This window comes from Eleutherodactylus coqui, chromosome 2, assembly GCF_035609145.1.
Source record: "Eleutherodactylus coqui strain aEleCoq1 chromosome 2, aEleCoq1.hap1, whole genome shotgun sequence".
Classification (NCBI taxonomy): Eukaryota; Metazoa; Chordata; class Amphibia; order Anura; family Eleutherodactylidae; genus Eleutherodactylus; species Eleutherodactylus coqui.
The window spans coordinates 160,841,157-160,985,335 of NC_089838.1; the positions used below are offsets into that span (position 1 = coordinate 160,841,157).

The following is a 144,179-nucleotide window of genomic DNA, read 5'->3' on the forward strand; positions in this document are numbered from 1 at the left end:
TTCCTAACAATACAGAATCTCTGCAGTCAAAGCTAAAATGCTGATAATAAACAATAGCTTGTTACACCTTCAGCAGAAAATAGCTAATTCATAAAAAAAAAAAATAGCAAAATTGTAATAAAAGAAAAAATGTTTCTTTAAATAAACAGCTCCTGGACAGGATTATTAAACATAGGGTGGAGAAAAACATCAAATTAATATAGGAGGAGCTATATCCAAACTTTACATAGCCTGCGGGCAAACATTCATTGCTTTCTCATGTCTACAGAGGTGAAAAGGAAAAAAAAAACATGGAGTCATGCAATCCAGTGAATACTGTACATCTCACAGTCCTAGGCTTCACAATATCATCTGTACTATGTATATACACATACAATTTAAATACATTCAGACTAGCACTCATAAATCAATACTGTATAAAAGGGGAAATACTACGGCTATTTATACATGTTTTGACAGAATAAGTGAACATGCTGCAGTATTCTATCCAGGAGAACCAAGGAAATTCAATGTTCCGTTTTTAGTCAATTAAATGGGGCGGAGGATTTGTATAATCATAGCAAATATATCAATATTCTCTCCTAATGAATCACCAGCTAATGTAGGGCCAAAGTGAGCCCTGGACCCAGCTGTTCTCAGGCTACATTGCTGAAGCAATGCCATGCCATACATACTAACACTACTACTGCAGCCAGTCATTTGCTGCAGGAGTCACGTGCAAGTACAGTATGGCTGAGGTAAACAGATCCGCAGGGACACTGAAGCAGTGGGAAAATTTAAAGGTCAGTGTATGCCAACCATAGACAGTTACCAGAGAAGTGCTTTTTTTTTTAAACATTAGAAAATTACTTTAACTTTCGCTGTCAGGACAAGTGTCCCATTTTGACAAGCACAAATAAAACAAATTCTAAAATGCTGCAAAAGAAAAATCATATTGCATCCCCATAACCAAATATTTTACAAAAACAGGCACATGGCATGTTATGAAAATGCCATCTTTCACTTTGCACTCATGGGCACCTTCATGCAACTTTGCATCAAGGCAATTGAAGCACAACATTTAAAACAAACAAAAAAAAACAACTAATGTTGGTGGCTAAAGCTTTGCACCAATCAAATCCTTAGATACACACCACCAACAAAAAAAAGTTTAGGATGTGCAGAGTTGATATAGGTCACTTATACTGTACCTATGCCTACATATGCACATCTTCACAAAAATCACCAGAATGAAACAGAAAAAATCTCCATCATCCAGATACCATTTGAGTCACAAAGTAGACAAATATCCCAAATACGTACAGGGAGAAAATATAAAAATGAATCCCCCTCCCGGAAATGTGAAGAGCAAAGACACATTCTCTATAATTGGTAAGAGGGATGATACCATGAAGAAATGTCCCTGCATCCTTCCTGGAGTCACTAAAGGCCATACAGGGGAGAGCTGACAGTAACAGGCAGTTACCTTTCTTCCCGCTGTCACTTCCAGCTTCTTCCCTAACTTACAAAGGCAATCAAAACTTTCCATGCTGTGCCCGAACTGTTGCCCCTGGAATATTGAGCCTGATATCCCTTATATTCTAATCAAGTCAAGAGTTAAAAAAGTCATGACGTATTACCTATGTCCTTGGTTATCAAAAGGGTAAAGGAGTAGGTACAAGAAATCTGAGGCTGTGTGTGGGTTCACCTTTTATACTATTTGTTCATTCTGATCCAATAGATGGAGAACAGTCATCATTAGTTAAAAACAGGAAGTCCAAAGACTGCCAATTACTAAAGCAAGAGTGCCCATGGCATTCTTCCAAGTGCGGTACTTCTTTTGCATTCAGCATGCTTAATTAAATTAGACATGTCGTGGGATAAAGTCAGCGGAGACTGGCTGCATGGCACTGCTGCATGTAGCTGTGTTCCTGCTGACTCTTTTCTACCTTTTTTCAAAAAATATATTCCCTTCTTTTCTCTCCCAAAGGCTCTTCTTAGGTCAAGCTCCAGGTTTTGTCAGCATGTCAAGTGGGCGGTTCCCACGGCTATCAATAGATGGCATCAGACTCACCTGACGGTCCAAGGTCACCCATTAGTGGTGGGGAATACCCACTTGACATATTCATAGTGCTGGGAGCCAAACCTAAGACGTCATCCGGACGAAGAAAGGCAAGTATGAAAAAGCAGCCAGCTTTACTGACTTTATCCCATGTCTTTGAGATATCGGTGGCCAAAATACTCTATTTCCACAGAAATCATTTTATAGTGATACAATAAATACATTGAGCTTTATGTTGAGGGTTATTTACATACTCCAGAATGTATGTTTCTTCAAAATGGCTGCTCATGACTATGGCAGTATTTGTAACCAGGCACCAGAGCTCCAGTGCCTAGGGTGGCACTTTGGAGGAGGTGGCCCCAGGAAAATGAATTTTTCTGATCAGACTTGATAGCAAACAGGTTCCATCTAGGAAGTGGCTTTAGAAAGCATATATCTGCTGAGACCAGTGCCGCAACAAACAAAAGAAATGCACCAGGCCTGAAGTATGCAGCAGTGCTTAATATAACCGTGTAAGCCTGGCAATAGGCATTGCAGTAATATAATGTATACATACCAAATTCAGCTCTGGGGTTTACTTCCTTCAGTTTTTAAATGCCCATATTGGCTCCCTTCAGCTTTTTAGATACATATACTACGATATCACTGAGACCAAATACAGCAATTAAAGTATCTGTATATTGTTTTTATTCAGCAAGAGTATGTCGGCATTACTCAGTAAATGTATATGTTGTTTCTAACTTAGAGCCGTGTTACACTAAACGATAATGGTTAAGATGCTCACTGTATCGCGGGAATTTATGCCAGCAGCAACGGAACGATAATTCATTTGTCGCTCAGTTTCAGGAGGCATAAAAAGTAGACAGCGATCAGCCAGTGTACACAGAAAGCCATTTATCTATGAACTGCCTGTTTACTGTGAATGGAAGTGGGCTGGCTGAAGAGATCTCCACTCTGCTCCGCCTCCATCCACCTAGCGATCCTCGCTCCTGTGTGAAAGCAGGTGCCCGACACTTCTCCTGTGTAAAAGGAGCCTTACTGACTTTCATATGGATTAATCTATACTTGGTGTTCAAAACCTTTAGATTTGTATATTGTGGCTCTTCTTACAAGTGCATAAAAGTGATCCATCCGCAACCTTCAATGTGTGCCGGCATCATCCGTTGGCAACCTTCAATGTGTGCCGGCATCATCCGTTGGCAACCTTCAATGTGTGCCGGCATCATCCGTTGGCAACCTTCAATGTGTGCCGGCATCATCCGTTGGCAACCTTCAATGTGTGCCGGCATCATCCGTTGGCAACCTTCAATGTGTGCCGGCATCATCCGTTGGCAACCTTCAATGTGTGCCGGCACCATCCGTTGGCAACCTTCATGTGTGCCGGCACCATCCGTTGGCAACCTTCATGTGTGCCGGCACCATCCGTTGGCAACCTTCATGTGTGCCGGCACCATCCGTTGGCAACCTTCATGTGTGCCAGCACCATCCGTTGGCAACCTTCATGTGTGCCAGCACCTTTTTAATGTGATATTTTGAGAGCACTGCACACTTAAAGAATAAAGAATGAGGCATAAAAGTAGGGGCAGGTAAATATCTACTTCAGGGCTCCTGCACACTGGCGAGAGCGATATCAGGACGTAATTCACGCCCAGATATCGCTCTTGCAAACCTTCTAAAAACCACTGGATGCGAGGTGCTTTCATGTGAAAACAGCCTCGTATCACTGCAGGGGTTCCCCTTTACCCCATTGCTTTTAATGGGACGGCAGCAGCGCCGTCCTCATTGAAAGCAATGGGAGAACATCACAATCTCCTGCTGCTGCACTGAGCACTGTGACAGCAGCGGCAGGTTGTTCAGTGATGAGGGGACTCCCCGCAGGGATAAAGGAATTTCCTGCCGCTGCTGTCACAGCAGCTGCAGAGGATGGCAATGTTTTAATTATGCTTTCAATGGATGAAGGATCGCCATCTTTTTTCATTGCTTTCAATGCAGAAAAGCATGAAATTTACATGCTTTATATCTAATATATACTATACCCAATGTAAATAAAATCTACTTCTTACAACACAAGTTACAGTATATACGAACAGTAAAATTTCCAGCTGTGTTTTCCCTAAAATCTACCATATTGATTAATGCAAATTCTCTACGTATGCAGCACAGCAATAGTATTTCGTTCATAAGCAAAAATCATAGGTTACATGTAGTACTAAGTCCAAGTCCAGCATCTAGCAAGCTTTCTGGATGCTCAGAAATGGATACGAATGGATACTCTTCCTTAGTCAGATCTCATCTGGAGTATTGTGTCCAGTTCTGGGCAGCCTAATTAAAAAAAGACAGACAAACTGGAGCAAGTTCAGAGAAGAGTTACCAAGATGGTGAGTGGTCTGCAAATCATGTCCTATGAGGAACGGTTAAAGGTTCTGGGAATATTTAGCTTGCAGAAGAAAAGGCTGAGAGGAGACTTAATAGCTGTCTACAAATATCTGAAGGCCTGTCACAGTGCCAAGGGATCAGCCCTATTCTTATTTGCACAAGGAAAGACTAGAAGCAATGGGATGAAGCTGAAAGGGAGGAGACACATTAGATTTTAGACAGTGAGGGTGATGAATGAGTGGAATAGGTTACCACGGGAGGTGGTGAGTTCTCCTTCAATGGAAGTCTTCAAACAAAGGCTGGACAAATATCTGTCTGGGATGATTTAGTGAATCCTGCATTGAGCAGGGGGTTGGCCCAGATGACTCTGGAGGTCCCTTTCATCTTTCCTTTTATTTATTAGTACATAGAATAGTAAAGTATCTGCATCTGCAGTTGGAACTGCTCAAGAATAATGGGTCATATAGTAAAGTTCTCTTTTATTCTTATTATTCCAGGTTTATAGTTACTTAGGTCCCTTTCACACCTGAGCTGGGGTTCTGGGAGATTTCCATTGTTCAGCTCCGTTCTTGCAGCCTTCCAACGAAAATACTGGAACCCATTGGGGTCCATCCGGCTTACTGACTACCATTTTAGCAGACAAATTAGTGTGGCATATTGTGTTTTTGTCTGGAATTTTCTGCCAAATCTGCGCTGGAACTTCTGAATAAAACTTCTGACACATATATAAAAGGGCCTTTAAATGTTAATGGCCTTTAATGAAAATCAAGTTGGCAATTTTTATAAATGTAATATATAGCACAAACCTTGCTTTTATTTATTCTTGTTTGTGCCCGATTAGTGAATGTTCATTAGGGACATTGTTGTTGGCTTTAAAATAATTATTTTTGCAAGGTCGAAATAGAAGTTGTTCGGTGAATGAAAACCTTTTACTTCTGCTCAACTGGAGTACCGCAGTTTCTATTTGTAAGTTGGTGAACAGATACTCTGCATTAATATCTAACAGATGCAAAGTGAATAGGACCAACCCATTTATTTCAAAGGGAATGTGGTCTACAATACCAAGCTGGGCCACTGCCATGGAAATGGAGAGGTCTGCTTCCATCAGAAATCAACTCCATGCCAGAGCACAACGACCCGTCAAACAGCTAATCAACGTATCCAACATGTGGCTTACCCAAGACCAATTTCACACGGGCTTGGGTGTAAATAGAGAATCACGGCCCAATATTGCACTTTCACTATGTGAAAGCCCCATGGATGCGAGGAGTTTTCATGTGAAAACAGCCTTGCATTACTACGGGGAATCCCTTCATCCCGAAAGGGATGAAGGGATTTTCCCGCTGGGCAGAAGATTGCGGAGTTCTCACATGGCTTTCAATGAGCGATATCGCAGCAAGAGAACATACCACAATGCGTTTCCTGCATAGCATCGCCGAGCCATGAAGAAAAACATCGCTCATGTGTATGACCCTATCCAAAATGAATGGGGCTCATATTTCTACGTCTTGCAACGCACAAATCTCACGTGAGTTTCTGGGCCGTGTGAAAACGGCCTAAAACAGTACTTGTTTTGCAATTGCCACTTGATATTCGGTGCTTCTTCCCAGTTTACTAATCCGCATGCCCAAGTCACTCTCTTGTTCTAGGTGCATATCATTACGTTTCCCAAATGAAATGTAATCTGCATTTTAACTAACTATGCTATAGACATCGCATAATAAAGTTGAGTTTTAAACTATCACAATTTCATTAAAAGGGATTTTCTAGTAGGATTAAACTATTGATGGCATATGCTGAGCATAGCAGATTGGTGGGGTTGCTAGTTTTTGAACCCCAGTAACTCAGTTGTTTGTCGGAGTTGCTGTGCTAGGGCCCGGAGCTGCTGGGTGCTGTTTACATGATGCTAGATACAACAGTCGTCTTTTTGTTTATATAGCTGCTAATCTTGAATCAATAATCTTGGAGAAACAAAAGTCACGAAAATGTAATAGGCTTTACATTTGTGATGGCTGCATTTGAAATATCCAAGAAATGATAACCAGGTAGGCTTCACAAGCTTATTACTATCGTGCTGTAAGCTTGGACATAAAATGGTACCATGGGCTCCTCTAGTATAAAAATATTAAAGGGGTTGTCCTGCGGCAGCAAGTGGGTCTATACACTTCTGTATGGCCATATTAATGCACTTTGTAATGTACATTGTGCATTAATTATGAGCCATACAGAAGTTATAAAAAGTTTTATACTTACCTGCTCCGTTGCTGGCGTCCTCGTCTCCATGGTGCCGACTAATTTTCGGCCTCCGATGGCCAAATTAGCCGCGCTTGCGCAGTCCGGGTCTTCTGCTGTCTTCAATGGGGCCGCTCGTGCAGAATGCCGGCTCCGTGTAGCTCTGCCCCGTCACGTGCCGATTCCAGCCAATCAGGAGGCTGGAATCGGCAATGGACCGCACAGAAGAGCAGCGGTCCACGGAGGGAGCAGACCCCGGCGGCCATCTTCAGCAGGTGAGTATGAAGACGCCGGACCGCCGGGATTCAGGTAAGCACTCTCCGGTTTGTTTTTTTAACCCCTGCATCGGGGTTGTCTCGCGCCGAACGGGGGGGGGGGGGGGGGGGGGGTTAAAAAAAAAAAACCCCGTTTCGGCGCGGGACAACCCCTTTAAGGACTTGATCCCATTGTAATATAGGAAGTTATCGAATGATATAGGATATGTCCAATACCTTTGAACTGGCTACTATAGGTTGTCACATATGTGACCTTTTGTTGAACGTCATCACTAATTGTGCGACAAAAGCCACAGGACCGGCCATCTACAGAGCTGGCTTTTTAATATGCTTAATCCAAAGTCCATTTAGGATACTGTCTTGCTCAACCTTGTGTAGAATTTTTTGGATTCACAGAGAAACACTTCCCTGTCACGAATACCAACTCTTTCAGAACTAGCCCACCAGACAATACCAATGAGGTACATGAAAATAATCATTTTATAGCTAGAAGATGATTTTTATGGGGTATGAAAGAACTAAAAATAAATGAAAAGTAGTATAAAGTAAGTGTGAAATAAAAAAATGAATATAAACCAAAATGGAAACATATAAACCTTTCATTTGACAGTTCTACACACATAAACAAGCCTTGATGATTCCCCAGCAGTGTTTTTACCCTGTAATGTCTTCAGGCGTTCGACATAAGCGACAGCTGAGCTTAACAAGCAGAGTTCTGAACTGATTGAAGTGGACAGTGAGGAAGGCAGAGTACGTGGAGGTTTCACAGAAAGAATATACACCTGCAGCAATAAAGATAGCAATGGGTGAAACGGAAAAGATCAAATATGTTTTGCTTAATGCAAGCAGTCATTTAGAGTGCATGCAGAAAGGCTGATGAGATGGGTAAAAAAACCCACAAAGGTTCATGTGAAATTACTTGAGATGTGGATAAGAATAGTATACTGAGTAAAATAATTTTCCTTACTGAAGTCCCCATTAACATAAAACAACATGCTGTTTAAGGCCAGTTTCACACGAGCATATTGCCACACATCCATAATACAGGCGTGTTACAGATGACATTGCAACCGTATGTCATCAGTATTTCATTATACCTTTTGATCTGTATTTTTGGCTATTGACAACTACAGATCCAAGAACTGTACCCCTGCATGAATGGAGCGGCAGTGCAAATGCATGACCAACTCTGCATTCACTTCTATAGGATGGATGGAGATTGCAGAGCACATTAAGGTCTGCCTGTCCTAAAGTAGTAAATGAAGCAGCGGTCATAGAATGGTAGAGTTGGAAGGGACTTCCAGGGTCATTGGGTCCAACCCCCTGCTCAGTGCAGGATTCACTAAATCATCCCAGACAGATGTTTGTCCAACCTCTGTTTAAAGACTTCCATTGAAGGACTCACCACATCCCGTGGTATCCTGTTCCACTCATTGATCACCCTCACTGTCAAAAAGTGTTTTCTAATATCAAGCACACTGATGCTCCATTCATATAAACATTTGGGTGTACAGCTTTTGGAATCACGAGGGTCCCAGCAGTTGGACCTTGCGCGATTAGACATTTATTCCACATCCTGTCTTTGGTGTTAAAACCGCTTTAAAAACATTGCTTCTCTGGAAGAAAATATGAGCCACTAAACCCATTGTGATGGCAACACTGATTTTGCTGAGAAGCCACTGCTACCACTTCAACTGTATTATCTGCTTTGTGTTCATCTGTCCAATGCCCTAATTATGATTGGACTCTCTTACGGGAACGTATCGGTAATGGTAACGCACCAAGAAGAACTTTCCTTAATTGTCTTTACTTAAAATCTAACAATTATAATTAAAGAATAAGAGTTATTTTTCTAAAGAAAATTATACAAAACAGCAACTAGTGTATGCAACTCATTCATGGTTTCTAAATCTGAAATCTCCCTACAAGCAGGCTAAAAATACAGTAAGGGATTAAAGCCTCATACACAGTCGAGGATCCGGTGGACAAGAGTTTTTTTAAATCGCTTCTGCCTTCCTCTTTCTAGGCTACATAGTGCTCAATAAAGGCTATGTACTTAAGAGTGGAAGTGGAAGCATTACTTCCCCTATGTGACCCTGCGATCACATGACCACCAGGTTCCCTATAGCAGTCCATCTAGCAAACCCTGATCAGCTCTGTTAGTGACTATTGTCACAACTGGACGGATGTTTTCTCCTGTAACTGGGGCTCCTATGCATGCTGCAGCTACAGTGGAAAAGTATGAAAAGAAAACAAACAAAAAAACAAAACAAATGTGAATGACCCCCCACAAAAAAGTAAAAAAATAAACAAAAAAATATAAAAAAGACAAACTACAGAAGATAAATATGTACATAAAAAAGATGACTCGCTACCGATGCCAACCAAAAGCATCGCCATATGTGCCCTGTAGTCAAAAACTATACAAATTATATATCAAAATGTCCGAAACAAAATGAGGAACCCATTCCTGTACTTTTCTTTTACTTAGTATACTCACGTTAAAATAAACAATGATAAGTCTAAAATTAAAAAAAGTCATCTTTTTATCCCAAATAAAACAAAAAAAAATGAAAAAAAAGTCAGGGAAAAAAAGTTAATAAAAATTGCCCTATGTGACATGGTAAAAAAAAACATAGCAAAAATAATTTTGGCAGCTGAAGAAAAAAAATAATAAAATATAGCAGTAAAAACCAGCACATGGGTAAAATCCCTAAAAAGTGCCTGGTCCTTAAAGGGTTAAAGAGGTTATTCCCTAAAAAAAAATTGACACCTATCCACAGGATAGGGAATAAATTTATGATCACTGGGGGCTCAATGTCTGGGACTCCCACCAATCACTTGAACAGAGGTCCCGAGTACTGTACTAGCCTTTCTCCATCAGCCTCACAGATATTGACTAAAGGCAGCAGGAGGATTGCCATTCCATTCAAACTGTTGTTCAGTGAGGAAGGACAGGGGTCCCAGCAATCATACATTTATATCAAGTTCTGTAGAAAGTTGATAAATATTTTTCATAGAACACCTTTAATAAGAATTTGTTATCTGAAATATAAATCCAATAATCTGGAAAAGCAGAAATGCTATAACTAATCTAATTTTTACAGAAATATGCCTAAGAAACTTGTTTGATTACATTTTACTTAATTACGTACATCTCACTATATACACATCTATGCTCTTTGTAGATTTACATTTCACACCCACCATACCAGATCACTTCAATTCGCTTTGAACAGAATATTCATACAAGCCATAGTATCTGTATAAGCCTCAGAACACATCTCCGTGGTGCATCAGGCTGAATAGGCAATTCCTTATAACGTCAATCTTAGAAGCAGAGAGATGAATAATGGCAGAATTGTTAAGACTGTTACAATTGAAAATGGACAATGCATCTAAAAGCAACATCCTCAAGATACGTCATTATTAGTGCATGAATAGTCAGGACAACAGCTGCATTCATGCAACATATACTGTAGGGAACAGAAAAACGTAAAAAAAAAAAAAAAACTTGCGAATTAACCACCCTAACAAAAGCATCAGACTTTCATACTTGCACCAAGTAATTTGAGTTAAGTTGTGATTATGGTTTTCATCAAATAAATTAACATTTTTAGAATATATAAAGGTCATATCAAAACCTCTTTGTAAAGCAAAGCATATAGTATTAAAGGGGTTATCCCGCGCCAAAACGGGTTGTTTTTTTTTTCAATACCCCCCCGTTCGGCGCGAGACAAACCCGATGCAGGGGTTAAAAAAGAAAACGGGATAGTGCTTACCTGAATCCCCGCGCTCCGGTGACTTCTTACTTACCTGGTCAACATGGCCGCCGGGATCTTCTCCCTCGGTGGACCGCAGGTCTTCTGTGTCCTCCTGATTGGCTGGAATCGGCACGTGATGGGGCGGAGCTACAAGGAGCCGCTCTCCGGCACGAGCGGCCCCATTCAGAAAAGAAGAAGACAGGACTGCGCAAGCGCGTCTAATCCGGCGATTAGACGCTGAAAATTAGACGGCACCATGGAGACGAGGACGCTAGCAACGGAACAGGTAAGTGAATAACTTCTGTATGGCTCATAATTAATGCACAATGTACATTACAAAGTGCATTAATATGGCCATACAGAAGTGTATAACCCCACTTGATTTCGCGGGACAACCCCTTTAAGTACAAGATTAAAAACTGTTCAGCCTGATAACTGAGATGAGATAAAAGCACCGTATTTGGTTGCAGTACATACAAACAGGTGTCCATTTAGTGACCCTAACAAAAAAGTGCTTGTGGTAAACAATAGTATTTTGAACTCGTGTGTTCTTCGCAATCATTAGGAGCTTCATTTCTACCTATAACATTGCTGCTTCTGCTACCTCCTCAAGGACAACAATGACTAGATATAGCTTACACACATCTTTAGGAATTGCTAGTGAATCATTTATAAATATGTATGCTTCCCTTCTACTACTGAAATATCATTGGTTATGATGCAAAGACACCTTGGCGGAATGACTGGCTACTAATATCTATCTGTAGGATTATTAGAGGAATTACACTAGAGACAGGTTTCAGTTTCTAATGTATCCACAATATTTTCCATCTCAGTGAGTTACCTAGCTTCTTGATAACAATTGACACCAATTGTTTTACTTTTATATGCTTACAGTACATTACTTTTTGAAAAAAAACAAAAAACAAAACAAAACATAAAAAAGTAGTAGATTTTGTGTTGCTATAATTATGTTTAGCATGAAGAAAAATAGTTTAGGGAGATGTAATGTGTAAATACAAGCAGAAGTGAAAGATCCTCAAGAATGGGATAAAATCACAAGGTGAGATATTACAGGGGGACAACAAGGCAAAGTTAGGAATGTCCCGGCTGTAAAACTGGCACACACTAGCTGCAAGAGTTTTCTTATGCCACGTTTATTTGAACAGCTGAGTTTTTTTTTTGTTTTTTTTTTAAAGATGTCCAAGACACTTAGGATTTCCAAGATGTGGATTATTCGGCTCAGCAATAAATACCTAAAGACAGAATTCTACGTTAGGTTCAATTCACACTAGCTTCATGGCTTTCGTTCTTAGAAGAGCCAATAACAGATAAGATGGTTCAATTTTTAAATGTGTAGGGTGGATTTTAAAAGACATGGCATATAAAATCAACTACATTCAGTTCAAGGTGACAATGTTATGCACAGTGCGTATAGCCAGATATGACAATGGCGCGGTCTGTGGATACCCAACAGCCAAGGCTGGCGTAATGGAACATGTATTTATAAAACCTAAAACACTGCATTTCAAACCAGTATTCGACTATTCCTTGGGTTAGCGTCATCTGGTTTATAACAGCAATTACACCTTATTTAAACAATTGCTGCCACTAAAAACTTAAAGGAGATGTCCCGAGGCAGCAAGTGGGGTTATACACTTCTGTATGGCCATAATAATGCACTTTGTAATATACATTGTGCATTAATTATGAGCCATACAGAAGTTATAAAAAGTTTTATACTTACCTGCTCCGTTGCTAGCGTCCTCGTCTCCATGGTGCCGACTAATTTTCGGCCTCCGATGGCCAAATTAGCCGCGCTTGCGCAGTCCGGGTCTTCTGTAGTCTTCTATGGAGCCGCTCGTGCCAGAGAGCGGCTCCGTGTAGCTCCGCCCCGTCACGTGCCGATTCCAGCCAATCAGGAGGCTGGAATCGGCAGTGGACCGCACAGAAGAGCTGCGGTCCACGAAGGCAGAGGATCCCGGCGGCCATCTTCAGCAGGTGAGTATGAAGACGCCGGACCGCCGGGATTCAGGTAAGCGCTGTGCGGGTGGGTTTTTTAACCCCTGCATCGGGGTTGTCTCGCGCCGAACGGGGGGGGGGTTTAAAAAAAAAAAAACCCGTTTCGGCGCGGGACATCTCCTTTAAGTCATAGGTCACACTATGCCCTTACAGATATGTAAACACACAAACAACCCTTACTAGACATGTCATTATTCATGGTAATAGGATGAATACTTGCTATAAAATACCATTAAAAACAACAAAATATAAATTAACGATTTAAATAATTTAGTAAAAAACATAAAAATTCTATGATTTTTAAAACCAAATTAATTTATATTTTGGTGTTTTAAAGCAAATATTTATGCATTTTATTTATTATGACAAGGCTAGAGATGAGCGAGCACCAAAATGCTCGGGTGCTCGTTACTCGGGACGAAATTATAGCGATGCTCGAGGGTTCGTTTCGAGTAACGAACCCCATTGAAGTCAATGGGCGACCCGAGCATTTTTGTATATCGCCGATGCTCGCTAAGGTTTTCATTTGTGAAAATCTGGGCAATTCAAGAAAGTGATGGGAACGACACAGCAACGGATAGGGCAGGCGAGGGGCTACATGTTGGGCTGCATCTCAAGTTCCCAGGTCCTACTATTAAGCCACAATAGCGGCAAGAGTGGGCCCCCCCCCAACAACTTTTACTTCGGAAAAGCCCTCATTAGCAATGCATACCTTAACTAAGCACCACACTACCTCCAACAAAGCACAATCACTGCCTGCATGACACTCCGCTGCCACTTCTCCTGGGTTACATGCTGCCCAACCCCCCCGCACGACCCAGTGTCCACAGCGCACACCAAAGTGTCCCTGCGCAGCCTTCAGCTGCACTCATGCCACAGCACCCTCATGTCTATTTAGAAGTGCGGAACCGCAGGCACACACTGCAGAGGGTTGGCACGGCTAGGCAGCGACCCTCTTTAAAAGGGGCGGGGCGATAGCCCACAATGCTGTACAGAAGCAATGAGAAATATAATCCTGTGCCACCGCCATCAGGAGCTGCACACATGGGCATAGCAATGGGGAACCTATGTGCCACACACTATTCATTCTGTCAAGGTGTCTGCATGCCCCAGTCAGATCGCGTTTTTTTATAAATAGTCACAGGCAGGTACAACTCTGCAATAGGAATTCCGTGTGCACCCACAGCATGGGTGGCTCCCTGGAACCCACCGGCTGTACATAAATGTATCCCATTGTAGTGCCCATCACAGCTGAGGTAACGTCCGATTAAATGCAGGTGGGCTTCGGCCCACACTGCATGCCCCAGTCAGACTGGGGTTCTTTAGAAGTGGACACATGCAGTTACAACTCCCTGTGGACCCACAGCATGGGTGGGTGCCAGGAAGCCACCGGCGGTACATAAATATATCCCATTGCATTGCTCATCACAGCTGATGTAACGTCAGCTTTAATGCAGGTGGGCAAAAAATTAATTGGATTACACTGTAGGCCAGGGCCCCCAAAAATTGGTGTACCAACAGCACTAATGTACCTCAGAAAAATTGCCCATGCCCAACCAAGAGGGCAGGTGAAACCCATTAATCGCTTTGGTTAATGTGGCTTAATTGGTAACTAGGCCTGGAGGCAGCCCAGTTAAAATAAAAATTGGTTCAGGTGAAAGTTTCAACGCTTTAATGAGCATTGAAACGTATAAAAATTGTTTACAAAAATTATATGACTGAGCCTTGTGGGCCTAAGAAAAATTGCCCGTTCGGCGTGATTACGTCAGGTTTCAGGAGGAGGAGCAGGAGGATGAATAGAATACACAGATTGATGAAGCAAAAAGGTTCCCGTTTTTGATGGTGATAGAGAACGATGCTTCCATCCGCGGGTGCAGCCTACGTATTGCTTAGGTATCGCTGCTGTCCGCTGGTGGAGAAGAGAAGTCTGGGGAAATCCAGGCTTTGTTCATCTTGATGAGTGTAAGCCTGTCGGCACTGTCGGTTGACAGGCGGGTACGCTTATCCGTGATGATTCCCCCAGCCGCACTAAACACCCTCTCTGACAAGACGCTAGCCGTAGGACAAGCAAGCACCTCCAGGGCATACAGCACGAGTTCAGGCCACGTGTCCAGCTTCGACACCCAGTAGTTGTAGGGGGCAGAGGCGTCACCGAGCACGGTCGTGCGATCGGCTACGTACTCCCTCACCATCCTTTTACAGTGCTCCCGCCTACTCAGCCTTGACTGAGGAGCGGTGACATAGTCTTGCTGGGGAGCCATAAAGCTGCCAAAGACCTTGGAGAATGTTCCCCTGCCTGCGCTGTACATGCTGCCTGATCTCTGCGCCTCCCCTGCTACCTGGCCCTCGGAACTGCACCTTCTGCCACTAGCGCTGTCGGATGGGAATGTTACCATCAGTTTGTCCGCCAGGGTCCTGTGGTATAGCATCACTCTCGAAACCCTTTCCTCTTCGGGTATGAGAGTGGAAAGGTTCTCCTTATACCGTGGGTCGAGCAGTGTGTCCACCCAGTAATCCGTAGTGGCCAGAATGCGTGTAACGCGAGGGTCTCGAGAAAGGCATCCTAACATGAAGTCAGCCATGTGTGCCAGGGTACCTGTACGCAACACATGGCTGTCCTCACTAGGAAGATCACTTTCAGGATCCTCCTCCTCCTCCTCTGGCCATACACGCTGAAAGGATGACAGGCAAGCAGCATGGGTACCCTCAGCAGTGGGCCAAGCTGTCTCTTCCCCCTCCTCCTCATGCTCCTCCTCCTCAACGCGCTGAGATATAGACATGAGGGTGCTCTGACTATCCAGCGACATACTGTCTTCCCCCGCCTCCATTTCCAAGCGCAAAGCGTCTGCCTTTATGCTTTGCAGGGAACTTCTCAAGAGGCATAGCAGAGGAATGGTGACGCTAATGATTGCAGCATCGCCACTCACCATCTGGGTAGACTCCTCAAAGTTTCCAAGGACCTGGCAGATGGCTGCCAACCAGGCCCACTCTTCTGTAAAGAATTGAGGAGGCTGACTCCCACTACGCCGCCCATGTTGGAGATGGTATTCCACTATAGCTCTACGCTGCTCATAGAGTCTGGCCAACATGTGGAGCGTAGAGTTCCACCATGTGGGCATGTCGCACAGCAGTCAGTGCACTGGCAGATTAAACCGATGTTGCAGGGTCCGCAGGGTGGCAGCGTCCGTCTTGGACTTGCGGAAATGTGCGCTGACCCGGCGCACCTTTCCGAGCAGGTATGACAAGTGTGGGTAGCTTTTCAGAAAGCGCTGAACCACCAAATTAAAGACATGGGCCAGGCATGGCACGTGCGTGAGGCTGCTGAGCTGCAGAGCCGCCACCAGGTTACAGCCGTTGTCACACACGACCATGCCCGGTTGGAGGCTCAGCGGCGAAAGCCAGCGGTCGGTTTGCTCTGTCAGACCCTGCAGCAGTTCGTGGGCCGTATGCCTCTTCTCTCCTAAGCTGAGTAGTTTCAGCACGGCCTGCTGACTTTTGCCCACCGCTGTGCTGCCACGCCGCGCGACACCGACTGCTGGCGACGTGCTGCTGCTGCTGACACATCTTGATTGCGAGACAGAGGTTGCGTTGGAGGAGGAGGGTGGTTTAGTGGAGGAAGCATACACCGCCGCAGATACCAGCACCGAGCTGGGGCCCGCAATTCTGGGGGTGGGTAGGACGTGAGCGGTCCCAGGCTCTGACTCTGTCCCAGCCTCCACTAAATTCACCCAATCTGCCGTCAGGGAGATATAGTGGCCCTGCCCGCCTGTGCTTGTCCACGTGTCCGTTGTTAAGTGGACCTTGGCAGTAACCGCGTTGGTGAGGGCGCGTACAATGTTGCGGGAGACGTGGTCGTGCAGGGCTGGGACGGCACATCGGGAAAAGTAGTGGCGACTGGGAACCGAGTAGCGCGGGGCCGCCACCGCCATCATGCTTTTGAAAGCCTCCGTTTCCACAAGCCTATACGGCAGCATCTCCAGGCTGATCAATTTGGCTATGTGCACGTTTAACGCTTGAGCGTGCGGGTGCGTGGCGGCGTACTTGCGCTCAAACAGTTGCGCTAGCGACGTCTGGACGCTGCGCTGAGAGATATTGCTGGATGGGGCCGAGGACAGCGGAGGTGAGGGTGTGGGTGCAGGCCGGTAGGCACTCGTGCCTGTGTCCTCAGAGGGGGGTTGGATCTCAGTGGCAGGTTGGGGCACAGGGGGAGAGGCAGTGGTGCAAACCGGAGGCGGTGAACGGCCTTCGTCCCACCTTGTGGGGTGCTTGGCCATCATATGCCTGCGCATGCTGGTGGTGGTGGCTCCCCAGCTGATCTTGGCGCGAAAAAGGTTGCACACCACTGTTTGTCGGTCGTCAGGCGTCTCTGTGAAAAACTGCAACACCTTAGAGCACCTTGGCCTCTGCAGGGTGGCATGGCGCGAGGGGGCGCTTTGGGAAACAGTTGGTGGATTATTCGGTCTGGCCCTGCCTCCACCCCTGGCCACCGCACTGGCTCGGCCTGTGCCCACACCCTGACTTGGGCCTCCGCGTCCTCACCCGCGTCCTCTAGGCCTACCCCTACCCTTCAGCATGCTGTATTACCAGTAGTGCAGAAACAGAACGCTGTAATTAAATGTGCCGCTTATTGGCCTGTGGTTGGAGGCTGACTTCGCTTACGGAACGCACAGCAGAGGCAGGAAAGAATTTTGTGCAAGCCTGCTGTAACACTTAGCTGGCTGCGTATGAATTAGGACAACTACACCCAGCAGAGACCCAGTACACTTGTGGACAGGAATACAGCGGTGATGTAAGAGGCAACACAGAGGCAGGAAAGAATTTTGCGCAAGCCTGCTGTAACACTTAGCTGGCTGCGTATGAATTAGGACAACTACCCCCAGCAGAGACCCAGTACACTTGTGGACAGGAATACAGCGGTGATGTAAGAGGCAACACAGAGGCAGGAAAGAATTTTGCGCAAGCCTGCTTTAACACTTAGCTGGCTGCGTATGAATTGGGACAACTACCCCCAGCAGAGACCCAGTACACTTGTGGACAGGAATACAGCGGTGATGTAAGAGGCAACACAGAGGCAGGAAAGAATTTTGCGCAAGCCTGCTTTAACACTTAGCTGGCTGCGTATGAATTGGGACAACTACCCCCAGCAGAGACCCAGTACACTTGTGGACAGGAATACAGCGGTGATGTAAGAGGCAACACAGAGGCAGGAAAGAATTTTGCGCAAGCCTGCTGTAACACTTAGCTGGCTGCGTATGAATTAGGACAACTACCCCCAGCAGAGACCCAGTACACTGAGGACGGTCACAGGCAGCCCAAATAGATTTTTTTTCCCAAATGTTTTTGGAAAGGCCCACTGCCTATATACACTAAATATGTCTTCTGTCCCTGCCTCACCATTACTGGCCCTGGACAATGTAAAATTACTGCAGGACGCAATGCTCTGCACGGCCGATATACAAAAAAAAAAAAAAATGTGCAACACTGCAAAAAGCAGCCTCCACACTACTGCACACGGTTAGATGTGGCCCTAAGAAGGACCGTTGGGGTTCTTGAAGCCTAAAATAACTCCTAACGCTCTCCCTATAGCAGCTCCGGCACCAGCAGCACTGTCCCTGATCTCTGTCAGAATGCATCTGTGGCGAGCCGCGGGAGGGGCCGATTTATATACTCGGGTGACACCTGATCTCGCCAGCCACTCACTGCTGGGGGGTGGTATAGGGCTTGAACGTCGCAGGGGGAAGTTGTAATGCCTTCCCTGTCTTTCTATTGGCCAGAAAAGCGCGCTAACGTCTCAGAGATGAAAGTGAAAGTAACTCGAACATCGCGTGGTACTCGTCTCGAGTAACGAGCATCTCGAACACGCTAATACTCGAACGAGTATCAAGCTCGGACGAGTACGTTCGCTCATCTCTAGACAAGGCCAAACAAAGAAGTTTTGTCCGCATGTTGGATTTTTGCTGTGGAATTTCCAGCAGAATCTCAAGTGAAATTTAACTCCATTCAATGGGAGTCTGCACCATAGTCTATACAGCGTGGACTTTTTCCACATGTGAATTTGAAAATCATATACAAAAAAAAAGCAGGGACACGTCACTTCCTGACGCAGATTCCATGTCAGGTATTCCTTAACTGCCTAAAATAAATAAATCAAATGGAAAAATGTGGAAAGCTGCAAAATGTAATTCAATAGTCACATTATTCCAAAAAAGTAGTCCTCTTCTCCTCTTAACTGGGTTTTGAGAAAGACAATTACACAAAATAAGGTAAGACATAATTAACAAATATAAGAGTTTAATTGTATAAACAAAAATATATACTCTTTACACGCTTCAGACATTTTTTTTTTAAATCCCTTGATATATTAGATACAGCATACAGATGGGTATCTGTATAAACACATTCCCAGCTCAGGCTCCGTATATATTACCGTCCATGCTGTCATCCTCAACAGAGCCATACCAAACGTATACCAAAGAAAGCTAACTGATCCCACTTACTTACAATGGCGTCTGTCAGATTTCTTCTGAATGTGAATTTAACAACATTGCTGCCGACTACACTTTTCTTACCATCAAATACACTGAAATGAATACTGTGGCAGTGTAAACAGATCTTAATAGAGAATGGCAAATGTTCTCCATACTGCATATATGTTACTTTATAGTGTCCAAATCTGGAACGGAAAGTAAAGTGTCAAAAACTTCATAACATATTTGTTCTTTGCCTCCAACATTCGAATTGTATGATCTTATGCAACAATCCATCCAGGGATATTCACCTAAAAAGGAAAAGCGAAAAGGTAGAATATAAAATACTAACAACAACAGATAAGTGATCAGCATATCATGGTAGACCTTTACGGACACCGAATAGTGGTGAGCACTTCGCATTTTTTAGCTCAAATAAACCCGCTACATCTGTGTGATATTGGTAAGTGGTATGTAAAGTTACATAAAATGCTTACCGATTTGCTTTGTTGACGGGCATAATACACTCATGATCATATGAAGTTTTTCTTGGAGGTCACTATCCATGAGTATCTCGGATGGAGGAATCTGAAAGAATCGTTCCTGTGTGTACAAGGCAAATAAAATACTTTGTAAGTAACTTGTGTTTTTACATACTAAATTCATATGAAAATCACATTTAGGCCGCCTGCACACGGGCGGATTTGAAATGTGGAATCCAGAGCGGGTGACCGCCTCCGGATTCTGCAGCAAATACCACCCATAGCATAAATATCCTCATTTTCATGTGCACTATAGAAAAAAAAAAAAAACTGTCTTTAAAATGACGTTTACAAAAATATGAAATTAAAATTTTTTCTCCTGTAAATTGCATTAAAGGAGATGTCTCGAGGAAGCAGTGATTTTTTTTTTTTGCCCAGTCCCCCTAATTAAACATACATTACTAATTACCCCTGTAAATTACTTTCCTAGCTGGTTTCTACTTACCGTTCCAGCGTTTCAGCAACTTATAAAAGTTTCCCCAAGATGGCCGCCGGCTCTTTCCCCGTCGCTCGCTGCAGCCCGACGTGCGCGCTCCCGAGACGCTGCCAGCTGTGTCTCCATGGCAACCGGACGCCAAGCAGCCGCCGACCGGACGCCCCGCAGCCGCCGACCAGTCACCCACCGCCAGGCAGAAGGTAACCGGCGCAGCCCCCCCCCCCCCCCCCAGCGACAGCCCCCCCCCCCAGCGACAGCCCCCCCGGCCTAGCGCTAGTTCCCCCATCACAGCGGCAGCCCCCCCGGCGCAGCGACAGCCCCCCCCCATCACAGCGGCAGCCCCCCCGGCGCAGCGACAGCCCCCCCCGGCCTAGCGCTAGTTCCCCCATCACATCGGCAGCCCCCCCGGCGCAGCGACAGCCCCCCCCCCCCGGCCTAGCGCTAGTTCCCCCATCACATCGGCAGCCCCCCCGGCGCAGCGACAGCCCCCCCCGGCCTAGCGCTAGTTCCCCCATCACAGCGGCAGCCCCCCCGGCGCAGCGACAGCCCCCCCGGCGCAGCGACAGCCCCCCCCCCCCGGCGCAGCGCTAGTTCCCCCGGCGCCAGCCCGGCGCAGCGGCAGCCCCCCCCCCCCCCCCCGACCCATCACTTACCTGGGACGCTTCTCGGGGCTGCTGGGCTGGGCTGGGCTTCTCCGCTGGGCAGCTCCAGTTTCTGCACCTTCCTCTAACAGAGGAAGGTACAGAATGGCCGCTCCAGCGCGCTCCCGAGCAGTGACAGCTCGTCTGCGCATGCGCAGAAGAGCTGTAGCGGGGAGCACACTGAAGCGGCTCGTGCTGAATGGAGAAGACCGGACTGCGCAAGCGCGTCTAAAAAAGCAAGCTGCCGGCGAATTTAGACGGAACCATGGAGACGAGGACGCTAGCAACGGAGCAGGTAAGTGGAATAACTTCTGTATGGCTCATATTTAATGCACGATGTATATTACAAAGTGCATTAATATGGCCATACGGAAGTGTATAACCCCACTTTGTTTCGCGAGACCACCCCTTTAATTCATGAAAAAAATGGAAGGGTCAAAATACTCATGACCCCCCTCAATGAATACATTAAGAGGTGTAGTTTTTAAAATGTGGTCATTTGTGGGGGTATCTATCATTCTGACACCTATCAGCCTTTGCAATCTTGGCTTGGTGCAGAAAAACAAAATGTTCTTCCAAATGTTGATTAGTAATGTCAAATTTGTACGTCTCCTAAATGGTTTAAAAAAAAAAAACCCAAAACTTTTCAAATATGTGCACAGAATAAAGTAAACAGATGGAAATATACAGCTTATCAAAAATGTGTACAGTATGTACATGCGAGATATTACAGTTGAAAATGTGAAAAAAAATTTTTTTTCCAAAATGTTTCTAATTTTGGCGCTTTTAATAAATAGTCACAAATTCTATTGGTCTATTTTTACCACCTGAATCAAGTACAACATGTGGCGAAAAAACACACATGTCAGAATCACTTCGATATGCAAAAGCTTTACGGAGTTATTTTATGTTAAAGTGACATGTCAGATTTCCAAAATTTGGCTCCGTCACTAAGCAACAAAAAGGGGTTTGTTACTAAGGGTTTAAACTAAATAATTATTGGGGCGTAATGAGATATAACAGCATAGAAGCTTATTTATACTAGAAATAAAGAGACTCGTGTAACCTAAGCAAGATGACATCATAGAGTGTTATCAAGCTCTTTAACCCCTTAATGCTCCAGGACATACATTCATGTCCTGCAGCGTCAGGGTATGTATGAAGAGAGATCAGGGGGTAACCTCTTCTCATAAAGCGCAGACATCAGCTGTTTATTACAGCTGACACCCGCGGGCAATAGCTGCAATTAGCCATGTGTCTGATCAGCACTATTAACCCTTTAAATACAGCCATCAATTCTGACAGCGGCATTTAAAGGGGTTGTCTCGCGGCAGCAAGTGGGGTTATACACTTCTGTATGGGCATATTAATGCACTTTCTAATGTACATCGTGCATTAAATATGAGCCATACAGAAGTTATTCACTTACCTGCTCCGTTGCTAGCGTTCCCGTCGCCATGGATCCGTCTAATTCTGATGTCTTCTGGCGTTTTTAGACGCGCTTGCGCAGTCCGTGCTTCTGGCTGGTGAATAGGGCCGCTCGTGCCGGAGAGCTGGTCACCGCGTCATCGTAGCTCCGCCCCGTCACGTGTGCCGATTCCAGCCAATCAGGAGGCTGGAATCGGCAATGGAACGCACAGAGCCCATGGTGCACCATGGGAGAAGACCCGCGGTGCACCATGGAAGAAAACCGCAGTGCATCCCTGGGAAAGGACCGGCGGCCATCTTAGGGAGAAGATTTTTATAACTCCATATTTCGTCGGATCGGTGAGTAGCAAGCAGTTTAAAAACCGTTTTAAATTGCTATTTTATGCCAGGGGGGTGACAGGGGGAATGGGGTAAGGTAAAATTTTGATGTTTACCGCGAGACAACCCCTTTAAATCCCCTGTCCCGTACTGCCCCCCACGATGAGATCGCAGGAAGCCATGTGGCAGCCGGGGGCCTTCTGAACGGCCCCAGGTCTGTCTTAGCAGACTGCCTATCAAGCCATCCCCGTGGCTATGGCATTACCTCATACTGCAAGAGTGATCAAAGCATCGCTAGTTGTGGTCCCCTAGGGGGGGCTAAATAAAAAAGTAAAAATAAGATCAATAAAGTTTTACTAATTGTAATAAAAAAAAGTAGTAATAAACGTTTAATTTAACCCCCTTCTAAGATATCTATAATAAAAAAAATCTAAAATCACAAAACAAAAATACATATTTGGTATTGCCGTGTCCATAAAAGTTCGATCTATCAAAGTAGCACATTATTTACCCCACACTGTGAACGTCTGAAAAAAAAAAAAAAAGCCATTAATGTCACCATGTCTCCCCCCCAAAAATGCAATAAAAAGCAATCGAAAAGTCGTATGTATTCTGAAATAGTAGCAACATAACTACAACTAGGTCGATGGATAAAAAGGAAAAAACAAAAATGGAAGAAAAAAAAATGGCCGCGTCCTGTGGGGCTATAGAGTGGGACATGGGTCATAAGAAGACAACCCTTGTTTACTTGTTTCTGATTGGAAGATACTAACATCATCTGTAGGTAAATAAGACACACCTGACACGCCCTGGCTATCTCACTAATGCTGTAGATGGATAAGAATGGACCATTTTTCTATTGGTTGATATGAATCCACACCCAGCAAACTCATGCTTAAGGCCCTTTTACACCCAACGATTATTGCTCAAAATCTGACCAAACTTCCGAAAACGAGCGATAATCGTTACATGTAAACGCCGGCATTTGTGCACTATTTGTTAAATTCCTTAGTCAAGGTTTTCAGGCTGGCATAAAATCGAACACTTGACCGCTAAAAATTCTTTAAGTTTGAATGCAGTTCATTCAGCGTTTCCAGCGGCTAAATGAATGCTTTGTTTTGCTTTGCATATTCAATATGTACAATGTTTACTCAGCCACAAGGAGAACAATGGAATGTGTTGGCCAGACAGATGTTTGCTCAGTTTGCCTAAACACACACCCAGCTGAGCAAACAACTCGAGGACGAAAATGCAGGAGATTTCAGCCACTAACTGTACGTGTTATTTTATGCATACATTTCAGCAGTTCGTTCAGTCGTTCTGCCGTATAAGCGATTATAATTAGGTGTAAAAGGGCCTTTAATGTTATATATAAATGCCCACTGTGATGCATAAAGAAAGATCATCATCTGTTTACACCAGCTGTGTGATTACACTTATCTTGATTTCCGAAGCAGCTCCTGAATACTCTAAAGCCTATTTACATACAACAATTATCGCTCAAAAAAAAAAAAATTCATAGAATCATTAATAATGAAAAAAGGGCGGTGTGATAGGAAAAGACAAAAATTGGAAGTAGGGGTAAAACAGCGAGGTCAGATGCAAGACATGTTAGGCATATCGATAATAGCCTAAAGAAGCTGTACTATGTACTATAGCCATTGTGCAAGGAGGAGAACACATAAGCAGAGACCATAACCTATTGTTTATGGTGGATTCTGTGAAATACACTTTAAACCCCTTCCCGATACACGCTGTACATGTACTGCGTTTCTTTTACCAGGGAACTTAGGCCTCATGTCCACGGGCAAAAGAAGAATTAAAATCCGCAGCGGATTTTAACTCTTCTCCTGCACGCGGATCCGCATCCCATAGGGATGCATTGACCACCCGCGGGTAGATAAATACCCGCGGATGGTCAATAAAAGTGATTTAAAAAAAAATGGAGCATGAAAAAATCTGGACCATGCTCCATGTTCGTGCGGGTCTCCCGCGGGGACGGCTCCCGCGGGCTTCTATTGAAGCCTATGAAAGCCGTCCGGATGCGGGGAGACCTAAAATAGGAATTTACTCACCCGCTCGGGTTCTTCTCTTCGCCGAGGCTCCATCTTCTCTCCGTCGTGGCCAGATCTTTTTTCTTCGGGCCGGCGCATGCGCGGGGCACGTCACCGACGTCATCCTGCGCATCCGCCGGGCCGAAGTGAGAAGATCCGGCCGCGACGCAGAGAAGATGACGCCGCGGCGCAGGAAGGATCTGGAGCGGGCGAGAGGTGAGTTTATTCTTATTTTCAGCGCTCATGTCCGCGGGGCAGGAGGGACCCGCTACGGATTCTCCATAGAGAGGGGCACGAGGCAGGGATGCCCACTCTCCCCACTTCTCTTCGCCCTGGCCATGGAACCGCTGGCTATTATGCTCCGGACGTGCCCAATTTACAGCGGAATCGTGATAGGGAATCGGGAAGACCGTGTGGCGCTATATGCTGACGATCTCATGCTATTTATGTCCAAACCAATGACCTCCCTGCCTCAAGCCATAGATATCATTAACAACTTCGGGCGCAACTCGGGTCTGCACATCAATTGGTCAAAATCCGCATTAAATGTCAGTTTCCTCACAGAATCCCCTGCGGTCGACGGACCTACTCCACGACTTGCAAGTCTCCAAAGACTTTAAATATCTAGGAATCCAAATTACCAATTCAACGAGCCAAACATTAGATTTAAACATACTCCCTTTAATCGACCTTTACAGATCTAAATTCAAAGTCCGGGATCTCTACCTCTATCGGTCGTAGGCCGTATTAATCTAATTAAAATGATAGTCTTACCCAAGTGCCTCTACACCCTACAGAACATTTCTGCACCTGTCCCGATGAAATTCTTTCGGACCATGAACTCTCTTATGTCCTCCTTAATATGGGGAAGTTCCCGCCCGAAACTCAAACTATCTACTCTTCAGAGACCCAAGGACAGCGCTGGTTCGGCACTCCCAGACTTATTCCTGTACTATATAGCAGGTCAAATGCTCCATTTAAAACCTTGGTTGAGTGACGACCCACTACCCAATTCGGAGGCTCATCTGGCTCAGGTCTTGAACCTTCCCTGTCTTTGGCCGGTGCTGGAGTTCCCCATTTCTGTGCGGGGTAGGATGTTACCCATCCATAGACTAGCCATGCGAGTCTGGAGTCAGGCTAGGGAAGTGAGTGGATTCTCTGATGTCGCCGCGGACATGCCTTTGTGGAGAAATCCTGGGCTGAGGGAATTACAGCTATTGGACAACCTGGAGATATGGGAACAGTATGGGATCACCGGCTTAGGCGATCTGTACAACTCTAACGTACTATTATCCTTTGAACAACTGCAGAACCAATACCAACTACCCCGAACCCACTTCTATAAATATCTGCAGATCCGACATGCGCTCCAGTCACAATTCCCACCCACGGGTGATACCATATCCCACTATCCACTAATTGGAATACTACGATCACAAGGCCCCCGGGGACTCATCTCAAAATTATATTCCCACTTAACAACCTCGAAAGCCGCACGAGAAATCCCCCCCGCCCTGGTTAGATGGAAGTCCCCAATTCCATCATTAACAGAAGAAACATTTCAAGAACTATTGGAATCGCCATTACTTGTCTCACCTTCAGCAAATAATAAAATGACTCAACTATATATAGTCCATCAGTGTTACCTCCCCCTGGCGAGACTACACAAGATGGGCAGGATCCCATCCACTAGTTGTATCAGATGCACATGCACATATGCTGACTTCTGGCACATGATATGGGACTGTCCGTCGATTACGTCATATTGGTATCCTTGATGCAGAGCAATGGCAACACTATGACAGAACCTTTTTACGAGAGGTCTTGTTCCTGGCTAGGAAGACTATTGCTCTGAGGTGGAGAAAAATCACCAACTCAACCATACCTTATAATAATTTAGTATACAAGGCACGTAAATGTCCAGACAAATTTCAGAAAGTGTGGGGCCAGTGGTGTGATTCGTCGCTGACATTGTTCCCACCACAACCGCTCACGATGGCCATATCCGCACTACATAGACGACGCTAAAACCAGTGACCGTTGGTTGGAAGGGGGGACCTGACCCCTGCGCATGGCTACCCACCCAGGATACCACACTAAAGAATGCCCCCTGATGATCCCACTCCCTACTATGGTGTATTCTTCCTATAGAAGTACCAACACGCAAGTCTACATACACATATATATATATATATATATATTTGCTCCCACAACAGATATACTCCCCTCACCATACTCTTTAATGGTACGAGCTCTTCTTTAGAAGGCACTACTATGTTCTCCCACTTATCTCTCCTCTTTCTTCTCCTCCTACTCACGAATTATACCAGATTGTGTAAACATTGAAAATTGTAAGGTCAATTGACCCCTTATTTTGTATACATGACTCTGTACTGCAAAAGTTTTTTTTTTTTCTCCTTTCTGTTCTTGGCATGTTGTTTACTTGTCAATAAAACGAGTAAAAAAAAATGGCGTTATTTATGCTGGTTTCTAATATACAAACCTCTGAAAGTCACCTTTGAACTGAATTGGTCCCTTTAAAAAAAAATAAATTAGATTTTGGATATCTTCAGCAAAATTAGATAAATTGCTGATGTAATTATCTCCTCTCTGACGTCTAAAATAAATAAAAGGCTTTCAAAAATGGTACCAAAATACTGTGCACACATGGTAAATATTCTATATGAACTATATTGCATAATATGACCTCTGTTATAAGCCGAAAAATTCCAAGTTTGAAAACTGCAAATATGTCCCAATTTTCTGTAAATTTCGATTTTTAAATAAACAGAAAAAGTATTGACCAAAATTCCCCACTAACATACAGTACAGAGTCCCACGAAAGAACAGTCTCAGAATCACTTGCATAAGTAAAAACATTCCAAAGTTAATACCACTTAATATGACACATATTTGAAAAATGGGGCTTGGTCAGGAAGGCCAAAACAGACTGCAGGGGGAAAGGGTTAAGACAAAGTCATACTCACAGACTCCCGCCACAAATAAGCTTTAAGAGATCCAGTTTCGTCTTCAAGAATGAAATTCATAACAAAAAGATGTGTTAAGAGTTCAACACCCAAAGCTAAAACCAATGCAAGAGAAAGGGTTAGCAGCGTTATAGGGGCATGCCAGTTATAGCAATCATGCCATACTTCATAACCAAAAATAAGCACAAGCATAGTACATTATTAAACAGATGTAGTCATCTTCAAGACTGCTTTCTACCATGGTACGTCACACTGTTGCTAGGCAACTACTGCATGTAGTGGACTATAACAGGCCATGCGTGCACACCAAGTCTCGCTCTTCTCCAGTTGCTTGGCTGCAGCACTTGTCCTACAGACACGGGCAGAGTCAGATATGCTCCTACTGGACAGCTTCGGTATGCCATTTCTTTCTGCTTAAATAGGAACACTTTAAAACCCCAAAACTGAGGCATTAACAAGTAATTATAAATGAGTTATATACTACTAGCCCACAAAGTTCTATAATGATGCATCATACATTCCGACCCCCGTCTCTGTTACCTAGCCTAGTTGTGCTCTTTACTCAATCAATAATTTACTACGCTTAGGCCGCCTTCACACGGGTGAGAAAATCATGTGAGAATCATGCTTTGCGAGACGCACAAATTTTGTACAAATATGAATCCCAATCTTTTGAATGGGGTCATACACACAAGCAATGTTTTCCTGCATGGCACTGGGATGTGATGCAGGAAACAAATCACGGCATGGTCTATCTTTTTGCGTGATTACGCATGGCAACGCCCACCGTCTTCAATGGGGCTGGCGGCAGCATTGCACCACGCGAAAACAATGGGAGAAACTCTGTGATCCTCTGCTGCGGATCGCTACATCCACAGAGTGAAGCAAGGCTGTTTTGACATAACACACCTCGCATCCGCAGGGAACTGACATAGATGGCGAGGGCGATATGGGGCCAGGTTCACAGCCCTATATCACGCTCACCCGTGTGAAGCTAGCCTAAAGGATGTGATTAGAGATGAGCGAACGTGCTCGGCCCCGCCCCTTTTTCGCCCGAGTACCGCGATTTTCGAGTACTTCCGTACTCGGGCGAAAAAATTCGGGGGGCGCCGTGGCGGCGCGGGGGGTTGCAGCGGGGAGTGGGGGGGAGAGGGAGAGAGAGAGGGCTCCCCCCTGTTCCCCGCTGCTACCCCCCGCACCGCCGCGCCTCTCCCCGCCCCCCCGGCGCCCCCCGAATCTTTACGCGCGAGTACTGAAGTACTCGAAAATGGCGATACCCACATGCTGATTTTCACAGCGGAATCCGCTCATACACATGAGTGATGTTTTTGTGCCTGACACCGAAAGCAGGAAACAAATCGCGGCATGTTCTATTTGACTGCGTGATCTTGCATCACACCATGTGAAAACCATGGGACATACGCCGCGATCCTCTGTCGCAGATCTGTACATCCCCAAAGTGATGCGAGGCTGTTTTGACATAAAAACGCCTTGCATTTGCAGGGATTTGACATGGATGCGAAAGCGATATGAAGCCATGATTCACGGCCCCATATTGCGCTCGCCCGCGTGAAGTTAGCCTAAAAGGTATGATCACATACTAAAATCCACAAGCAGATTTTCACGCTGCAAATCCGTAACATGACTATCTTTCGCTACTAAATTTTCCCACTGCAAGTGAATGAGGTTTTGCAAAAGCAAACAAAGAATTGAGTTTAGTATACAGTAACTGAATGCTACAAGAATGCCAGGGACATCCAGCTAAAGTTGTATATTATGCATTATTAAATGGATTCTCTGGGATTTGATGAACAGCCTACATAGAATTGAGAACAGGGTGTACTAACCGTTTGTAAATTATGTTGTGCAGTCCCCAAGAGTAGATTTGGTGGCCTTGGCTGCACAGACTTTGCTGCTTGATTACATGCCATTCAGGATAAATTATGCACATCGGATTAAACAAGCAGCGATGGCCAGGCGATGCCGTCCCTAAAATCTATTTTGCCTTTTTATTTAAGGATAGAAGTATGTGCATCTTATGCAGGTTTCAAAGAGATGAGCTCCTTTAGATTTACTAGGTTATAGCAGCTTGTGATGGCCCTACAGCAGGCAGTGATATAATAACAGAAAACTAATAATCAGCCATAATTACAGACAAGATACAAATATAAAGAAATAACCATAGGTATAGTCATTGTTTTTACCTTTTGCCATTTCCATAGCATCCCAACCTGTTTCCAGCAATAAGGACTTAAGCTCCTCTAATGACTTAATGTTCGAACACTTGATACACCTATAAAAGGAGAAAAATGAACTGAGCGATTACTGGCATCTAAATACTATAATTATACACGTCTTGTTGTTTATGAAGTTCATTTGCCTAAACTATTTTTCCTTTACCCCTTAAGGACATGGCCTATTTTGGGCTTGAGGACGCAACAATTTTTGGGGGATTTTCATTTCCGCATTTCTAGAACCATAACTTTATTTTTCCGTCGACGCGGCCGTATAAGGGCTTGTTTTTTGCGTGGCGAACTACAGTCTTTATTGGTATCATAATTGGGAGCATATAATGTATTGTAAAAAAAAAAAAAATTAAAACCAATGGCGGAATTGATGCGTTTTCTCTCCCTGCTCTCAAAAAAATAAATAAAAGTTTTGCAAGCGTCAATCATACAGCATAAATGACAACACATTTTTTTCTGCAGGTCGGTACAATTACAGCGATACCAAAAACATTAGAATTGTTTTTTTATTGTGCAAAAAAATTTCTTTTTGGAAATTATAATGATTTTTGCATCCTTGCATTCAAAGTTGCATAACTTTTTCATTTTTCCATGGACGGAGCTCTGCAAGGGTTTGTTTTTTGTGTCACGAGCTGTAGTTTTTATTTGTATCATTTTGGGGTACGTATGGCTTTTTTGTTCGCTCTTATTGCTCTTTTTGGGAGGTAAAATAAGCATCTTGCCTCTTTTTTTTTACTGCACAGCATAATTAGTGTGCTCAAATTATAGTACCAGTTGCTACGGACATAATGATACCAAATATGTGGGTTTTTTCTTAAAATTTTTTTCATGCAAATAGGAAAATTAGCAAAAAGAAAAAAAAGGTTTTCAATTTTTTTTTTTTTATAGTTTTTTTCCCCCTAAACATGGTTTATGTCCCTGAAGGGGACCTGATCCACAGCAGCTATGATCACTATTCTAAGGCAATGCGGGACTTATATACTGCAATGCCTTATGGCTTGTAATAGCAATCATAGGCAATGGCAAAGCAGGACGCCTGTATCTGGTGTCTTGTTGCCATGGCAACAAATCAGCCCTCTACAATTAAATCGTGGGGGTCTGATGACGTCACAGTGGGAGCGCCCTCCCTCTGTGAACCCTTAACATGTCACAATCTTCATAGATTGTGGCATGTAAGGGGTTAACAGTGGGGGTCGCCATCTTTATGCACCCCATGCTGTTGCAGCGGGAGGCCAGATTGCACGGGATCTCTTTTGATCTTGCGCTATCCACGTGGCGTAAGGTTACGTCATTTTGCATTAAGTACCCCGCTGCCATGACGTATCCTTACGTCACGTGGCGTTAAGGTGTTGAACATCATTAATAGCCTGAAAGTAAAACCCTGACACATGAAATATACAGTCATATCATTCATCAAGATCAACATACCCATAAAGCCACTTTTTGCCTTGAATAAGAAATGGAGCTGAGAGGTCTAATTCCAAATTCTCTTCTTTTGATTTCACAGGTATTATAGTGTTAAAATGACTTGACAGCTTACAGAGTTCCTTGAAAGATGCACCTAAAACAACCACAAGAACAGCATGTATGTAAATGCCAAGTGTCAGAGAATCTGTCGACTTCCACCATACTCTTTGAGTCTAACTTTTTTTTCAATTGACTCCACAGCAGTGACAACCAGGTAATTGGCACGGACATTTTGAGCGGGCTTTGGGTGACCCTTGGCCCATCCAGATCCTTCTGTAGCCTACTTGGAGGTCAGTACAGAAAAGAAAACATCAAGGGTTGCTGGCGGTGTCTCAAAGAAAGGTGACAAGAAAGGTTCTCTTTCATTAAAAATCTCTATAACATATCCATTGATAGTATGGCAATTCAAATTAATATAGGTTAATGTTAAGTGAATAGTGATAAACATTCTGGTTGTGACAGTTTACCCAAAGATTACTGAACCAAACAGAAGATTGTGTGAGATAGTAAAACTGATTTGCTTCTAGGTTAGGATCCTCCAACGGGAGATCATTTGCCCCTGGTAACAAGTGCCTACTGACGAGGAACATGTTGGTCATATGTACATGGGCAGAGCTGCCTATGGAGAAGAATGATCGTCAATATGATAGCTTGTTTCCAGTTAATACTGGTTTACATGGGAAGATGTGCAGCTGACAGCGAGCATTTTTATGCTTGCATAAATGAGAATTATGAGATGATGAACCAGAGTTTGCTTGTTCATCAGCTGATTGTTTGCCCTATTGACCGGCCCAATGATCAGGTAAACAAATGTTTGTGCCCAGAATTAGGTTGTGTAAATTGCCGCTTAGACAGGTTTTGTGGTTTGACCTGAAGAATCTTTTTTTCTGCAAGAATTGTAAGTTTTTCTAACCTAGAAATCAAATCTCTTAGTGACCACCCATGTGTGTTTTCGTGTTCTGGGTGTCTGGGGTTTATTCTACAGGGCTGTGAAAACACGTCGGCCTTGTAGAATAAAGCTGCGGGGTTAGGGAGTGTAAGAGCTCTCTGCTATCGATTACCGGAGGTAGCCAACAGCTTGGAGCGGTCATCAGGGTCTGTGGTGTGCAGTCCCTGGTCATGTGATCGCCATTCTTTAACGGATAATGGCGATCACGTAAAAGTCAAAAATAAAGTTTAACAAGTTAAAATTTAATTTCCCTTCACAGATCCAATCTGTGAGGGGAGATGAAACTACTTACTTAAGGCTTCTGGAGATGTCCCCTGACTGCATCTTCTTCCACGGACCTTCTCTGGCTTCTGAGCATGCACTCGCTGACAATATGGCGGAAACGCAGACAGAAGCCAGGGAGGGCCCAGGAAGTTTAAAAGCATCTTCCTCGCAGCTACCAAAAGGTTGCCGAGAGCCTGGAGCAGTGATCGGAGGCCCTGGTGAGCGATGGATAACAGCGATCAGGTAAAAGTTAAGAAAAAAAAAAGGTTTAAAGAGTTCAAGTTTCATCTTCCCTCATGAAACTGATTGAGGAGAAGGAGATAAGACTACTTATTAAGAGCCTTCACGATGTCTCCCAATGCTATCTTCAGTCCGGGGCCCCTCCACTGATCTACCTTATTCAGATCGCTACCTGTAATGCCTACATAATTTACAAAAAGTCCCAGGGAGCACTCACTTTCCTGCAGTTCCAGGAGCAGCTTGTTGAGCACCTTCTGTGTAAGACTGCTGCACCCCAGCAAGCTTATGAGTCTGAGGAGGTGTGAAGGTTCACAGAGCGCCACTTTTTACACCACATCCCTGCCATTGAGGTCAAGAAATACCCTCCAAAAAAGTGTCAGGTTTGCAGCAAGCATGAGAGGAGGAGGGATACCCGGTTTTATTGCCCCACACGCCCATCCCAACCAGGTCTCTATAATTACCAGGGGTGGGGCTGGTGATTTCTTTTTAGGGAGTCAATTTTTTTTTCTCTGCACAAGTGGGCAATGGGGCCTAGAATTTATTTAGTTGTGCCTTAATTTGAAAGTCAGCGGGCGTTACCTCCATTACTGGCCTAGCCGTGTGTCCAGTAAGCAGATTGTGGCTGAAACGGGTATGTTTCTGAACAGGGAACAAACAGGGGTATCCATTTTGGGGTGCAAGTCTTCATTACATTAAAAAAAAACGTTTTTAAAAAGAAACGATTGACAAAAATTAAAATTGGGATTTTTTTTCTTCTGCTTTGCTTAGATTCATTCAAAACTGTGGGGTCTAAAATGCAGTACACTCCTAGATGAATTTGTTAAGGGGTGTAGTTTTCAAAATGGGATCATTTGTGGGGGTTGTCTATAACTTTGTCAGCTCAAGGGCTCTACAAGTGTATGATGTGGCCTGAAGCAAAATTTTTGTGCTGAAAGCCACAGGCTGCTACTTTCGTTTTAGGCCCCGTTGTGCATACAGAGATAAGGTTAGGGCTACAATGGGTATGTTGTTGAACACAGGACAAACCAGAGTAACCATTTTGGGGTGAAATTCCTCATTTTCATGTGCACTATAGAAGAAAAAAAACTGTTTAAAATGACATATTTACAAATCCATGAAACTTTCTTTTTTTCTCTCCTCTAAATTGCTTTAACTCCTGAAAAAAAGCAACCGTGGGGTTAAAATACTCATGACACCCTCAGTGTATATATTGGGGAGTGTAGTTTTTAAAATGGGGTCATTTGTGGGGATATCTATCATTTTGACACCTATGAGCCTTTGCAATCTTGGTTTGGTGCAGGAAAAAAAATGTTCCTTGAAAATTTTAATAAGTGTTAAGTTGTAGGTCTTCTAAATGGTTAAAAAGAACTTAAAGTCTTTCAAATGTGCTTCCAGAATAAAGTAAACATATGGAAATATATAGATCATTAAAAATTTGTACAGCGTGTTTGCAAAAATTTGAGATATTGCAGTTGAAAATGTAAGAAAAAAAAACTGTCAAAAGGTTTCCAATTTTGCCGCTAATAAATATAAATATATTACACACACAAATTCTATCGGTCTATATTTACCACCTAAATGAAGTACAATATGTGGCGAAAAAACAATGTCAGAATTACATGGATATGCAAAAATTTTACGGAGTTATGCTATGTTAAAGTGACATGTCATATTCAAAAATTTGGTTCAGTCATTAAGGCGTAAACAGGCATGGTCACTAAGGGGTTTAAGGGGATTTTTAGTGTTCTGTAAATAAAGCTAAATGCCGTTATGATAAAAAGTTCAACTTTCTAGTATACTTTGGAGGAGATGCATCAAAACTGGTGAAAGGAAAATTGGAGTAATTGCCCACAGCAATCAGTCAGGTCACCGCTTTTCCTTTCTAAAAGGACCACAGAAAAATGAGGGGTAGCATCTGATTGGTTGCCATGGTCAACTACTCTACTTTTTGTTTGCATTAGTTTTGATATATCTCCACTGTTTGGCATCAGTGAATAAGAGCATACCTGTTTAAAGGGGCACTAACTTTTCAAACAACTTAAGCTCAACTACTAGCTTGCCTTAGTCTCATTATTTCTGTAATATACTTGCATTAAAAACTTTTCTTTACAACTATATATCACATTTGTAGTGGCTGCCACTAGGGGCCCTCCCTTCCAGCTTCTCTGCAATCCACTCCATCATTAGGTACAGAGCTTCCTTAGCAACAAAAACTCCAAAATAGTAACAGGGGTAGGGGGTATCTTTACACGCAGCTCCTGTGCACTTACAGGCTGCAAACTGACAAACTATGAACATTGTTATCACAGTCTCTGCCTCTTCCTGCTGTTACAGCAGCTGTCTATGCGTGCCTGTGCACACATCATAGTGGGTTTACCAACCATTTGGCCAGAATATCTCTGCGTGCTAAAATCATACTGGGAGAGCATAGGGGTGCGCATTCAGATACTACCTCCCTGCGGATTGGACCACAGACTGTTAAATGTAGCGTTGGAAATAAGGACAAGGAATGGCAGATCAGTGAGCTACTGGCAATATGCTAGGCTTGTTACATGCCCCCACCTTGAAAGTAGATTACAAACAACAAAGCAACAGAAAAATGGCGAAGACCACCTGAAAATTAGAAACAGTACAAATAGTAGCAAATGAGAGGGTTAGGCAGGCTTCACATCGACAAGTAAATCAAGCAAGATTTGTGAGTTGCAAGACGCACAAATATGAACCCCGTTTTTTTTAATGGGGTCATACAGATGATTGATGTTCTTCCTCATAGCACCGCGATGCTATGCTGGAAACAAATCACGGCATGATCTGTCTTGCTGCGTGATCTCACATCACAGTGCCTACTGTTGGTCAATGGGGATTAGTTGCGGTAGCGCGGAGCGCACTGAAAGTAATAGGAGAAACTCTGTGATCCTCTGCCGCAGCTGTGACACCTGTACCTGAGGATCCCTGCATCCCCAAAGTGATGCAAGGCTGCTTTACAATGAAAGCGCCTCGGATTCAAGGGGATTTCATACGGATGGCAAGGGCAATGTTGTGGCGGGATTCACAGCCCCATAACGTGCTCGCCCATGTGAAGTTAGCCTCAGGAAAACCTGTTGTAGTTTAGAAAACTTGCTGAAAACTCAAATACACTTTAAAGTTAGGTGCAAAAAAACTGTACTAAATACTTCACAGAGCTGAGAAGATACAACTGTAAGCAATCAGCTGTAAGCCAAGTACACAAGTGACACAAATCTCCCCACTGTCCTAACTACAATGTATAAGATGCATCAGCTCTAGGCTTTAGCTCACTGACTTGATACAATTGTATCCACACTTAACAATAACTTGATGTAAACATCTTCCATAAGAGTGTAAGGCCGGTTGTCCACGGGTGATGCGGGAGCCGCCGCCTCCGAATCTCCGCCGGTCAGCCCTATCTAATAGATAGGCTGACCGCGGAGAATTGGGGCAATTCGCAGCATACTGTGAATTGCCCGCCACGAGCGGAGAATCGCAATGATTCTCCGCGCGTGGACAGGTGCCGGCGCTTTCCATAGCAATGCAATGGGAAGCCTCGACCAGCGTGATTCGCCGGCGAATATACTGTCGTGGACAGGGGGCCTAACAGCCTCTCACATCTTTTAGGAGAAACTGTAACACACACACTCTATACGTTATAACATTACTTCAGGTAGATAATGTTTAGGGTATTCGTTTACAGACATCTTTCCTACAATCCCACCACGTCTCAAGGAGGCTGAAGTGTGAACTCTGACTTTGCCATGAAGAAATAATGGGAAATGTGGATTAACCCAACAGCAGAGTTGACAATAATTTGGAGGGTACGAGAATGTTTAAGAAGAGTCTACAAGAAGAACCAGATAAATTGCACTCCATATTGACACTTATAGTCAATCAAAATGACCATAGATGTTCAATGGCTACAGGAAAAGACAGAGACCTTTCGCTCTTACAGAAGATTGTACATCCACGATTGGACAAAAACGATCGGTCAAATGTTGTTGACTTCTTTCCAGACCATGTAGGACTAGAGTAATTGTTAAATTTCACCTAACGAATGATTCTTTTGGTGAAAATTGTCAGTTTTCATCAAAGTAAATGACTGACACTTTCTGAAATACTTCCTCCAATGTGATGTACATGATACAGTACAAGTTGAACCATTGGAAATAATCTCTATGTGGGGGGAGGGGGAAATGCATGCCTATCAATGCCCGCATTTTACCAAAGAAAATCCACACAGACGCCAATCGCAGAAGCCAATTCGAATTTGGTCGTGTGAGACCTGCCTAAATAAGATATACCACCTGCATACACCGGTGGGTAATTGCTTCACTAGACCAAGACACAGTATTGTAGATTTAAATATAAAAGAGGATTCTAAAAATGTCAAGAGAGCAAAGTCTGGAAATTTGATATCTCTTAATTAGTTCTCTTCGCTCTGCATTTTTTGTAAACCTATCTGATGAAAGGTTTCGGTGCGCCGTATCTTTACTACAATACTTTTGTCTTTTTTGACACAAGAATATTTCTTTTCACTGTATAATGTAAATTGCAACTTTCTATGTATTGTATTTCAGTCTCAGAATTTCTGCTTCCAAACAATGAAGACAGTAATTCTTGTTTAAAGGAAATTTGTCACATTTTGTTGCCCAAACCATATTATTTGCCATATAAAGTAATTGAATTCTTGTTCTTCCCCATTTAAAATATTAGAAAAAAGTGTGCTCCATAGCTTTGATAGTAGCAAGAAAACGTTTCCCTCAGCATATAAAAAAAGCGGCACTCAGGAGCATGCTGAGTGTTCCAGGGTTAGAAAGAGCCCAGTATAGACATCAGTCTATATCAGACTTTGCTCTAGTACGCAGGTGTGCTATGTAAATGGAAGGTGACAAGACTTGGAAAAAAAACTGGATGTCAATCATCAGAAGCAAGGCAGGATGGAGACTGAGTAAAAAAAAACACACACCCCCCCAAAAAAAACACTGATAAAAGGCCCTTTTATACGGGACGATTATCGTTCTTGTTGTTCAGGCTCCCATGGGGTTTTGAACGATAATCATCCCATGTAGAAGCGCACAGAAACTGAATGACTTGACGAGAGTTGTCCAGTTTTAAGCAGCAGCTGTTCAGTACTGCTTACAGCGAATGGAGAGGAGCGGGTAGAGAAATCTTCTCAGCTGCCTCCCCTCCCTGCTAGTCACCCTGTGAGCGATCCAGTGATACTCGCTCCTGTGTAACACCACGGGAGCGAGTGCCAGGCATTGTTTGCCTGACAATTGTCCTGTGTAAAAGGGCCTAAAGTGCTGATGCCAATTTACCGTATTTTTCGCTTCATAAGACACAGTTTTCTTCCCCCCCAAAGTGGGGGAGAAAAGTCAGTGAGTCTTGTAGAGCGAACGTGCCGCTTGTTTGCGCGATCGCGAGTTTAACGCGCAATCATGCGAGCATTCGGCCAAATAATCAGTTCTCTCTCCTTTGCACTGCTGCCCGCTGATTGGTGGTGAGCGCCGGCGGGAACAACTGTTGCTCCCCTTCCTCCACCAATCAGCTTGACCCCTTCCTCCTATGAGGAAGTGCTTACAGTTCTTTCATTATTGCATGACAAAGCTACCTTAGTCTCCTGCTGCATCAATCCAATTTTAGAAAGATGTCAAAGCAGAAACGACTAGCATATAAAATCCCTTTTGAACTGGAGGTAGTGAAATACGCCAAAGAACAATGGAACAGAGCAGCTGAGAGAAATTTTGGGCCGCCTCCAACAGAAAAAATGATACGTGAATGGAGGAAACAGGATGAGGAGCTGCAAAAAGCAGATAAAAGTAAGCACACTTTTTGTGGGCGTACTGCAAAATGGCCACAGATAGACGTGGAAATGAAAGTGGATAATACGTCACAGGAACAACGGATTTTCAGTCTCTACAAAAATGATCATCTTTGAAGCCAAGCGTCTTGCTGCAGAGAAAGACATTAAGGACTTCACTGGATCCGCATCGTGGTGCTACAGGTTCATGAGGAGATGTGGCCTTGCTATGCTCACCAAAACTAGGATTGCGCAAAAAATGCCAAAAGAATATGAAGCCAAGATTGTGTCTTTTCATAAATTTGTAATTGATGCAAGAAAGAAAAATGGCTTTGAAATAGGCCAGATTGGGAATATGGATGAAGTCCCGTTAACTTTTGATGTTCCATCAAACAGGACTGTTGATTTGAAAGGTGCAAAATCCATAACATGAGAAAACGCATTACACGGTTGTGTTGTCCTGCTGTGCAGATGGCACCCAACTTCCACCAATGCTAATCTTCAAAAGAAAAAGCATTCCAAAAGAGGCAATCCCACGAGGAGTTATTGTGCATGTTCATGAGAAAGGATGGATGGATAAAGGTGGTATGAAAATATGGATCGAAAAAGTGTGGTCCAGACGCCCTGGAGGGCTTCTGAAGAAACCTGCCCTGCTAGTACTTGACCAGTTTAGGGCACATATCAGTGAAAACACAAAAAAAATATTTAAAGAAGCAAAGACCCATCAAGCTGTAATTCCTGGGGGGCTTACCAGCCAGCTGCAGCCTCTGGATGTTTCTATTAACAAGCCATTTAAAGTTTTCATGCGAGAGGAGTGGAACAAGTGGATGGCTGCTGGGAATCATGACCTGACACCCACTGGACGCATGAAAAGGCCCACTATTACTCAGGTTTGTGAGTGGGTGAAAACATCGTGGCTGGCTGTGAAGGAGGAAATTGTTGTAGGATCCTTCAAAAAATGTGGCATCAGTAATGCCTTGGACGGTTCTGAGGATGGAATCCTTTATGAAGATGCTGACACCAGTGATAGTGAGTCACTGAGCTTGATAAGTTCGGACAACAGTGAGGATTTTGGGGGTTTCCTGATGACTAGAGGTGTATTGTTCTACTGTTAATTACAGTAATAATAGTTCTTAATGCGGCTGTTGACTGACTGCTGTTCATGTTTACATATTATTCTGTTATTTTATTAAATATTTAAAGGGGTTGTCCCACGGCAGCAAGTGGGTCTATACACTTCTGTATGGCCATATTAATGCACTTTGTAATGTACATCGTGCATTAATTATGAGCCATACAGAAGTTATAAAAAGTTTTTTACTTACCTGCTCCGTTGCTGGCATCCTCGTCTCCATGGTGCCGACTAATTTTCGCCCTCCGATGGCCAAATTAGCCGCACTTGCGCAGTCCTGGTCTTCTGCTCTCTTCAATGGAGCCGCTCGTGCAGAATGCAGGCTCCGTGTAGCTCCGCCTCGTCACGTGCCGATTCCAGCCAATCAGGAGGCTGGAATCGGCAATGGACCGCACAGAAGAGCTGCGGTCCACGGAGGAAGAGGATTCCGGCGGCCATCTTCACAGGTAAGTATAGAAGTCACCGGAGCGCGGGGATTAAGGTAAGCGCTCCGGTAAGCTTTCTGTACGTCCCTGCATCGGGGTTGTCTCGCGCCGAACGGGGGGGGGTTTGAAAAAAAAAAAAAACCCGTTTCGGCGCGGGACAACCCCTTTAAGCCCACTTTTTGGTTCAAAATATTTTTTTCCTATTTCTTCTCTCTAAAACCTGGGTGCATCTTATCATCAGGTGCGTCTTATAAAGTGAAAAATCCGGTATATAAAATGAGTGCACCATCTGTAAAGGGATTGCATAAGTATGGGGCACATTTTTAATAAACAATTAAGAGGGAACAATTGTGGTTACTGTACTGTTTTGGCCCTAAAGGACCAGATAGTTTTTAGGGATTTTACCCATGTGGTGGATTAACTGGCCTATTTTTTTCTTCTTCAGCTAACAAAATTATTTTCGCGGCTATTTTGTACCCCATGACCTATAGGGATATTCTTTTATATCTTTTTCAACTGACTTTTTTCCCGTTTTCTGTTTTATTGTGGTGAAAAAAAGCTATAAAAAATTTACTATAAAGTACAGTAATTGGTTCCTCATTTTGATATATAATGTGTATAGTTTTGGATTACGGGGTGCATATGGCGACACTTTGAATGGTGTTGGTGGTCAGTCATATTTTACTTCTTTTTGAAACTATTTTTTTTTTTAACATCCATGTTCCCCATGACATCATATAAGACCTCTGGGAGTCATTCATATGGTCTTTCCTTATTTCACACTTTTCCACTGTAGCTGTGGCATCCATTGCAGCCCCAGTTACAGGGCACCCTGCAGCTCTGCTGTTACAGAGGGCACCCAGTGGTCATGTGATCACCGGATCACATAGCAGAACTAACACTTCTTTTCCTAAGAAGTGAAAGCGGAAGGCTGAAGGAGTAGGAGAAGGTTAAAAAATGCTTCTGCCTTCTTCGGATCCACGATGGTGTCCAACAGCTGAGGACCCGACCTTCTCCTGCCTGATTGCAGGAGTATAGGCTTTAATATCCTGCACTGTATTTTTGCTATTTGCCAGGATTAAATCCCAGGACAAAGCATCATACATTTACGGTGCTTGGTCCTTAAGAGATTAAAGTGGAAGGGGTGAGGAAACCATATGTGACAGGTTCCCTTTAATTCCTGAAGAAGTAAACCTGCCCTGATCACTACTGACATATGTACTGTATATGGCTTGTAAAATACAGTATATCAGAGCTTCATCCTCTAATGAGCCCAGTATCTCCATCAGGTGATAAGCTTCTTTATATATTGAGAACTGCTTCTAATCACAAGCAAGAATAATCCTTGAAGGTAATGACTATCTAAAGAATAACATTATTATAATTATTATGTAATGTAAATAAGCCTATTTACATTAGACCTGAAAAGCCTTACCCTACTTAATTGCTGACATAATCACGTCATAGAGGCAAACAAAGCTTTAATTCTATTAAAGGGGTTGTCCCGCGAAAGCAAGTGGGTCTATACACTTCTGTATGGCCATATTAATGCACTTTGTAATGTACATTGTGCATTAATTATGAGCCATACAGAAGTTATAAGAAATTTTTCACTTACCTGTTCCGTTGCTAGCGTCCTCGTTTCCATGGAGCCGTCTAATTTTCAGCGTCTAATCGCCAGATTAGACGCGCTTGCGCAGTCCGGGTCTTCTTCTTTTCTGAATGGGGCCGCTCGTGCCGGAGAGCGACTCCTTGTAGCTCCGCCCCGTCACGTGCCGATTCCAGCCAATCAGGAGGCTGGAATCGGCAATGGACCGCACAGAAGCCCTGCGGTCCACCGAGGGAGAAGATCCCGGCGGCCATCTTCAGCAGGTAAGTAAGAAGTCACCGGAGCACGGGGATTCAGGTAAGCGCTGTCCGGTGTTCTTGTTTAACCCCTGCATCGGGGTTGTCTCGCGCCGAACGGGGGGGGATGTTGAAAAAAAACAAAAAACGTTTCAGCGCGGGACAACCCCTTTAATGCAATAGTCCAAATACAGATGTATTCATTATAATTATTGGGATTCCATGCCAATTAAAACAGTAAAATCAATCCTAGTGTTCAATAAAAACTGAAAAACAGATTCAAAGAAAGAAAAAAAATACTTCATTAGCCTTCTGTAGTAACTTATACTTAGAAACAAAGTAGCCACAGTATATATTTAAGTGTGATCATGCTGCCACCCAGAGGCTAAAATTGTGAAGTACAGTCTAAGCTTTCAACTCAGGTTTCCTACCTTCTACCATGATTAGAGAGTTTTCTGGATTTTGCAGATCATCATATTTTTTCACGAAATGAATAGCTACAGCCCGGTTATCAAGATTTCCTGTGTTCCATACTTCTGACCGATACCAAAATGTATTTGTGGTATTTGTAATTGGACTTCCGTTAGAGCGATCTTCAAAGATTTTGGTCAGGCTTTGTTCGTCTGGAGCATGCAGTCTAAACAAGAGGATACTTATGTTAATAACTTTGGTTAAGAAACAGTAATATCATTAAGCCCCATTTACACTGGGCAACTGCCGAGCAAACGATGCGCGACACTCGTCCCTGCATATACTCACTCCTGTATGCTGTTGGACAGGAGCATGTATCGTTGGCTTGCAGTGGGGAGGCTGGAGATTTTACTCCCTGCTTCCCCCCACCCCCACCCCCCTCTATTACACTGATCGATCATCGTTCAGGATTTTATGCAGCGGTTAAGTGAATGGAGAGGGCCAGGATAGAGTGAGGAGTGAAATCTCCAGCCACCCCACTGCGAGCCAAAGATACTCACTCCTGTGCAACAGGACACGGGAGAGAGTACATGCAGGGACAAGTGTCAGGCATCGTCTGCCCGACAGTCATCCTGTGTAAATGGGGACTTAGAAAAACAGCAAATTAGGGGGCCCTCTTGTACAGAAACAGAAAACAAAGTAGAGAGCACAGATCAGAATATTTCTCATATTAAGTATTATATATTTTACTATGAACATCTGATAGTCTAAAATATTTGATAGTTTGGCATCTGTCTCTCTGATGTGGGAGAACAGTAATCTTATTGTACAAACAGCGGTGTGAGGAGGGTTCAAGGGAGCCTGTCAGCTTGAACATGTTGCGCAAACTGCAGGCACTATGTACATTATGACTCATTAATTTCATTCCACCACCCAAATCGCTGATTTTCCAGAAATGAACAAAAGAAGCTGGTTTGTGATGAATATTTAGGATCATGCACACTGTGATCACTACTAAAGGGTGGATACTTTGAGAGAAAATTTTAAGGAAAATTTTAAGAAAATCAAGGCTTAATTCACCTGTGAACAATATGTAGGAGTTAAACATGAACTTTGATTTGTTTTATTAGTGAGGTATTGAAACTAATGAGCTGTAGTAAGTTTATTGGGAAAGTATTCAGTATAACTTGTATTATATTCATTGAACTCCTGTTTTTTCTTCTGCTTAATAGTCCGGTGGGCGGTCCTATCGGTGATTGTCAGTTATCTGTGCACAGATAGATACGACCGCTCACTAGACCTCTAAGCTCAGAGATATAAATGAATAAATACAAGTTATGCGTTTTCACAATAAAACTATGTATCAATCTACTCATCTTTTTCTGCCTTAGAACAAGCTAAAGCAGATCAGACACCATGTTCAAGCTAATCGGATTCACTTTAATAGGGTTTTCCTAGATACATTTGTCCATTATCCACATTGGACACTGACAGTACTCCTAGTGATCCCAAGAACAGCGCGTCCCAAAAAAACCCATTACATGGCGGTGTGCATGCATGACCACCTCTCCATTCATTGCTATGGGACAGAGGGAGACAGTCAAGCGCATCAGTTTTCCTCCATACCATAGAAGTGAATTGACTGACAGTCGAACATGCACTCCACTGCTCAGTTCACATGAGACATTTGGGGTTTGCTATTTTCAGGATTACTAGGGAAGGGGGGGGGGGGGCATTATTTGGACTTGCAGAAATCAGACATTTCTCCACAATCCTGTGGATAGTGAATAAATATATTTAGTGGGAAAGCATCTTTATGATATGTCAACGTGTAGCGGAAATGCTGGGGATTTTCCTCAAACACGGTCATAATCTGCACCAGATATACAGATATTACACAAATTTGAAAACATTTCCCACAGCACCGTATTCATCTATCCTGCCAGTATCAATTTAACATTTGATTTTTATTGCCAGCAGGAGGTTAAGAATTTCTTGCTCAAAAACGACAAAAGAATGCCATCCTAAAATCTTATGGTAAGAAACTTCAATATATGGGGCATGTATATACATTTTTCCAACTTTCTCTCTAGAGTGGCTCAGTTCCAGAAAATAAATAAATTAAATTCTTGTTCCCATTTTACTATAACTTGTATTGGAATTACAGTGTTGGAAAAAAATATGTTAGAAAGTCACATATATCATTAAGGTGATTTCACATCTGTGGCAGAGATTCCGCTTTCCTGTTCCATCTCACGAAAAAGCACTGCTTACGGCGCTTTTCATCCAGTATTTTCATCGGATTTGCGACAGACCCTCCGGTCAGAGGTTTTGATGCAGATGTGAAACTAGCTTCACAAAGAGTGACATCTTGCACATCTTCCTAGGTCCAATAGTTTCTGAATATGAATTATCAAACCTTATTATTCTCGTTGATCTTTTGAAAATTGACTTTCCTTTATTTCTGGACCCCATGACCTGATGGGTCTGAAAACTGAGATTTTTTTTATATACAGTCAAGTAACAAATGTGCAAACTTTAGTAAAAATCGGAGATGGCTGGGTGTTACCTCTTGGGTGACTTTTCCTGGAACGACCCAATGTGAATGAGGGGGGTGGGGGTGGGGTGGAAATCAGGAATTCTGTATTTTACCCTCTCACACATTTGTTCTGTCTGGCGGCAGTTTATCGTCCTCGACATAGGCCTATAAGCGTGCATACTTAGCTAATCCACATATACATGTTTGTAGGGGTGTCTGGAATGGAGAGCATTCAGCTGTACAGGTATTTTGCCGACAGTTATCTTATGACCGGCTTCACACATTCAAATTTGCAAATATATAAAATGTACTTACAATGAATTACATTTAGTGCAATAAAGCTTAACAGACTGATACAGATGATGTGGTTGAAAACTTTTCAGTCTTGCTCTGATTCGAAATTTCTGGGGAGCCTTGCTTTTAGCGATATTGTTGAGAGGGGTTATCTGCCATTGTTGATGAGCTGGAAGCACTATAAAAAAGGGCATTTTAAATGGAAAATTCATTCATGCAAACCATATTTTATTGAAATATTTCATTTCACTGCAGTGTTCAGCATTCATACTCAAATACGCCAAACTGCAGAAAAAGCAGTATTCACATTTTACTCAGAAGGCTACAGTACACATTTTTCACTAAAATACAAAACGTTTTGTCCAACTACACAATAGTTATGCTGTTAGAACAAGTATGCATAAAGTGTAGGAGTGTTTAAAGGCCCATTTACACCAGTCGATGATCGCTGAAAAAAAAAGGCGATCAATTTAGCAATAATCGGTGCAGGTAAATGTGCGCCCATCGTGCCCTTTTCGGGCACTGCTGGCTGATCGTTAAATTCAGTCCAATGTAAAAATCATCCTTCACTCTTCATCAGAAGTTCTCCACGGGGAGAACAAAGGATCTGAGCGCAGATAAGAGCCCTCGGTCTATTAACTGCGTTCAGTGAAGGCTTAATTGGTACCTGAGTAGCTACTTAATAGTTTATGCAAAATGATCGCTCAAAGCTGTCACTCAAACTGTCGTTTGAGTGATCTTGTGCATTGTGTTACCATGGTATAAAGAGGTGTTCCTATCTTGGCTTTTCATGGCAGAGATGAGTAAACACTCCCCTTTGTGTCCAACTACCTCTTTGTGTAGCTCTTACTGAAGTGAATGAGAGCTGTGGAAAGAGCTATTTACGTAGCTTCCATTTACTTCAACGGGAGCTATGGTACAGCACTGTGCTGATGACCTTGGTGGTTTGCTATAGTTAACGTCCATGCAACTATGGAGAGGTTTCCCATCTCAGCTATGAAAAGAAGATTACCGCCTTTAAATGTACTACAATGTACAAAGTTTGTGCTTAAGCACTGCAACCACAAAGTTTGAAAGGACTTTTCCAGGACTGGCTAAGGGCCTTTTTACATGGGCCGATAACTCAAGATTCCCGCATCCAGCGGAAATCTAAATAATTATCGTTCAGTAAAAATGCATGACCTGACTGAACGACGAATGAGAATTTGCTTGCTTCTTGTTCAATTTCTGCATGCGGAAAATTGAACCATGGATCATCCTGTGTAAACAGGCAGTTGTTCAATTATGAATGACTGCCTGCTTACCATGAATGCAGACGGGTGGGCCGAACCGATTCCCAGCGCACTCTGCCCCCATTCATTAGCGATGCTCATTCCTGTATAAAAGTACAGGAACGATCATCACTAGGCAGACCTATTGGGCATTTGCGCCCAACAGGTCTTCCTGTGTAAAAGGGCCCTGAGCCAGGGTGGACATGCTTACATTGTTAGGTCATGTCCATGATATTACAAGGAGAACGCACCATGGCTCAGGCACAGTTTCCTTTATATAATTTCCTCTCCCGTACGTTTTTGACCCAGTGATAAGATTATACAAACGGTCCATTAGAAGCTGCTCGTAGTAACTTTAGCTCTAATTCAACAGTGTGCAGGAGTGTACTAACAGCAAGTACAATGACACCTAGAGCACTTGTAGAAAAAAGTTACAAAGACCAGGTTGTAGCTCCACTGTATCTGTGATATGGCAGGCAATGAGAACTTATTGATGAGAGTTCTGCAAAATAAACTGGCTCCACAAAAAAGTACTGTACTTAACCATCTAAGAGTTGCTAATTTTTTTTTCAATTAAGAGTTAAATTAAAACTTTTTTAAACTGGTCCTGATGACTATAAAAACATATACACATGCATTCATGGATGTCATTTGGGTAAAATAATACACTCTATGGCACGATAGGTCTATGAAAGCTAAGATTTGTTTTCATACTTCATTTAATACTTTCCTTCATCTAAAATCTAGTTTGATATGAACCCTACAACAAGAGAACAGCTCATTTCAGATAACTGCACAACCTGCTGTGCAGGAAGCTTTTCTCGCTGTGATGTTCAAATCCATTAATGGGTTTATACCTGTCACAAAAAGCTGCTGGCATCTCTTCAGAGCATCAAAGGGTGGCGACATCTGACCTGCATGTAAGATAAAAGAAAAACAATAACCTACTGTATGACTGCAACTCAACAAACAGCTCTCAATACTGCTCTGAATCACATCATATTCAATATACTTCATTTACAAGAAAACCATTTCCAGTTGACATACAGAAGCAGCACTATTTCTAGAGAAAACAAGCAGATTTTCCATTTAGCATTCATTCTTGGCCAATAAACCTCACTGCATTTGTGCTTACCACACAAACTTGTTTTATGCATGGATAAATACAACTATAGACATAGACAAGATAACGCAAGATTTTGTTGAGTCCAACTTAAATATTCCATCTTTTTAAAACTATTTTGATACTGGAATATTACATGGTTTTTCCAAGTTTCTAAAATATGCAACCGGAGTAAAGTACCATATATACTTGAGTATAAGCCTAGTGTTTCAGCACATTTTTTAATGCTGAAAAAGCCCCCCTCGGCTTATACTCGAGTGAGGCAAAAAAAAAAAAAAACACAACAAAAAACCTGCATTACTTACCTCCCAGCCTGCGTCCCCGACGCGATGGGTCTCCCTGGCGGTCCGGCAAGCTGCTTGAGAATTCTCACCGCTGTCATCTCCACGCTCAGCTTTGAATTCCCCCGCCGTCAGCGCTGTGTAGGTAAGCACTATGATTGGATCGAGCGCCAGCCAATTTTAGCCGGCGCTCAATCATTCACAGCCATTCAGTGGATGACATCACTGAATGTCTATGATTGGTTTATCGAGTGCTGGCTGTGATTGGCTAGCGCTTGATACAATAATAGCACTTTCTTACACAGCGCTGACGGCGGGGAAATTCAAAGCCGAGCAGGGAGATGACAGCGGGGAGAATTCTCAAGGAGCTTGCCGGACCGCCAGGGAGACCATCGCGCCGGGGACACAGACGCCGGCTGGGAGGTGAGTATTGCATTTTTTCTTTACCTAGTATATACTCGAGTATAGCTAGGCTTATACTCGAATCAATAAGTTTTACCAGCTTTTTGTGGTAAAACTTATTGACTCAGCTTATACTCAGGTCGGCTAATACTTGAGTATATACGGTAATTATTTTCCAATTTCATTACTTTGTACAGCATGCCTCGGTTTCGATGCTGCCCGAGGGTACTGTTGGTAGGATTGCCAATTTGATTATTAATGGTATTATTGATTAAAAGTCTATACAACTAAGAAACAGAGCATGAAATCTACCTTCTGTTATACTTCCTTTTGATGCTGCCTAAACTGAAGTATGAAGTCCCAAGGATTTTTAGTTTTCTATAACCTTTAAAAAGTGTATTGCTAACCAGGGGTAGAAAAGGAGAGATGTGGAAACTGTTGGTAATCTCATGAGAAAATGCAACTGCACAAAAAAAGTATATTGGCTAATCAGTTTGTGTACCTGGAACAAACCAATGAAACGTGGAGCAACTTTAAAAGATAAAACGATAATTATATTCCCCAGATTATCCATAAGATGTATTAAGAAACCAAGGAGTCAGTGCTAGTCAGCAAATCTTTTTGCCTTAAAAGCAGCAATCCTGTAAATTCCTATGGACTGCTGCATATGGGTAAGTTCACATCATGGAATTGCTGCAGATTTCACCCCGAAAATCTGAAGCAATGTACAGTACAATGTACTATGTAACTTGCATTTTATTATTTGCCCATTCTGAGCTGAACAGTCCAGTAGGCGGTCCTATCATGATTGACAGTCAGATTCCCTTTAAAGTGTGAATGAACTTCAGAAGATGGTCAGGCTTAAGTCAATTCTTGAAAAGCCACATGTAACACAGAACAGATATGAGTTCATGTAATCAATGAACTTTCAAATTGTTTGAATAAATGAGGATATCATCAAGGAAGACTAAAATTTTTGGTACAGATAATATCTAACAACCTGACATGATCAGTGTTTGAAACCACGAATGCCAGGATGGCACCTCCAGTGGAATGGATGCCGATGTTAGTCAATTCGTATCTATGAATGTTTCACCACTATTGCAAAAGCTTTAAAAAAAAAAAAAAAAAAGGTAAAAGATGTAGTGTAGAATTAGGTTGTATATAGCTACCTGTATTAGCACAATTACGGTGGTAATCTTACTACAGGTCCTAGATTTGTTTTTAACCCCTTAAGGACCAGGCTAATTTGTACCTTAGGGACCAGTCACTTTTTAGGGATTTTACCCATGTGTTGGTTTAATGTTCTATTTTTTTTTTCCTTTAGCTCCAAAATTATTTTTGCTGCGTTTTTTACCTGTGACAAATAGGGCTATTTTTAAATATCTTTTCACAGACTTTTTCCGTTTTTTTTTTTATTGGGGGGTAAAAAAAAAACAAAAAAAAACCATTTATAGGTTTTTTAAAATTAGTATATTTACACTAAACAAAAAGTATGGGAATGGGTTTCTTATTTTGTTTCGGACATTTTGATAGATAATACGTAAAGTTTTGGATTACAGGGTGCATACGGTGTTGATTTCGGTTTTAGGTTATTTTCTTTTTTATTTATACATTGTAATTTTATTATATTTTTGTGACTAACAGCCGAGAATTTGACCTGCTCCTGCTTGATTGCAGGGGCAGGGGCTTAAATCCCGCATCGGATTTCTGCTATCAGGCGGGATTAAAGCCCAGGACCAAGGGTCGTAAATTTACAGCGCCTGGTCCTTAAGGGGTTAAACAGCTGTATCTAGATTGAGAAAGAGGTTTTTCAGGATTTATAAAAAATCTGTAATTACCCGGTGTAGGAATATAAAATGCCTTAGATCAAAACCAGAAATTTGTTTAGACTAAAATTTCTGAAGCAGGGCTGGCGATACCAGAGTTTGAAAAATACTTTATCGCCACCCAAATGTTGTATATATTAAAGAATACAATCATGCATGGCAGCAAGCTAACTCGTACCAGAAAAAGTAATATGGGGATATATAACCTGTACCAGAGGTTGGAATGTGCCAACAGAAGCCCAGCAGCCGCAGTGCTGACTCTTCAGACCCGGTATGTGCATCAGGGGTCAGAGCGATAGGAACATCTGCTAGATGCAGAGTTCATCTTCATGTATTATACCCCACGGAGGCAGGGCTGGTTGTATGTGGCGACAAAATCTTGTTGCCATTTGAAAAATCTTGGTCGCATTTGCATATGATTTTGGTCACCATCTGGAGCCCTGGATAGTTAAATCCAACCCATAATTATAAACTTTTTTTGTATTTCCACTTACTAAAAAAGGTTTATATTCCCAGATTCCCCTTGCTCCCTATTCTGCCAACAGGATGCCTCCAATCTTTTCTCGAGCTGCGTCAATTCTCTAGAATGCATTATTCTAGAGAAATCAGGATAATTCCTATCATGCACAGTGTTAAGTGTGCTCTAAAAACACATTTTTCAGGCAGCCCTATCACACTAACTGTTCTTGGTCTACCCCTTCTACATTATTCCTCAGTACCTGACCCTTTTATTCACACTCCATGCATTCATGGAGAGTATAGAATAAAAAAAAACAAAAAACATTTAGGTAACAAAAGTTATATCTTTAAAAGGTGTTTTCCCATTAAAGGTGTTGTCCAACTTATTTTTTTAATATGTCCAGTGCTGCCGCTCAGTCTCCTCTGATGTAATGTTTACAGGCTACAGCAGCCTGTGTGAAGGATGTCAGAGGCTTCTGCAGCACTCGATCACCGAGCTTTGTCATTGACTGCAGCAGCCTGCAATGTTCCATACACAGGATGCTGCAGCCTGTAAACGTTACATCAAAGGAGACTATGGGCTCATGCCCACAGACGGAGCGAGATACACCCACTGATTTACGTTACAGGAGTACCGCAAAAAGTCCCCACTGGTGATCGCGGAACAATGCGCGTTTTTCTGCGGTCTACATTAATACTATATTAATGGAGACCTCTGCTGCAAACAAATGCGCAATAGAACCCAATAGCTGCGTTATTCTGACGCGGGGAACGCGGCAGAAATCCGTCCGTGGGCATTAGACCTTAAAGTGAAAATCGCTGGACATAAAAAAAAATGTGTCAGGCAACACCTTTAATGGGAAAACACATTTAAAAAACATAACTTGTTACTTAATGTTTATTAATACACATTTGGGTAACAAAACAAAGCATGCATTATAATCTGTATACATACTTAATTGGATATGTGGTGTAGTTACATCAGACACAATGCCTACAGCATCCAGGACCCTTACATAGAACAAACAAAATAGAAGTCAGTAATGGATACGCATTCATTACAGCATAATTGCAGGATGGTTAGAAGCAGTGGGAATAACTCAACATGCACCTTATACGCCAGTGGAAAGTACATGTTTAATTATAAAATAGCAAAAAAGTGCACACAAAATAAATCCTATTTTTTGATACATTTAAAAAAAACTTTCTGCAAAAAAGTGATACTACTGTAATCAGGCCTTCTGACTTATATGGGAGTTCTGGAACCTCCGGCAAGAGACCTTGGTTTAACCTAATTAAAATTAGGGTGGCTTGGAGCCATTTGTTCTCAAGGGTAGCAACGTTACTAGTTACCATATCCCACCTCTCTCTTTTATGACAAAGCTTTATTTGCTAGACCCTCCCCTAAATTATTTGATTCAAAATCATATCTTATAAAACACAAAGTTAGATTGAAACATATTAGAATATTGGAATAAGTAAAACAATACTGTAACGCTTTACTCTATTTACTTGATAAGGTTTGTAGCTGAAGAACAAACATTTAAAATTCCCACCAATGGTGGAAAGGTGACAATTTTTTACTGACTTTTGCAGTTCTTTAACATCAGAATCGTCTTCTGGAGGCACCGAGATACCTCGCCCATAACATGTTCCCCCATGAAGGTGAAATTCCAAGTATGTATCATGTCCTTGGTTTTCACCACCTGTGTTGTGCCATTTTGCATGTACATTGTGAATTACAATGCAGCTTCCAATCTGAAATATAAAGTTTAAATATTACTAATTGGTTATTGATTAATGCCATATAAAACTTTTTAATGTGAACACTATTTACAGTGGATAAAGAATAATGATCCAAACAACGTGTGATAAGGCACAAAATGAGCAGATTAATCCATGCCATTAATCAGAGATCCAACAATTGCTGTGCAGCATCTGGACTAAACCATGACAAAGGCCAGGCGGTGGCCATCAAGGTTCAAGCTAGATAGTGTGGGCATGGCCTGCAGCACATGGATTAAGCTGCACATTCACTAGCTCCGATGCCCTGGGCTAAAAATCATCTCTTCGTGGCATCCTTTTGGGGTCCCTGGTAACAGGATCAGATCACTTATCGCTTCTAGTACTCCTGTATCATGGGGAAAGCAAAAAGCAAGCTGAACTCTGCTAGACACGCACAGTTCTTACCTTTCATATGGCCACACAATAGAGACAGCAGCATGCTCACCAAATCAGAGGGAAGTGGTGCTGAACTTTCACAAGTGTCCGTACCTGATCCTTCTCAAGGAAGCTCTGGTAATTGACCCTCTCGCCATCCTGCACCCCTGTCAGATTTCCAAAATTTGGCCTGGTCATTAAGGTGCAAACAGGCTTGGTCACTAAGGGGTTAAATGATCGTTGTTATCCATAGGATAACAGCAATCATGTGACCGGAAACTGTGCCAGACGTCATACGTACCGAAGCCAGCGTCAGGTTCAGAACGTTGCAGGACATCGGAGGAGAGTACTTTCAGCTGCTCTCATGGATAGGATCCATGATGGGACCTGGATATTTAACTTTTATTTACTTTTCATTCACTTTTATGTGGTTGCCAGTATCCGGTTGATTCCCGCGGCTCCCCATGACAGTTCCAGATTGTCGGCTACATCCAGAAACAGACAGCATGGAGCTGTCACGTTCACAGCCCATGTGGCTTTAATCCCCACAGTGAGCGTATTTTTACAGCCCTGGGGATTAAAGCCCACTAAAGCAGGATGCAAAAAGTCTATGGGGTGGTCACTAAGGGGTTAACAATGCTTTTAAAAACACACAAGCAGAGTTTCAAGCACTGGGTGACCGCACTTCTCACGTTGAATCAAAAATGGCAACATTCTCAACAGCTCACAATAAGTTAGTGGATATAAATAATATCCCAGAGGAGGTAGGAGAACTAAAATTGAAAATGGCAGGTTTTGAAGACCGATCTCGCTGTAACAACGTGCAATTCAGCAGCATACCTAAAATAGTTAAAGCAGAGCGGCTTGCAGAATATCGTGGCCCTTCCAGATACACCTCAAATTGATCTTTTAGTAGACAGAGTGCGCCGAATACCAAAATCTCTGCCTGCATCAACCCTAAGAAATGTTAGCGCCTATTTAAATTTCTACACTTTTAAAAGATAAACTGAAGCTAGCGGCTAGGGATGTGCAAAACCTTCCACACAGATTTAAAGAGATGTCCATGTTTACTGATCTATCTGTGGCCACTCTGCCAAGACAAATTTGCTACGGCCATGAAAATTCGGCCAGCAAGATTCCCTGTGAAACTGGTAGTAACAAAGGAGAAGAAGAAACTATTTTTTTTAACTCTCCTGCAAAGCTGACAGAGCTTCTCCAGGACTGAGGACTCACTACTGTTCCAAATTCACCTAGAAGGAAACTGGGAATGGGTGACAAAAATCAACTCCTTAACCCCTTAATGACGAGGCCCCTTTTTCTTTTTCCATTTTCATTTTTCCTCCTCCCTTCAAAAAAAATCGTAACTCCTTTATTTATCCATCTATGTCGCTGTATAAGGGCTTGTTTTTTGCGGGACGAGTTGTATTTTTCAATGGTACTATTTAAAGTACCATATAATGTACTGAAAAACTTTTAAAAAATTCTAAGTGGAGTAAAATGAAAAAAAAAAAAAGACATTACGCCATCTTTTAGTGCGTCTTGTTTCTACGGCGCACAAACGGCAACAAAAGCGACATGATAACTTTATTCTATGGGTCGGTACGATTACTACGATACCAAACTTGTATAGTTTTTTTTTTACTATGCTACTCTTTTTTTTTCAAAGACATTTAATTTTTTAAAATTATTTTCTGCGGTCATTTTGTGCACGCAATAACTTTTTTATTTTACCGCCGACGTAGTTGAGCAAGGGCTCTTTTTTTTGCAGGATGTTCTGTAGTTTTTGATAGTACCAATTTGGAATACATATGACTTTTTGATCGCTTTTTTTCTGGGAGACAGGGTAACAAAGAGTGCATTTCTGGCGTTATTTTATTTTTCGGACGACGTTCACCGTGCGGGAAAAATAATGTGCTACTTTGATAGTTCGGACCTTTACGGACGCGGCGATACCAAATACATATTTTTATTGTATGATTTAGATTTTTTAATAATAGATATGGCAAAAGAGGGGTGATTTAAACTTTTACAACTTTTTTTTTTTTTAACAATTAAAAAAAACTTTCTTGATTTTTTCTTTACATTACTTTGAAGTCCCCCTGGGGGACTTTAACATGCGATGCTTTGATTGCTCCTGCAGTATGACGTAATGCTATAGCATTACGTCATACTGCTTTTTCACAGGCAGTCTATCAAGCCACCCCACGGGGATGGCTTTATAGGCAGTCTGGTAAGGCAGCCCTGGGGCCTTTCATTAGGCCCCCGGCTGCCATGACACCTGCACAGCTCCCCTGATCTCACCACGGGGGAGCCGTGCGGGACCCCTGAACATCGTTCAGGGGATTTAAATGCCGCTGTCAGAATTGACAGCGGCATTTAAATGGTTAATAGCCGCGATCGGCCGCGCGGCCGATCGCGGCTATTGCCCGCGGTTGTCAGCTGTTATAAACAGCTGACGCCCGCACTGTATGAAGAGAGGTTGCCACACAACCTCTCTTCATACATACCCCGTGGCTCCATGACGTACCGGTAAGTCATGGAGCGGGAAGGGGTTAAAGATGTGCGAGTTGAAGAGCAAGTATAACTATTTCTTACCTTATAACCTCATTTGTTAAATTTTATTCAGCTTTTTTGATATTTCTTTTGAGTATCCTCATCAGGATGGCTTACAAAACCACCTCGCATCACTTCGGAGAAGTAGCGATCCGCTGCCATTGCTGTCAATGGGCGATGTGAGGGTACACCCAAAGATAGGTCTGGAGGGAAAAAAAAAACTGCTTGTGTATGACCCCATTTAAAACAAGGGGGTTCATATTCATGCAAGATTTTTGTGTCTTGCAAAGCACAAATCTTGCCTGATTTTCTCGCCCATGTGAAGCTGGCCTAAGTCCTTTTACATTAAGTGAGAATAACAGTCCTTTTAAAAGATTGGAAAGAGGCTAAAAACTTGAATGCATGTAACTTGTGCATACAAGAATCGCACCTTAAATCATGCAACATTTTCCGGTTAATACACAAAACATTTCCCATATATTCACTCTGCTCCAGCAATTAACAAAAAAGGAGGAGTAGTCATTGTGGTGAAAAAAACTTTATCTTTTTCTCCAATTCAGATCTTCATTGACCCAATGGGAAGATATATTACCTTGGAAGTGGATCAGGCTTACCAGAAGTTTCTTATTACTACAATGTGACCAAAATTGATCAAGCCAGATATTGGAAAAGCCAATACCATCAAAAAGGATTGGGTGTAAAAGGAAACATTGTTTCCAAACACTATACCTGCTGATGTTTTATTATGGCTAATAACTCTGGGAGTTTCTGTACATAAACCTCCTCATTAGTATTGAAGCTGAGCTCACAGCATGGAAACGCATAATAGTTTCCAAATCTATTATCCCCTTCAGACTGCCTGAACTACCTTTACAGAGGATACCCTTTATTATTCCAGATATCTCAATTAGTAACAGGATTACTGCAGGGATAATTTGAATCTCAGATATATGGGAAGGCAATCATCTAATGCCCTTTAATGACATTTCTGCTAAATTTCACATTCCTAACTAAGATTTTTATAAATTCCTCAGAATGTCATTTTATTACTCAGAATCCTAATTTGTGTTCTCCTCCCAAAACTGCGTTTGAATTAGCATTCTCTAACTTAAATAAAAGTTGCCAAAAGCATCTAAATGGTCATTCCATGTCAACTCGACCATCTCCAATTTTGCTGAAAATTTACATGGATGTACATATATGTTTGAAACGAGGTTCTGTAAAGGTTTAGCTCCAGATATCATATACCTGGAGCACCACAGCCCGTTGCGTGGAGGTCCCACCAACCACACGGCGTCAAGAGCAAAGATTTTGCAAAGTTTGACATGTGGCCATTGCAGAACCATGGTAGCAGTGATGCTGAAATTCAGCATACAGCTCAACTTGTGCCAGTGAACAAGAAAAACACTCACACAATAATAGGTGACTCGCAATTTAACCTCAAAGTGGCTTCAAAATTACATTGCGGAATGTGCAAGCCAAATTTTGACACTGTACAACTGAAAAACAAAAACAGTTTGAGTGCTGGATGCGACCGAGTCACTTTAGGGAGAGATTGTGAAAGAACTTCTTGTTTTACTGGAACCACACATGTGGATTCACAGAGATAAGCTTTGCATGGTGGACTGTATACAGACAGGAAGAAGGAAGTGGAAGATGAGAAAACCCAGCAAGTATACAGTAGTACAGCAGAAACAATTCAATACCAGAGAGAGACTATGTATAAGTATTAGTGACAGCACCATCTACTGTCCTGTTAGTAAACTGCAGTCCCTCCAGCAATATACATAATGAGCTAAAGCTGTTGTATCTCCAACAAATATATTGCTACAAAATCAGAACAAAGGCTGACATATTTGTGGAGATATTAACACACAAACATGGTGCGAAACGCTTAAGAGCCAAATCTAACCTGATTTCAAAGTCCAATATCTCAATGTGGGACCTCTCCCAACTTTATTTTTTGTTATACCACTGAAAAGAGCATACTTTTTTCTACAAGAATTATCTTTTTCTATTTTGGTGTAAGGAAGAAAAAAATCCTTTTGAACATGGTGCAATTTCTTCCGCGGAATCAATATTAATTACAGCATTTTTCAGCTATGGAGATTTTGCAAGGTTTTTCATGTAGATATTGGGGTAAAACAGTAGCTGTGATGCTGAAATGTAACATACGAGCTCAAGTTGCGCCAGTGAACAAGAAAAGTTTACTATGAAAGTTTTCAGTTAGTCAGCAGTTGTCAATTAATTTCAAGCCTTTCTTTAGATTATGATTTTTCTTTCAAAATGGATTACAACACAATTTTTTGCAAATGTTTGAACTTGGTCAAAAATAAAGCTTCATGGTGCAAGCAGATTTTGGAATGCTCATCAAAATATCTTATTTTCTTAATTAAGTTTTAGTTTTTTAGACCTTTAGTTTTTTACTGTAGGTTTTAAAGAAGACATTAACAAAGGTTCACATTTTCTCTCTGAACTGTGGATGTTAGTGTGCTCAATAAAACGTGAATGGTACAACCATTTCTGTATTAGGCTGGCTAGATTGTTCTTTTCTGTCACAAGAACAATCCAATCACATTTTATTAGTAATGCAGAACTCCAGGTAATGCCAAAGGGTTCACTTTCTTTTTTCTTGCAGCTGTACCATAAATGTTCATTCAATGAATGCCTTTTGAAACTAAAGCATCTAAGAAAAAGTAGCTTACAGCAACTAATTCAAATTCAGCTTTCATTTTTCTAGCGCAGCCTAGATTAGTTGTTATGGGCAACCCTCAGTTTTCTTACATGAGGCTGTTGTGCATTTTAAGTGTCCCTCCTGCTGGGGAAGAACAGCATGTGGGTTTATATATGATATTATCTTTGTCTTCATCTTTGTACCCAATATTGTAATCAACATGTTTACAATTATCCGTTTATTTACAGGTACAGGCATTTCCAGCTCGCTGTGAACTTCCACATATACATCTGAGGCGTAGGGGCATACTGACAAGCACAAAATAGGTTTGTAATTATCTAAATTAAAAGTTTACTTCAGTATTCTGTGTTGCAAAAGGTCTTCAACAATTTTCTAAAATTGAATGTAATCAATCATTTGCAGTGAACAGTAAAAAAAAGAGAGGATGTGCCCTATCACACTTTACATCTTAACACCACTTCAAAGAAAGATCAGACTGCAGCTAAAAACTTTGCACTTAAGGTCTCCTTCACACGGGCGACAAAGTCGCACGATTTTGTAACATTGCTACGATGCTACAAGTCGCATGTATGTGAAGCCCATAGACATTGGGTTCCTTCACACATGAGATGTTTTGTAGCATGCTACAACACGACACCCAAACCTCGCAGGTCCGGCGATATGCCCGCGACACGCGAGGTTTTGTAGCCCATGTTTCTCAATGGAGCCTTCCTCTCTGTTGCATCGCGCGAAAACGCGGTTTGCATGCGATGCGATGCAACTTTGACATTAGCAAATGCTACAAAGTCGTGTGATTTTGTAGCCTCACATACGACTTTGTAGCGCTACAAAATCGCGGTATTGCTGCAAGAAAATCGCAGCAATATCGCACGGTGCAGCAATGCAATATCGCTGCGATTTTCTCGCAGCGATGCGGTGTCGCCCGTGTGAAGGAGGCCTAAAGGAGTGCCCAAATCTTAAGACTGTCAAGTGTCTGGAGGGCTAACTGCTGGGAACCGCACTGATCATGATAACAGGAGCCCTGTTCCCCATGACTAGGCTGAGCAGGCACACTGCTGCTCCGTTTATCACTGCAAAACTGCTGAAGAGAAATGGAGTCCAGTGCATGGCCATCCCCAGCAGGCACATAGAGATAAATGGATCCACCGTTCTATTCCGCATGAAGGGGGGGGTCGGGACGGGACGGTGGTGATCCCAGTGGTAAAACCTCCACAGATCACTCTTATTCAGTGGCTAGGGAAGAAGTTTAAAACTTTGTAATAATTTTTGGATCTGAGAAGTACCTAAAACAGTGGGTTGCGCAGAAGTAGATCCTACTATTCAGACAATGGTACCATTGCTCACTGCACCTTCCATCTTTTAATACGTTCTTTGTCTGTGACATATATATATACACATCCCAAATATGTGGGATAGATACAAAGCGGACATGGGAGCGGAGTCTGCTGCATACCTAGTGGAACCCAGTTGTTTTGAAACAGCTGGAACCCACAGCAAACCGCCACAATTGGAGCTATCTCTGATTGCGAGACAGCTTACATATGCTGTCAATCCTGACCGTGGCATGCAAGCTGTAGAAGAGCTGATGCAATACACTTTACGATGGGTGGCTTATGTGCAGTGACACTACTCATATCTCCAATAGCATGCAGTTCCTGACAAAAACTATGGTTGACACCTCCAACAGGTTTGTATCCTATGCCGCATGGTTAAGGACACATGACATGTCCAAATACTTTTGGCCGGTATATTATAAGTTTTACTTAATTTATTTGATAAGGTGAACACTATCAAAACAAACAAACTACATACCATAATGCCAGAATTGTGTTTCTTTCTTCCAGTCCTCTGGAACGCACTACCAAAGGCTATCCGGGCAATCCAGGACTCACAAAACTTCAGGCGTGCTCTAAAAATACACCTCTTCAGGGAGGCATACCGCAGTCCCTAAACAAACCCCTCTGTAAGCTGCCTGACAACATGCTCCCTGACCTACTGACTGCAATCCTTGCCAGCCACCATCAACTGCCCCTGCAGTCACACCGATTCAGCCGTCACACGACTAAATGTCTTACCATTGTCTATGTGTATAGCATCCCTCACTCTCCACCTTGCCATACCGTGCACAACTCTAGCCTCTTTACCTTCTGTATCACACTATTATTTGTAGTATGTAAGCTCGTTGGAGCAGGACCCTCACCCCTACTGTATCAATCGACTGATTACTACATGTAACCGTGGTTCTGTAATTTTTGTACCATTGTCTTTCTGTATTCCCCCTGTCATTGTAAGCGCTGCGGAATATGTTGGCGCTATACAAATAAAGATGATTATTACTATTCTTGGTCATCCAGTCTCCCCATAAAAAGTATGCACCCAAAAACATCAGCAACAAAAACTACAGCTGACCTTGCAAAAAAAACAAGCCATTAAACACCCACATTAAATAAGCCAATAGTTATGTGGCTCTCAATATGACAAAGCATTTTTAAAATAAAAACCTTTTAAAAGTAGTAAAGTATAACTAATCTTGCATAAAACAAGCCTACAACTAGGAAGACAGAAAAATGTAATAAAAGAAAAAAAAAAGCGAGGATTGAAAAAAACAAAAGCTGAAAATGGCTGGTAGTTAAAGGATTAATTCTGCATTTGGTCTTTGAAAAACTCAGATCATTAGTACAAAGTTAAAAAAAAAACATTTAGCATAATATCAATGACTGTCTTTTCAAGAAATTCAAGATTTAAGAATTTCTTCTATGTAGTGACAACACAGGTTAACATCCATTGGATGTCTATTAAGAATAAGCCAGTTCAGTACTACGAGTAGAGATGAGCGAGCACCAAAATGCTCGGGTGCTCGTTACTCGGGACGAAATTATCGCGATGCTCGAGAGTTCGTTTCGAGTAACGAACCCCATTGAAGTCAATGGGCAACTCGAGCATTTTTGTATATCGCCGATGCTCGCTAAGGTTTTCATTTGTGAAAACCTGGGAAATTCAAGAAAGTGATGGGAACGACACAGAAACAGATAGGGCAGGCGAGGGGCTACATGTTGGGCTGCATCTCAAGTTCCGAGGTCCCACTATTAAGCCACAATAGTGGCAAGAGTGAGAGACCCCCCCCCCCCCCCCCCGCACTGTCAGCATAAAGATCGTTCTCCTCTGCCACAGCTGTAACAGCTGTGGCAGAGAAGAACGATGTTAGCCCATTGAATTCAATGGAGCCGGCAATACAGCTGGCTCCATTGAAAGCAATGGGCTGCCGGCGATCGCGGGATGAATCGTCGGGAAGGGCTTAAATATATTAGCCCTTCCCTGCAATTCATCCAGAAATGTGTAAAAATACAAAATATATATATACCCACCTGGTCCCGGCAGACGGAGTTCAGCGCGGCCAGCGGCAGTCCTCCTGAACTGCTCTGAACAGCTGTGAGTAGTATTCAGCAGCCGGGGATTTAAAATCCCCGCCTGCTGAATGAGCTGCCTCTAATTGGTCACAGCCTGACCAATCAGAGGCAGATTCCACTCACACACCCATTCATGAATTTATGAATGGGTGAGTGACTGCTGCCTCTCATCTGATTGGTCCCGCTGAGCCTATCAGAGGCAGCAGTCATACACCCATTCATAAATTCATGAATGGGTGTGTGAGTGGAATCTGCCTCTGATTGGTCAGGCTGTGACCAATTAGAGGCAGCTCATTCAGCAGGCGGGGATTTTAAATCCCCGGCTGCTGAATACTACTCACAGCTGTTCAGAGCAGTTCAGGAGGACTGCCGCTGGCCGCGCTGAACTCAGTCTGCCGGGACCAGGTGAGTATGTATATATATATATATATTTTTTTTTTTTTACACATTTCTAGATGAATTGCAGGGAAGGGCTTATATATTTAACCCCTTCCCGACAATTCATCCCACGATCGCCGGCAGCTCATTGCTTTTAATGGAGCCGGCTGTATTGCCGGCTCCATTGAATTCAATGGGCTAACATCGTTCTGCCGGGACAAGGTGAGTGTGTATATGTATATATATATATATATATATATATATATATATATATATAAATTTTTTTTTTTTTACACATTTCTGGATGAATTGCAGGGAAGGGCTTATATATTTAAGCCCTTCCCGACAATTCATCCCGCGCTCGCCGGCAGGCCATTGCTTTCAATGGAGCCAGCTGTATTGCCGGCTCCATTGAATTCAATGGTCAGTGCTCGTTTAATCGAGACGAGTACCGCGTGGTGCTCGTCTCGAGTAACAAACATCTCGAGCACCCTAATACTCGAACGAGCATCAAGCTCGGACGAGTATGCTCGCTCATCTCTAACTACGAGCAGTGTAGCGTCTGAAAAGTTTACCTTTAAAGATTTAGCAAGTTCCACATGATTATCGTATACCAGAACATCTATAGCAAGGTCTTGTAGTCGAGTGATAGAATCTCTGTCTCCTTCAAGTGCATAATCTTCTACGTAAACCTTCCATTGTAGAGTTGAACATCTAGTACCATCCCAAACCTGAAATGAGATGAGACCATGCACACTTTCAACTGAATTTTCAATAAAAGCCTGCACAAGAGAATAAGTCACACATTTGCTATGAACCAAAATGGGGCACTATATGTGTAGATAAACCTTCATGAAATGCTATATTTATAAAATTTATAGTGCCATATGCATCAAAAGGTATATAACAACGTCTTCCACTTGACATATGTTAGTATAAGCATAGACAAAAAAAAAAAGTACACACTGTACATTTAATTTATCTAGAAAGGGGCTTTAAAATGCAATGCGTATGCAGACTGATAAGCATTTAAAATGTTAGGTTTTCCTAGAGAAATTATGTGATTGTTCTCAGAAAAAGAGAAACAAAGTAATCTTGTAGATAGGATACGTTTTAATGGCTAACAAAAAGACATGATGTTATAGTGAACTTTCCAACCTACTCAGGGATCTTTTTCCATCTAAATGGAATAGATCCGAAGAGAATATATATATTATATATATATATAATGATTCACACATACATATGAAAAGGCACAGACATGGTGTGATTAATTTGCACTTAAAAAAATACCAGAGCAGGATGAACAGAGATGTAAATATTTAATTAGTCCACTGATAAGGAATGTACAAGTTTTATGGTCCCTACATTGGTGTTAGGGGGTCACCAGGCCTGTGTGTTATCTCTGCTCCAGATTTCTCATAATCTCCACTGATGCATGAAGCTTCTCGAAAAGTTTATGTCTGTGTTGAAAGATCGCTTACTAAACATTTCACACTTGGCAACATTTCTAGTTAATTGGAGCATAGTACATAACTGTGTTGTTGCTGTAAGAATACACCACAAATATCATATTAGTGATGCTTAGTATACTTATGGGAGGTTTCACATACAGTTTTTTGTGGTAGTCTTTCATATTGTTTTTCAGCCAAAGCCAGAAATGGATTTATAAGATCTGGAACAAATAAAGGTCGTACACTTCCTGCTGTATTCACTTTTGGCTCTCGCTGAAACAAAAAAAACCCTGCACAATAAACTGCTATAAAAACTGTGTTTATAACCCCCGTAAAAAGGAGTTGTTAAAAACAAAAACGAAAAAAAAAAATGTTCATAATGGAGCAGGAAAACGGAATTCGAAGCACAAACATGAGGAACCCATAATATACATTGCCAGTTCTCCTGTTAAGGTTGCAGCAATGTAATTCTTTCCCATTAGGAGACTGGTATTGGCATTTGTCTAACACTAATTTACATGGAACCTGTCACATTAAAAATGCAGTTCATTCTGCAGGCAGCAGATAATTCACCAGGGGGAGCTGGGCAGATTATATCTCCCTACATATTTGGGGCAAAAGTTCAGTAGAATGTGTATTTTTCTTCATTTATTATGTATCTAGTCCCCCAGGGTATATAAAAGGACATTTATCACCTTTGAGCCCCATAAACTATGTTATGCGACTCGAAGCTGAGGGAACGGGGAGTTTAAGGGGGTATGTTTCATATTCACCAGGCGCTCCTCATTCCAGTGCGGTGTTCCCATTAAGTCAGCGCGCACCAGCAGCTGGAATCTTTCTGCATAAGCACCTTCCACAGAGATGAGTAGGATACATGCATGCAAAAAAATGTGGAGCTGCTGGTACGGGTTGACTTCATGAGGACACAGAACTAGAAAAGGGTGCCTAGAAAGTGTGAAAAATACCTCCTTGGACTTTCCATTCCTTCACCTTTGAGTCCCATAATTTGTTTTTAGGGCTCAAATTGATGAGATTGTCCCTTTAATTCAGTTCAAATTGAGGACATTGTCCCTTTAATTCAGCTCAAATTGATGACATTGTCCCTTTAATTCAGCTAACTAATTGGGTTAGTTGTTCCTTTCTATCTGAAACTCTTGAAGTCCTTCTCAGGTGATCATGTTATCTTATTCTGACTACCTAAGATTTATTTGAGCTCTCAAAAATTGAGTTTTTCAGTCAACATAATTCCTGTGTGATGGACCCTACCACACAAGCTCTTTAGTGGGAGGAAACAGAAATTCCTATCACAGATACTGCTGATGATTAGACGCTCCAGTCACACAGTTATAATAAAGGAGCTGATCGTTCAGCTTCTTCACTTTTTACTTATGGTCTTTAGCTTATTTAAGTGAATACAGAAAGTAATTAGCATTAAAGTTTCCTTCCACAGGCTATAGCTGCTAATGTGATGTTGTGCTATTGCTTCATGGGACTGATATCACAGAACAGAGAAAGAGAAAGTAGGGACAAATCTCAAAAATTAAGATGGTGCCTGCATCAGACAGGAGGCTGCACTGCATGGACGTGACTGCAATATATTATATATCACCCAGAGTATTTAGGCAATCAGGTGAGGGGGGCAAGGACAGAAAAAAAAAGTATTTTCACTGTTAATAGTCCTTTAAAACTCTGCTCATCCAAAGCTTAGAGGTACAGTGGGAGGTCCTATTAATTATTGACAGTAGTTGTCTCTATATGCACTGTCATACACATACAGTTGACAATCACTGATAAAATCGCTCACTGGACCTCAAAAGACCAGAATGAGCAGAGATTTAAATGACTAAATAAAAGTTATACTGAATCTTTTCCCACAAAGTTATACATCAATCTGCTCAGCTTACCCTGCTTTACAACATGCTGCTTCCCATTTAGAGATTATATTCAAGCTAACAGATTGCCTTTAAATATGTGTTCCTGTTGCCGTGGCAACTTGTGGTGGACATGCGCAGTGTCTATTTCTGACCCAGGAGATTTAATTACATGTGCTGCAGCTAAATTAATATGCCGTGATTCACATTGTGTCCTCTCCTCCATCTGCTATGCCCTGCAGCCACTTTTCCTATGCTGCCTATATGCTCATATCAGATGCACAGCTCAGTATAATTTTGTTTATACAGTTGTGACACTTTGCATTACAGACTGTGGCGATGCCTATGTGGTTGTTTATACATCCAACAGGGTGGTTTTCTAACTGACGTGTGGCACACTCCGTATATTCATTATAACACTTGCTGCATGCATATGTCACAACACCAGTGGTCCGCAACCTTATGAGGAAAATAATATCAAGGAGAGACATTTTCAAAATTGGAAAAAGTAGAAATCATGGAAGCATAAAACACTGGTGGATATTTTGTGTCTAATTTGACATACTGATATTATAACGTCCACATGTTCATGGGTTAAAGCTTACCTAAGTTTTCAAACATTTTTCCATGGTCTTCATTTGTTGCTCTGCTGTGGTTTAGAACAATTTGAGCTGTCAATTCAGTTTTCCATGCGGATTTTTATGCTGCCCTGTTTGCAGTCCACTTACATGTGGAGGTAGGTCCCAAGGCTTCCCTTCTGCATCAATAATGTACTAGCCAGGACTTCCTCTCCCTTGCACAACCTTGCTCCAATCAGCTGTTCGGCAGCATCTGAATGTCCACTCAAAGTTAGAGGCGTCTTACATTCAGCAAATTATCAGCAAAAATGATCTTGCAGACCCCCATTCGTAGCCCCATGTATGAATGTTTGCTCTCCTATCTCTTAACAGATCTGAGTTCTGACAGCAAGCAGAGCCAGCTCAGTCCAAGTGCAGGAGCCAGCCTATGTATATAGCCTGTGAAGCACAATGCCTAACAACAGGCAGTGTATTGCAAAGGTGCTGAAAGTCCCATAGTAGCAAGCACTTCAAACTTGATTTACAATGGTAAAACAAAAAACATTTAATATATATTACAAGATTGATGATACACACACAAGCTATTAAATGAGCATAAGTTGTCTGAAAAGTTAGTGTTTTTTAAAATAAATCCCTTCCACAACATGTGGTATGTCCTGTCAAAAACTCGTTTTCTGAAGCAAAAACTGCTGTACATCTCTCTATCTAGGCGAAAACCCTCATTGACTGCCTGACTACTAATTCTCTAACTTCCCAGTGTTGTACAAACATGAAATTTGGCACAACCATTCTTTAGGTCCTAAATAGGAAACGTAAAGGGGGTCACAACGTGATTATTCAATGCTAATTGCAAAAATAAGTGCACCCCTATATAATGTAACTTCGCGGTATTGTACTAGCGCAACCACGATTTCAGAAAATTTTCCGTGCAAACAACACAAACACCTATATCAAATAACTCGGGTGAAGGAGGGCATATCAGATAGTACTTTATACTTGATGGAATCTGCAGCAGAAACTCCTGAAGCAGTCCCCGCAAACTGCTGTGAACAGCGCCTAAGCCTTCAATTATAGTCTTCTCCTAATGGAGTCTACAAAACTGCTGGGAATAGCACCTAAGTCATCAAGTAGTCTCCTGCTATTATAAAAATAATGAGTTTATTAAGGGAATACATTTTGTTTAGAATTTCATTTTTAAGACTAAATGTATAATAGCACAAAACAAAGGAGAACTAAATGCTTACAGGCCATTTTATTTAATGGCTTTCATCAATGCTGCAGCACATATGGTTTCAAAGATCACCCACAGAGTCAAGATCTTACAGGAGAAAATCCAAAACAACAGCACTACGGCGTGCACGCTGCAGTATTTTGTGAGACTGTACAGTAGTGGCAAATTAAAGTCAGTATAAAAACCTTTCAACTTTGTATAGCACACAATCTGAAAAACCACATTACAACGTATACATCTCAAACATCAGAACAGAATAGGAGAGAAACAGACCACACACTAATATCACAAAGCAAACTAGATTCTGCCAATTTGTATGGTTACCATGTATTACAAAAGGCAATGTAACTAAACTACAGAGGAACATTGCCCACTTGCTACACCAGTGTGTTCTTGTTGATGCTTGAATACAAGTCATGATTATAACTATTTCTAAGTCTGGGCTCACATGAACTGCTTGGATTCCACGAGTGTATGTCCATAGCAGAAGAGCTGTATATGACTGCAGAGGAGAATTGCGTATGGTCACGAATGCGTGCAGTTTCCTGCACAGATGCACATTTAAGGACAGCGTATCATTCGTGCGGTGGAACAAACGCAAGCAGGGAAGCACATCAGAAGGTAGCCAACCCCCTTGAAACACCCTCTTATCACTCAGGCGACACATGTACTGAAAGCCATGCTTTCAGATCGGGATACTGCTCTCTAGACCTGGCTGGTTTTATACTACTTTTGAAAGTAGTATAAACCACTTAAAAAAAAAAATACTGTCTTGTGGAGAACGAGCCCAGAAGGATAAGCGCAGGTTGCAGACAGCAGTCTGGATGGTGTGTTGCATTGTCTGCCTACAAATTCCTGCTTTGTTCCATTTGTTATCTGGTCTCCTAGCATCATGTGTACGAACGCATCCACAAAGATTAATGGGGCTCATACGCGCAAAATCTGCAGTAAAATAGAGCATGCTGCGATTTTTCTTCCACACGCAGAATTTGCAATTCCTGCCCACAAGTGTGAGCGAAACTGTGAAAGTGAATGCATTTGATTGACGGCATATCCTATGCGCATGTGGCGACCGCGACATCCGGAATTCAAATCCGTTCGCATGCGACTGGCACGTAAAATATATTCTAGAATCCACCAATTGCTTCCCCTATTGTTGTCTTCCTACAAGTCATGCAAAATTCTACAAGAGCCGCTGTTCATTCAGAATCAAAATTTGATGACCTCCATCTTGCTTATGAGCATAAGATACCCTACATTTATTGCCAATCCATGGGAATTCTCTTACCAGTGGCATAGACTTACAGAGAGAGACTGACTTCCGGTCTACACAGTAGACACTAAGATTTTGGTTGTCAAAGTGCAGGGACACGTGGTATAAGGGCAGCTGGGAACAGAGCCAATATTTCTACCAGAAAAGCCACTGGTAAGAAAATTCCTTGCACTATCTTTTACTCAACGTTACAAACCAGGGCACAAGTAATAAAACACTTCCAGAGTGCCTCTTTAAAGATGCTTCACAGGATTTTGGAAAAGATGACTAAGGTGTAATTTTGCAGAACTATTGACCCAAGTATCAATAAAAAGTGCACAGAATTACCTTAAGTAGATATGATGCTTTATCAATCTCAGCTTTTCCAACAAGCTGACAGATCAAATCAAAATATTGACCTGGCTGAACATTTGATAAATTCCGTCTTGAACTTGTAAAATTTTGCAAACCCAATTGCCAGTTCCGTAAAGTTTCTACAGTTTTCTGGTCTTCTGTAGTAAAATTGTAAGATTTACTAGCAGTCCTTGGAATGAGTGGAGCATCAACAGTACCTTCAAACACTAGTGCTGAGAAACCACTACTACTAATGCCTTGTAATTCATCGTTGAACCTCTGGATCTACAAGCAAAAAGAATAAAACATTTATCTTGTTTACTTGATGAACATGTGAGCATATAAAATCAAAAGAAGCTACAAAAATTCTACTGGCTTTCTGAGCCTTCTGCCCATGTTGGGCTGCGGTACGTTAGGAGTACTGTGATATAGTAACACCACAAAATAATAAAAAAAATAACTAGTAACGCGAGTTACCTTGCCTCACCTTCTCACCCTCATTATTCTGGTTATGTCAGAAGAAAGTACATGGATATTCTCTGTGCGGCTCCACTGCCAGTTACACCCATCTATCTGATGCATGATACGGAGTCTCTTACGGAATAATTGGAAATAAGGATTCAGCCCTCCATTATCATACAGAGTGCCTAGGATATGCAGATTTGTTTGTCGTGTAAAATTATGTCCTGTGTAAACGCGCCCTTAAGGCGAGTTCACACACAGTGAAATCGTTGCAGAATTTCAGCTGCAGAACGCACACTGAAATTCCGCAATAATGAACAGTACAATGTATGTGAATGTTGGTTTAACAAACCCTATTCATTCACAGTGGATGAAAGTCGCAGCAGAGTATAGTCATGCTATGGATTGTCAAATCTACAACAGTCTCTGACTGTTGCAGAAAAGCAATGGATTTTTACCATGTATATTATCCACTGCAATGCAATGAATGAAATCCAAATGTAAATCCACAACAACCTCAATTTGTGCTGTGTGTGTTCATATCCTTACACATCCCACTGGAACTACTAGGCAGAAAGATGTATACTATAGGAGGAATTTTATGAAGCACAATATGCCAAGATTTTGCATCAAATGAGTGGGATAGATGCCTTGCACCACGTTTATTATGTGTTGCAGATACTTTTTGCACATATCTAACAAGTCAATGTGTCTTACCAGGAAATTGGACAATTTAAGATTGGGTCACAATTTTAATGTAAAATATTGATGCAAGGAAAGCCAACCAATAGAAGGGGTAGTCAGACAAAAGTGTCTAAAGACTCACCAAATTTATCATACAGAAAGAGCCACGGAGATAAATTTAGTGCATCTTTAAACTGCGTAATCAAGAGTCCTTTTAGGACTTAAAACACACAACCGCGTTTGCGGCCAGGAAAAAAAAAAAAAAAAAAAAAAAAAAATCACAGAAACAAAAAGTGGCAAAACAAAGCCACTGATTTCAATGGTTTAGTTTTGACTAGCATAATTCTCGTGTGATATTACTTGCCCTATCTTTCTCGCACGTATATTTTATATGTGCGAGAAAAGATATGTCCTGCCCTATCTTTCGGCTTTTTTCATTGAAGAAGAAAAAGGTCACCAGTTTATGCACAAATACGCTCCCTTGCAGCTAGTATATTTGCGCATGCACCCATGTGTTTAAGCCCTTACACAGAACACTAAATTGTTCACATGTGCATTCAGAATTGCGTTCATCCATCGTCCAGATGTTCATATTCACTGTTTCAGTGAATGTGGACAACTAAACGATCGCTGTTCACATGCAACGACGTACAAGCGAACAATTTTTATGCCAGCATAAAATGAAAGATGACTGAGAAGTGAAATGAATTGTCATTTGGTGTTAATTTGTTGGCCATGTTTACACTGAACGACCATCATGCATGGCCCAATAATTATTTAAATAATAAATTGTTCCGTGTAAAAAGGGCCCTATGTTTACATACTCTAAATATTCCAGAGGATTAGGGCTACACGGCAAATTTACCCATAACACATGCTGCGCATTCATAGATCGCAGTGCAGCTCTGTGATCTCCTAATCTAAAAGAAGTCAATGCAGGTTATATTGTGCAAGGTTGAATTTTGTACATTCTGCATGTCGCGGTTACAGCAACCTGTGAATCACAAGGAGATCGCAGAAGCTATACTGCATGCTTTGGTCGCACTACCTATGTCGCAGCCCAAGTTGCCACGTACCCTTAACCTGAGTAAGTCTGCCACAATATTCTTTACAGACTACTGCTTTACATTACATAGAATCAGGTAGAGATGAGAGAGCACCAAAATGCTCGACTGCTCGTTACTCGAGCTGAGCTTTTTTTTAATGCTCAGGAGCTCGTTTCAAGTAACGAATCCCATTGAAGTCAATGGGGACCCGAGCATTTTTCAATGAATGACAGGCGAGAGCTACCTGTGATTGGCTGAGCGCCTCAGCCAATCACAATCAGCTCTTTCAGCAGGCGGGGATTTAAAATCCCCACCTGCTGATAGAACAGCACTACAGAGCCGGGGACAGTGCAGAAAAGACGCAGCTGAGCCTCAGCAGCTGAAGGAAGGTGAGTATCTATTTTTTTGTTTGTTACACTACTTTTACTGGATTTTCAGGGAAGGGCTTACATTTAAAGCCCTTCCCTGAAATTCATTGACGGGGGTGCCGGCAGCAGGATCCTCTTCCGCAGCTGTCATGTGTGACAGCTGCGGTAGGGAATTGAAAAATTCCTCTGCTGCATCTGTCACAGATGTGGCAGATGTAGCAGCAGGGAATTCTTTTTACTAGCGGGGATGAAGGAAACATCTTCACCCCCGCGGGGGGCACGGCAGCGGCAGATAGGCAAGTTTTTTTTTTAACACTAATTCTTGTTTTTCAGGGAAGGGCTTATGTTTAAAGTGCTTCCCTGATAAAACAATTCAGGGGTGCCGGCAGACCATTGTTTTCAATGGAGAGGGTGAAATTTTCTTGAGCACCCAAGGTGGTGCTCGCTCGAGTAACGAGTACTTTCAAGTATGCTAATGATCGAACGAGCATGCTCGCTCAACTCTAGTATCAGGTTAGCTATGTGTATGTATTACTAGTAAGACACTGCTACAATACTTCAATCTGTGAGTGTGATTAATGAGTGGAACAGGTTGCTATGGGAGGTGGCAAGTTCTCCTTCAATGGAAGTGTTCAAACAGAGGCTGGACAGACATCTGTCTGGTATGATTTAGTGAATCCTGCATTGAGCTGGGGGGTTGGACCCAATGACCCTAGAGGTCCCTTCCAACTCTACCATTCTATGATGAATCTATGTGTAATGTATATTCATGATTCTATATACAGACTGCTGCTATTTTTCTGTGCAGTAATGAGTGCAGCAATGACTATATACTAGCACATAAACATATCTGCCTTCATACTGTATAATACAAGTTACCATAACAGGACTGTAGAGATATCTTATTTAACCCTTTTATGATCAGTGATGTTTTGGTCCTTGATGCACAGAACAAAATTTCACCTTTTGAAAGTGGTAAAGGTCTGTTAATGAAGAAAGTTTGCATAGAAAATTTGTTACAGAAATATACTGCAGCTGTTCTATACATGTACAGTAAATGTGGTTTCTAAACAACCCAATTTAGGGACCAGATTCTCAGTAGCATAAATTTCTGCACCAAGAGACTGCCTTCTAAAACAGATATTACACTTGAGTGACTGATCTACACTACTAAACCGACTTGTGCTGTTGGGAAGTAGCATATCAATGCTCCCAATAAATCTAAATTGGCATTTTACCTCACTCTGGAGCAAAATGCAACATTTAGCATCTTAACAGCATTTAATCTCTTTCTTGCTATACTATAATGAAATAAGATGGCTCTGGGAAGGAATACCACTGTCTAATAGATACCCGGAGCACAATCTGCAAAAATGGAACCATTTATACTGAGAGAATCACATTGTGGAAATAATGCATACAAGAAATAATTCAGAGAATGGACTTTTAATGAATAATAGAAAACATACCTTTATTCTATGAAATCGAACAATATCACCAATTTTATAAATTCTTGGAAGTGCATCTTGATTTCCACTAAAAAACGTGCACTTCAGCTTGACATTGGATTGGTCTAAAATTGTAACAACAGAACAAAAATCTGTGGGAAAAAAAAATGGAAAAGAAAAAATTACTATTTTACTTTATCAAATAACAATTTTATACCATTTTTATCTGGTCTCCTAGCATGTATGAATCTACGCCGATAGGCAACGTTAATTGCGTATGCACTGTGGATCAAACGCATCCATAGAGATCAATGGAGCCCATACACACACGGAATCCACAGTAAAATAGAGTATGCTGTGATTTTTCTTCTACTTACAGAATCTGTAATTCCTACCTGCAAGTGTGAGCGAACCAGCCAAAGTCTATGCATTTCAATGCCTGTGTATTACCGCGGATCATTCGCGCGGATGGCGAACATGGAGTGTGCAATTCAAATCCGCTCGTGTGAAACCCCCTAAAGTCAGCAGGGCCAAGTCTGCAGAGTCATTCTGCTAGCCCTGCTGACTTTATCCAGTGACAGATGCATTTTAACAGGAAGCTATTTAAACATATAAATTGTTACATGTATAGCAGTTAACAAAAGCTTGTAGCACGGGCTGAAAAGTGTTCAATTGTAACTTGTTACTAATGTATTAAAGCAGCTGAAGAACTAATTGTGATTGTAGAGATTTCTTTTGAATATGACAAAAGACTGGAGAGGAGTTCATACTAAGAAACAAGACTTCACTGAATTGTATACATCCCAATAACCCCTGGATATCCCACAGGAGTATATGTGGGGTACCCAAGATAGAACATGAAACCTTTCATTCTGTAGTCTTGGGGGTAAAGTCTCCTGGTGCAAGCCATGACTGACTCCTCGGGTTACATCACATCATGATGATTCCTCCGTAGACTGTTTTTGTGGTGTGGGTTGCCATTTCCTTCCCCAGTCATCTTTTACCCCCCAGCAAACTGGGTGCTCATTTTACCGACTTCGGAAGGATGGAAGGCTGGGTCAACCTTGAACCACACGGGGATTGAACCTACAACCTTCAGGTTGTGAATGAGAGCTTAGGACTGTATTTCTGCTGCCCTAACACTCTGCGCACACGAGGCTCTTTTTGTAGTCTTACCGGTCTTCAAAAATTCTTACAGTTCTTTATACAAACTTTTGTTTTTGTTAAGAATAATTTATTTATGTTCCCGCAAAGCACTCATTATTTTGCAGTTTCAAGGGAAAGCTAGGTAATTTAGAATATTTAATTAGCCTTGAATTATTACTAGACACTATATTGAAAATGTATTATTGAGTAAAATTCTGCCTAACTAGATTCTTGTAGCAAGCAAAAATTATCAAGAGCGCTGGACCCACACTCCTTGTCAAAAAAAAAATCCAGCTCCTAGAAGTAGTTGTCATTTTTCTGCAAAACTGCGGCATGCAGTTACATCTCAGACAGATATGCTAATCTAATATAAATAAGTCAACATGCTCATTCTTGCACTACACTTTGCCCCCTTTGCTGTAACTTTGGTGTATGATGTTGGTGTCATTAGATGACACACATGCTCACCGATGCCATAAAACCATCACATGTGAGTTTAAGGCCTCATGTCCACTGCTAAATTGTAATTTAAAATCTGCAGCGTTTTTCCCGCAGCATGATCCGCACCCCATAGGGATGCATTGGACACCCGCAGGTAGTTAAATACCTGCGGATGTCATTTTCCCCTGAGGCGCAGATTGCGTGTGCGGGAAAACACCCGCGGCATGCTCCATTTTTAGTGCGGGTCTCCCGCAGGCTTCTATTGAAGCCTATGGAAGCCGTCCAGATACGCGGCACACCCGCACTTGAATTTCTGCTCTCCGGCGCGGGAGAGCAGGAGTTTTAAAAAAAATGGAGCGTCCGGCACGTGCACGCGGCATGCTGCCGGCGTGCCGAGCACATCCGCCGGGCCGAAGAGAGAAGATCCGGCCGCGACGGAGGGAAGATCAGCAGCGTCCAGACAGGCAAGTTTAATCTTCTTTTTAGGCTTATGTCTGCAGGAAAGGAGGGACCCGCTGCGGGATTCTGCATGGAGAATCCGCAGCGGGACCGATTTTCCCCGTGGACATGAGGCCTTATACATTCAGGGACCTGTCAGGCGGGTTGAAAGTTACAATGTTAAGTCTATGGGCGGCGCTGCTGTGCTTCAGGCATGCGCTGGAATTAGTGAAGCATTGCTAAAAAACAGCATACACTGCATCATACACTGCCAAACCAAGAGCGATAGAGACGGACAAACAGAACAAGAGCGACCGATGAACAGGCAGAAAATCGCAATTGATTTACACTCGTGGGCAAGAAAAATTGCTTTTCCATAGCATGGATGGTATTTGCTGCAGAATCCAGAGGCAGACGCCCACCCGGATTCCGCAATGCAAATCTGCCCGTGTGCAGGCAGCCTAAGAAAAAACATTGGAATACTTTTACAAGGTGATTGAATACCACTATGCAACTGTGTCGTAGGAACAGGATGCTCAGAAACCAAAGAAGTGAATAGAAAAGGTACAAGCTATATAAAACTGAAGTAGCAATGTACTAACACAATAAACCGCTGTACTGGGCACACAGAAGCTTGAGGAGCGCTGAGCAGAAAATGCCCCAGTCACAACCAAAAAAATAGTCCATTCAGAAATGAGGAGAGGTATTGGAGTGTTTCATTGCCAAATAGCCATCGCTGTGGGTGTGGATTAACCCTTTAGTATAGAAGACTACTTGTATACCTGCCCCAATACGTTCTTCATGTATTATGCACCGTTGGCCTAGAGAGGATGGCCATATGATTGACCCAGTTGTTACATAAGGTTAAAGGAGATGTCCCGCGCCGAAACGGGTTTTTTTTTTTTTTAAACCCCCCCCCCGTTCGGCGCGAGACAACCCCGATGCAGGGGTTAAAAAACCCACCCGCACAGCGCTTACCTGAATCCCGGCGGTCCGGCGTCTTCATACTCACCTGCTGAAGATGGCCGCCGGGATCCTCTGTCTTCATGGACCGCAGGGCTTCTGTGCGGTCCATTGCCGATTCCAGCCTCCTGATTGGCTGGAATCGGCACGTGACGGGGCGGAGCTACACGGAGCCCCATAGAGAAGAGGAGAAGACCCGGACTGCGCAAGCGCGGCTAATTTGGCCATCGGAGGGCGAAAATTAGTCGGCACCATGGAGACGAGGACGCCAGCAACGGAGCAGGTAAGTATAAAACTTTTTATAACTTCTGTATGGCTCATAATTAATGCACAATGTACATTACAAAGTGCATTATTATGGCCATGCAGAAGTGTATAGACCCACTTGCTGCCTCGGGACAACCCCTTTAACTCATTTTGGGCATACAATCATTACTGTACGTGCATCATGTTAGTCATTTATGTGATGTGTGAGACATTTAATTTGGGTGATTTAAGGAACTTCTCATTGAGCCCTTAGTATAATGGAAACCTGCTTGCAGCCGCGCTGTGGCTGAGAGATTTCCTCCCAGCCCCCCTCATTACTAGGCCTTCCCTAGATACCTTTGCTGCCCAGTATGGCTCGGTTGTCTCACTTGAGGCTCTGGAGGAGGGAGAGCAAGTCTCCGCCCTCTGATTGACATCCCATTGGTGAGCAACACCACGCCCCTGCATCAGGGGGGCGGGGTTTGGAGCATTTAAACCAAGCAGAGCTGGCGCGCCCAGCATATCATCTAAGCTGGCTGCCAACCATCATAGCAGTCTGTTTATCTTATAGTTTAGAGGTTGAAGAACTGATGAAATAACTAGTTAGAATCTATGAACTGCGTTGAGCCTTAGAATGTGTGATTGGGTGTTTATACAGTTAGTCAGCAAGGAGGCTGATGTGTATCTGGTTAGTAACCTACTCCAGCTATTATCAGGGCAAGTCAGCTGGGCCCTTGGGTTGTGTATTGGATCATATAGCCAATGTTTGCTGACTTGATATGGTGGTGTATTGAGTATGGGACTTTGGACTGGAAATAATTGAAAGCATTCTAATGTAACCCTATCAGTGCCCTAATTAACCATTTAACATCCACTTTTGCTAGCTTTTGTTTACCCAGCTATCACACTAACGTGATCTATTGAGCCTGTATTAGCTGAGTGTGGGAGGGGGCTCTTTTTGGGGGAAGTGACTGTGGTCAAGTTTCTCGGTCTAGCCCCTCAGTTTTAAGCACCCCATATGTGCGAATACCCTTTTAGTTGTGAATGAGCACATGCGGGTATATATTATCACAGTATCTGAAATCTGTTCCACGACAGACAGAATTTTGCTGCTGTGGGTGTTTCAATGTGAAAATGGACATTGGGATATAAAAACCATAGTACGAGTAACCTCGTCCCACGTATGCATGTTTCAGGTATTGTCTTTTTCTGGTCATCTAACTTGGATATTTTCATTTATAAATATAAAAGTTATGTTTTAGGACATCTCTCTGACAAGGTGTGCTCCCGCATGTGGAATCCAACCAGTCTGTGTGAGACCGGCCTTAGACTACTTATTTTGGAAGTAGTATAAACCACTTAAAAAAAAAAAAGGAAACCCTTATTCTTGTTCTTTTCGGCTCTTCCTCCCCAAGTGGAGATTGCAGACAGCAGGCTGGATGTTTCTGTTGCTCCCCTGACTCTGTCCTGCATTGTCTGCCTACAATTTCCTGCTTTCTTTATACCATTTGTATCTGGTCTCCTAGCAACTTGCATGCAAATCAGTGTGCATACGCAATGTAATTGTGTATGCACTGCAAGTTGAATGCATTCATAGAGATCAATGGAGCCCATATGCGATAAACATAGAGCATGCTGCAATTTTTCTTCCGCTTGTGGAATTTGCAATTCCTACCCGCAAGTGTTAACGAACCGGCGAAGGTCCATGGATTTCAATGCGTGCGTATTACTGTGTATCATACGCGCAGATGACGATCGGAATCAGCTATTCAAATCTGCTCAGGTGAGACCGGCCTTATTTACATCAACAGTATGAGGAGGTCAGCAGCTTCAGGCTCGGCCTACAGGAGGGCACTGCGTGCCGAACACATCACAATGCAAGCAGAGCAGGTGAATATTGCTGCCACCGTTGCCAGACATCTGGCTGGCATGGATCTCTTGCAACCATTGAGTTGTAGCAACTTGCAGGTTGTAACATAATTCACTGTCATGGCTAGAGACAACACTGTGCTAGTAAGCCTGGTGTCACACGACTGGATATGAATTGCAGATTCCGCAATCAGCGGACGATCTGCGGTAAAACGCGAGCATTGAAAGGCATGCATTTTTGAATTTTCCTTCACACTCCCAGATACACATTGTGTATTCTGCGAGAGGGAGAAAAATAGCAGCAGCTCAAAATTACTGCTGAATCCGTGTGGATGGCCTCCATTGATATCGATGGGGGCGTCTGACCCGTAGCCCATTTGCAGTTTACATTACATATGGGCTGTGTGTAACTGTGTCATCCCGAAGAGACAGCGCAGAAAATACAAACTAACAACTAATGCACATGACTGCCTGCAAGCTCTGCGGTCATACGCAACACCAAGAAGCTCCGCACGCAGGCTCAGCGGCTGGGATCACAGTGGGAATCTGCTGTGGGCCTCCTGCACACAGGATCCCACCTGCTCATGATGCAAAACTTATGATGAGGAATTTTCAATAAATCGATAATGTCTAAACTTGCACCAAGACCATTGCATCTAATGTACAGATGGGTCACTTGCCTGCTGCAGAGGAAAACCCAAGCATGGGGTCTTCAGGAGGACATCAGAGAACAAACTGGGGACTTGGTTTGTTTAATATTAATGGGAGCGCCACCAGGAGGAAGAGTGAAGAAAGTACAAGTTCTTGTGCTATCAAGACGTCTATGGGACGGTCACATGACCTGATGGGCGGGGCTTCAGTCCCGGTGTCCATCTAAAGAACACCTACCTGTGCCTTTACTACGATATGGAAGCTTAAAAAACGTCACCACACCGAAGACGTTGGCCACCGTGTCCTCCTTCAGCTGGCCCAGCGCCGTGTACACGTACTTCTGTGCGGGACCCTGAAAGAGGAGCAGAGTGATGAGATAACGCAGCGCTGTCCGCCCGTCCCGTCTACAGCGCAGGCACCTACACTCATCCTGTGCAGACACAGCACCGGCACGTGACCAGCAGCGATGCGCGCGTTCTTCCCGCCTCTTCTCTACCTCAGCGTCCTCGCGGCTCACGTGACCACGAGGGGCGGTGCTCCGGCTCACTATGGGGCGGGCAGCTGGAGCGCTGTGTGCTGTAGCGGCTGTCGTTGCTCTTGTGCGCCCTCTGTAGGATGTGAGACGCGGGATGAGAGACATGCCTGTTCATTCCGGCAGGTTCTGCTTTTGCACGGAGCGATTATTGTTCAAAAAGATCCTTGGATCGTTGGAGTTTGAGCATTAATAGTTCAGTGTAAAACGGCCGCCGACTGAGCGACGAATGAGAGTTCGCTTCTCGTTTGTTCGTTTTATGAAGGTATACAAATCACTGCTAGTTTACAGTGCTGCGTGTGACCCGCGGTTGTTTAGTCGTTCACTGGTGCGAGCGATGTATCTGTATAGACGGGCTGCATGGGTGATCTGTGCCATTGTGCGCTCGTGCCAATAACAAATCACCCTAATGTGAGGTCAATGACTAACAAACAAAAGCGCAGCACTTGGCACGGCTTTATTAACCCCGTATGCCCAAATACGTTTGTCGGTGCAGAACATATTTTCGCATGAACGAAGTGAGGAGATGGCAAGAAGCAGGCAGATACGGGCGTGCCAAGAAGCAGGCAGATACGGGCGTGGCAAGAAACAGGCAGATACGGGCGTGCCAAGAAGCAGGCAGATACGGGCATTCCGGCAGATAGAGCAATCAGAATGCCAGTTCACATGTTACACTGTTCAAGCTTATTCACGGGAGCGTATATCGACCGCCGTTTTCACGGACGGCCGATGTACACTACCATCTGAGCTGTCTCCCTTCTTCCCTCACCGACTCTCTGCCTCTCTCCTCCCCTCTGGCTGTTTGCAATGGGAGGGGGTGGAGCTAAGCCCCCCCTCCCTTTGCTGGCTGCAGAAAAGGGGAGGGGGCAGGAGCTTAGCTCCGCCCCTTCCATTGGAAACACCCAGATGGGAGGAGAGAGGCAGAGAGTCGGGAAGGGGATAGACAGTTCAGATGGGAGTGTATATCGGCCAGCTGTGAAAACGGCGTCCGATATACGCTCCTGTTAACAAGCCCTTCCCGTGGAATAGAATGGCAATTAAATGCCTGATTAGGCCAGCTGTCCTCTTTTCCCTGCGTTGTACACAATGTAACTCCCTCCCCTCCCTTTTTTTAGCTGCCATACAAGTGGGAGATTGCTGCATATCACGCCAAAAGGCTAAGACCCGTATAAAGATGCGTCTGAGGTAGAGCGGGTCCTAACTTTTCTTGCATGAATATTTTGCGCATTCGTCTGAACGATGCCATTGAAATCAAAGGCTTCACTTGGTCGAGTTATACATGCGACTTTTTAACATGTCTCCACGAATACGTTCGTGTGGAATAGGCCTGACATTGCGGATGTGCGTCATTTTTTATGCATGTTGCTAGGAAACATCAGAAGAAAAAAACATTAAAGGGGTTGTCCCGCGCCGAAACGTTTTTTTTTTTTTTTTTTTAACCCCCCCCCCGTTCGGCGCGAGACAACCCCGATGCAGGGGTTAAAAAAACAACCCGCACAGCGCTTACCTGAATCCCGGCGGTCCGGCGTCTTCATACTTACCTGCTGAAGATGGCCGCCGGGATCCTCTGTCTCCGTGGACCGCAGGGCTTCTGTGCGGTCCATTGCCGATTCCAGCCTCCTGATTGGCTGGAATTGGCACGTGACGGGGCGGAGCTACACGGAGCCGGCATTCTACACGAGCGGCCCCATAGAAGACTGCAGAAGACCCGGACTGCGCAAGCGCGGCTAATTTGGCCATCGGAGGGCGAAAATTAGTCGGCTCCATGGGAACGAGGACGCCAGCAACGGAGCAGGTAAGTATAAAACTTCTTATAACTTCTGTATGGCTCATAATTAATGCACAATGTACATTACAAAGTGCATTATTATGGCCATACAGAAGTGTATAGACCCACTTGCTGCCGCGGGACAACCCCTTTAAGCTAGTGAATGACTGCGTGTGTACAATACACTGTGCAGGCGCCAACGCCACAATACGCAATTCCCTGCGCCAGTACAACGGTGTGATTTTTACAGTACAGTCGTGTGAGTGCAGTTTTCTGCAGGGCTCCGTACACTGAATACATGAAGAGGCGCGGATTAGAATGTTTTAATGAATTCAAAAAATGGTGATCTGTTACCTTTAGGCTAACTTCAAATGGGCGAGCGTGATTCTCGGCCCGATTTCACGCTCGCCAACATATGATTTTGCCGTGGATGCGAGGCGTTTTCATATCAAAACTTCATAGCATCACTTTGGGAAGAAGCAGTGGAGAATCGATTGCAGAGTTCCTCCCAATTTTTTTTTATTGGGGAGACCTTGAATCACATCACACCGCGTGCACATAGCACATGGCGCGATGTTGCTGCCGGCCCCATTGAAAACAATGGGCGATGCGAGGGGACGTCAAAAAATAGGATGTGACATGAATTTTTTCCTCTGCCACAATGCAAGGGAAAAAAAAAATCACTTGTGTATGGTGTTCATATTCGTGTCTAGCAATGCACAAATCTTGTGCGTTTTTTTTTTTTCACACGTGTGAAGCTGGCCTCAATGTACTCTATAAGGTATTGAAAAAAACTTTAAAATTTTCCAAGTAGGGTGAAACAGAAAAAAAATGTAATTGTGCCATTTTAGGGGAGGTCTTGCTTTTACTGCATTCAGGTTGAGCTAAAACTGACATGTTAATTTTATTCTGCAGGTCAGTACGATTACGGCAACACCAAATTTATATATGTTTTATGTCTTAAAGAATATATATGTAACATACTTTTTGTTGTCTGGTCTTTTTTTTCTTTTGTATTCCCCATAAGGGACTTGAACTTGTGATCGTCTGATCTGTTGCGCAACATACTGCAATACTGAGGTATTGCAGTATATTGTAATGTTACCAACAGCTGCATTGTCACAGACAGGGCTTTATAGGCTGAAATACATGAAAACCCTTGGAGCCTTTAACAAACTGTCATGTGAACTCATCAGCTTCCTGCTATTGTATTGTGGGCGGGCCATTGGGGCAATGGAGGGCCAGCTGCTTAGACGCCATGGTCTGTATTGACTGTGGCTTTTAAAGGGGTTGTCCCGCAAAAGCAAGTGAAGTTAAGCACTTCTGTATGGCCATATAAATGCACTTTGTAATATACATCGTGCATTAAATATTGGCCATACAGAAGTTATATACTTACCCCCTCCGGTGTTGGCGTCCCCGTCTCCATGGCGCCGACCGAAACCTTCTTCTCCCTCAATTAGACGCGCTTGCGCAGTCTGCCTCTTCTGTCCCGTTGAAGGGGCGACTCCAGTGTGCTCGCGCGCACAGCTGGTCTGCGCATGCGCAGAAGACCTGTGCGGTGCGAGCACGCCGGAGCGGCCCCATTCAACGGGACAGAAGAGGCAGACTGCGCAAGCGCGTCTAATTGAGGGAGAAGAAGGTTTTGGTCGGCGCCATGGAGACGGGGACGCCAACACCGGAGGGGGTAAGTATATAACTTCTGTATGGCCAATATTTAATCCACGATGTATATTACAAAGTGCATTAATATGGCCATACAGAAGTGCTTAACTTCACTTGCTTTTGCGGGACAACCCCTTTAAGCAGTTAAATGTCCAAGATCAGAGCTAGTTACAACCAAGGCTGTTGCCAGCAGCTGTCAGAAACGGCTGATAGCCGCCAGGTGTGAAGTGAGCTTGGCTTCCAGGCTTTCTTCATACAAGCCCTTGCCAATGTATGGCGGATATATTCATCATAGGTAGTTAAGGCATTAGATATCCATATTAAACATTCACCGCCACTGGAAGGCAATGGAAGTGTTCATTGACTGAGGGAAAATAACTACTCTGATTTGTTTCAGACCAAAGTCTCACAGCCTGGTTTTTAATCTGGATACCCAATAGAGAATTTAGTGTCAGCTGCTGGATCTTTTGCTTGTCATACTTGGATACAAGCGGTTGCATTTCCGTGTATGAGCTGTGCTGACGAACCATGTTTGAGATTAATTTTAGGAAAATGTCTCGGTCACCTGCTTACATCAAGACTTGCAATTTCCCATTGTATACACACATATTAGACCTCATCAGTTTTTCTTCGCTTCATTTCATTTTAACCCACAGTCCTAGAGGTTCTTAGATCTGTGTGTTACCCCTGCTGTAGACGGTGATCTATATGACTATAATTAGGAAAGCGTACCTGACTTTTCGGATCAAGCTGCTATGTGTGTGTGATAATGTTATTTCAGGCCATTATATGACTTATAGCCTGCATTTGGAGGATATAATTTGCCCCCCTCCAGTTGTTTAGACAAGCAGTCAGTTTTGACTGCGGTACTTAACTGAATAACTACTGCAAGCGGAGCCAACACTAATTGCAGCACTTGCCAGCGGCTGTCAAAAATACCTGATAGCTGCGCAGTATGGCATGGACTCGGCTCCTGAGCCCACTCCATACACCCTCTGCAATCACATGCTGTATATATGTGATGCGGTTTGGAAGGGGTTAAGCAGCATAAGATTTCTTAGTTGTAGGTACCACAAATATAAGGGTGAATTCTCACACAGCAGAGGCTTCGGTGGCCTCCCTTCATCTGAATGTACCCTATGGCACTGCACAAACAACCTCATCCACATATATAGAACAGAGTTTCATGTAACAAATCTGCCATGTGTGAATATATAACATGACGGTTATCATTAATTGGTTGTTCCAGGTTGAACAAGCCTGTGCTTATGCAGTAGCCAATGTGATATATCGCAGAAGTTCAAATCGCTTTATTTACCTGAAATAAAGTTTTTGTTCCAAAGATCACTCTAAAGTGCTGGCTACAAGGGAGTCTCTTTTCCTAATACTTTTCTGTCCAGTGCCTGTAGTCATGTGAGGTCTATCTCTAGGAGTAGAGACAGCAAGATGGATAACAGTATGGGGGGTATTGCCTCATGCTGCCCATGGAAGTCTATTGAGAGGGAGAGGCTCGGGCCAATATCAGGAAGACTCAAAGACATTGCTGCTGCAGCTAATAGTGTTTGTCTCACAGCTACTAAAATCACATCTACACTGCTCAATGCTGCTGTATAATATCCTTCATGATGATGTTACTTATGAGAGTATGCTACAAAGGGACAGAGAAAAGATATCCTTCTCTCCTATCTGTGCAGTCTATGGAGCCATCATAGCAGCAGTCTGCACCCAGCAGCTTAGGAAAGGCTGAAAATTAGATATAGCCTGCAGAGTAGTGATGGGAATTCTGCTGTTTTTACAGAGCAGGGTCATTTAGTTCAGCTCAGCAAGAAGAGCCAAATCTTTGAGTTCACAAACAGCTCTTTATTCTGTACTATTGCTCTTCGTGGACTCCTCTTGTCTCAGGACTTTACTGCCCTAGTCTCACTTTGAAAAGTCTTCAGCAGTGTTTCCTAAACTCTAGTCCTCACAACCCCCCAACAGGTCAAATTTTCAAGGTTTCCACAGGATTGCACAGGTGATGTAATTATTATCAATGCCTCAGCTATTGCCACTGGGATATCTCTATAGGATATCCTCAAATCATGACCTGGTGAAAGGTCATGAGGACTGGAGTTTGGGAAACACTGGTGTACAGAGAGGACGGCAGAAGAACAGGGAGTAATCTCCTCCTCTAACCCCCTTACTTCATGGTACAACTGATCCTTGCAGTATTTAACCCTGTGGGCTCTGGAGTAGCTACACAATTATGACCTATTGTTCAGACCCACCTTATACATGAGGAAAATAAGCTGCTTTCAGCTCTCAAACAGGAAATGGCTCCTATCGTTCACCTAAAGGAGCAGGCTCTGCAACCAACCTTGTTGTCGCTGCTGTGTCCAGCTGCCTTCTGGGGATTCTCTGCAGCTAAGTCCACATCCCTATATAGGGTTTAAAGGGTGAAAAACAAGGAATCTGTTACTATCTGCACCCAAATAGAGAACAAAAATATTATTGCTTTCTGCTATACATCAGTACACCTTTCTTTGCTGTATAGAATTGCGTAGCGGACTGTGCTATTTGATACAGAGACATACAGTTAAAAAAATTAAACTTTTTAACATAGGAAGCTGTGGGTGGTCCCTGCCTCCTGATGTACACTCTTTGTCAGAAGGAATTGTGGTGTTGCTGCAAAACCCGGCGTGCATTTACATCTCAGGCCTCTTTCACATGGGGACCTACACGTGCAATGATCACACGCATAAAAAAAACTTGCGGCTATTAGAACCAATGGTTTACTATGGGAATGTTCAGGTGTTTTTTGAGCATCTAAAATTCCTTCATCTAAAAGTTCCCATAGTAAACCATTGGTTCTAATAGCCGCAAGTTTTTTTATGAGGTGATTTTTGTGTGCGTAGGTCCCCATGTGAAAGAGGCCTCAGGCAGATATGCAAAAGATTTGAGCTGTGGTGCGATTAGATGAACGGTCATGCCACCTGAGACCCTAAAACGGGTTCCACACTTGGCCTATAAAAAGGCTTGCAGGGGCTACTTGTGTGCAGTGACCTCTTTTTACGCTTGTGCAGAGCTTGTTGACTACTAGACGCCTTTACAATGCAAAAAAGAGATTTTGCTCAGTTAACAGTGTTTGAGAGGGGCGTATTATTGGAATGCGAGAAGTTGGATGGTCATATCGATGAATTGACCGCCATCTGGACCACTTTGACCAAACTGTTAGGCGGTATTGGGACCAGTGGATGCATGTGGGCTCGCACACATGGCGACCGAGCTCAGGGCGCCCTTGACAGACCATCAGTAGAGGGGATTGTCCGAAAAGCATGAGCAGCTCCAACTGTTTCATTGAACACCCTCCAGAGACAGGTGACACCATCATCACAGGCCCCTGTGTCTGTCGTAACCATTTCCAGGAGCATGCCTGAAGGATGTTTGGTCCCACAGCACCCATTACATGTACTGCTTTTGAAACTCGTCCACCCTCAACCCTATTTGCACTGATGTCATGAACGACAAAACTAGAATGCCATGGAGTGGAACCAGATTGTCTTCAGTGACAAATCCAAGTTTAATTTGAACACTGACGACGGGTTGTGTTTGTGTCTGGAGACCTAGGGGTGAGGGCCTCTATACCGGCCCAACTAATGAGATCTTTATTACAGTTGGTGAAAAGTTAGGGTGGATTATTATGGGACAAGTGTCGTTCAAATAGTCGATTGAAATAGTTTTAATAGTGAGTTCTTAGCTTACAAACAACTATTGTTTATGTACTTTTTGACAGAGTGATTGTTGTTCTTGTTCACGGTCACTGAAGCGCACAGCTCTCAGAAAGACCTATTGCCTAGTCGTTGAAGGACAAACAACTATTTACACCAGATGATAATCAATCAACTAGAGACTATTTTTAGGTAAGTTGAAAAGAAGCAACCAGTGAACAAAGTATCACCCAACGCCAGGGCTGTGTTTACAGAGAACATCTGTCACTTACATTAGCACAATTGAGCTATTATTCAACTAATAGTTGTTTTATGTAAAACCCGCCTTAGTAACATGGGACAACCCCTTTTAAGTATAGCCTATTGAAAACCATAGTTATCAGGGATTGGTTACAATGGATGTTTATTATACATTGGCTTGTTACAGTGAAAATAAACATTGTATATACACCTAAACTTTTTTTTACTCCAACAAGACCACCATAATAAAGAGCTGGCTATATACGGAGACGCAATCCAAACTGGGCTACTTCTTTGCTGTATCTTTTCATGAGTGCTATGTGACGGTATATACAGCAGTTGCAATTAAGCAAAGTTTGATCTGGAATATCATGTATAGATTATCCCCTTTTTAACTAGAATGGAGATAAAAACACAAGTTAAATAGTGATAGATTGGAGCTGCATGAATAGAAAAGGTTAAGATACATGAATGTGGTAGTGTGAAATAAAGCTTTTTTTTAGATAATGCAAGTTAAATTCAGGTACACTATATAAAATGCTTGAATCTCTTACTTTAATCCCTGTAATTTGAAGGATTTGACAGCACAGAAGCTTTAAATTGCTTTAATAGCTTTAAGCACCACAAACTGTGTACTCTCTCTCCTGCAAACTTGTCCTATGTTATTATTTTTTATTATGAATCCATTTGCTTTTACTTTCTTAAAGAAAACTAAGATTCTAAAAATCCATAGGCTATCATTTTAACGCACAGTTGGTGCGCTAAGAAACCATCCTTTGTGCAAGATAATAATTGAACACCTTGATTTAAGGTACTTTTACACGCACCAATAGTTGCTGGAATGTTGGCTTGTGAACACAGCCCCAGAAAGGGCACTGAGCAAAAAGTCTATCAATCGCCGCTAATTTTTGCGTTTCAGGTCACTAAAACGGAACACCTGCTGAGCAGCGTTTTGCTCAGTGCAAGCAGGCAAGCTCAATCTTTAAGTGACTCCAGCCTGCATTCACTGGAACGAGTATCACTCCTCTGTAAAGCACAGTCATACCGTGTAAAGGTACATTTAGTCTATGGCGGTCAATAAAGGGTTGACCACTAAGTCATCATTACTTGACACATAGGCCACTCTCACAAACAGCGTCGGCAAAACGATGCGATTTTGATCCCAGCATTTTGCTGCGATTTTACTGCCATTTTCTGCATTCAACAGCGGTTTTTAACGCACCCTATCATTGTGATGGGTGATGAGGCGATGAAAATGCAGCAACATAGAGCAGACAGTGCTTAAAAATCGCAGCGCTTGAATGTGCCGCATTCAAGCGCATGTCTGTGAGGCCCCATTGAAATCAATGGGAGCATTATACCACGATCACAGCGGTGTTTAAAAGGCTACGAGGAAGAACCTTGAGTAGGTTCAAAAGCTTACTATAACATCATGTCTTTTTGTTAGCCATTAAAAGGTATCATATCTTCAAGATTACCTTGTTTCTCTTGCCGAGAACAATCACATTTTGTTGGACATCATACATTGCTAGGGCTTTTCTGGATTGAGGGGGATATGTTTGGCACATACTGTCTCTTCCCTCCCACCCTGTAAGTTTTATTCCATGTTGTTCTTTATCCAAATATTACCTTGTGCCTGCCAGCATCTGTCTAAGCACATCTGTGTATTTGTTGACCTATTTATACATATTTTGTGGCAAAGGTGGCATCCTATGACAGTATCATTCAGGGGTGTTGTCCAGCCAAAAAAGTATCAAGACTATAGGGTCTGAGGCAGTGGGAGTGGAGCTAGAAGCATGTGGAACTATCTCGTTAGAGTCACATATGCAGGTGATGTTCTCATGAAAATAAAGGGTGTGGGTATGCACCATATCATTGTGACCATATAGTGTAGCTAACAGTTTTACACAGGCACTCCTTATAGGCAATTACAGATATTAGTAGACACTCTCTTTCCTTTTTTCTCGATCTGGTCCAGATTGCTATGACAACTTTTCCTGATGACTAAAGTTTACCACCAAGACATGTTTTGCCTCTTGTTTTTGTAGTCATTTCCAGCTTCTGTAGCAGCGCAATAAATTCAGACCCCAGACCAGTTGGTCTGCAACCCTACATATTACTCATAGACTAGTACCACCCTGCGCCCCTATATATTTCTCATAAACTAGTGTCATCTTGTGCCCCTATACATTCCTTATATACTGTTACTCTTATATACTGTATATTCATCTCCTAGCCACCTAACATGTTATAGTCCTAAAGACTTGCAAAACCAGCTGCCTTTATGGTCAATTGGAAAGCAGTATCTAAATTTAGTCTTAGGTCTAATTTAGATTGCAGAATTTAGTATTTTATATTACTATTTAGAAGCCAAAACCGAAGTGAAAACTGCAAAGGAAAAGTACAAAGGAAAGATTTGCATCTCTTCCATATTTCTGGCTTTGGCTTAGAAATACTGGCGCAAAATACTGAATGGACCTTAAGATGGGAATTAGAACCCAGTCAATATCACGTTTTCACCTAAGTCCTTTACCAACCAGGTTCAGCAGCCAGTAACACACATTGCACCCCAGCAACTCATCTTATAAACAGTTATTAATTGCAAGTTTCAGATGGCAGTTGGCGTGTGTCACTACTGTGTGGGCAGTTTAGCATTAGTGGGTTACTGTCTTAAAAAAACACTGTTTTTTTATTTTGGGCAAATCCATCACAATATCACTGACCTCTGCTGTGAAGCATCCAGTTCTGTAGCTTATCCCCTTGAGGTTGTATATTCTGCACTTTTCTTATGGACTCCGGGTCACATGGCCAGGACTTTGACAACACTGTGTCCTGTTGTTAATGGGGCAGATTTATGCCAACTGTCATAAAGAGAAAGTTCGTCTTCCCCATAGCAATCTATCACAGTGCAGTTTTTATTTTGAAGAGAAGAATACAAAATGAAAGCTGCGTTGTGATTGGTTGCTGTGGGCAAGAAAAACTTTTTCTTTATGTCTTTATGACAGTTTTTCTATATGGCAGTTGACATAAAGCTTACTTATTAACTGCAGGACAGAGAACAGAGTCAATGTGTTGGTCATATGACCTGGAGACTAAAAGAAAATTGCAAAATTGAGGGGATAAGCTACAGATTTGGATTCTTCACAACAGAGGTCAGTGATACCACGATGAATTTCCCCAAAAGTTTTTTAAAAAACAGTGCTTCGTTAAGGATAATGGTAAAACTTGAACATTTTCAGTCAAACTGGCACTATAGATTTGAAAGTAAAAAAATAATTTACATGGTACAGAATCATAGTCTAGGTTACATTCTGTACAATAATAGAGTAGGTCACACTGTACGCAATCACAAGACTATGAATGCTCTGTCTATGCGTCCTGTTCATTATATTTAGGAGGTAGTTCCAGCTTATGCATTTGTCTGCCTGTCCCCCACCAGACATTTTAAGGTGATAGTAAGAGAGACAGGTAGGTGTGAGAGACTACTGGTGTTCTGCACAAACATAAAATGATTGGCAGGATATGCTTCTTGTGTTACATGATGGTTCAGGACAAAAGAGCACTCTCACACCCGTCTGCCTCACTTTCCATCACTTTAAAACTCCTGGTGGCACTGGGAGAGGTAAATCGACCCTTAAAGAGCTGGAATTAAAAGTGTTTTATATGCAGTTTTCATTGATGACGTATCCTCAGGTCATCAATAATTGATCAGTTGGGGTTCACCATTTGGGTGCACGCTGACAATGACAAAACACAGGATGTGGAGCAGAAGAAGATAGCTCCAACCCCTGTGTAGTGGCCAGCGCTGGTAATTGCAGGAGCAGTTGCCATTAAAATCAATGACAGCTGCACTTGCAATTCCCAGCACTGAGCACTACATGTGTCAGAGCTATCTGCTTCCACTCCATACCTTGTGTGTTTTGCCGATGACAGCAGGTACCCGAACAGTTGGTTGGTCAGGGTCACAATCAGTGGACCCCAGCTGATCAACTGTTGATGACCTCAATGTCATCAATACAAATATCCCAGAAAACCACTTTAATTATTTGAATAATTAAACATCTATGGTTTTGGTTCCAGGGGGCAGCATATGCAGTAGTCCCCAAGTTCTTTTTTTATTGAACTCTTTATAGCATTTCCTGTAGCCTGTTCCACCAATGTATAAAATATATGGGTAGAAGATGGGTCTGCAGAGAAGGCTACAGTATGGGGAATTTAATCAGATGCACCACAGTCCCATCTACTTAGGGTATGCTCATGCGATAGAATTTGCAATGGAGTTTTCAACATCAAATTCCATCTAAAAAACCATGTCAAAATCCACAGTTTTTTGTCACGGTTCTTGGCACGGATCCACACCTAAAATTAAATGGAATATGTCATCAGAATTTTGGACCATAAGTTACCCACCATAGCTCTATCAGGGTCATTTAACACACCCAAGACATATGCTTGTTTAAAACAGAAGAATGCTCTTCATTTCCAAAACTTACATTTATATTGTGCCATCATGTTTGCAGATTAATCTGTTTGGGTTGTGTTAAATGTGCTTGATAGTGCTATGATGAAAGCTTATTGTCCAAAATTCTGATGACAGATTCCCTTTAAAAAATATCTGACTGTTATCTTTTGTCCTCTTCTTTCTGGCTCTAGAGAACCTACAATTTACTTGATGCTGTCTCAGCCTGCTGCTGCAAACTCTGTGTGGACCAAGTCAAACCGCATTGATGCCACCTTCGCCAAGACAGCTCCAAGTACTGGACAGCAGTACTGGATCTTTTACATCATCGAGGAACATGACACAGAGTTCAAGGGGTTAACTTGTGCTATAAATTCCCTAAATCTCCATCTAGTCAAGTACAGTGTCTATGAGAAGTGCTCAAAAAACAAGCCTGATCCATGGAAACCCCACCTCACAATTTACAGGACTTATAGGGTCTGCTGTTAATGTCTTGGTGCTAGATATCACAGGACACCTTTAGAGGTCTTGTGAAGTCCATGGCATGATGGGTCGAAGCTAGTTTGGTGACACAAGTGGGACCTGCACAATTTTGATTTTAATATTATGGCTGATTAGTGTAGATCATAATGAAGTATAGAATTTATCTTTCACCACATTGAAGACTTTGTATTTTCTGTCACCTAATATAGGAAGTTGTCAAGTGCATAATTCATATGCCAAGTGTGATACATAAGAATATGCAAATATAGATGATTACTTAAGATAAAAGAGAGACACAACTTGAAAGATGCATAGTAATTAAACTAATGTGACAGGTTTGGATGCATATCCAAATATGTTTTATTTTGTGAAGGAAAAACAGATTTAATAAATGTCTTGCACAAAGACATCATTTACTTTTGGTGAGAATTGCTACAAATTCATAAAGTTTTGCCATAATGATTGTTAATACAAAGAGGAGGCAGAACAATTCAAAAACTGGACTGTAATGCACTGTTACTGTGCTGAGATTTTTATATTACACTTGATAAACTGGGTTACTTAATTTGTCACAGATTTCCATCTAAATAATTCTGAAGTTTTGGTACCACTAAGTTTGAGCAAAGGGTCAGTGTCACAGTCTCTTATGAATTGAAATAGGTTTAGTGCCATAGCAGTCGCAAGATTGAGGTTTACAGGTCTGCCCTACTGGTGACTACTAAATTGAGCCAGACAGGATGGAGAACATACATGTGGCAGCTGCGTATAAAACCAAAACTACACTTCACAAAAGTTCAAGTGAAGTAAAACTTGTGAGAACCAGGATCGAAAAGCCAAAAATACAGGTAAGAAAATGCATTATTTTTGGACTGCTATGAAGAAATTGTAAATAAATGTTCCATAATTTCTTTTATTATATGGCCAAATTTGAGTGAGCGAAGACAAACAGCAATAATAGACACTCTTAACAGGGTTTTTATCTAGGAGGCACATAACAGTTTAAAAGAAAGAAAAACAATACTAGCCTCCTAAATTTCTTGCCACCCCAGTTCTAAAAGCTCCTGCAGCAATCACGTGCCTTTCATCCTCCACAAGATTGTGGCAGCCAGTCTCTGGCTCAGTGCTCATGTGTGTATCAATCAGGAGCGTAACTATAGAGGGTGCAGGGGATGCGGTTGCACCCGGGACCAGGAGCCTTAGGGGGCCCATAAGGCCTCTCTTCTCCATATAGGGGGCCCAGAACTATGAATAAAGCATTATAGTTGGGGGCCCTGTTACAGGTTTTGCATTGGGGCCCAGAAGCTTCAAGTTACGTCTCTGTGCAAGATGGTTTGGGTATGGGTAGGGGTACAGATACAGATAGGGGGGGGCAGCTCATTTTTTGCATCAGGGCCCCTGAGCCTTTATTTACGCCCCTGGTATCAATACAATGTAAATATAGTATAGTACTGCACACTATTAGGATGAATAGTGCATTCACTTTACAAAGAATTTCACCCTCAATTACCTACCACTTGCAAAATCTAGAAAGTCATATTTTTTTTATCACCCTCTAAGTACTGCTTATTACAAAAATGAATAATTTGCCATACTTCCTGCTTTATTTGGTCATTCTTTAGCCTACTCTGCCATTCATCTGGTCGCTGTATTCTCATTCTACATTCTATTGTTAGTTGGATGTATAAACCTTGTTTATATAGAGTTGTCTTTATTGCTGAAATTGTGAGCTTAAACAATAGGGCAGTTTTCCGTTGCAAATCACGAGGGAAACTGACTTACATGCTTTGCACTTATGAATTCTTTTAAATACTTTTAGACACTTTTTTGTCAAGTCTGAAAAAGGGTCAGGCTTTGCAGGAAGGAAGGTGGTCTAATACATTGTTTTTTATACAACATTTTGGCACAAAATCTGTTATAAACGTAAGCCAACTATTGGATGCTATAAACTAAAAAAATGTGCTAGATTTATGACCACGGTCATAAATGTGGTGCATTTTAAGACTTTAGGGAGCTGGATGGGAAACAGAAAGAGATGTGAACTCACGAACGGACACTAACATAAAGCGACTATGCAAAGCAACACCAGGGGGCCCAAAACTTACCAATGCTAAATACACATAGGCAAATGGAATTGTTCATTAGTACGAGGTATTTGTTTGTATTTTGGCCAAAATACATAAGCTCACTGTTACGTTTGTGTGGGCAAGTGAGCACCGGGCCCCCACATGAACGTTTCTGAGGATAGGGAACACCAGGTGAAACTACCACCAATTAACCCCTGTCCCTATCTTCTTGGAAGGTAAGTAACCACAGACCTAACAGAGACTGACAATAACTCAGACACTCACCAGGCATCTCCGCATGCATAAGCAGATGGAATAGCTATAATAAGTACGAGGTATTGGTTCATATATTGGCCAAGATACTTATGCCTGCAAGCCACTTCAAGGCTTCTCGTCTTGTAGGTCCCTACACTGCCAAGAAAACTAAAGCCAGACTTGCAAACACATGATACAACAAGACACCAATCACACCGAAAAGGCAACAAGACAATTCACACAGCAAGCAGCACCAAAAAGGCAACAAGACACAAATCACTCAGCAAGCTGCACAGACAAGGGAATATGACTGCTCATCCTGGAAACCCAGCATACACTGAAAGGAGCTGGTGCATATATATGAGCAAGGACCCTGGGGATTAGCTGACCTGAGCAAACCACACCCAGCCAGCTAAATCAACCACCTGTGGAGCTGTGCTGCTAGAAACACTGTGGGAAAACAGATTCCAGCACAGCACAACCCTAACATTCACAAGCCCAAGTCAAGGGTCTTCATTGTCTTGGCAGTCCCCACACTAACAAGACAACTAATACCACAAAGAGGGAACCCTGCCTACAAGCTGCACGATTGGCCCCGATAGGGACTGCCTCACACTTGAACCTAGGTGCCACTGTCTCACCCTAGATGGTAACAGGCAGGAACAGAGCAAATACAAACAAGACAGCAAACCACAAACAGAACATGGTTCACACAAAGCATCTGCACACCTACAGACAGATAAAACAAGGCCCTAGCTTCTGCCTCCCACGAACTAAGGGGCATCAACAGGACAAGGTTTAGGTGTCTGCCCGCCAACAGACAAGTAGGGCAAACAAACTAGAACCAGCCATCTGACTACCAATCAGAAGGGTGAAACGACATAAAAGATAGTTCAGACATACACCAGTGGACTGGTGGATCAGACCTAGGATCTAATTCAGACACAAACCAAAACAGAACAAAGGAAATACAAACAAAAAACAAACTGAACCACATGCATACAGATCACATAGGAGACTGATAGAACAAGACACACGGAACAGAGATCTGCACAGCATGCATCCTAACACTCACATAAGTTAGCAAATGTAAAGGTATAAATGACCAGCAACCTAAAGCAAGACGGGCTAGGATTTAAATGCACAGGTCGATGGTGATTGGCTGGCTGCAGAACTCCATACTATCAGCCAGCCAAATCAACCACACCTGCAGCAGTGTGCTCCTGGGAACCCATAATACTACAGGTTGCAGAAGCATGACGTAACACTATGCTTGTATGATAGCAAATGTGATAACTAGCAAAAGTGCAATTCACTACATTTACCTAAAATTACATCTTTTATACTGAAAAAGTCTTCTTAGCTGCTGGCAACTAGGGATCTCCCTTCTTCCTGGCTTGCTGTTCACTGTCTTTTGTCAAATGATGTTATCTCTGTTAATAAGAGCAGCAAGACAAGAGAACAGGAAGTAGAGGTGGGTGTTGTTTCATGATGCCTAAAGAAGTCTACGGCAAGGTGAGGGGAGGGGGAGGAGAGAGACAGAACTAGAGACTCAAAATAGTAATGTGTCCAACAGCACAGTATAAGAAATCCCACAAATATGGTGAGCCGTGTAGGTGCATGCTCACGAGTGGATCCCGACTTCACGGATCCTTCTAGGTATAACAAAGAATGAAGTATGGAGCAACACACAGACGTTTTCAGTAAAACATATCCAGCATCCAAAGACGCCTTCTTAATTGCATCTCCATAAAAAGTTACAATGTTTCCCGGCCTTTGTTTATAGAGCTAATGAGTTGTTTACTGTTATTTATTCACATCCACACCGCTCAGTACAGCTCTAATATCCACCCTAATGATTTTATTTCTATGTATGTTACAAAGAGCAGAATATACAGCCTTCTTTATGCACAGTGTTTAGAAGTCTACATAACAGCAGGATCCTTTCCAGAGAGAACTGAAAATCAGATATACAGCTTACAGTGAGAAAAAAAGGGTGATAAATGCAGGAAGCAAGTTATATAATGGCTAGATACGGTGTTATACCACATGAACACAAACGTGGTAGCTTATTCTGAAAAGTCGTTAGGTGCACTTTAACCTTTTTAAAAACAAAGCTATTTAGCCATGTAGAAATGTAATTTCAACCCTACAATATGAAGCAGCTGCAGTTCCTGAACAACTGTGACACAGTAAGGTTTCAACTTCACTTGTTTAGCAGCTCTCAGACATGCTGTCAAGGACTTACCAGTTTTTTTTGATAAACAACGAATAAACGTTTGGCTGCTGACATCTTCGGATGCCTGATGTGCATCCAACAAAGTTCCAGTCATTTCCAGTTTGTTTGCTAGTCACCAAATACTTTTCTTGTTGAGTACAGTGCAACCTCAAAACTATGCCCGAAGTTTCAACTGATGTTCCAAATTGGTCCCCCAGTACATGCGTATGAGCCAAACATGCTCTTCTGTAGAATACTCTGAGTAACCAAAACCTCACAGGTAGCACAGGGTCTCATTTATCAAACCTAAAAGCAAATAATGTCACTGCAGCACTACCATGTAAACCACAACTGTGGGAAGCAAATGAAGAAAAAGATGCCAAGCTCGTAAACAGAGACCAGACTCTCTTAGTCCCTCTATATCCATCCAATGCAAAAATAAGGATGAGCATTGTCACGAGTGTCTTCTTAAAATTGCATCTATGGTGATGCCTCTTTATTTACGACATAGAAATTTGCAGCACAACGTTTCAACCCACGCAGGGGTCTTTTTCAAAGCTCATTTATCAAACCTGTCTAACAGTTATTGTTGCCCATATCAACCAAACAGAGCTCAGCTTTGATTTGTGAAACCTGGTAAAATGAAAGCTGAACTCTGATTAGTTGCTATGGACAGCAAGGACTGTTAGATGGTTTTGATAAATGAGCGCCACCTTCTCCGGAAACACGAACTGCACACTAGCAGGTGCTGACACCCGACGAACAATAAACCCATGGCGGTAAACAGGACTAGAGTCAACAATACGCACAGTGTTCAGTTCTACACAAATTATGAGCTGAAATAAGGTGTGTCGAGTGAAGCACTATGTATATACTGCTGCTTGTATTGAAAGAAAAGATACTCAATAGGTTTATGTTACAAAATTATTTACTATAATATTTAACCCTTTCCAATCCACTGTCTGACGTCTGAAGACATTCTGATTGAAGGCTATACAGCTCCGATGTCGGAAGACGTCCGACAGGGTATTCTTACTGTAGATTACTGGCCACTCTATTGTCAGGGGGCCTCCCCAGCATGTCACATACCGCAGTACTGGCTCTAGCCAGCAGATGACGCCATTGTATAATGGCAGAAAGAGAAAGCCCCCCTAGGAAACCCTGAATCCAAAATTGGATTGCAAAGGGTTAATAGCTAAATAACTTTATTAATTAGCAAAAGAAGTTAAAAACCCCTTTAATGTACCTAGGTATTAATGAAAATTCAGGGCATGTTAACAGCCTGGTACAACTAAGTTTAACAAGTATCCATTAGATTCTCTGGTGTGCAATTTGCACAGTAGGTGAAAATCTATGTAGAAGTTAAGAAAGTACAATTGTACATTATATATTATAGCTACCAACAAATAAGTGTCCTTACTTTAATAATCCTCTTTTGAAATCAACTTAACCTAGCTTATCTTGTACATGTCCTTATCTTTACCTAAAATGACCGCTATTTAATGTGCGTATGCATGGTATTTGAAAAACCAAAAATGGAACATGAAAAAACATACAGTAATTAGTTTTAAAGCAAACTTTTGCATATATAAATTGTGGATGTGTCACAGTCAATAAATCAAATCCTAATTTCTTATTTCCGTCTACAGATTGCCCAAGGAAAAAATTAAATGTATCGTCTCAAGCATCAAATCACAGTATTAAAAGCAGATGCACACTCTGCAGCGCCAAAGATTATTTTCTTCTTACTTTCAGATTAGAATGATGAACACAATAGCAGAGTGATGAAACCTCCATTGAGTTTTGGATTATTTGTTTTGGGTAAATCAAGTGCTATTATAGTGCCACAATACCTAATTACCATGCAAGACACAGATATTTTGTAGACATCCATGTATTACAATCAAGCTTTTTAGTATTTCATGATAAAAAATAAATATCAAGCAGACATAACATATGAATCTCTCATAGCAGACAGTTCTCAAGGTAGAGATAAAAATAGAACAAAAAAATAACGTGGTTAAAACTTGTGGATAGGTGCCAATGTAGATACAAACTGCTACACTAGCATGCATCAAAATTCTCATGTCAACAAAAATGTCATTTCCTTGTGCATTTTGGGATGCTGAATATGAATCTGTCTCCAAATCATTCCAGCACCCACAGTTTTTGAGAAATAACATTTTTCAGTAATATGAAAAATACAGAAAACTCCTTCCATGCAAGATATTTTTTTTGTGTACTTTCTTCTTAACATATATTGACTAGTAATTATTAGGAAATCATAGTACTAGTGTTTCTGGTGGCACAATGCATCACACAGCAGTGCTATATGGTACATCCATTATGATCCCCACACATCACACACACAGCTCTACTACATGCATCCTGATTCCCACATATCACACACACACAGCTGTGGTACATCCATGCTCATTTCCAGACATCACCAGCTCAGCAGACTCCTGGATACAGTGATCATCCCCTGTCCATGTGATCCCTGACTCCACCCACACAGGTGATCACATGACAGTGACGTTATCACAGGTCGTGGTGGCTGCTATTGGCTTATCCAGCATACAGTACTTTCTACCAAGCTGCACAATGGCTCCTCACACAGCAATGACATCACTGCAAGTCCTTCAGCCTGTCAGATCTCTGTGGTGCAGCTAGGTCGGTATCTTCTATTAGGACCGCTGAGTTGTGTCTGAGATAATAACAGCTTAGTTGTATTCTCATTTTGTAATTTTTGTCCTCCCCTTCCAAGAGCCCTAACTTTGTTGTTCTTCCATTGGTCAGGCTCTGTGTTTTATAAATGTTGTAGGACCTACAATGATGTCACCAGGGGTGGGGTGATGACATAATCAGGGGCGGAGCATGAGAAGCACCCACACACAAGCATATATACATTAAAGTGGTCGTTAGTAGTATGAATTTTCCATTTTTTCAATAAGATATTGGAATATACTAGGTTCTTATCTTTAATTCGGTATATTAGAAGTTAAGACTGTGCCAGCCAAAGGAAAAGAAAGCCCAACTTTGCTCACCGGAAATAAAACTTTTTCTCATATCAGCCATATCATGCTCAAATAGGGAGTTTTCACCGGGTCAAAAATCAGACAAGTTTTAAAGGACTCTAACTTTATTATGAAATGTAATCCAACAAAAAGAAGACTTTGGGTATCTTTTCGCCATCAGGAAGTCCTGGTGGAGTCAAGCTTGGCAGGGGCTGACGCCCCTCTGTACCTCATTGGCTGCAGACAACGGTCCCCTGCAGGTCCTGGCTGCCCACTATTCTTGAGCTGTTGCTGCTTGCGGCACAGGTGGAAGTGTCCCCGGAGGTGCTGTAATTATGCTTGGACCTTTACCGCTGCTGTTCCCAGTGTGCGTTGCTGGCAGGGCACTGTATGTCGCCAGAATGGCCTCCCTTCTGTCCCGGATCTCAAGGAAGCTCGGCCCCGTGGCTCATGTCACTGTGCATGTCCCGGCGGCCGCTTTATCCTCCTGCATTCACCTCTTTGGGCAGCCGTGTGCCGCTAAGGAGTCCGTGCTTTCGATTGCAGTGAGCATTTAAGGGGGGTTGCCTGGCGGCGGGGAAGGTGCTTTACGCGGCTGTCTTCTCCCTTGTGCTGAGACCCCTCTGCGGTGAAATACAGCGTGCTGGGGGGCTCTTCTGGGACAGCTGCGGGGAAGCCGCTTTCAGCTGTGGGGTGTGCTGCAGCATCTTTATGTAGCCTAGATTGGTTACCATTAGAAATGAGCGAACGTACTCGTCCGAGCTTGATACTCGTTCGAGTATTAGCATGTTCAAGATGCTCGTTACTAGAGGCGAGTACCACGCGATGTTCGAGTTACTTTCACTTTCATCTCTGAGACGTTAGCGCGATTTTCTGGCCAATAGAAAGACAGGGAAGGCATTACAACTTCCCCCTGCGACGTTCAAGCCCTATACCACCCCCCTGCAGTGAGTGGCTAGCGAGATCAGGTGTCACCCGAGTATATAAATCGGCCCCTCCCGCGGCTCGCCACAGATGCATTCTGACAGAGATCAGGGAAAGTGCTGCTGGTGCCGGAGCTGCTATAGGGAGAGCGTTAGGAGTTATTTTAGGCTTCAAGAACCCCAACGGTCCTTCTTAGGGCCACATCTGACCGTGTGCAGTACTGTTGAGGCTGCTTTTAGCAGTGTTGCACAATTTTTTTTTTGTATATCGGCCGTGCAGAGCATTGCGTCCGCAGTCTGCAGTCATTGTACAGAGTATAGGGCCAGTACTGGTGAGGCAGGGAAAGAGATATTCAGGCTATATAGGCAGTGGGCTTTTTCCAAAAAATTGATCGCCGTCATCCCGCCAGAGGGAAACAGTATACATAATATTATACGCTGCCTACAGTATCTATCTGCTGGGGGTAGTAGTCCTAATTAATACGCAGCTAAGCGTTACAGCAGGCTTGCGCAAAATTGTTTCCTGGATCTGCTGTCTCTGTTACATGATCGCCGTCATCCCGCCAGAGGGAAACAGTATACATAATATTATACGCTGCCTACAGTATCTATCTGCTGGGGGTAGTAGTCCTAATTAATACGCAGCTAAGCGTTACAGCAGGCTTGCGCAAAATTGTTTCCTGGATCTGCTGTCTCTGTTACATGATCGCCGTCATCCCGCCAGAGGGAAACAGTATACATAATATTATACGCTGCCTACAGTATCTATCTGCTGGGGGTAGTAGTCGTAATTAATACGCAGCTAAGCGTTACAGCAGGCTTGCGCAAAATTGTTTCCTGGATCTGCTGTCTCTGTTACATGATCGCCGTCATCCCGCCAGAGGGAAACAGTATACATAATATTATACGCTGCCTACAGTAACTATCTGCTGGGGGTAGTAGTCGTAATTAATACGCAGCTAAGCGTTACAGCAGGCTTGCGCAAAATTGTTTCCTGGATCTGCTGTCTCTGTTACATGATCGCCGTCATCCCGCCAGAGGGAAAGAGTATACATAATATTATACGCTGCCTACAGTATCTATCTGCTGGGGGTAGTAGTCCTAATTAATACGCAGCTAAGCGTTACAGCAGGCTTGCACAAAATTGTTTCCTGGATCTGCTGTCTCTGTTACATGATCGCCGTCATCCCGCCAGAGGGAAACAGTATACATAATATTATACGCTGCCTACAGTATCTGTCTGCTGTATCAGCTCAGCATTTTAAAAAAATAGAAGCAAAATACTTAAGGCCTACTACTGGCCTTTGGCCACTTGACTGCTTCTGCGCTGTGAACTCCACTAGCTCAGTCATACGCACCTACATCTCATTACAGGCGTGCGCAAAATTGTTTCCTGGCTCTGCTGTGCGTTCCGTAAGGGAAGTCAGCCTCCAACCACAGGCCAATAAGCGGCACATTTAATTACAGCGTTCTGTTTCTGCACTACTGGTAATACAGCATGCTGAGGGGTAGGGGTAGGCCTAGAGGACGTGGACGCGGGCGAAGACGCGGAGGCCCAAGTCAGGGTGTGGGCACAGGCCGAGCTCCTGATCCAGGTGTATCGCAGCCGACTGCTGCGGGATTAGGAGAGAGGCACGTTTCTGGCGTCCCCACATTCATCTCATAATTAATGGGTCCACGCGGTAGACCTTTATTAGAAAATGAGCAGTGTGAGCAGGTCCTGTCATGGATGGCAGAAAGTGCATCCAGCAATGTATCGACCACCCAGAGTTCTGCGCCGTCCACTGCTGCAACTCTGAATCCTCTGGCTGCTGCTCCTCCTTCCTCCCAGCCTCCTCACTCCATTACAATGACACATTCTGAGGAGCAGGCAGACTCCCAGGAACTGTTCTCGGGCCCCTGCCCAGAATGGCCAGCAATGGTTCCTCTCCCAACGGAGGAGTTTGTCGTGACCGATGTCCAACCTTTGGAAAGTTCCCGGGGTCCGGGGGATGAGGCTGGGGACTTCCGGCAACTGTCTCAAGAGCTTTCAGTGGGTGAGGAGGACGATGACGATGAGACACAGTTGTCTATCACTCAGGTAGTAGTAATTGGAGTAAGTCCGAGGGAGGAGCGCACAGAGGATTCGGAGGAAGAGCAGCAGGACGATGAGGTGACTGACCCCACCTGGTTTGCTACGCCTACTGAGGACAGGTCTTCAGAGGGGGAGGCAAGTGCAGCAGCAGGGCAGGTTGGAAGAGGCAGTGCGGTGGCCAGGGGTAGAGGCAGGGCCAGACCGAATAATCCACCAACTGTTTCCCAAAGCGCCCCCTCGCGCCATGCCACCCTGCAGAGGCCGAGGTGCTCAAAGGTGTGGCAGTTTTTCACTGAGAGTGCAGACGACCGACGAACAGTGGTGTGCAACCTTTGTCGCGCCAAGATCAGCCGGGGAGCCACCACCACCAGCCCCCCCACCACCAGCATGCACAGACATATGATGGCCAAGCACCCCACAAGGTGGGGCGAAGGCCGTTCACCGCCTCCGGTTTGCACCGCTGCCTCTCCCCCTGTGCCCCAACCTGCCACTGAGATCCAACCCCCCTCTCAGGACACAGACACTACCGTCTCCTGGCCTGCACCCACACCCTCACCTCCGCTGTGCTTGGCCTCATCCACCAATGTCTCTCAGCGCACCGTTCAGCCGTCGCTAGCGCAAGTACGCCGCCACGCACCCGCACGCTCAAGCGTTAAACGTGCACATAGCCAAATTTATCAGCCTGGAGATGATGCCGTATAGGGTTGTGGAAACGGAGGCTTTCAAAGGTATGATGGCGGCGGCGGCCCCGCGCTACTCGGTTCCCAGTCGCCACTGCTTTTCCCGATGTGCCGTCCCAGCCCTGCACGACCACGTCTCCCGCAACATTGTACGCGCCCTCACCAACGCGGTTACTGCCAAGGTCCACTTAACAACGGACATGTGGACAAGCACAGGCGGGCAGGGCCACTATATCTCCCTGACGGCACATTGGGTGAATTTAGTGGAGGCTGGGACAGAGTCAGAGCCTGGGACCGCTCACGTCCTACCCACCCCCAGAATTGCGGGCCCCAGCTCGGTGGTGGTATCTGCGGTGGTGTATGCTTCCTCCACTAAACCACCCTCCTCCTACGCAACCTCTGTCTCGCAATCAAGATGTGTCAGCAGCAGCACGTCGCCAGCAGTCGGTGTCGCGCGGCGTGGCAGCACAGCGGTGGGCAAGCGTCAGCAAGCCGTGCTGTAACTACTCAGCTTAGGAGAGAAGAGGCACACGGCCCACGAACTGCTGCAGGGTCTGACAGAGCAGACCGACCGCTGGCTTGTGCCGCTGAGCCTCCAACCGCGCATGGTCGTGTGTGACAACGGCCGTAACCTGGTGGCGGCTCTGCAGCTCGGCAGCCTCACGCACGTGCCATGCCTGGCCCACGTCCTTAATTTGGTGGTTCAGCGCTTTCTGAAAAGCTACCCACGCTTGTCAGACCTGCTCGGAAAGGTGCGCCGGCTCTGCGCACATTTCTGCAAGTCCCACACGGACGCTGCCACCCTGCGCACCCTGCAACATCGGTTTAATCTGCCAGTGCACCGACTGCTGTGCGACGTGCCCACACGGTGGAACTCTACGCTCCACGTGTTGGCCAGGCTCTATGAGCAGCGTAGAGCTATAGTGGAATACCAACTCCAACATGGGCGGCGCAGTGGGAGTCAGCCTCCTCAATTCTTTACAGAAGAGTGGGCCTGGTTGGCAGACATCTGCCAGGTCCTTGGAAACTTTGAGGAGTCTACCCAGATAGTGAGCGGCGATGCTGCAATCATTAGCATCACCATTCCTCTGCTATGCTTCTTGAGAAGTTCCCTGCAAAGCATAAAGGCAGACGCTTTGCGCTCGGAAACGGAGGCGGGGGAAGACAGTATGTCGCTGGATAGTCAGAGCACCCTCCTGTCTATATCTTAGCGTGTTGAGGAGGAGGAGCATGAGGAGGATGAGGAGGAGGGGGAAGAGACAGCTTGGCCCAATGCTGAGGGTACCCATGCTGCTTGCCTGTCATCTTTTCAGCGTGTATGGCAGGAGGAGGAGGAGGAGGAGGAGGATCCTGAAAGTGATCTTCCTAGTGCGGACAGCCATGTGTTGCATACAGGTACCCTGGCACACATGGCTGACTTCATGTTAGGATGCCTTTTTTCGTGACCCTCGCGTTACACACATTCTGGCCACTACAGATTACTGGGTGTACACACTGCTCGACCCACGGTATAAGGAGAACCTTTCCACTCTCATACCCGAAGAGGAAAGGGGTTCAAGAGTGATGCTATACCAAAGGACCCTGGCGGACAAACTGATGGTAAAATTCCCATCCGACAGCGCTAGTGGCCGAAGGCGCAGTTCCGAGGGCCAGGTAGCAGGGGAGGCGCAGAGATCAGGCAGTATGTACAGCACAGGCAGGGGAACACTCTCTAAGGCCTTTGACAGCTTTCTGGCTCCCCAGCAAGACTGTGTCACGGCTCCCCAGTCAAGGCTGAGTCGGCGGGAGCAGTGTAAAAGGATGGTGAGGGAGTACGTAGCCGATCGCACGACCGTCCTCCGTGACGCCTCTGCCCCCTACAACTACTGGGTGTCGAAGCTGGACACGTGGCCTGAACTCGCGCTGTATGCCCTGGAGGTGCTTGCTTGTCAGAGAGGGTGTTTAGTGCGGCTGGGGGAATCATCACAGATAAGCGTACCCGCCTGTCAACCGACAGTGCCGACAGGCTTACACTCATCAAGATGAACAAAGCCTGGATTTCCCCAGACTTCTCTTCTCCACCAGCGGACAGCAGCGATACCTAAACAATACGTAGGCTGCACCCGCGGATGGAAGCATTGTTCTCTATCACCATTAAAAACGTGGACCTTTTAGCTTCCTCAATCTGTGTATAATATTCATCCTCCTCCTCCTGCTCCTCCTCCTGAAACCTGACGTAATCACGCCGAACGGGCAATTTTTCTTAGGCCCACAAGGCTCAGTCATATAATTTTTGTAAACAATTTTTATACGTTTCAATGCTCATTAAAGCGTTGAAACTTTCACCTGAACCAATTTTTATTTTAACTGGGCTGCCTCCAGGCCTAGTTACAAATTAAGCCACATTAACCAAAGCGATTAATGGGTTTCACCTGCCCTCTTGGTTGGGCATGGGCAATTTTTCTGATGTACATTAGTACTGTCGGTACACCAATTTTTGGGGGCCCTCGCCTACAGTGTAATCCAATTAATTTTTTGCCCACCTGCATTAAAGCTGACGTTACATCAGCTGTGTTGGGCAATGCAATGGGATATATTTATGTACCGCCGGTGGGTTCCAGGGAGCCACCCATGCTGTGGGTCCACAGGGAGTTGTAACTGCATGTGTCTACTTCTAAAGAATCCCAGTCTGACTGGGGCATGCAGTGTGGGCCGAAGCCCACCTGCATTTAACATGACATTACCTCAGCTGTGATGGGCAATGCAATGGGATATATTTATGTACCGCTGGTAGGTTCCAGGGAGGGTCGCTGCCTAGCCGTGCCAACCCTCTGCAGTGTGTGCCTGCGGTTCCTCCTCATGGCAGACGCACTTATAAATAGACATGAGGGTGGTGTGGCATGAGGGCTGCTGAAGGCTGCGCAGGGACACTTTGGTGTGCGCTGTGGACACTGCGTCGTGCGGGGGGTGGGGGGTTTGGCAGCATGTCACCCAGGAGAAGTGGCAGCGGAGTGTCATGCAGGCAGTGATTGTGCTTTGTTGGAGGTAGTGTGGTGCTTAGCTAAGGTATGCATTGCTAATGAGGGCTTTTCAGAAGTAAAAGTTGTTGGGGGGGGGGGCACTCTTGCCGCTATTGTGGCTTAATAGTGGGACCTGGGAACTTGAGATGCAGCCCAACATGTAGCCCCTCGCCTGCCCTATCCGTTTCTGTGTCATTCCCATCACTTTCTTGAATTGCCCAGATTTTCACAAATGGAAACCTTAGCGAGCATCGGCGATATACAAAAATGCTCGAGTCGCCCGTTGACTTCAATGGGGTTCGTTATTCGAAACGAACCCTCGAGCATCGCGATAATTTCGTCCCGAGTAACGAGCACCCGAGCATTTTGGTGCTCGCTCATCTCTAGTTACCATGCTCCCTCTAGTGTTTGGCAAGCTTTGAGATACTAGTGGTGCACATGCTCAGCGCGTACCGTGGTCGGCCATTTTTTTGAAGTCTGGATTGGACACACTGCTTTCTCTAGTGTTTGGATGAGTGATTTTTTTTAATACTTGTGCAGTTGCTTTATGCACATACTGGTGTCTTATGACGCAGTGGTAGTTAGTCCTGGGGTGTCCCTTCTGGGGGTTAATTGAGTCCAGCTGCCACATGATAGATGGTCTTTCCTCGTAGGTTGATATCGCGATTAGGTGTGTCCTATGTATAGCAGATGTAGACTATTGGTGGTGGTGGTATATATAATGTATGACTATCAGCCTGTTTGTATATGCTTGACAAAGTCCACACTGTGGTCAAAACGTTGCATGGCTATGGAATATGTACTTTGAAATAAACACGACTTGATCTTAGGATCTCGGTGTGAGCATAGGCGTAGCGTCAGGGGGTGCTGGGGTCGTCATGGCGACCTGGCCCCTGCACATTCAGTGCAGTAATGGCTGGCCTTCTATCTGCAGCAGCGAGAACGGCCAGCCTGAGAGGAAAAGCAGGGAGGTACTCACATGGGCTGGCAGGGGAGGAGGGAGGAGGTCACATGGGACGGCAGGGCACAATGATCATGTGATCATGTGCTGCCCCCTGCTTCTTGTTGCATGGAAGACTCTGAGTTTACCTCTCCTGCTGCTGCTGTCACAGGGAGGAGAAGTGGACCGAGCCCTGGGGTAAGTGTATATATGTGTGTGTATCTGTCTGCCTGTCTGTCTCCCTCCTCTATCTATCTAATATCTATCTCATATCTATCCCCTATCTATCTATCTATCTATCTCATATCTATCTATCTATCTATCTATCTATCCCATATCTATCTATCTATCCATCTCATATCTATCTATATACTATTTATCTATATCATATCTATCTATAATCTATCCATCCATCCATCAAATATCTATCTATCTATCTATCTATCTCATATCTATCTATCTATCTCATATCTATCTATCTATCTATCTCATATCTATCTATCTATCTATCTCATATCTATCTCTCTCTCTCATATCTATCTATCTCTCCATCCATCCATCCGTCTATCTATCTATCTATCTATCTATCTATCTATCTATCTATCTATCTATCTATCTATCTATCTATCTATCATCTATCTATCATCTATCTATCTAACATCTATCTATCTATCTATCTATCTAGCTATCTATCTATCTCATATCTATCTATCTATCTATCTATCTCATATCTATCTATCTCTCTCATATCTATCTATCTCTCCATCCATCCATCCATCCATCCGTCTATCTATCTATCTATCTATCTATCTATCTATCTATCTATCTATCTATCTATCATCTATCTATCATCTATCTATCTAACATCTATCTATCTATCTCATATCTATCCTATCTATCTATCTATCTCATATCTATCCTATCTATCTATCTATCTATCTATCTATCTATCTATCTATCTCATATCTATCCTATCTATCTATCTATCTATCTATCTATCTATCTCATATTTATGTATCTATCTATCTATCTCATATCTATCTATCTATCTATCTATCTATCTCATATCTATCTATCTATCTATCTATCTATCTATCTATCTATCTCATATCTATCTATCTATCTATCTATCTATCTCTCTCATATCTATCTATCCCATATCTATGTATCTATCTATCTATCTCATATCTATCTATCTCATATCTATCTATCTCTCTCATATCTATCTATCTATCTATCTATCTATCTATCATCTATCTATCTATCATCTATCTATCTATCATCTATCTATCTATCTCATATCTATCTATCTATCTATCTATCTATCTATCTATCTATCTATCTATGTATCTATCTCATATCTATCTATCTATCTATCTATCTATCTATCTATCTATCTATCTATCTATCTATCTATCTATCTATCTATCTATCTATCTCATATCTATCTATCTATCTATCTATCTCATATCTATCTATCTCTCCATCCATTCATCTATCTATCTATCTATCTCTAGCTCTCTCTGGTATAAGTTATACATCTCCCTTGATTTACTGTATTCATTTGCACACTTTACACACAATAAAAAAACGCATCTAAACCGCATGCAGTTTTTAATGGTGTCTGCAGCTCCTCAATAACGTACGCGGTCTTTAAATACTGCATGCAGGTTTTTTATGTGTTTTTCTTTATTGTGGTTCTAAAGTACAACAAAAACATGATCCCCCTAAGGCCGCTCTCACACACATGTTCAGAAAACGCAGCTCGAAATCGTGGCATTTTGACCGGAATTTCAAGCAGCGCTTTCTAACACCGGTTACAGCGTGTGACAGCGCTTTTTAATGCACCCCATCATTGTGATGGGTGATGACGTGTGTTAAAACCACGAAAATGCAGGAACAGAACAGACAGCTCTCGAAAATCACAGTGTTAGAAACACCGGGTTCCAGCGCAGATTTGAGTAAGCTCATTAAAATCTCTGGGAGTGTTGTACCGCGGTTAGTACGGCACTCGGGGCGCTGTGCTAATAGCGGTAAAAAGCGGTGTGTGTGAGAGTGGCCTGCGGGGCTACAAACAAATTTTCATGTTTAGGAAATGCGTCATGTTTGGAAAGATTACGCCAAGGGGCAGATCATGTTTGCAGCACGATCTAGGTATGGGTACGGGGGAGTGTGCGGTGGAGGCCCGGGGAAGGGGGGGGGGGGGGGCCCGAGCTGAACTTTTGCACTTGGGCCCCTGAGCCCTTAGGTACGCCACTGGGTGTGAGTATATATGGAAAACAAACTTCCATGAAATTGCTACTTAGCTGTATCTTATATGGACTGTTGGATTTGGATCCTGCTATCCGGGTCTGGTGACAGAGCGTGCAATACCAGTGGTGTGGAGGCCAGATTGCTCTCCCCTTGTGGGGATTATTTTGTGGTGCTGCTGTAATTGTGGAATTTTTGAGAGGAATCTAAAGAATAAGTATAATTTTAATATTTTTTAAACATTTTATATCACTTCAAAGTGATTTTGAGAGGTCAGAAAACCTATACAATATCTGTCATATTATCTCTGTCTGTGCAATACATGTTGTTAGCAAGTAATATATATAATGCTCAAAAAATGAAGGGAACACTTCAATCACACATTAGATCTCAATAAAATATTCAGTTAAAAATATTGACTGATCTAAACTGTGTAAATTGTTGAGAATAAAATAAAATATCAATAGTCAGTGGATAGCAAAGTCATCAACCAATTTAGGGCTGAGCTCCACATCACCTAGAAAATCTATTAACCTTGTAAATGCCAATTGAGCTGCACAGTGCTGGTGTCATGTTGTGATACTGGGACCTATAGTACTATGGGTTTCCAGGAACACAGTGCTGCAGCTGTGGTTGATTTGGCTGACTGATGATGTAGAATTCTTCAGCCAGTAATCTGTGCACACAAATACCAGCCCTTCTTACTAGAGGGTGCTGGTCATTTATACATTATTCCTTTCCCACTCAGTACTTGGTATTTCTAGGGAAGTCTTTAATCCAGCAGCACTCAGTTCCAGTCACAAATCAGCGACAAGTATTGCTCGCCCTGTTATGGACTGGATCCAAGTCCACAGAAATCATGCATAGAAGAATTGAACCGCAGAGCAGCAAAATTATGGTGCAAAAAGTCCAAACATCCCCAAGGGGATGTGTCTTTATTCATCCAAAATCGGAAGATACAGCTATGTTTTGACTGCATACAGCAGTCTTTGGCAAGGTTTGTCAAGCTTGACAAAGACTGCTGTATGCAGTCGAAACGTTGCTGTATCTTTCGATTGTGAGCGAATAAAGACACATCCCCTTGGGGATGTTTGGACTTCTTGCACCATAACTTTGCTGCTCTGCGGTTCTATTCTTCTATGCAGTACTTGGTATTTGGTGTTATGCATGTTGCTAGTTTAGGTTGCTTTCCCCACCTTCCCTGAAGATGGTCATGGATACGTGATCTCCCTCTCCGCATGTTTTGCTGGACCCTGTGCCCTTCCATTTTATCAGGTGCAGAATTGGTAAGATTGGTATCTGATGCTCTTTCCTTTTTCCCAGCGTGTGGGCACTTGAACTAGTTTCTGTTTTATCTATGCATGCATGAGGTTCTGAGTAGGCTTTCCCTCTGTTTGTGAGGTGAGCAGACTTTTGATGTTAACAATGACTTGTTCAGTGCATGTCAGAAGGTCCTGTTCAGTGTATGTCTCAGAATGTGGACTACACTTGGTGGGAACAATGTCTTGTTCTGTGTGGTATTCCCTTTATGTTGCAGTTGTTAGAGTGGGATATTCAGATCAATATGTTTCTTATATCTGAATATCAATGTAGTGTCTGTATTTTCTTTGTCTTTGCACTTGTTTCCTATTTCACACATGTAAGCTGTCTACGCCCCCTTGAGGGGCTGGAGGCATGTTATGTCACTTGTATCCTATTTCACAAACCTAAGCTTTCCACGCCCCCTTTGGGGGTGGAGGCATGTTACATCACTATAAAAAATAAATTGTTGCCTCTCCTACAATAAAGAGGAATTCTGCTTTGCTAAAATACTGTGTCAGTTGTTTTAGTTCTTACGTACACATCCCCTCCTCATGCCAATTTGGAGCAGGCAGTGCAGTCGTCGTAAGATTGTAAATCTCTGGCTATAACACCGTCACTTGGTGTGAACTGGGTTGTGTTCTGTTCTGTGTATTTCTGTAGGTGTTGAGGACAGTAGGTGTGAACTGTCCTGTTTCAGTGTGTATGTTGTATTTTTTTTGTCTGGTGTCCCTGCCTGTTACTACACAGGGTGAGCCAAGCCACTAGGTTCCAGCATGGGGCAGTTTATGTATTGTTAGGTTGTGCATCTGGGACCTGTGGTTCTACAGGTTTCCATGAGCATAGCTTCACAGGTGCCCTTTCACAGTGGTGACTTGAATTAAAAAATATAATTTTTATTTTGAACTTTTTAAAAATGCACATATAGGGGCACAACACATAAAACAACAAAAACAAAAAAAGTAAGTAAGGGGCGTGGTAAATACCATCCAACCACACCGTCACTAAAGATGGGCATCCAATTGTGCTGTGTGTGTGGGTGTTTGTGTGATCTGGTCACCGGCGACCACGAAGTTTTTTTGTCCTGCTTAAAGCCGGTAATGTATGAGGCAGGGGTATATTGGTACTTGGGGTTTGTAAGATTATCCCCAGTTGTTTTGGTCTTTTTTATTTATAAAGCCCACACACCGTAGATGGATGCAATTTTTAGTGATTTGAACGTTCGTTTCTTCACAATTCTTTTTTGCCCCCCCCCCTTTTTTTTTTCAAAGGAGGGTAGAGGTACCTGACCAATTCCTAAATGGATAGTCGGAATTGGCCTTGGCCGTAGGGATCATCTCCCGAGGTTGCTAGATATGTATGATGCCAACCTCCAGAGAGAGTCTCCCGGTTAGTATAGGACGGCCTCGCCTCTATAGATAAGGGTCGTAGTGTAAATACTTGACCCAAGCGTATTCGAATTTCCCTTTTTAGTATGCTGATTCTCGTATTTAATTGCTCGACGCGTTTCACCACTTCAATTCTCGTGGATCATCAGGAGCATTATAAATCGGGATTGAGTAGAGACAGTATAGATGATATCATGAGGTCACCAATAGACCAATTGATAAAGAAACGAATATCTTAATTTTTGGAGGGCCTGTTCATGCAGCAGGTTTCTCAAAGGATCGGGTCTAGCCTGGGTAGAAAGTTCGATACTCAAATTTCTCTTATTGACAAAAGCAATAATTTGAGATTTGCCAGAGATAGCGTATCCTAATGACCCAAATCAGCCTTGAATGCGAATGTCTGGCGTGGGGTGTTCAGGACTGATACGGGAATGTTCAAGCTGCTACTACTCACAGAAACATACCATAGGGATGCAGTATTATGCTGTGAGTAAAGTAGTATTGGAGCAATCCGTCTCTGTCCAGAGATTGGATAGCCGGTTCGTCCTATGCAATATGCATACTGGGACGCTAAGCCGGTATCGCAAGGGTTTTTGTGCCTGTGCTTATTCAGGACACATATCCCCAGGTGAGGAAAAGGAGAGAAGCACTAGCCCCCTGCTTCTCTATAGAGAACACCCCGTTCACCAATCTGCTGCTTCTTTAGCTATCACATAAACAGACCAGTGGTTTACTAGCCTGTTACGTGTAGGAGCTTATCTAACAGAACCCGCCCGAGTTTCTTTTCCCAGAGTGTCAGAATTGACAGAAGAAAAGGATGGATACAAGATGAAAATAACAAAAGTTGGTGTCCATAGCCCAGATGGTAGGCTAGGGTATGAGCTCTGGATGCAAGGTGCTTGCCTTATATAGTGCAGTGCCCTCCTTCAAGAGGGTGTGATCAATTTGTCCACCTATCAAGATAGACTACGCCCCCTTGTGTACACATCATGTGGATGGGAAGGGCTCATTTGTTATTATTAGACTCCATGTAAACCCAGCACTGGATCGGGAGTCCTCAATGGTTACTGGAGTGTGGGTCCTCTGATGTTGTGGAAACGATCATCCCTCAGGGCTCCTCTCCACTGGCGACGGCGATAATCGCTGCGAGAAAATCGCAATGCCAAGATCGCATCGCATCGCCGCAAAATTGCGATTGCGCTGCGATGCGACGCGACATCCGCCCCGCCATTACGCTGTGTGTGCGAGAGAAAAACGCAAAATGCTAAAACAATCCCCCTGCTGCGATTTTTAATCCTCGCATCGCAGCCTGCCCCCAAGCATCGCCAATGGAAAGGCTGTCACAGAACCACACGTGCAGGACCTTCCCCCGAGAGCCCGCACTCTCGCATCGCACTGAAAACGCACAACTATCTCGCCAGTGGAAAGGAGCCCCCAGTGTGACGATCGGTGCGGGCTATGCCTCTACTGATGTGGTCTATAGGAAAGCTCAGAGGGGGCCCGTTATTTTGTCCCCGCCTCCTCGGTATTTGCTGGCCAATCCGAGTCCGGCTTAACGTCAGGGGGTGTGTACTCCCGTGACGTGTGTCGTGGTGCCATGACAACCTGAGCGACGCTGGATCTAACCTCCCTCCGTAACATCAGGCATGTGTATTGCGCAGTGTAGCGGACACAGGGCCGGACTGGGTCTGTTATTATCAGTCACGGCGCTCGTATAGGTCCGTGCACTCAGGTGGGCCGTGGATCGCGTCCTACATACCGCCCCCCGACGCACAGCGCTGCAGAGACGTGGGGGGACGTCATGACGCGCGGCGTCTCGTGGGACGCATCTGCGTCTCATAGCAGCGAGACCTCATGTCCTGGTGACGTGACGTCACGATGTAACGCGTAGTGACGTCACCACGCGTGCCGCATCATCGGGACAAGCGGCTCAGTGTGGGGCCGTTTCTCAGGACTCTAATTGGCGTGCTGTCATAGCGTTATCGATGGGGGTGTGTGGCCACCTACGGGCGCTCACGGTGAGATGCAAAGAATGCATCTGATCCGTGATGGATACCCCGAAAAGACCAAGAATAGTCTGACGGGTCCGTGAGGGATAATAGGATCAGTATGTTCAGGGCGAGTGATGGACTTCACAATATTCACTATATTATCCAGAGTTTGAAGTGTGTAAATAAAGATGTTTGTCAACAAGGTTTTTTCTTTTTATTGCAGATGCTCCATGGGAAAAGACCCCGTGTTGGGTGTTGTTTGTATTTAATAGGTCCTCTTTGATAATACAGTAATAGATATTACAGGATTCATTTAGTTAGTTTTATATTTGTGACCCAGAAATTTAAGGTAAGTATAATACGATCTTGATCCAAAACATAAAGATAGCGGCGGATAATATGGTAAAACCGTAAGATTTGGTAAGGGTGAATGATGGACCATCACTTGTGGTCTTATTTATAGTGTCGCATGACGACCATGGATGGAGGTTGATTCAGAATTATAGTTTTTAGGCCCAAAAACAGAAAAGGTGCTAGAAGGTTATCTGTTAGATGAAGCAATTAAATGACAGAATTTCATTTAGGCCAACTGGTTGTGTGGTTCCGCACCGGAAAATCCAATTGGCCTCTTTACGAAGTAGCAGGCTGTCAGGGTTGCCGCCTCTACCATCCGATCTAATTGCTTCAATCCCTTGGAAAGCCAAGCATTCAGCATTTCCATTATGGTGTTCCCACACATGGGTTGCTACGGAGGTGATCTCTTTCCTCCCTATATTGCCAATATGACCCAGTATTCTCCGTCGCAGTTGTTGACGCGTTTTTCCGATATACTGTTTTTTACAGCTGCATATGATCAAATATACTACATTGGTTGACAGGCAATTGATGAAATCACGTATTTCATACTGTTTGCCTGTAGCATTCGCGGTAAAGGAGTTGCCTTTCAGAATATATTTGCATGCCAGACATTTGGAACATTTAAAGGTCCCATTTGGGATTGAGCGTGTGAGCCAGTTCTTACAAGAGGTGGTTGGTTTCAGATGACTTTTCACCACGTGGTCGCGAATATTCCGGCCACGTCTATAGGTGATTTTAGGGAGATCGGAGATATGCTGTTTGATATCATCATCTTTCTGAAGAATTTCCCAATAGGACTTAAGGATGTTGAAAATTTCCTGGTGTCCAGTGTCGTAGGTGCCAATAATTCTAATTACGTTTTTGTTATCTGGTCGCTGTTTTGGGATAAGGAGAGAACTCCTGTTGCAAATGCGGGCATGTTGTTCAGCTGTGTTTAGAATTTCAATAGGGTATTTACGTTGTCGAAACCTATTGTGGAGTTTGTCACATTCCTTGTTGAAGCAGTTGTCGTTGGAACAGTTGCGTCTTGCCCTTAGGAACTGGCCTTTAGGGATGCCTCGTCGTAGGGGGAAAGGGTGGTAACTGTCCCAGGCTAAGAGGCTATTGGTAGAGGTTTCTTTACGATATAAATCGCTCGTGAGTTTGCCATCTGCTTCGATTTTGATAATGATATCCAGAAATGTCATCGTATTCTCGTCTATTGCAGCTGTAAATCGTAAGTTTAGATTGTTATCATTGAGCCACATTACAAACTCTTCGAAAAGCCGTTTAGTGCCGGTCCACAGTATTAAGATGTCTCTTTGAGTTAGGAAATGTGAGGCCGACATTTACAACAGCATAGTGAGTTCATATTGGAACTATTGAGCTTCATCTTAACACACAACTACTTCCTCTTCAACCGGAAATTTTTCCACCAGCTCAGGGGCACCGCGATGGGGACCTCTTGTGCCCCCACCTACGCAAATTTGCTCCTGGGCTGGTGGGAAGAGAAAATCGTCTTTTCCAGCGACATGCCATGGTCCACACATATCCTCACATGGATTAGATATATTGATGACATCTTAATACTGTGGACCGGCACTAAACTGGATATCATTATCAAAATCGAAGCAGATGGCAAACTCACGAGCGATTTATATCGTAAAGAAACCTCTACCAATAGCCTCTTAGCCTGGGACAGTTACCACCCTTTCCCCCTACGACGAGGCATCCCTAAAGGCCAGTTCCTAAGGGCAAGACGCAACTGTTCCAACGACAACTGCTTCAACAAGGAATGTGACAAACTCCACAATAGGTTTCGACAACGTAAATACCCTATTGAAATTCTAAACACAGCTGAACAACATGCCCGCATTTGCAACAGGAGTTCTCTCCTTATCCCAAAACAGCGACCAGATAACAAAAACGTAATTAGAATTATTGGCACCTACGACACTGGACACCAGGAAATTTTCAACATCCTTAAGTCCTATTGGGAAATTCTTCAGAAAGATGATGATATCAAACAGCATATCTCCGATCTCCCTAAAATCACCTATAGACGTGGCCGGAATATTCGCGACCACGTGGTGAAAAGTCATCTGAAACCAACCACCTCTTGTAAGAACTGGCTCACACGCTCAATCCCAAATGGGACCTTTAAATGTTCCAAATGTCTGGCATGCAAATATATTCTGAAAGGCAACTCCTTTACCGCGAATGCTACAGGCAAACAGTATGAAATACGTGATTTCATCAATTGCCTGTCAACCAATGTAGTATATTTGATCACATGCAGCTGTAAAAAACAGTATATCGGAAAAACGCGTCAACAACTGCGACGGAGAATACTGGGTCATATTGGCAATATAGGGAGGAAAGAGATCACCTCCGTAGCAACCCATGTGTGGGAACACCATAATGGAAATGCTGAATGCTTGGCTTTCCAAGGGATTGAAGCAATTAGATCGGATGGTAGAGGCGGCAACCCTGACAGCCTGCTACTTCGTAAAGAGGCCAATTGGATTTTCCGGTGCGGAACCACACAACCAGTTGGCCTAAATGAAATTCTGCCATTTAATTGCTTCATCTAACAGATAACCTTCTAGCACCTTTTCTGTTTTTGGGCCTAAAAACTATAATTCTGAATCAACCTCCATCCATGGTCGTCATGCGACACTATAAATAAGACCACAAGTGATGGTCCATCATTCACCCTTACCAAATCTTACGGTTTTACCATATTATCCGCCGCTATCTTTATGTTTTGGATCAAGATCGTATTATACTTACCTTAAATTTCTGGGTCACAAATATAAAACTAACTAAATGAATCCTGTAATATCTATTACTGTATTATCAAAGAGGACCTATTAAATACAAACAACACCCAACACGGGGTCTTTTCCCATGGAGCATCTGCAATAAAAAGAAAAAACCTTGTTGACAAACATCTTTATTTACACACTTCAAACTCTGGATAATATAGTGAATATTGTGAAGTCCATCACTCGCCCTGAACATACTGATCCTATTATCCCTCACGGACCCGTCAGACTATTCTTGGTCTTTTCGGGGTATCCATCACGGATCAGATGCATTCTTTGCATCTCACCGTGAGCGCCCGTAGGTGGCCACACCCCCCCATCGATAACGCTATGACAGCACGCCAATTAGAGTCCTGAGAAACGGCCCCACACTGAGCCGCTTGTCCCGATGATGCGGCACGCGTGGTGACGTCACTACGCGTTACATCGTGACGTCACGTCACCAGGACATGAGGTCTCGCTGCTATGAGACGCAGATGCGTCCCACGAGACGCCGCGCGTCATGACGTCCCCCCACGTCTCTGCAGCGCTGTGCGTCGGGGGGCGGTATGTAGGACGCGATCCACGGCCCACCTGAGTGCACGGACCTATACGAGCGCCGTGACTGATAATAACAGACCCAGTCCGGCCCTGTGTCCGCTACACTGCGCAATACACATGCCTGATGTTACGGAGGGAGGTTAGATCCAGCGTCGCTCAGGTTGTCATGGCACCACGACACACGTCACGGGAGTACACACCCCCTGACGTTAAGCCGGACTCGGATTGGCCAGCAAATACCGAGGAGGCGGGGACAAAATAACGGGCCCCCTCTGATCTTTCCTATAGACCACATCAGTAGAGGCATAGCCCGCACCGATCGTCACACTGGGGGCTCCTTTCCACTGGCGAGATAGTTGTGCGTTTTCAGTGCGATGCGAGAGTGCGGGCTCTCGGGGGAAGGTCCTGCACGTGTGGTTCTGTGACAGCCTTTCCATTGGCGATGCTTGGGGGCAGGCTGCGATGCGAGGATTAAAAATCGCAGCAGGGGGATTGTTTTAGCGTTTTGCGTTTTTCTCTCGCACACACAGCGTAATGGCGGGGCGGATGTCGCGTCGCATCGCAGCGCAATCGCAATTTTGCGGCGATGCGATGCGATCTTGGCATTGCGATTTTCTCGCAGCGATTATCGCCGTCGCCAGTGGAGAGGAGCCCTGAGGGATGATCGTTTCCACAACATCAGAGGACCCACACTCCAGTAACCATTGAGGACTCCCGATCCAGTGCTGGGTTTACATGGAGTCTAATAATAACAAATGAGCCCTTCCCATCCACATGATGTGTACACAAGGGGGCGTAGTCTATCTTGATAGGTGGACAAATTGATCACACCCTCTTGAAGGAGGGCACTGCACTATATAAGGCAAGCACCTTGCATCCAGAGCTCATACCCTAGCCTACCATCTGGGCTATGGACACCAACTTTTGTTATTTTCATCTTGTATCCATCCTTTTCTTCTGTCAATTCTGACACTCTGGGAAAAGAAACTCGGGCGGGTTCTGTTAGATAAGCTCCTACACGTAACAGGCTAGTAAACCACTAGTCTGTTTATGTGATAGCTAAAGAAGCAGCAGATTGGTGAACGGGGTGTTCTCTATAGAGAAGCAGGGGGCTAGTGCTTCTCTCCTTTTCCTCACCTGGGGATATGTGTCCTGAATAAGCACAGGCACAAAAACCCTTGCGATACCGGCTTAGCGTCCCAGTATGCATATTGCATAGGACGAACCGGCTATCCAATCTCTGGACAGAGACGGATTGCTCCAATACTACTTTACTCACAGCATAATACTGCATCCCTATGGTATGTTTCTGTGAGTAGTAGCAGCTTGAACATTCCCGTATCAGTCCTGAACACCCCACGCCAGACATTCGCATTCAAGGCTGATTTGGGTCATTAGGATATGCTATCTCTGGCAAATCTCAAATTATTGCTTTTGTCAATAAGAGAAATTTGAGTATCGAACTTTCTACCCAGGCTAGACCCGATCCTTTGAGAAACCTGCTGCATGAACAGGCCCTCCAAAAATTAAGATATTCGTTTCTTTATCAATTGGTCTATTGGTGACCTCATGATATCATCTATACTGTCTCTACTCAATCCCGATTTATAATGCTCCTGATGATCCACGAGAATTGAAGTGGTGAAATGCGTCGAGCAATTAAATACGAGAATCAGCATACTAAAAAGGGAAATTCGAATACGCTTGGGTCAAGTATTTACACTACGACCCTTATCTATAGAGGCGAGGCCGTCCTATACTAACCGGGAGACTCTCTCTGGAGGTTGGCATCATACATATCTAGCAACCTCGGGAGATGATCCCTACGGCCAAGGCCAATTCCGACTATCCATTTAGGAATTGGTCAGGTACCTCTACCCTCCTTTGAAAAAAAAAAGGGGGGGGGGGCAAAAAAGAATTGTGAAGAAACGAACGTTCAAATCACTAAAAATTGCATCCATCTACGGTGTGTGGGCTTTATAAATAAAAAAGACCAAAACAACTGGGGATAATCTTACAAACCCCAAGTACCAATATACCCCTGCCTCATACATTACCGGCTTTAAGCAGGACAAAAAAACTTCGTGGTCGCCGGTGACCAGATCACACAAACACCCACACACACAGCACAATTGGATGCCCATCTTTAGTGACGGTGTGGTTGGATGGTATTTACCACGCCCCTTACTTACTTTTTTTGTTTTTGTTGTTTTATGTGTTGTGCCCCTATATGTGCATTTTTAAAAAGTTCAAAATAAAAATTATATTTTTTAATTCAAGTCACCACTGTGAAAGGGCTACTCAAGTTAAATTTGGAGACTTTTTGCTCTGCCTACTCTGTGAAATATTGTTAGCTTCACAGGTGAGGGTAAATTGAGCTGGCTGGGTGTGGTATTTTCCACCAGCCAATCCCCTGTAATCTGCTGCACATAAATACCGGCATCTCTTGGCAGTAGATGCTGGCCATTTTAGTGCTTTACTCTGTTGTAAACCCACTCAGAGCTGGTGTTATGCATGCTTGTCTGTAATGCCTCTCTCACCTTCCCTGAGGACGGTCTGGATACCTGTTGTCCCTCCCCTCTTTGAGTTCTGCAGTGCATGCATCGAGCAGTGTGTGGTACAGTGACCACACAGGTGCATACGCCCTCAGGTTTCTCCCAATCCTTTTACAGCTGTGGCCTCCAGACGTCTGATGTCTTATGTGTGTGTCAGGTGGGTAATGCCTGACACTGTTCCCTGTTATGTCAGCATGGTGGCTGACTCTCTATCCCCTTGGTGTGAGGACACTTGGGCTATCTATAGTTTGCTACCTTTATGCATGTGAGTTCTGAGTTGGTTCCTGTTCTATGTGGTATGTATAACCTTGTGTGTTGGTGTGAACAGCAACGTATTCTGTATGTCTGTGCAAGTGGCCAGACATGAAGTGTGAAATATCATGTCCTTTGTTTTGTACTTATCTCCAGGTTCCTAATTAGGAATAGCAAGGTCCCAGATGAAGACAGTGTGGCTGTCCTTATCGGAACAATCACTGTGGCAGGGGTTCCCCGCTTTTCATGATTAGTAAGGGACAGGGGTCATTCTATCTTTACTTGGAGTGGTGCAATTGGTCTGTGCAACATGATGAGAGTAGTTGCGGTTTTATTAGGACACCATCTTGCGTCTGTGCTGAGGCGTGGCGCTTTAGTGCGCCATATGTACATAACATGTATGTTGTTGGTGTCCGTTCAAGTGCATATTCTTTCCTTTTCAGCCCTAATTGGGTTGTGTGTGTGTAGATCATTGTCCCCGTGGCCTGCATGAATGTTACATCTGGACTGTGACCGCAGGTTTTACTACAGAACATTGGGCCCATATGGAGTCTTTTTCTAACAATTTGGTCAGAAACATGCAGACTGGTAGCCTACTGGAAGTCATTATGTAGCCTCTGGCAGTGCTTCTCTTGTTCTTTCTTGCACAAAGAAGCAGATACTGGGTTGATGCCCTTCTACGGCTCTCTCCAACTCTTTTCATAATGGCCCATGTCCTGGTACCTGCTCCATGCTCTTGAGACTGTGCTAAGAGACACAGGAAACCCTCTTGCAAGGGGACAAATGTATGGGCCATCCTGGAGGAGTAGGACTGTCTGTGTGACCTGATTGGACTACAGGTATTGCCTCATGCTACCAGTACTGACAAGCACACTAGCGAAACTCAAAACTAGAAAAACCTTCCCTTTTCTTTCCATTCCTGCACCCTTTGTCACTGTCATTTGCACCAAAGCAGGTGAAACTGATACACAATTGGCTATGCTTCCTCACTGGAGTGATTGATATCTTTAAAGTTTAAGTGAGTTGGGATTATACTCTGATGCTTAATTATAGAATGTTAGAGTTGGAAGGGACCTCCAGGGTCATCTGGTCCAACCCCCTGCTCAGTGCAAGATTCACTAAATCATCCCAGTCAGATATTTGTCCAGCCTTTGTTTGAACACTTTCATTGAAGGAGAACTCACCACCTCCCGTGGTAACCTGTTCCACTCATTGATCACCCTAACTGTCAGAAAGTTTTTTCTAATATCTAATTTGTGTCTCCTCCCTTTCAGTTTCATCCCATTGCTTCTAGTCATTCCTTGTGCAAATGAAAATAGGGTTGATCCCTCTGCACCATGACAGTCCTTCTGATATTTGTAGACAGCTATTAAGTCTCCTCTCAGACTTCTTTTTTTGCAAGCCAAACATTCTCAGATCCTTTAACCGTTCCCCATAGGACATGATTTGCAGACTGCTCACCATCTTGGTAACTCTTCTCTGTACTTGCTCTAGTTTGTCTATGTCTTTTTTAAAGTGGGGTGCCCAGAACTGGACACAGTATTCCAGATGAGGTCTGACTAAGGAAGAGTAGAGGGGGATAATTACCTCACGTGATTTAGACTCTATGCTTCTCTTAATACATCCCAGAATTGTGTTTGCCTTTTTGGCTGATGCATCACATTGTTGACTCATGTTCAGTCTATGATCTATTAGTATACCCAAGTCTTTTTCACATGTGCTGCTGCTTAGCCCAATTCCACCCAATACGATTTTGTTAGTCGCCACCCTGTGTTCAAGTTTTTCGTGGACTTTTTGAATCCTCTCTCTTCACTAGCTTTGTGTCATCAGCAAATTTGATCAGTTTCCACTCAATTTCTTTTTCCAGATCATTTATAAAAATGTTGAACAACACTGGGCCTGTGATCATGGCATTGCATATCGTCTGAGTCAGGATCCAGAATGGTGCACTACTGTTTGGATTTTTACTTACATTTTTTGTTCCCTGTTGAACCCCCTGGACTAATGTCAGGAAATGTATTAGAACTTATTTTTATGAGACTTTTGTCTTAAACTATCGGTTTACAATTTTTTTCTATACAGGTAATATACATGTGTGTATTGTATTTTAGACTTTCCACAAGAGACAGTCATTTTTCAGAAGGGCAGTTCTGTTCAGGGTGATGTTTCTATTGGTTAGGTAGGAAAATGTTAGGGGCAGTAAAAGAAACAATCACTTTCTATATTTTATCCAATGTGAAGTGGTTTTTATAATTGTCTGCTTTTTCAGAAACATGTGGCTCACAATTAGGTATATGGGACATCAGGTTTGAAACACTTTTTCAACAAACTGTGAGTACAGCCCATTTGGGGTTTTACTGCTAAATGATATGTTTACATGTTATTATGCTACTTACAGAGTATAGCCTATTCTTGTTCCCTGCTGCTTTATTGATACAGTGCTGCTGCCTCTTTTCCTGCTGACTTTATTGTCATCAAAACAGTTTATTACCATTGCATTATCTTTCAGAAGTTGTGTTTTAAATCTACTTAATACATTGTGTTTTTGTTTTGATGATTTACAGTATTGTAGGTGTTGAAATCTCATTCTTTTAAGTTGTTCTTGCTATATTTGCACAGCTTGATAAGTAATCCACGAGCCCTTTATAACTATTTAGGAAAAGAAGTTCTTATAAATCTTGGAATAAAAGCTACATTTAATATTATTAAATTCAGCCATAATAGAGAAGAAAAATCAGAACCCTCGATGGGCTCTGTGGTGATCTAAGCTTGTTCCAGTACAATTGTGTAGCATCTCCATAATATATATTTCTTCTATTAAGGTTCTTACCTTTATGAGAGATACACTAATAGAGGGTCATCACTGTCAAAATTCATTGCTGCTTTAGCAATTTCACCTGCTCATAGATAGACCCATTCCAATAATTGATGCATGTGTAGAATAGCTGAACATTTTCATTTATATTATAATACATTTACCACTGGAGAACCTACACTTTAAGCCAAAAATTGCACTTATCAGCTATATTCTAGGTCTTTAGTTTTTACAACACAACAGTAACTTTTTTAACTAAGCAAATAGCTTTTCTTGAAAGGAAAGAAAACAACCTCTAGAGTGTCAATTAAAGTACCATTCACGGACAGATCATCTCTATTTCATCAACACAAATCCATTTATCTGTGTGATACTGTACACAGTTATCAGAATATTCATCCCCCGCAAGCAAGTTTAATTGAAAGAAACTGGGTTGTGGAGGTCCCAAGGAATGTGCCCAGTGTACTCTTTAATCCAGCAAACATTCAGGTAATGAACTCCCAGAAAGAAGAACAATCATGTCCTAAGATTCTTTGTACATGACACTTTAGACAATTTTCTTCCTTCTTTGGGGGGAGAATTATTTGAATATATTTATATCACTGAGCATTTCAATAAGTAAAATTGTGAGGTGACTGTATCGAGGACTGAACCAACAATATCCTTTGTATTAGTAGTTTCTAATGTAGCTGTCATTTTCCTTGGGTTATCTCATAGGAGCTGATTTTTTCATGGTAAGCTACAGCCAGCCAGGCATTTTTCCTGCAGGGGCATCTACAGGGAAAATGTAGTATTACATGACAGCCATTCAGACTAATGGTCATATTTGTAATACAAGGGTGGCTCCAATTCTGCCAGAACAGGAACCCATCTTACAAAGCAGGTCTCCTTTTTTGCATATAAAGGGGGTTCCTGATTGGTATTACATGACAGCCATTCAGACTAATGGCCATATTTGTAATACAAGGGTGGCTCCAATTCTGCCAGAACAGGAACCCATCTTACAAAGCAGCTCTCCTTTTTTGCTCATAAAGGGGGTTCCTGATTAGGCAGCCCTGCTCTATTATATTCATTTGGGCTAATAAAGCATATAAAAAGGATTTGTGTTTTTGGCACAACCCCTTTAAGAACATTTTCATTTGTCATAAACAAACTGGTTAACGAATGCATGTCTTGGAATGCTTCCACCAACTCAGTTTATAGTTTATGGCATGTTTTTATGGCGAATATGAAATAAACTAAAGTTGTGGAAAATGAGAACACTAATGCAAGACACCAACATAGCTTTAGGCTTGCTAAAACTGTTATAGTTGTGGTAATAAAGAGCTGCCTGAGTATTTCAGAGGTAATATATATTCATATATAAGAACGTATCTATTTAAAACTTAGCGAAACAGATGGAAATACAGTAGAAGCCATTTTGTCTTTTTAGTTGAATTGTTTTATGCTTCCATAACAGTTGGTGATGTTAGTTCACAGTTGATAAGATTTAAATGGCAACATGGTTTTACATATGGTTTATTCAGGTGCACTATAGGTTTTCTCTGGTTGTCTGCCAGGTTAATGTAATTTATAAGTACAGCTATTTTATAGACCTAATTACAGTGCTATTTATGCTTAGTGGTGTATTGCATTTTCACAGTTTATATGCTAATAATGCCAAGTTCTACCTAGTAGCTTGAAATCTTAGCTGAAGTGAATCAAATCAGCATAGTTGCAAACTCACATACTTAGCACAAGAAAATGAACAAGATACAGTGAATAAAAATATCACATATCGAATGTATATATTAGTTTATTCATGTAGAAACATCCATTTACTCAAAAATACACTGCTCAAAAAATTGAGTGAAGACGTGTTCTTTAAACTAGAACAATATGGGAAGGGAAGTGAAAGGCCAGGTAAAAATATACAGCTAATTAATACATTTGAAAACCTTGCTATTAGAAGTGGCAAGAAAGAACAAAAACAAAAAATTCAGAAAGAAAGTAGGGGAACAAGAGACACATATCACAAACTAAAATGTTTCTACACAAATGCACAGAGCATGGGAAACCAACAAGGAAAATTGAAGCTCCTAACACAGGAAGAGAAATATGATGTCATAGGCTTCACAGAAACTTGGTGGGATGATACACATGATTGGAATACAAGGCTTGAAGGATATAACTTATTTATAAGAAACAGACCTAAAAAAGGGGAGGAGGTATTGCGTTGTATGTTAGGAAAACATTAATGTCCACCGAGATTCAAGCTTCAGAGCATGGTAGTTCTGTAAAAACTGTTTGGGTAAGAATACAAGGAGAGAACAACAGAAAGGACACTATTGTAGGTATTTACTATAGGCCACCTGGACAAGCAGAAGATATTGATGAACTCTTTATACATCAGATGGCCAAGCTCTCAAAAAAGCATGACATAGTGATCATGGGAGATTTTAACTATCCAGACATTTGTTGGGAATCTCTCTCAGGTAAAAGTAATGAATCCAACAAATTCTTATTCGCTCTTGCTGACAACTTTATCTTCCAAAAAGTCAAAGAGAAAACAAGGGGATCTGCTGTCTTGGACCTAATTCTTACCAACAGTGAGGAAATGGTTGAGGAATTAAGGGTGGCTGGGAACGTATGAGGCAGTGATCATGCTATCCTTTAATTTTGGATAAAAAGGGGAGGAAGACCTGAGGAAGCTCAGACCTCAAGGTTGGATTTCAGAAAAGCAGATTTCAATGAACTCAGAAAAAGGGTAGGAAGAAGCAAATGGCTGGATGTTCTTAAAGACAGAGATCTCCAAGAAGGTTGGGAAATATTGCGAAATGAGATTCTCAAAGCACAATAGTTAACAATCCCTAAAAAAAGGAAGAATGTGAAGCATTTAAAGAAACCAGGATGGATGAACGCAGAACTTGCACACATTCTTCCCCGCGCTCCAAGGGTTAAATATAGATACAGACCGCAAGTCCATAATTTATATGTATATAATGTATATGTATATAAGATGGTTTTAATTTTGGTTTGTATGGGGATTTTTGCTTGAAGAAAGCGTAGTGAGAACGCCGAAATGCGTAGCAATAAAAACAGTCTTGTTAAATTATGGACCTGTGGTCTGTATCTATATTTAACCCTTGGAGCGCGGGGAAGAATTTTTTCCTTTTTTCTGTAACGACATTCTTTTAAGCCCTGGTTATCCAGTGAGCTTTTCTTTCCGACTGCTGCTCGCTAGACGGGGACCAAGCAGGATGAGAGGCTAACGTGGACACTAGGTGGCGGCAGATATCCCCTTGAGGGATTTTCTGCTCAGCACCAGGTGAGTCATCACTTGGAAGAATTTTATTATTGTGGAGATAATATCTCTTTAGATGAGGTGCTGACACATGCTTTCTTTTTCTGCTATTTTTGAACTTGCACACATGTTATAAACAAAGAGAAACATGTTTATCAAATGGAAAAGAGGGGTGAATATCTAAAGAAAAATATAATGTGGTCTGCAGTAACTGTAGGGCAAGTGTCAGAAAAGCTAAAGCTAATAATGAATTGAGGCTTTCAACAGAGGCTAAAAGCATTATAAAAGAATTTTGGGGTATGTCAAAAGCAAAAGAAAAGTTAAAAGTTTCTATTGGATGCTTACTGTTTCGTTCGTGTGGGCAAATAAGCACCGGGCCCACACGAATATGCCCAAAGCAGGCTGGTTATAGCACATAACATGGGGACCTCAGACAGAATTCAGACTGGATTTGCTGACGGAAACACCAACAGGACAGAGTACTGCATACTGCGGACTGGACTGACAGACAGACACAACTTAGGGAATGACAAATGACTACAACTCTTGCTATGCATACCTGTACACATAAGCAGATGATATAGCTATAAAAGTACCAGGTATTGTTTCGTACATTGGCCAATGAACTTAAGCTGCAAGGCCACGGCAAGGCTCCCCGTGTCTTGCAGTCCCTACACTAGCAAGACACATCTACTAGAGGACCCTAAGGGCCACCCTAGCGCAGAACAAACTCAGCAGAACAAACTGACACAAAACTGACAGAAAATAAACGTACAAACGGACATGAACCAACAAACTCATAGCAAGCTGCAACGGACAAGGATACATGACTGCTCACTCTGGACACCAAACAGACACTGACACGAGCTGGGTTTATATGTGAGCAAAGACCCAGGGGATTAGCTAGCAGGATATCACCACACCCAGCCAGCACAATCATGCTGCACCTGTAGGCTTGTGCTGCTAGAAACCATAGTACAACAGATCCCACCCAACACAACCTAACACTTATAAGATGAAAATGGTTAATTGGTTAAGAATGATGTTGAGAAGGCCAAACTTTTAAATTCCTATTTTGTATCTGTTTTCTCTCAGAAAGTAGATGGAACATCAACTGATCTTCCCTGTGCTATTTGGGAAATAAAAGAATGCAAGCTATCTGTAAGCAGAGAGATGGTGAGGGAACACTTTTCAAACTTAAATGAATTCAAGTCTTAAGGATCAGATGAATTACATCTTAGGATACTAAAAGAAGCAGCAGAGGTAATTGTTGAACCACTCACCATAATCTTTGAAAATTCCTGGAGAACAGGAGAAGTCCCAGAGGATTTGAAAAGGGCAAATGTTGTCCAAGGGAAGAAGGTGGATCCAGGAAACTACAGGCCTGTGAGCCTGACTTCTATACCGGGAAAGATCTTTGAACAAATTATTAAATAGCATGTATGCAAGTACTTGGATGAAAATGGAGTAATTAACCAGAGCCAGCATGGGTTTGTAACAAACAAGTCATGCCAGACGTATCTAATTTCCTTCTATGACAGTATCACCGACTTGGTTGATCAGGAAAATGTGGTGGATATAGTTTATTTTGACCTTAGTAAAGCATTTGACAAAGTATCTCATACTATATATTGAAAAAATTACCAAATATGGGATTCACAAAGCAACTGTTAGGTGGATTCACAACTGGCTTAGTGATCGTACTTAAAGAGTGGTCATAAATGGCTGCACATCCAAGTGGAAGAATGTATCAAGTGGGGTACCACAAGACTCTGTCCTAGGCCCACTGTCGTTCAACATTTTTATAAATTATCTGGAGGAGGGAATTGATGGGAAACTGATCAAATTTGTCGACGACACAAAGCTAGGAGGGATAGTTAACACTAGGGAAGAGAGAGAGAGAGTATTCAAAAAGATCTAGAAAATCTTGCACAGCGGGCAGCGACTAACAGAATTGTATTTAACAAGGACAAATGCAAAGTCCTACATCTGGGCAAGAAAAATGAAGAAAGCACATACAGAATGGGAGAAATTGGGCTAAGCAGCAGCACATGTGGAAAAGACTTGGGTATACTAATAGATCATAGACTGAACATGAGTCAACAATGTGATGCAGTAGCCAAAAAGGCAAACACAATTCTGGGATGTATTAAGAGAAGGATAGAGTCTAGATCACGAGAGGTCATTATCCCCCTCTACTTTTCCTTAGTCAGACCTCATCTGGAATACTGTGTCCAGTTCTGGGCACCCCACTTTAAAAAAGACATAGACAAACTGGAGCAAGTGCAGAGAAGAGTTACCAAGATGGCTAGCGGTCTGCAAATCATGTCCTATGAAAAACGGTTAACCCCTTCCCTCCGCATTATGCAAGGGTATGTCATGGGAGCGGGGTACTTCCTGCAAAATGACGTACCCTTATGTCATAGGGATAGCGAGAGATCATAGCAGATCTCGCGCTATCCCGGAGCGGGAGCTGGCTGTCACTAGTAGCCGGCCTCCCGCTGCGACAGTGGGAGACATGAGAGATGCACCCCCCGCTGTTAACCCCTTTCCTGCTGCGATCTAATTAGATTGCGGCAGGGAAAGGGTTCACAAAGGGAGCACGCTCCCTCTGTCACTTTAGCCGGCTCCCGCGATAACATCGCAAGAGCCCGGCTGGTTGCTATGGCAACAGGACGCCGGATACCGGCGTCCTGTATTGCCATTGCCTAAGATCGCTGTAATAAGCGCTAAGGCATGGCAGGAGAGAAGTCCTGCCATGCCTTATCATAGCGATCATCAGTGCTGCACTGAAAGTCCCTCAGAGGGATACAGCTGGTGTAAAAAGAAAAACAAAATAAAGTACAAAAAATAAAAATACTTTTTTATGCTTTTTCTCATTAGCATGAAAAAAAAATCCCACATATTTGGTATTGTTGCATCCGTAACAGAAAACTCAATAAAAGTGATAAAAAAACGTATGTACCCCCAAAATGGTACCAATAAAAACTACAGCTCGTCTCTCAAAAGGCCATGTTCTTAAGGGGTTAAATGATCTGGGAATGTTTAGCTTGTAAAAAAGAAGGCTGAGAAGAGACTTAACCCTTTCCAATCCAATTTTTTTGCCACGCTCATTTTTCCCAGCTCCAATTTATTTTGTGCGGGAAAGAGGTTGGTGGATTACTTGGAACAACAACATAGAAAACCACACAAATAAATTAACCTAATGATTTTATTAGCACTTTTAGATAAATTAAAAGGTTTTTTATTTATTTTGACTTATAATTTTTTAGCGCGTGATACTTTTTGAAACAAATTGCAGGATGAAGTCCAGGCTTCCTAGTACATGTTTCACAGTAAGGCCGCCTGCAGACGACCGGGTCGGATCCGGCTGCGAGAATTCTCGCAGCGGGACCCGACCCTAGCGTCTGCAGAGAGCAGCGCGTTCTCACCTCTCCCGCGGCCCCGGCTCTCTCATGTGCCAGCTGCTGGGCAGCCGGCACATGCACAGAGCGGGGCTGGCGGCTGGTGAGTGACGTTTCTATGCGGGGCTCTGCGAGCCCCGCACAGAAATAGAGCATGCCGCGATTTGTTTTCTGCGCGGCCAAATCGCGGCCGTCTGCCTAGGATTGCGTTTGTTAACGCAATCCTATGGCAGCTTCCAGGGGCGGAAATTCCGCGGGAAATCCCGCCGCGGAATTTTCGCTCGTGTGCAGGGGGCATAAAAGGTGGTTTCTCTCCTTCCCACTTTCTCATTTCTTTTGCTCACTATTATGTGAATAAGCGAGCTGGAAACAGCACTAAACAGCGCTGGATTCTTCATTCACTGAAAGCCAGATGTTCCTTCTCCTCTGCCCTGTATTCTCCGACAATACAGGAGGGGAGAAAGAACATGAGTGCAGTCAGTAAATGAAGAGCCCAGCGCTTATCAGTGCTGATAGTGAATGCCCGAATGTGCTTCCCTCCCCCTCTCTGCTGCCAGAGAACACCCGACACACTTTTATGTGAATAAGTGAGCTGGAAAGAGCACTGGACAGCGCTCCATTCTGCATTTACTGAATGCCCCCCGTTTCCAGCTCACTTACTGACATAAAAGTGTGTCGGGTGTTCTCCGGCAGCAGAGAGGGGGAGGGAAGCACATTCGGGCATTCACTATCAGCACTGATAAGCGCTGGGCTCTTCATTTACTGACTGCACTCATGTTCTTTCTCCCCTCCTGTATTGTCGGAGAATACAGGGCAGAGGAGAAGGAACATCTGGCTTTCAGTAAATGAAGAATCCAGCGCTGTTCAGTGCTGTTTGCAGCTCACTTATTCACATAAGTGTGTCGGGTGGCCTCTGTCAGCAGAGCGTGGGAGGAAACAGCATGTCGGGTCTGCCCCGACATGGGAGCTATAGAGGAAAATGATGATGTCGGGGCAGCCCCGACAGTGGATTGGAAAGGGCTAATAGCTGTCTATAAATATCTGAAGGGTTGTCACACTGCAGAGGGATCAGCCCTATTTTCATTTGCACAAGGAAAGGCTAGAAGCAATGGGATGAAACTGAAAGGGAGGAGATACAAATTAGATATTAGAAAAAGCTTTCTGACAGTGAGGGTGATCAATGAGTGGAACAGGTTTCCACGGGAGGTGGTGAGTTCTCCTTCAATAGATGTCTTCAAACAAAGGCTAGACAAATGTATGTCTGGGATGACTTTCTAAATCCTGCACTGAGCAGGGGGTTGGACCAGATGACCCTGGAGGTCCCTTCCAACTCTACCATTGTATGATTCTATCATATTATGGATGTTATCGGGGTGCGACCAGTAGTTTACATTTAGGTGAGGTAGGTCCTTGGGTACATCCCTTCTAGAGAACCATTATTTGACTCAGCATGCAAACAACTGAATTCACGGTTCGATAAGTCTACAGGTCACACCTAAGACCTAGTTTTTTCTGGCTTTACTTCAATTTACTAAACGCTGCTAAGACCGTTGGTGTCCCAACGTGCTTGGCAGGTAGCACCAGCAGTACTCTAATATTTTTCAACCTGCTAACCTTTACTCCATTCTCACACTTCTATTGGCCTTCTATCTGGTACACTCTGACCATTTTTTCTCCACTTTGCCATTATCCCATATATAGTGAATATAAAAGTATCATGCATGATTGACCTCTGTTCCATTTAACAGGGATGCTTGGGACAATTGTTTTTGTGATTGGAGTGGATCCTAGTGGTTAGGGTCCATTTAGACCTGCCAATTTCTTGTTTGAACGAGTGAATGATGTCAGAGTTCACTCATTTGCTCAGGCAGCTTGTTTGTACATGCAGACACAGAAATCATTCAGTCGTTCACATTCGCTGCATTAGTGAATGAGAACGAATGAACGATCGGTATTTAACGATTAGTGAATGAGCCAACAATGATTTTTAGGCCTGTCTAAAATGAACGATGAATGAAAAGCAAACTGTTTATCTATCATTGGCAGCATTTACACTGAATGATTCGTTCATTTTTGCTTGTTTGAATGATTTACTGAACGATAATTGTGTAAAAGGGGCTTTGGATTCCCAGCAATCACTTATCCTCTGAATAGGTGATACATTTTGTTCATGAAACAATCCATTTAACAGCGTGATCACTAGTGTTTATGGTGACACTTGATAAGCAAGCCACATTTCTTTGATGACACTGCTGCTATTGATCATGGTGTTAAACTGTGATGGCATACACAATTTCACACATCTCTACTATTAATTCGGCAGTGGGGCTGACAATTTTAGCAAAGCATGCTGTTGAGTAAAATGCAGAAAAGGGTTAAATTGTTGTAAATAAAGATTTCTATTCTGTATTGTGCTTCTAAATTAGGGGTAGTCTTAGCATCTTTCCTTCTACTTTGTGTTAAATTACTCTCTCATTATTTGTTTCGGATTATCTTTACTTTGATGTAAGCAGTGAACACTTAACATTTAATTTCCATCATTCAGCTCCTGTCAGGAAGCAAGAAAACTTTTCCTCTATCTCTTCACAAACATTTCTGCCTTTTGATTACTGAGATATCGACCAAAGAACAATTTACTATGCGTCAAAAACGAACTTTTCTACACACCGGTTCTTAGATTCGTGTTCTGAAATACTCGAGATTTATGATTGTGAAGTCTGTGTAAACTTTTTTCCCTTGAAACCAAGATAATAAATGTTTAATGTATTCGAAAGTGACATAACCTTTTCTTACTTGCCACTTCTGATTCTAATGTTTGCTGACAGTCTATTTTGTCAATTAGTTTTTAAAGGTCTGTTTCTTTTCATGTTATGGATGCATTGTAAAAGAATGATCTACCAGGCATCTAATACATAAAATAAATGCTACAGTGTTAAAAGACAAAGGAGGATTCTCTTTATAAATTGTGATTTAAATAAAGTAAACAGAAATGTATTTAAATACACGTTAAAGGGGTTGACTGGCCGATTCTTTTTTATTTTAAAGGCTCAGAATGGTGTAAAATAATAAGTCATATACACATTACTGATCCCCCTACCACTCTTTACTTTTTTGGTCCCTTTTAGAGATGAGCGAGTATACTCGCTAAGGGTGATTGCTCGAACGAGCATTGACCTTAGCGAGTACCTGCCCGCTCGGGAGCAAAGATTCGGCTGCCGGCGGCGGGCAGGGAGCTGCGGGGGAGAGCGGGGAGGAACGGAGGGGAGATCTCTCTCTCCCTACTGCTGACTGCCGCAACTCACCTGTCACCTGCGCTGGCAGCCGAACCTTTTCTCCCGAGCGGGGAGATGCTCGCTAAGGACAATGCTCAATCAAGTAATTGTCCTTAGCGAGTATGCTCGCTCATCTCTAGTCCCTTTCAACAGGGACATGTGGATGTTGCAGCTAACCACTGACTGTAGAAAGTCACCACTGTGGCCTGTGTTTGGCTACAACAGTCGCATGTCTATGTCAAGAGAGACAAGAAAGTGAAGACTCAAAAAGTGTTGGCATGGAAGTTATAGAAGATTGGTAAGTATAATTTATTTTATTGTTTTACACCATTTGTTATTTTACCATTCTGAGCTTTATTTAAAGTTTAATTGGCCAAAAAAAATTAGCAAAAGGCATCAGCATTGTCCATAACAACTCTCCCAACACTTGTTGTGCCCTTTAAGCATTTTGTCCACTTTTGTCATAAATTATTAGGAGAGCGCATAACTCTACTTTCATGAACAGCATTGTTCATCTCTTATCATGGCACAAACTACTCCACCAGACAGTAGAGCACCCATTCCGAAAAGGGCAATCCCACCAGGATCTGTCAGTAGAGTAATCACATTAGCAATGCGGTAAAGCCTACCTCACTATCTGCCCTTCACAACATTTACTAGGACACCCTGTATAAGTGTGTGCACATTCAATTTATGAAAATTTGCAGTCCTGTTAGCACTTGTAGTATAAAAATAGTGTGATTGTTCTGTAGAGCTATAAAGCTTCATGCGTACTTCACTAATCGTCACTAACCAGCACTCAGAAATGTTAATGCCTCCCTACTAGAGATGAGCGAGTATACTCGCTAAAGCACATTACTCGAGCGAGTAGTGCCTTAGCCGAGTATCTCCCCGCTCGTCTCTAAAGATTCGGGGGCCGGTGCGGGTGACAGGTGAGTTGCGGCGGGGAGCAGGGAGGGGAGAGAGAGATCTCCCCTCTGTTCCTCCCCGCTCTCCCCCGCCGCTCCCCAAATCTTTAGAGACGAACGGGGAGATACTCGGCTAAGGCACTACTCGCACGAGTAATGTGCCTTAGCGAGTATACTCGCTCATCTCTACTCCCTACATCATCTGGTAATTTGTGGTACAGTGTTTGTGCTTGTACTGGATATAAGAGGAAAAGCCTTTACTGAAAATCATCTCTTTACTTTTCCTATATTTCTACTCTTTGCTTCGTAAGCATAGCGAAAATGGAAAAATCTTCCTGGGTCTGTGAACACATATATCGATTTATAAGTACTGCAATAACATCAAATGTTTAAATCATAATCCAAAAATGAAAATAATAATAGCTTAATATAGTATACTTTATCAGCCAAAGTCAAGTTTGTTTTTCAATCTTGAACTTAGTGAGCTGAAAGTGATCTTCATTTGTCATTGCTAATGTGAGACAAGCTGCCTGCTTTGCTAACACATTTCAGGCTTTCATTTATCAAGGGAATATTGACTGAACTGGAGTGTGGAGAAAGGGGACTGACGGCATCTTTCAGTAGACTATTACGAATTACATAGTAAAATATATCCACTAAATAGGATTTGTGAGTCTCATCTAATAATAAACTAGGCCAGAAGTCTTGTGATGATCTGAAATCGTATTTGTTTACATTTCCTTTAAATCGAAAACTGAATATTTCATATTATGGAAAAAAGCAATAAATAAGCTTGTCTTAAATTAGGCTTGACACAGTTGAATTCAATATTGGTCATGCCAGATGTAATTTGCATAGTGTTGCTTCTGATTTAGATTAGTTGATTTATTTGATTTATGCTTTGTTAAGGTCTACATTTGTAACTTAATCAACAGGAGTTTTATATGTTGTCTGACATTCATTTGAACCCTTTTTTATACCCATATCCACATATATTACAGTAATAAGAGCCCGTAGAATGAGAAGTTTACACTGTATGTCCATTAGCTCTATTTTTAATATTCAGTGTTTGACACATAGGATTCATAGACCAATAGATTGGAAGTAATCAAGTATCTCAGACAGGTAGAAATGGAGATCACTGAGGACTATTGTACTCCTGGAGGCTGTAGATAAGACAAGATTTACTGAATGCAATGTACACACATCTAAGACTATGTATGCGCCTACCATATCAAACCTTGGTTTGTGAGGGAGAGAGCTGTACTCCATCATTTTGCAGAGGTTGTAATACACATTTCTGTGTTATTTCAGCTGCCATAAAGCCCATCTACCATGCTGCACTGTGTATACTGGCAATGTAAGAAGAAAGTGCACAAAACATGTATTTTACAAGAACACTTTTTTGAATTTTTTACAGTATACATCAAGGGAATCAATAAGATGGCAGACAGCCTATGCTCTTCATTGTAATGCATCCCCAGGACTTGTAAGCTCTGACAAACAGTAGAGCAGACTCCTAGACTCTGAGATGCTTCATTAGCGTACAGAGTACAGGCCATTTTCTAGGTTACAGTGGGAGAGTGAAAGGGACTTCAGAGATAGAAATTACATACTTAAGGCCCATTTAGACACAATGATTATTGCTCAAAATTCGCTCAAAAGCTGTCTTTTGAGCGATAATCATTGTGTTTAAATGCGCTACCATCGTGAACTGTTCATATACTATTCATTCATCATTGAATTCTAGCAAGCTAGAAATCACCGAAGACTCTTATCAGCGTTGCATTCTGATTTTCTCAGCAGGCGGCACTGATGGCATTCTTTGAGCTGGTATCCTGCTGGGACTTTCCAGTGGTATACCAGCTGAAAGCTACGAAACAAAGGAGCTGTCAGTGCTCCTGCTGTTTTTCGGAGCTATCAGCTCAGCGGGACACCGCTGATAACTGCGAGAACAAAGCAGCTGTTTGCACATACAAAACAGCTGCTTTGTTCTCAGAGCTATTGCGGCAGTGTCCTGATCCACCTGTATTAACTCTTTAGTAGCCAATTAGTTACTAAGAGTTATGCAAAGATGATTGCTCAAAACTGTCACTCAAACTGCTGTTTCAGCGATTTTTAAACAGTCATCCTACAGTCTAAATGCACCCTTACATAGTTGAAATCTGTATCTCTACAGCTATCCACACAATATAGTAGTTCATGGTCATTCATCATTTTGACTGATTTCATTTAACCCTTAGTGACCAAGCACCATAAATATATGACACCTGGTCCTTGGCTTTAAATCCTAGTTTAAATCATAAAGTTAAATTGCAGGAGCTCCCACTCTAACATCCGGGAGCGGAGAAACCACTGTTCCCATCTGTTTAAACACTTCCATGCTGCGATCAATAATGATCATGGTATGGGAGTGGGTGACAGGGGGAGGGGGTCTCCCATTGGCTCCCAGTGATGGGATTGTGCTGATGGGTTACCATGGCAACAGGAGGCCTGACAGCATACGCATAGTATACTAATAGGCTGACAGTATATGCATAGTATACTGTAATGCAAAAGTAATGCAGGTTACTATGCTAAAGATCGGATAATCGCATAATCAATTCCTCTATGGGGACTAAAAATTGGTGTACAAAAAAGTTCTCTGAAGTATAGTAAGAAAAAATCTTTAAAATAAATAAAAACATATTTTCCCCTACAAAACTAAAATTGGAATTTTATATTTTTCGTCAGTGATCAAAAAGCGATATGTACATCAAAATGGTATCAATGAAAATTACAACTCCAAAGAAAGCAAGTCCTTTCATAGCTCTGTAGGTGAAAAAATAAAAATGTATGGTTCTTGGAATGCAGTGATGCATATTAAACTTATATTTCTTAAAAAAAGTGTTTTTTTATTGCGTAAAAATAGTAAACAATTGAAAAAACATACTTAAATTTGTTATCGCAGTATTCATATTGACCCACAGAATGAAGGGAAAAGGTCATTTATGCTTCACAGTAAGCACCACAAAAATATATTCTAGAATTGTGTTTTTTTTCACCACTCCTACATCTCAAAAAGCAGAATAAAAAGTGATCAAAAAGTCAACTGTAGCCCAAACTGGTACAAATAAATCCAACTGTTTGCCCCCGCCCCCCCTAAAAAAAATTGCTAATATGACCCTTTCGATTAAACAAAAAATCCAAAAATGTTTTGAGTATTGTAATATGGCGATAGAAAAATGATTTTATTTTATTTTCTAAGTGTTCTAGTGTGCAAAAGTAGTAACACAGCAAAAACTTGGTATCTCCATTATCATGCTAATCCAGAGAATAATGTCATCATGTTTTTTGCCGCATGGTGAATGCCATTAAAACAAAATCCAAAAAACAATTTCTGGAATTTCAGTTTTTTTTTTACATCCCCCTTTAAAAATAATTAATAAAGGTTTTATAACACATTATACATTGCTCAAAGTGCTGCCATTAAAAGATACATGTCCTACAAAAACAATCCCTCATACAGCTATGTCAACAATAAGACAATTCAAAAACTATATTACCACAATAGCTTGGTCATTAAGGGGCAAAGTAGGCCAGTCACTAAGGAGTTAAACAGGGGCACAACTATGGGGCATGCAGAGGTCCCAGTCACAACTGAACTCTGTCCCATTTCTTCAAATAAGGAGATTAGTCCTATAAATGATGAGTGATGAATGATTATTGGATGGTTCTGTTGCAGATTTTGCATGACGGAACTGGAACTTCAACTCTGTCTTTTAAAGCTACTGTAATTTCAGCAGTCCACCTTGGATCATCTATCTATCTATCTATCTATCTATCTATCTATCTATCTATCTCTTTCTCATATCTATCTATCTATCTCATATCTATCTATCTATCTATCTATCTATCTATCTATCTATCTCCTATCTATCTATCTATCTATCTATCTATCTATCTATCTATCTATCTATCTATCTATCTATCTACCTATGTATCTATGATTTATTTTCTATCTGTATTATGCATATATAGTTCATTAAGCAGTAGTACATTCATTTTTTCTGCCTGCATTTAAAATTTGATAGAAACAAAACAATGTTTCAGCTCATTCAATGATTCCAAATGTTAATGCCGCAAGCCTCATTTGAAAGGGTACCTGCCAATACAATGCCATTTGTTTCTCACAGATAAATACTTGACCTTTAAAAGCAAAATGTTTTTATATCTGTGTAAGTGATAACATTACTGATCAGAGTGAAAAAGGTTGAACTCATAAAATAGCTTGTTTTTCAACTGTTAACAGTTATTAAAATCAGTTTTGAAGCACTAGTGTTTAGCAGATCAGTAGGAGTTGTTATTTTATTTGTAGTATATGGCCTTAGAAGTAGAAATTTACTAAAAATGCCAGAATGACATTACTAGCTGGCTATAGTTTTAATGCCATACTACTAATGAATAGTGCTGTTGACCCAAGCCAAGTGTGAAGACAGAGGCTAATTTCCATGTAGAATATCAGCACGGCAATTCCACTCATGGCTCTTAATCCCAGGATTAGCCAGCAAAGTTTACGAGGTTTTGCAAAAATCTCGACCACATAGTGTGGCCAATCCGTTGCGGACAAGCCACACTGAAATTGACATGCTGCGCGGAAAACAAAGATGCGGTATGTCAATTCTTTTTTCATTTTCGCAGCGGCCTCTCTCCTCTCTAGGGGGAGAGATGACCGCAGTGAAATGCAGGTGGTGAAGCCGCTTCAAAGCCATGGGTTTTGAATCTGCGCTTATCCTGCAGAAATCTTGCAGTTTTTCATTGCGGTGATTCCGCGAGATTTCCACGGGATTTCCGTCCCATCAGAACCCTGCCTTATTCAGTCTATGATCATTTTTAAGAAGCACAACATTGTTGGCAAGAACTTGCTAAGCGATTTATTTTTGGCATCTAGTTCTAACTTTTCCTTTATGCCAGTGAAATGTATATATTTGCATGTTTTTATCCAACACATCTCACCAGTTGTGAGTCAGGAAGTGGGTACCCCTAGCTTGTCACATTTACTAGGGCCCATGGTAAGCAATATGGTAGCAAGCAAGTGTAATTGGCTTTCTCATTTGGCAGTTTGGCTGCCTGCATGTTGAAGTTGGTGCACACATCTGCCCTCCTGTATCAGTAAGTATATGGCCGTTTTCAGTGATTGTTTGATTTTATATTTCCCTTTCTGTGATACATTTATATTAGTGTAGGAACTCACAATAAGCGAGGAGCCTTGACGATTGGCTTGTGAGCTCAAGTATTTTGGTCAAAATCCATCTCATATCTCACATTTATTATGTATTATTCACATGCAGTGTGGCTTTTAGATGGCGGGGGAGCCTGGGGTGACAGCACCAACGTGGTTCACTTTTTGAGGTGCAGGCCACCCCGACGAACTGATATGGCCTGCATGGTGCACTACATGTATCAGAAGGTATGGCACCCTGTATCCACTCTGTGTAGGAGTATACACTAAGCAGCCACCCCCCTCTATATTAGAAGGATGTGTAAGTGGCTTGCCTCATCGGTGTCGTACACAGGTGTAATTGGCTCCCTCATTTGGCATTTGGCTGCCTGCATGCTGAGGTTGTGCAGATATCTGCCCTCCTGTATCAGTAAGTATATGGACATTTTCAGTGATTGCAAGCAGCTACCATTTTCCCCGATAAAAAGACCTACTCTGATAATAAGCCCTACCCCCTTGAAATATAAGCCCTTCCCCTGAAAATAAGCGCTTTCAGTTTCTTTTTGGTGACGGGGCTTTGAATACCCTGCCTCTAGCAAAGCAAGCACTGTTATTGGATGGAGCACCAGCCAATCACAGCCGGTGCTCGATCATTCACAGCCATTCAGTGAATGACATCACTGAATGGCTGTGATTGGCTCATTGAGCGCCTGCTGTGATTGGCTGGCGCGCAATCCAATCACAGCGCTTGCTTTGCTGGAGGTGGGGTATTCAAAGCCCTGTTTACCAGAAAGACACTGATATGTCATCGCGGAGGACACTGCCGCTTGCCACAGCACCGGCGGAGACCACCACGAGGCATCGGGATGCCGCGGACTAGGTGAGTATAAGCCCCCACCTCAAAAAAAAAATAAAACACAGTGCCTCTTTTGTGGCAAAAATTAATATAAGACAGTGTCTTATTTTCGGGAAAACACGGTAGTTGCAGTTAAATATAAAGAAAAATAGAAGCTAAAATTTATAGTACAACATAAGGCAGGCCAACAGAACTGACAATGCATAAAGGAGGCAAACTGGCAGAGTTGCCTGATGGCCATCGTGTATGCTCTCACCATGTCTGTGGCAAACACCCAGCTCTGGCCTCCTTTCTGTCCCTGCTTTCCAAAGGGGACACACGTGCATACACATGCAGTCTTAAAGGGCCAGTGCACTTTCTGCTATTCAGTCCCATGCAGGTCAGGGAGCACCTCTGGTTATATCAGGTATCTTCTTAAGGAAGGTGCCTAAAGGTCCTTTTACATGGGATGATTGTCAGGAGCTTAAGTGCCCGACAGTCATACCAGCGATAATCGCTCCTGTGCTTTCACGCGGGCTAGAGATTGCTTGTGCCTGCCTCGATTCATAGTAAACAGGCAGTTGTCCATATTTGAATGACTGCCTGTTTACATAGATCGATCATCATTTGATTTTTATGCCTGCCGAAACTGAGCAATGAACGATAAGCAAACATATTATCATTCCCTATTCAGTTGTTGGCAGCATTTATCCTGAATGATTCATTCAGATTTGCATGATTTAGCAAGAATCTGAAAATAATTGTTACATGTACAAGGGCCATAAGCTTTTTGGTCTTTCCAATCCCGCTGAAGGGGTAATTTGTTTGTGCTGATTTCTGACTCTGGCTATGTTTGACTTCTCTGCATTTTCTACTCCTGACCTCAGCTGGTTGTATTGACCATTCTCCTGTCTTGCTTCCTGAACCTGCTCTGTGTGCCCTGACCTCTGCCCTGTGCCTTCTTATGAATTTATGCTGACTGCCTCAACCTGGATCTCTTCGACTACATCTTTCTTCACATGCTCAGGTACCGCATCCTGGTACTGTAGCATCAGATGCCACATTACTGGGTCCACTTCCTGAGTATTGGCCTGGGGACCCAGTAGTCGAGCTGGAGTATTAACTGGTGGCGTAAAAGACCTCAAGTGTTGCCTCTGTATTTAGCCAAAAGTCAAACTAATGTGTGGAAAAGTGGGTCCACAACCAATGATCCTGACACAAGTTATAAATACATATTCCAGGACCAAGAACACAAAAACTAATAGTTATTAGGTTCCTTAAAATCACATGTACTTACCATAAAGTATAACAAGTCCCATTAATAATATTGTCACCTGTCTTGGGATATAGCACATCTAATTCAGAGATCCAGCAGTTAAAGTTCAATGCACAAACGAAGGGATATCAAGTAGCTAAATATTATGGATCAGGAATCTCACTCTATATACCCCTATTGCTTAAAACTTTCAAGAGGAATCTTAAAGCTCACTTCTTCAGAAAAAACCTACAACATACTATACAGTAAGCCTGTAAGAGCAGCTTCTACCCTCACCTATTGTCTCTTTCACTCTTACCTTTTGGAATTTTGTAATGCCTTTTGATTGTAAGCCTTGTAATGGTGCTTTAAAAATAGAGCACCATCCTGCAAAAGGCACCCACACTCAGCATCAACTAAACCCTAGTTGGCCCTAAGGTACTCTGGCTCTATTAAAACATTTCTCTAAAGGTTCATCAAAGGTTTATCAGGACACCAAATAAAATACATATATTGTACCCAAATGGAGCGTGTCGATGTCTACTACTCCATAGTCCAATTTTTGACTACAGCTGTGTTATAGTGTTAGTTGTGCCATGACTTCCAGATTTGTGCTGCATCTGCTGGCACATGCATGTTTCACTAGAGAAAAGGCTAATCATTCCCTCTGCTGTTTAGCTTCTGGGCTCTCTGAGATGATTGATAGCTCAGTTAGTTTTGCTTTGCTATTGGACTGGCTGGAATGATTGACAGCTCAGTCAGTCATTCAGATTCTTTCTAGTGCTATTTAGTTCAGCTTTCCTGGCCACACCTTGCTGGTTATACAGATTGTGTACTGGCCATACATTGTGCCAGAGAATTATGTGTTTGTTCTCGGTGTGTTAGTTAGGTATCTAATAACTGCATACTTTATTAACTTTCTCAGTTACTATCATTTATATCTTGTTTTCTGTGGGATTCTGCAATCCCACGTAGGGTCGGCTAGTGGCCTAGGTACCTGGACAGGTTCCTCCTTTTCAGTGTGGGTTATCTACATATAGGCAGGTCCCTTCCCTGAGTAAAGAGTCTTAAGGGGAAGTGTTTTTCGTTCTGTCGGTTTCCTTTATTGTTTACCACTGTTTAGTGTGCGGGTGCGGGAGTATTTCAGGGTAACGGATACAGCGTGTCCTGTTTGGACATATCACCTAATTGAATAAGGGAAGGGAATGAGTGAAAGACAGCATTTAATACCCCTGAGGGGCATTAGGAAAATTTGATCATGCCATTTGGATTAAGTAATGTTCCCACAATTTTTCAAACCTTTAATAACATTATCTTCAGGAAGTATGTTCTGCACTTTGTCGTCTACTTGGAAAATATCTTAATTTATTCTCTAGATTTGGACTTTCGCAAGAAACATTTATGACAAGTATTTTAAATTTTGAGAAAGAACCTTTCGTGTGCCAAAAATGAAAAATGCCTTTTTGTAATTGCAAGAGATTTCCTTCTTAGGCTACATTATTTCTCCACAAGGTTTTAAAATGGACACAACAAAATTACAGACAGTTCTTGATTGAATCCAGACGGAGAATTTAAAAGCACTTAAAATATTTCTCAAATTTGCAAATGATTATAAAAAAATGTATTTACAGTTTCTGTGAAATAGTGAAGCCTTTTAAAGATCTAACTAGAAAGAGAGCTGGTCTCTCTAATTGGTCTTCTGCTGCAAGGAAAGCATTTGGTCTGCTGAAAAAGGCGTTTGCTTCTGCACCCATGTTGGTTTAACTGGATCTATCCATGCTGTTCATAGTTGAGGTGGATGTCTCTCAAATTGGGGCAGGGGCGATGCTCTCTCAGGGACTTAGTAACCTTACTAAATTTATGACCATGTGTATTCTTTTCTGGAAAGTTTTCATCTACCAAGAAAACTACAATATAGAGGATAGTGAACTGTTGGCAATTAAATGGCTGTTTGAAGAATAGAGACATTTCCTGGAAGAGGCTTCACATAAGGATAGCATTTAGAGATGAGCGAGCATACTCGCTAAGGGCAATTGCTCGATCGAGCATTGCCCTTAGCGAGTTGCCTGCCCGCTCGGGAGCAAAGATTCGGCTGCCAGCGGCGGGCGGGGAGCGGTGGGGGAGAGCGGGGAAATACAGAGGGGAGATCACTCTCTCCCTCTCTTCCCCCCGCTCGCCCCTGCTCATGTCCGCAACTCACCTGTCACCTGTGCCGGCAGCCGAACCTTTTCTTCCGAGCGGGGAGATACTCGCTAAGGTCAATGCTCGATCGAGTAATTGTCCTTAGCGAGTATGCTCACTCATCTATGATAGCATTATAACAGATTAAAAAATCTAGTAAATTTGGAATCAGTTAAAATGTTAGTCAGTGTTTTTCTCCTGTTTTGATTTTGTGGTCACCTATGGTCTGGATAGTAAAAATGTTATGGCAGATTCTTTATCTAGAAGCTTTGCTGCTCAAGCATCTAAGGAGCCTCAAGCTCCAATTTTGGTAGATGGGGTGGTGATTTTGTCTCTTGCATTGGACATAGAGGATCTGATAAGGATGGCGCAAGATCTTGCTTCTCATAATCTGAAAAACAAATTATGCCCATTCATTTACACCTTCAGATTATCAGGAAATGCATCATTCAGTGTTGACTGAACATGCAAGGATTAATAATACCCATAAATTAATTCCTAGAAGGTTTTTGTAGCTGTCTATTCAACGAAACTTGGAGAGTTATGTGAATGCTTGTGAGATTTGTGCCCAGTCAAAGTCTCTAATATCTCCTCTGGTTGGTAAAATTACTGACGTTGCCAATTCTAGAAACACCATAGTCCCACTTTTCAATGGACTTTATTATGGACTTACTGAGTTCTGAGGGGAACACTGCTATTTGGGTAGTAGTCGATAGGTTTAAGGAGGTGTCACTTGGTGGCATTATCTGGATTGCCCAGCACTAAGACCTTAGCTAAATTGTTCATTCACAACACTGTCAAATTGCACTGGTTTACAGGTCTGCAACCAAAAAACTGCATAGGATTTTTTTTTTACTGTTTCCTATAGATTTTTACTTACTGAAACCTGAAAAGCACAAAAAAATGCTATCAAATCCATTTTTTTTTTGCAAAACTCATGTTTATAGTTTAGTTAAGCGTGAAATTTTTCTTTAACCTGAAATCTGGTATCCTATTTTTCATTCTAAAAATCCTATCCAATAATGATTTCCTACTTTCCTTTAATATTTATAAGACTGATACTCAAGAATAATATAAAGAGAAAATTAGAGGAATTTGGTGGTGGTGGCGGTGGGGGGTGGGTTTGGCAGTGTGAGAAAGCTCAGCTGATCATGTCCAAACAGGTTTATTTTGTTTGTAGCGAAAGGTCAGGAATCTTACTGACTGGGCTGTGCATGTTTTGACATGTGATTTTTAGGAGTGAGTGTACACAAGCCTGCTGTTTGATTTGTTCATGTTTCAACATGCTAAATTAGTT

General features: G+C 42.8%; 1 protein-coding gene across 2 annotated transcripts; it reads right to left on the minus strand.

Annotated features, from left to right (window-relative positions):
• Positions 1 to 18,990: 18,990 nt before the first annotated feature.
• Positions 18,991 to 78,795, minus strand: POT1 (protection of telomeres 1). Of its 2 annotated transcripts, XM_066591860.1 has the most exons (15): positions 78,691 to 78,795; positions 78,505 to 78,619; positions 72,535 to 72,665; positions 68,500 to 68,790; positions 62,341 to 62,496; positions 52,161 to 52,330; positions 51,528 to 51,583; positions 47,336 to 47,392; positions 45,229 to 45,385; positions 42,395 to 42,600; positions 31,258 to 31,390; positions 29,788 to 29,876; positions 27,584 to 27,678; positions 19,675 to 19,780; positions 18,991 to 19,488 (listed from the first exon to the last, which is right to left on the minus strand). In XM_066591860.1, exons 1-15 carry the CDS (start codon positions 78,694 to 78,696, stop codon positions 19,364 to 19,366), a joined length of 1,893 nt encoding a protein of 630 aa, XP_066447957.1. In that variant the 5' UTR covers positions 78,697 to 78,795; the 3' UTR covers positions 18,991 to 19,363. The 2 variants fall into 2 exon arrangements, with proteins under 2 accessions (XP_066447957.1, XP_066447958.1); XM_066591861.1 differs by lacking the exons at positions 18,991 to 19,488; positions 19,675 to 19,780; positions 27,584 to 27,678 and adding an exon at positions 29,376 to 29,683.
• Between the last annotated feature and the right edge of the window lie 65,384 nt (positions 78,796 to 144,179).

Excerpts from the sequence above, each read along its gene's own strand:
- POT1 (XM_066591860.1), bottom strand. Across the intron at positions 62,497-68,499 it reads AAGCATCATATCTACTTAAG|GTTTGGGATGGTACTAGATG; the intron begins GTAATTCTGTGC and ends ATCTCATTTCAG. Across the intron at positions 19,781-27,583 it reads CTTATTTGTGGCGGGAGTCT|GAACGATTCTTTCAGATTCC; the intron begins GTGAGTATGACT and ends TTGTACACACAG.